Here is a 144,179-nt window from a genome sequence, read left to right on the forward strand (position 1 = left end):
CTCGACTCCCTTTATTGAGGAATCCAACTGATGGGTCAGGGAACCTCAAATTCCTGGCAGCTACTGAAAATTTAGGTTTGTGTTTGCATTGCTGGCTCTGAGCTGTGGGTCTTCTGAGAGCTGCTATGCTCACCCTGCTGGGGATGCAAGCAGGCCATTCCCAAAAGGTGAACAGAACTTCCTCTCACCTTGAAAAGGGCTGGGGAGCTGTGGCCATATACAGCTTTACAGGCCTGAGCATCACCTGCTGATGTTATTTAATTAGAAGGGAAAAGAATGTGACTGGGTTGTTTGTTTCTTTTTTTAGTTGCAGCACTGTAGAAACTCAAGGCAACTGTTAGGGACTCCGTCAGAGGGCAAATGACAGTGGGGGGAAAAAAGCTAGAAGAAGGAGGTAGGTTTTTTCTCACTAGACTCCCTATGAATTATATTCTTGACAGGAATGTGCATTACGCATACATGCAGCATAGGTTTGCATCCAGAAATTCACACCAGGGACTTAAGATTTCAAAGACTTTGGACATTTATCTGTTGTAAATGTAATTGTATCTAGAAGTAAATAAGACTCTGCAATTTATAGGCACTTTAATCTTGCACTATTTATGGACACAGGATTGCTTAGAATAATGCTGCCTTATTTTATACTGATGGTGTTGTATTTTCACCACTGTAGTAAGGGTTATTTCAGCTGTGAAGCTTTATCAGAGTCTGAGTTTCTAGAGGGTTATAAACTGGCTCATGTTGTCTCTGAAGAAACATGAACTCTCAAGCTTGGAAGAACATAGTTAAAAATTTAAGATCCATCAGTGTACCAAATATTTATGCTTATGGATAAATATAGAGGATTCTTTCCAAACATGGGTGGGTGTGCTTGTATGAATGTTCTGAAGAGAGAGTTAAAATTAACAGCGGTTTATCTGATTCTGCTGTTTGTTATGTAAGGAGAGAGAGGGTGCACTCAGAACTAAACAGAAATACTTCTAAATTCAGAGAAAGTTGCCGTAAATAGACCCAAACCCCTTCCTTCTTCTGGGAACTGATCCATACACAGTGCTATTCTGTCTCACCAGGGCAAGGTGGATGTGTTATTGCCCAGCTGGACTAATTTCTGTCAGGCTGTTAGACTGCAGGAGAGCACCCACAGGTATAATACTTTAGTAAGAAAGAGGGTTTAAATTTCTAGCACCGAAATGGGCTGGTAGCAGCAATGTTAACACAAGACAGAGTGTACCTCCTTTCTAATTCTAATATGCTGGCTTTTAATCAGCAGTGCTTTGACGTCTGCTGCTGAATAACAGTGAAAAAAGAGAGTTGCAGAATCAGGGCCCAAGTTTCTTAGCTATTGTATCCTGAGACAAAAGAGACACGTCAGGTCACTTCAGAGTAAACAGTGGGGTTGGAAAGTGAGGTGAAATGGAGAAAATGTTTTGGATCTTCATCAACCCACACTAAAATCTCAGCTGTTGAGTCAGCAGTAGAGATGTTTGTACCTAACTTTAGCCCTTTTATCCTTCCTGCCGTGCTGGCTCAGCTGCATTTGGATGTACCACAGAGGCTTTTCTCAAATGTGTGGTTTGTGCAAGTCTTTCAGATTTTTCTACGTATTTTCTGCTATTGCTGCCTCTTATTCCCTTAAACAATAACCTTCCCTACCCCTCAATGCACATATATACGTGTGTATGTATGTATCTACATGAGCTCCCTATGTGCAAAGACAGTGTTCACACTCTGGTGTGCTGGTGTCTAGACAGGTCAATTTATAATTGTCTCCAAGTGCTTACTCTTGCAAACGGGAACATTGTTTATCTGCTGCTTGGTGACAGTCAGATTCTTCTGAAGCATCATAGAAAATCAAATAAATTACTTCAAATTTTATCCTTACTGGAAGAATGTACATTGATCAGTGTAAGTGAGGAGCCAACACATCCCTGTCAGCAAGTAATAGCCTCTGGGAAGTAATTTTTTGAGCTAAAGAGGTGAGCAAACCCTGTAAATGGTGATCAGTAAACAACAAATTCCCCTGTACTTCAATATCAACAAGGATACCATCAATTCTCCTGCTGCTCATTTTTACCATCTCTATTATTCTGTGTTGTGCTGTCCTTGCCTGAGATGGTGGTAGTTCATTGTGTCAGATATTCTTGCTTTTCAGTAAAAGTAAATAGATTTTTGATTTAGAATAATTTATGTTTAGCAATAGAAGGGAGTGTTTTATTTTCTCCTTCTCATTAGTTACAGTTTGTTAAGGCATTTGCATTTGAAGAACTTTGTCCTCTCTCTTCACATCCTCCTGCCTGTTCAGATACTTGAGTGCCTTCTCATTTGAAATAGCTTCCTTTTCTTTATTTTTTTAAAAGGTCTTAAAGGCTAATAATCCCCCAAATTACAATTATCAGTATTTATCAAAGTAAAACATGGTGTCATGCTGCATTTGATACAAAAACATCCAGCTGAATATTCTATTAGACAGGTCCTGTGAAGTTAAAAAGAGGACCGGGTTGAGTCATCTCACCATGGGAGGAAAAAGGCATGCACAATCAGATATTTAACACTCCTTTACAATTATGGGAATTTTTATTCTCTCCCTGGTAGGGAACATAGCATTTTACTGCAGTGTTTCAAGTTTGCCTCCAATGGTATCTGATAGAAGTGCTTTTATCCCCTGAAGATACAGTACAAAATACAAATCATCATTGGTTTTATCTCAGCTGGAGCTGCCTATTTTCTAAATGAGTTTACTCTGTGCTACTGCCCATCAGGCACATTTTTCATCCTTCATGCCCACTCTTTTACTATAGCTGGGTTTAAGTCCTTTCTTCTGTCCTTTGTTCCTTCAGCTCAGCGAAGTAAACAGCAGGATTGATCTTACACTGCATTTTGGTATTGTTCCAACTGCTCATCAATAGACATGGGCTGGGAATGCACTGACTGGAAAAGAAGGGCAAGATTGAAATTCACTTTTTGTTCTTTGTGCCTTTTAGTGTGCAGCGGAATGTCCCTAATCTGAAAGCTGCTACACTGACTGCCTATCAACATGCAAATTAATCATCAAGTGACGAGTCCCATATTCGCTCAAAGTAAAAGTCTTTAAAGGTATCTATGAAAAAAAAAAGTGTGTGTGTGTGTGGGGAAGTAAGAAAAGCCTTTTTTGTTGTTTATTTGTTTTTCTGATGCAGTTGCTGGTGACTGGTGTGGGGAGCAAACATTATGGGTTTTGAATCGACTCCGTTGTTTAGTCATAAGCCTAATGCTTTGGAAGCATCTGGGTAGGGAGGGGAATCTTTTGGTATCCTCATAAGCAGGACAACTTAAACTAAAGATTACCTGCAGATAACAGCAAAGCAAAGGAGGGATTCCAAACAAAAGCAATATCATGACTGCAAATTATTTGTACCTGCTTTCCTGAGGAAAGGCAGTAGAAATAAACTTACAAATGCTGAATGCCATAGTTTCTCATTTTTTTTTAGCACACAGTGTTTCCACTTGTAACTTTTCCCTGGGGTCTTGAAGGATTATAATTGAATTCGGGGCTGTAGCAAGAATATACAGTACTACTGTGCTTTAATATCCATTGACTTTTATATGGCAGTTTGATAAAATGTTTGAATGCAGGAAAAATGTAGGTATTCTTTATGGAAGACTAAACAGCTGGCAGAGAATAACTAGGGCTGGAAAAGAGCTGGCTTACATGTTTGAGAGCTGTTCTAGTGTGCTTATCCGGCTGTTGAAGAGCAGTATTTCAGACAAGGTCTCACTCTCCATCATTGTTGGACTGATATGACTATAAATACATTGCACAAGAAAGGCACCAACCTGTGTCCCTAACTGAAGTAGTTTAATTAATTATCACAGCACTGAATGTATTTCATCTTCCTGTTCTTACTAGTTCTTCAGGACTTATTCTTCATCCTTGCCTGTGTGATTAGAGTCCCAACCACAGAGCTGTATGTATTCTGCAATCTTGAAAACTTTATTTATTTATCTGTCTTGCCCACTATATGATCTGAATATCTATCTGTATCTTAGAAACAGGAAAAGAGGAAGAAATAAGAAAGGATTGCATGCCGGTCTCACACCAGAGACCTACCCACATCCAAAGTTGCTCATAATTTTTGTGTTAGCTTACATTTCTTTCAGCCTTCTTGTTCTGCACCCAGGGGTAAAGTATCCTTTGCTATGTAGATAGGGTTGTAATTTTCATTCTTTCTTGGAGGCAAAAATGCTTCCTCCTTGTCCATCTCTGGAGGAATCTTTCAGAAAAGGGAAAAGGAAAAAAGAGAGAGAGAATAACAGAATATTTTATGCTGAGCTGGGTCTGAGCTGTGAAGCACATGTAACAGTCCCAAACCTCCCACAGTCTGCGGGGTGAACACTCTGCTTTTTGCCAGGGTGCCTGGTTCTTATGGGGGCAGTGTGGTGTGAGATGGAAGTATGAGCAGGGAGGTCAAACCCAGGAGAGGAATTAAAGTCCCAGCCAGGACATGGGTGCAAAGGAAGGTGTGTGTGTGTCCCCACAACAACCTATTAATGGCTGGAGCTCTGCCTGCTAGCTCTGCGCTCACCTTTGGCTTCCCAGTGTTGTCTGGGCTTGCTGTATCCCCCTGCTGCATGGAAGCAGTTGGGTGCAGAAGTGGATTTACACCTGGGCAGCAGGAAGAGTGTTGCCATAACTAACCTGCCTCAGCACCATTTGGGAGTGACTTCCAAGCCAGCTGAGCCTGGCTGCAGGGACTGGGGCTCTGCCTCAGCACTCACTGTGGGGGCAGACTGGGCTGGGGGAGAGAAAGTCTGAACACACTGAGCAGAGTCTCCCTGTGGCTTTAGGTCCAAAAGAATTAGTGTCTTTTAAAAATAGAAAACAGATTTCTTCTTACTCAGGAAAAGAATAAAGATTTCCATGGGAACAAATTCTAGTATTTTTAATTTGTAAAGCAGTAGCATGTTATGCCTTTGTTCAGTTTTAAGCATTTTTGGCGTTGTTTTTTTTGTTTGTTGTTTTTATTAGGTGAAGGGGAGTGGCCAGCTTTCTCTGACCTTCTGCCAGCTCAAACCAGCCAACTTTGCACAAAGTTTGCGAAGCGTCTCTTTTTAGCTGGAAGTGGCTATCTTCATCCTCCCTATCCCACTGCTGTCCTTTGGCTGGGCTGTAGCTGAGCCAGGATCCCAGCCTCCTTCCCAGTTCTCAGCAGGTGCTGTCCATATGCAGGTCCATATGCAACGAGGAGAGCTCCTGCCTTTATCTGGATGTGTGGGCACGCTGTCGCAATGGAGCTGCATCCCAGCTCCACCTGGTCCAGTGCCCCACTGCCAGAGGCACCTGGCTGCTGCCCAGGGGAGCTGGAGCTCTTCTCAGCTGGAAGTTACTTTCCATGCCAGCCACCAGGCTCTTGACTCTCAATATGAAAGGGAACAGACTCTGTTTGCAAGCAGCCAAGTCAGGTAATGTCTGTACAGAGACAAACACAGGCATGTGCTGATTTTCTTCTTGCGGGGGTTGCAGGCAAAGCTTTGGTTGCAGCAGCATGTCTGTAAACTGCTGACATGCAGTAACGTAACCAAGACCTGCATCTAGGCTTGTTGGAGTCCAACAGTGCTTGTAGCCAGACTTGAGGTTTGAAATGGACCTTGGTCAAGGCTCTGACTAGTCCTTCCCAGCAAGGATGTGCTCTCTGCTGAGAGAAAGCTTATTCAACAAGGCTGGCAGGACAACAGAGTGCTGACATGTCCATTAAAATTAGTGAGATGTCCTTCCCTCTGCTGCTGGTCTGATCCTTGTGAGCTGTCTTTGTCAGAAGCACCATAGGGATAGGCAAATCAGTGCTGCATATTAAGAAGGATGTCACATAAAGCAAGAAATCTTATGAGGTTATTGTCTATGCACTCCTTTGCTTTTCTTTAAGCATACAGGTCGTGGTCTAGGAATGGTACTCCCCAGTTTAGTGCTCCAGCTGAGAATCTCCAAATCATGAGCCTCTTGCTCCCTGCTACTTAACTTCCCTCTACAGTGGGATGGAAAGGAGAATTGGAGGCACAAAAGGTAAAGCTCACATATTGAGATAAGAACAATTTATTGGAAACAGCAATGAGATAAGAAAATAAACATGACTATAGCAACAATAATAATTGTGACAGAGGGTACAAGAAAGAGGTGAACAATTCCCAAGGAAGCCCTCTGACAACAGACAACACCCAACTGCTCCCTCTCCATGCTATGCCAACTGGAAGAGACCCCTTCTTCGTGGAAGAGACTCCCTTTCCCCCAGCCCTGGCAGTGACATGAGGTGGTATAGAATAACCTCTGGGTCCTGGCCATACCTGCCCTACCCTCTCCAGGTTACTGCAAAAATTAACCCTGTCCTGGCTGGAACAGGACAATATGTTGGACTAGGAGAGAGGCAGGTGTTCCCATAACTAACCCATACCCAGATAGGAGTGGTGGGAGTAACGAGCAGTAATTTTATTGTCTGCCATTCTTAGACATTTAAGTGAGATGATGACGTTACATGGTTTGTGGTACCCAGCCTCAGTGCTCTGTTGGGATATATGCTTTCCTAAACAACTGCAGGCATTTTTCACTTAGTTGTGCAGGGTCCCTGTTTCTGTAACCTCTGAATTTTGTGCATGCCAATGGCGTGGAGCTTCCTGGCTTCTCTCCAAGATGCATTAACCCAGGAGTGCTCTCAGTCGTTACAGCTCAGCATGTGGGTATTGATCACTGCCGCCTGTCCCGGAGCCAGCGTGGATGAAAGCAGGTTGAAGAGGGCAGTGCTGGCTTGTGAACCAGTGTGGGTGACATTCTGTTTCTGTGACATCCAGCTTGTCCTGTAAGAAGTGGTCTTCTGCTCTTTTACATTATTTTGTAGCATGTTGCTGTGCTAGTTTTATGCAGGAAACGCTGACTACAGGTACCCCTAGTCACATTCCCTTCTCCCTGTGAGTGGCTGTGTGCTGAAGTACTGTCACAGAAATGTGTGCATGTACCCATATAGGGTACATAGCTGGATTCCCGCATGCTTCTGTGCTGGTCCTGTGGTTTTCCTTTTGCAATATTACTGGTGGGTGGGATCTTTATCTCCTCTTATCTGCATATGCTGCCCATCCCTTTTCCTGGGGAACTGGGCAGTGATGGTGGGGGTTCCACATCTTTGGATATAAGATCAGAAAGGGAATCCTCCTCAGTTGCTGACTTTCTGAAGCTGGTCACATGCTGTGCCAGTAAGTTTTGCTCTTCACCTTGGCTGACTTCAGAGGTCAGTAACTTGGGGCCAGACGATTGCCTGGAATGTTACATGCTGTTCCTGTAGCTTGTGGAAAACTTAATTTTACTGTTGAAGCATTTCACTGATAGTAGCACAACTTTTTTCAGTCAAACAGGATACCTTTACAAGAGCAGGGCTTTTAAAAGCAATGTAGTGCTTTTTCTTTGACTTTTAGGAAGTGCCCACTGTGCAGGCTCAGTGTTTGTAGAGTAGGTTGGCATGTACATGGATGCAGGAGGTCAGGTGCTAATGGAATCAGCTGGAGATGCATGCGAGTCCCTGTGTCACTTGGCCCAGCTGGTCTTTAAGAGGTGTTTTGGAGACCTTGCAGCAAGGGAGAATGATAACTGTGCTTAGACAGCACAGGCAGGTAAGCCCAGTGTCTACAGTTTAGGTGTACGTGGGAGTTTTCCAACAGAACAATGCATTGGGCCAGACAGTCTGCTGACATCAAAATGTTTCTGCAAAAATGGGGCTTTTTTATTACAATCTTCCAGAGCTATGAGCTGTGAGGCCTTCTTGGTTTTTCTTCTTGCCTGATCTTGTATTAGTGCCAGGCTGCATTGATAGAGTTCAGAGTGGGAGCTGAGCTGGCCTGGGAGCTTGGATATTAGGCCTACAGCCTCTTTTTTTAACTGATGTTTTTAAAAATGTGAGGGTTTTCTTTTTGCATGTATATGTGGGTTTCTTTGCTTTTTTGGGGGAGGGGAGGGTTTGTTTCATTTCTAAATAATTCTTTTTTTTAAATCATTAGAGAAGGAGAATCTTACAGCTCAACACAACTTAAAACTGAAGGAATCTAGACAGATCCTCTGACTTCTTCTATATTAGTATGAAAGGTTTGGCTGTATTTGACTTCTCATTGAAGTTATCCCTGGAGATAGCACAAATAGCCTTAAATGTTACCAGATCATCCATATAAAGGTCACTGTCTTCTACAGCTTGGCAGCTTTTCTGGGCCTCTCAGGCTCCCATTTGTGCTGGAACTTTCCAGGGCATCTGGAATGAGATGGTCTCCAGCCCAACCTACAGCCTCACTGGTGAGGGCCAAGGATTGGGCTGTGGTGGTCTGCAGCAGTGAATTTAAAAACCAGACAAAATCTTTTGGCAAAACTAATTTTCTTCTGAAAGTGTTCTCCATTACACTTACCCCCCTCATTTTTATAATGGAATGCACACAACAGTACGCATATTGACTTATGTTTTCAGTCAATATCAAGATTTATTGTCCCCTGAGTTAAATGAATCACAATATTGACCTCATTGTAAGCCAATACCGGCTTAATGTATTTTTTTAGAGTATTTTGTATTCATTTTTAGTAATAGGGCCCATACAGTAGTCTATAATATTCATTTGTATTCTCCCTCTTGCTCTTTCCCCCCTTTTTTTTTATTTCCTCGTCTGTGTCTGTTGATGGCTATCACAGCAGTAGACACTGGATTCATTTAATGAATGAGAAATAAAGATGTCCAATAGCTGGTGTATCTCCATTATAGAGATGGAATGAGTCATTTCCACAGTCAGCTTGCCTTTAGCTTGGGCCAGGAAAAACAAGGTACAGTGCCTCTAGCAGCACTGATATAGAAACAATAGCCAAGTGTTACTTGTGTCTTACCACTTCTTTCTTTCCTTCTTTTTCTTTTTCTTTCTCTTTTTTTTCCCACCTTGTTTCTGCATTTAAATTTTCCACAGGAGGGGAAAAACCCAGTATTTCTTTAATATTGAATTCCATTTATCTCCATAAATTGGTTATGGTATACAATCTAAAGGACTCAGCTGTTTTTAAAATAGGTTTATTCCTTTTCCTTTAAGATTATTTCAGATTATTTCCACACAGTATAGGCGAGTTATAAGAAGACTCATTTTGCAGACTTCAGTGAGAGCTGCACATTTGCAGTGCATCGTTTCAGATGTGGAATGTTGAACAAAGAAATTAAATTTATATGTATCACCTAAATTATTTCAGATTCATGGTTCAGCAAAGAGTTCAGATCCTAATCAAATATGTAGTTTGCATGGGCACTACACCTTTTCTCAATAATAATATGGCAGTTCTATTTACAATGCTTGACTAGATTTTGTAATAATGCTTTTACTGAAATTTACCTTTTGTTTTTCTGCTGCAGTCTTGGCTGCCCATAAGACATGTGCACTCTTAGAGCAAAGATAATGATTGCAAGTAACTTTTCTTGAGAGAAGGGGTGAGAGAGAGTGAAATCAGGGCTCCTGTCAAATATTCCTACCTCTCAGACTTTTCCAGTGACTACCAAATGCTACAGTGACTTCCAGTGACTACTAGATGTTGATATATGGGCAAGTAGATCTGTATTCTGTGTTAAAAGGAACAGTTTGAATATCAAGGTCATGAGAAATTATCTGAAAAGCTGCTTTGCTAGAATTGCCTCAACTATCACCACAACACTGCTTCTACTGCAGCATGAAGGAGAAAAACGCCAATAGAAGATGTAGAGGAGGAGAAAGGGGTGTAAGAAGAGGAATAATACATTATTGGAGCTGAGCCCAGGTGAAGGAGCATCCTTCTTTTGTGTGCTGGTCCTGGCCAAGAAAGGAGGAAGCCTTGAAATGCCTTATTTTTTTCCTCTGGCCTGTGCAACAGTCCATCAATGGACTTCAGGGTGTTCCACAATGCAATGCCCTGTAAATTAAGAATGTAGAGGCAAGTAATAAGCCACTCTTTCCCCATTTTGGTTTTTGCAGTGGACTGCAGTTGCTCCACTTGTCCCTGAGCAGAGCCTGACTGCGAGAATTTGAATGACTGTCCTAGTTTCAGGTGAATGTCCAGTGGAATATCAGCAGCCCCACTGAATTAGTACTGAGCTAGAGCTGGGCCACAAAAGGCTGCACTTCAGTCTTGCCTGAGCTTAACTGGCACACAGTGTGTGTTCTAGGTTTGAGATTTTTAGACAGCAAGGGAAAAGCATCAGTTTCCTTATTGTTGAGGTATTGCTACTGATGCATGCAGGCATAGGATTTTTCCTGTGTCACAATATAAAACACCTGCATGCAAACACTCCAACCTGTGTGAGCAAATCAGTCACATGTGCTCCCCTGAACAACATTTCTCTGATGGGCAATGTGGATTTGCTGATGTGCCCCCTGAAGCAAGCCCAGCTGGAGTCCCTCCAGGGTCTTTGAAGGAGACCCAGATCTTTGCTTAGCCCACATTCACAGCTTCTCTGTTAGCATCATCACAGCTCACTGTCTGCTCAAGTATTTGAGTTTCTTACTCACTCTGGTTTTTTCTTTCCTTCCCAGAAACCCTTCACTGCTCATGCAGCTTCAGGAATGTCAGGACTCAGAAGGAAATTTTTAAAATCCAACTATAAACTTATATTTTCATCTTGCAGTTTTCAAGGCTGCCAGGGTGGTGCCTGAAGCATCCTTAGGGTAGGGATTATTGGTGGGGTGGTGAGAGTGTGAGCATGCTTGTGTGTGTATGTGTGCTCTTGGGAGAGGAGATCTGGGGCGTTGGAGAAACATCAGGCAACATGAGAATTACTTGGGGTTTTGTTGTTCTGCACTGAGGGTTGCTATCTTGTGCTGAATGGTTCTGTGCTGGACTCAGAGGTCAAATCCTGTAACTGATACTTTGTTGGGATTTTTTGGTTATTTTTTTAATGACAAAGGAAAAATTCCTGCTTTGAAAACGGCATTGTGCCTTATCTTGGTCCATTACTCAGAGGAGATTTAACTTGTCCTGTTCAGTGATTTCCACTGGTGTTACACACCTCCAAACCTGCTTCATGCCCTGATGGTGGTGGTTGTAGATTTTTTTTTAAAGATCTGTGATTTTGTTTGTTATTTGGAACATGCTTTCTGCATGCATCTGAAGACCTGAAAAAAAGGGACAAAATAGTTTCCTAGTATAGGAGTTTCTCGCTTCTCCAGTCCTTCTTAGGAAGAAGTGGGAAACCCAGAGGGGAAAACAGTCACCCCCAGAGCAGTTCTTACATTCCTCTCAGACTTTTATCACTTTAACTTTCTCTTTAACTATACACCATCCATGTATTGGGGGAGAAACCCCTGATTTTTGATATTAAGAAGGGATTTGTAGAGAGGAAACTAATAGGAGGCAAAACAATCAGTTCTTCTAGGAGTGGGATTCCTCAGAATAAAAACAAATCTGTGGTTTTGGGGATTGCAGAACTGAAGTGAGTTCAAAAAGGCAAATACCAGTCTCCCACGGGCTGAGTTAAGCTTTGGGGGGTTAATGTGCAGCTGATGGCAAGCTGAGAGGGGAGGGGGCCTAGGATGCCGGGCAGTGGTGTGAGGGCATGCACAGCTCTTTGCAATGCTGAGATCCTGGAACAGTGCTGGCTCATCCTTGCTGTGCTGGCATTGGAGCTTTGCTGGAAACAAATGCTCAGGAAGCACTGGGGAGCGTCCTGTGCAGTGGAGGTGGGAGTGCAAGGCAGCAGAAGTAATAGGAAGGAGTTAAGTGGAAAGCTTTTCAGTGGAGATGCCGGGCTGAACGGAGCTGTGACTCAAGATGTGAGTCTGTTAGAGGATATAATGCCACGGGAGCTGGGTCATACTGTAAAGCATCATTCTCTCTTTTTGCCCTGACCACGTTGAGTCCTGGCTCCCCTCGGTGTCTCTGCTGTGATGTTTAGCAGCCCCAGGATGGGCTTTCGCCTCCTGCAGAATATGACTGACCCTTTCAGCAAGCACTGTGGAAGGAGTTAAGGATGCGAGTTCAGCCTGAAGCTCGGTTTCCTGCCTTATGTTGGTTGTTGCCAAAATCTTAATGTTGTTTTAATGCATTTTTGTGTTCATGAATCCATTTTCCAGAGCTGCCGATTGCACACACTAACCCTTTTTATGTGACTAAAAGCCAGCTGTAGTATCCTTGAAGAATCAAATGCTCTCATAGCTCTGGAAATTGCTCTGGGTGTGCATGCATGTTTATTTGTGCGTCAGCTCTTTTAATCTTTCTACTGAAAACCTAATATACTGTAGCTGGGACATTTTCAAAAAAGAGAACACTTCAAAACAATTCTAAATATAAATTAAATCCATTTCCAAATGGCTTGTTAAAAAATGCAGATGGTTTATATTTATTATATCATTTTTTTGTTTTATCACCTTGCAAAATTTTACAGCATAGAATCTTATTTAACACGAAGGCATTTTAAGCAGCAATATTAGACAGCTGTATGTGCGTCATACTAAGAGATTTTTACAGGATATTAAAGTTGGTTCTGATGTAACCTGGTGTTTTGAGCAGCATAGATTAGACATTTTCCAATTTTGTAATTTTTTAAAAGTAAGTAGGTGCTTTTATTTTATTTTATTTTTTTTTTTGCCCCTCCCAAAATAGCCTTTTAGTCCTTGATTCCAATTGTTCTCAAGGTGTAAGGAAATTCAGGCCAGACTGATTGAGAAATTGCTCTCTGAGCTTATATGAATAACAAAGAGTGCCCCAGATATTATCTCAGCTGAAATTAGGGGTAATTATACTCTATAGCAAATTATATACATAGTTAAAATAAATAACAAAGCACAGTGTTCATATTCTGGTGATTAATTCTTTTCCCCCCAAGTTCTGTTTGCCTTTACAATTTTTCCATTGCAATCAACATGAGAATATTGCCGGGTAGCAGCAGCACCTGAATAAGTGCCAGCCTGATTTGTTGTTTTTTTTTCCTTCTCAGCCTCCAACAGGCACAAGCAGGTTTAATGTTAACTCGACTCAACTCCAGCTCCTCTGCGGGTTCTCACACCCTCCAGGTCAGAGCTAAATCCCCTATTAATTAAACAGAAATTATATCCGAAATAAATCACTTGGCGCAAGAAATCCACGGTGGAATTTTTTGAAAGATGTTTGCAATAATTAAACATTCTGTGACTGGTGACATTTTAAATAACTCTTAAAATACCAACCTGTGTTGATATTTAAAATAGGCTCTTCAGTGGAAAGGCAGTGATCCCATTGAGCAAATAAGATAAACCACGTCATCGTATAAGAAGGGAAAAAAAGACAATCATTCAATAGCAGCAAAAACCAACCAAATGTTTTCATATGGCAAGGGTCTTAAAAGTCCTTGGAAGACACAGATTGGGGGTGATTCTGTCGATGCTTGTGAAGGAAGAGCTGGTAAACCTTCAGTGTCTGTGCACTCCATCTCTGGTTGTTGAAGGGTGTGGGTTGGGTTTCCTGGGTCATGGGCACCGGTATAGGTAGAGAAGGGTCAGGGATTTTGGCTGGTCTTTTAGGGTTTGCTATCTGTTTTTCACCTCCTGCACTGCACCTTTCCTCCTGACCTGGCAATTTCAGGGGCATTTTGTGCAATCAAGCAGAAGCCCAAGTATTTCGTCAGTGTCCCCAGGCAATGTGCCACTTGGGCTGATGGGAGCTCACAGCAGTGCTGCTGCACACTTGCACGGGCTTGCCTCACCCTGTGCCCACTGGCTCTGGAAAACATACAAACAAAATAATGCCTCACCACCACCACCAAAAAAATCCCACAATGGTTCCCTTCTCCCAGAGCATGTGGGGAAAATAAACAGTGAGTCTTGCCTGAACGCAGGAAGAGAGGAGGTGGGGGAATGGTGGTGTAGGAGGAGAAGACATTGTGTACGTCAGTGGTGGTTGACAGGTCTTTGTAGCCAGTTGGAACACCTCTATGCAATGTTTCTTGCAGGCTGGAGAGAGGGAGAGGTTTGGGTGCCTTGCTGAGGTGGGGATCAGCGTAGGTGAATTGGATTTTGCTTTTCCCTCTTGTGCTCATGGCCTGGGTGACTGTGGCCACCAGCTGGGAAGAGGCAGGGGAGAGCGGCCGTGGCCTCTGCCCTGAGAAGGCAGGGAGTTTGTTCAGAGCTGGGCAGACCTAGGGACCCCTCCAGACCTGTTCTTCCTCTGCCCTGGTCTCTGTGAGGTCTTGCAGTCTTAGAGCAGGCAGGGGTGTCTTGAGGTTAAGTGCAAAACCAGGACAGGGATAAGAATGGTCTTCCTGTGGGAAATGCAGGCATCTCACACTGCTCTACTGCTGTACTTTCATTAAAGGTGCAATGGGTTGTGTTCAAGTAGATTGTGTATCTATACAGTGACTGAAGACTGTCACACAGTATAGCTGTACTCTAATTTCCTCAAGATGTCTCATGTTTGGTCTCTTTTCCAATCAAACTGTCACTGCTGCTTGTTCTCTTAGCTGCCTGTTGCTCTCCATCCAGGTGGACCATGCCCTTCATCTGTAATCTCTGCCTAGAAAAGGACCCTGTGTGTAGCCTAACCTACTTTCTCAAGGAAAAGTCAGGAAATCCTGTTTGTCTTGGTTTAGTTTTTGTTTTTTTTAAACTGCATTTTACATTCCACCTGGATTTTATAGCAGGCAACTCCAGTGAGAGGCACAAGAACCAAGAGACTTGGCATGTCTTTACTTGAGGAAAAATTGTCTTTCCTACTGCTGCAGCAGTCTGGCTCCATGTCTGGAGCTTCCTTCTGTTTGCTGGAGCTTCTCCCCTGGCTGCTTTCAGGGAGTGCAGCTGAAGAAGGTGCATGGCTAAGGAACCTGGGCAGCATGGTGCTCATTTGGAGCAGCTGGGCGGCAGCTTGCACCTATGGCTTGTACCTGCAGGTTGGATTTATGAGCATTTGGGAAAACACAGCTATTCTACTACCAAAACCATGGCATTGCCAGTCTAATCCTGTTTTCTCCTTGAAGGATTAGTTCCTAAGACTGGGATAAATCTTTCTGGGGGAAGAAGAGGAGGAAGCAAACACAACTGTCATTTGGAACAAGAATTAAGAGGATGAAATGTGAAGAAATGCTGACTTAGACTGATCTAATCGCCAAACTGTAGTTCAGGGGTGTGAGCTACGAAGCTGAGGCTTGGACTACAGAAAACCTTGGACAGGTAAAATACAATAGTTCCTCTCTGTGCTGGTCAGTGCATGTCCTCCTCCTGGTGTAAGGCCTGAAGGTCTGACAGTCGGCATCTTGAGGCTACAATAGCGCTCGACAGCTGTGGCACCACTGCTCCAAGCCTCTGATGGTCTGGGAGGGTTTTCAGGGTCCAGTCCTGCCAGTTGTGATGCTCCTCCTGCCAGGGAAGGTGGGATAGGGACAGTCGGTGGCCTGCACGTACCAAAGTGATTTCTTAGTGTTTAACAATTGGTACGGGCAGATATAAATTATCTCTCATCCCAATTGCTTGATGCTTTTAGGTGGGGGTTGAGAGCTGTACGCTGAGTGACGGCGCGGTGGTTTATTAGTGGTCGTTGTTAATTATTCGGGAAGCGCTGGTCAGGCTTGCCCCCTCAGCCCCACCGCAGCTCCGGCTGCGTGACGGCGAGCCTGGCGGAGCCGGGGCTCGAACCCGCGTCCCCCGGAGCGGGCCGCTGCGGCGGGTGGCCGGCAGAGGGCGCCGGGCCCCCAGGCACGGGGGGAGCGCAGCGGGGCTGCCCCGCGGCCGGGGAGCCCCGGACACCGCCTCCTGCTCTCCCTGCGCCCCATTCCCGGGACACCGCCTCCTTCTCTCCATGCGCCCCCTCCGCACGGGCACGGCGCAGAAAAAGGGAGGGGAGGGGTGGTGTGCGGAGAATAAAATAAAGCTTAAAAAAATCTAGAAAAAAGAAAAAAATTCCCAGTTTTAGCCAGACCAAACTTCTTCCCCGGTGGAAGGGTCGCCCCCGGCGAGGAGCGGAGCGGGAGTGCTCCAGCAGGACGCCGTGGGGCTGCGGGGCTGCCTGCGGGTGCTCAGAGCCATCCTCGTTGCCGCTCGCTGCGAGCCCGCGCAGGGAGCGCTCCCCATCCCGTATCGTATATTCGTTGGACCGGGTTTTTGGCACGCTGGGCACTTTAAACTTGAGCGGATTCATGTACAAATCAATTCGGAATTGGGAAACCATCACTTCCCTTATGTATACATCTCTCCTGCCTTACCAGTTTTCCAGCTGGGAAGGCTGGCAGGCAGACGGCTTCGGAGGTGGCTGCCAATGCTGATTCACGACCCAACCCACAAAGGATATTAATATGGTACCATAGGAACATTTTTGCCTCAAAGACAATGAATGTGTAGTTTCTGTGATGCAAGTGGAGGTCAGTCTGATGCTCCTCTCTTGCCAGTAAGTTATACAATAAGTTTTTAAGTGTAGTTGTTGGACAGAGCCAAAACCTCAGAACTGCTTTCAGAGCCAGTTTTTTACCCCATTTGGTTTACTGTGAGCCCCTGGTTCTTGGCCAGCTATAGTCATACTATAAATTAATTTTATTCTGCCATTTTAGAAGGCACTGTAAGGTTTAAGAATATTTTTTTCCAGTTGTCACGTTTCTAAATATGCTGTCTTTTATATTTGCTATATTCAATGCCAAAAAGCACAGCTTAGGAATGTAGTAGGAACATAGGAATTGCCACAACAGTCCATCTTGTCAGTCTCCTGTCTCTGTCGACTGCTGGTGCCAGATGCAAATTCTTGAAGGAACTACGTAAAAGAAGTTCTCCTAAAATAAAAAAATACTGAGGTATGGCAGGAGGGTAGGAAAATAAAAGTTGCAGGAGAGACTGGGCAGAGAGCCTTTTTATTTATTTTATTTATTCATTCCATCTACTTACAGATTTGTTTTACAGGACTTGAAGCTGATTTTCATTTTTCCTTCTTTTCCTTACTAGCCCTCAACTGTGCCACATATGAGAGGTAGCAAAAACAGAGCAGGGAGCATCTTACTTTCTGTTTCAGGAGAAGGGAGCTCAGTTTCTCTGTTGGGAGGGGATGTAAAAGGCTTCAAAAGATGCCAATGATTTGTCAAAGACCATCGGAAGATGCAGCAAATCATTTAGCAGAGGCGACAGCGAGGATGCCTTGTGCAGCACGGTGCCGGGAAGCAGGATATGCTGAATATATTTACAGCAAGTTCATCTAGCCTGTCTAATGGCTAGTTGTTGTTTGAAGTGCTTGCATGAAAGCACAGCACCGTGTGAGTGCTAGAAAATTCAATGGTACAAGGGAGTTATTTGGCTTATGCCCTTGAGATTAATCACAGGCTCGGTAACTTAACTCCAGAGCAATCTCTCCTGCTCTAATGTGACTTACTCAGATAGCAGCTGAGCAGCCAAGGGCTGGGCACTTTGCAAAAATCATAATGTCAGATATTTTTGATGTGGAGTGGAATCCCCAGTTTGGGAAGTGCAGCTTTGAGCCAGCGGAGCAGCAGGATTTGCTCCCCACCTCAGTTAAAGCGCTGGAGAATGGTGTTCCTTGTCACCCTTGGGAGCCTGCCGGGCTTCAGCGGTGACGAGGCACAGCAGGGAGAGAGCTGGAGCAGGCACAAATCTCAGGGACACTACTCTGAGGTGTGAACGTTCCCGCTGATGTCTGTGGAATCATTTTCCATGCTGCAAATTAGAGTGAAATATCCTCCAGGTGTTCGGTGTCGAGGATTGTGATCTGATCTTTTAGCGGGTTCATTAGCTGCATGAAGGGGACTCTTACGGCTTTTCCTGATGCTGTCGTGTGCTGGGAGCTTACTGGAGACTTCAGACCAGCATTCAGTGTGAAAGAATACAGAAAATGCAGTGGATTAGAAGAGGTTTGTGTATAAAAGTTACTAACACTGCGATGAATCTTATTCATAAAGGATTTTAGGGATCAACATATTCCTCGCTCAAGAATCTTTCCATCCTCACTGATAAGTGTACTGGATGAAGGACATCATTAATTTAAATGAATGTCTTGTGCTTATGTCTGAAGCTTATCCTCGTTCACTGGCAAGGAAAAGAAATGGTTTTTTTTGTCTCTTTATTGCAACTCTGTGTGGCGTGGTCCACCAACATCCAAGGAGAGATTTTTTCGAGACACATGTACCCCCAAAATGTCGCCCTAAATGATCAAGAGGAGAAAAAATAAAAAGGACATTCCACACACATAAAATATGTAATTAAAATGATGAATTATTGTAAGATAGAATATTAGCCTTTTGACATTTTAATCTGAGCAGGAGAGAGTGAGAGAGTGCATTTGGAGCCGCTCAATTAAATTTAGAATTTTTTCCCCTCCATTGTTATGAATAAATAGAAAGATTCTGTAGCAGTCTGCGGAATTATTAATTGCAAGTACTGTAGAAGGTGCATGCACCGTATCATGAAATGGAGTATCATTGTTAGTGACTATATTTCTTGGTAATTAAGGCCCAGACTAATGATGCAAGTTTTCTTCAGCATGATTTTCATCTGATTATGAGGCTGCTTCATTAAGAGCACTCAGACTAACGAGCTGTAGCTGTAATAAAGTAATTTTCTGTCTTGTGCTCTGATTGATAAAGAGTTTCTATAGCTAAAAGGAATTGAAAATATAATTATAATTAGAAATGGTTGAATAAAGTTATTACAGGATTGCTGAAGGGTAGTGCAATTGACACCATAATGTTTTTTGGAAGTGTGCATCTTAAAATTAGACTTTATAAAAGGAAGGGGGAAAAAAAACCAACCTACAACCCCAAACCCTCTGTGCTAATAAATGGGCAGAATGTTGCTGCTTCCATAAAATGAACTGTTAGATTAAAGTAAAATGAGGTTTTCCCACATTGTTCAGAACAAGAAAAACATATGCAGGAAGAATGCTGTTGCCTTTCTTCCCAGCATTCCTCTTAAGTGAAGTAAAGCTTATGAAAGTGCTTTTTACTCCATTTATAAAAATTTTCATGCTGCCATATGTTGCAAAAAAGATCTTTTTGATTAAGCTGATGTGTTTTGAAGCATACGGTATAATTTTGGTGTTTCCCTTTAAAAACGTGCAAAGAGTTATGTGAGTATTTTCTGTGTATTAGCATACAGTAACTAGTGGGTTTTTAATATATGTTTTTGAACAGAGAGGTTTTCCTTTCTTTCTGTCTTTTTTAAAATCTGCTTGCATTGGCCAATATCAAAATATAACTGGGTCAAATACAAGGTCTTTCTTTTTTTTTCTCTAGGGGAAGCAAATCAACTTTTTATCTCAGAAACCTTATTCTTTTTTATGATGTTCATATTATAAACAGCACAAACTCTGTTAGAGCAATCCTTTGTGCGTATGTCATAGGATATATATGCTGTATTGATAGAAAAAACTGTAATAAGGGTTTTATTTAGAATTAGCTGGTGCACTTTAGTACTCAGAAGTTGTTTGACTTATTTAATTTGGAGGCTTTCTGTATTGCTGTATCTCCCTCTTTGGAAGCCATGCATATATTTTAAGGCTACAGTTATGCACATTTGGTTATGTAAATCTGTCCCATGCAGACTCCAAGGAACTTTATTGTATTGGATTGAAACAAACAGTAGATCATCTAGAGGTATATTTATGCTAATTAACTTAAAGCCAGCATTTTGCATTGATTGCTCAGTCATAATGCTTTTTGGAAGATTTTTAGAATTTTTGAAAATCATTCTTAACACATTATATGGTGATAAAAGTGTGTTATTGGAATACCATTAGCAGGAATAAAAAAAGAGCAGAATTTTATTGGTTGTTCATTGAAAATGTTAGCTGTGATTAGTTACATAATCCTACATTAACCTGTAAATTAAAATTCCTTGGTGCAATTTGATGGCTGATTTAATTTTGTCTTTCTTTGTTTGCCGCAGGCTAATTCCATTATGAATTCTTTATACAGCCTTTTCCCTCAATGATTAGCAGCTTCTACTCAAGTTCTGATTACTATTGTACACTTAGCACTACATAAAGCTGGGGATTAATATTCCCCTGAAGAATTGTTGCTATGGATCTGCTCTATTCCTTCTAAGAGATGTTTCTGCAGCTTCAATTGTCCATAAATTATGATCTCTAGTGAATTATCAGTGGGAGTGAACTAAGCTTAACAAGCTGAAGAGAGCACTCTAGTTCTGAAAGAAAAAGGGAGAGAGAGATAAAAAGATTCTCAATTATTAATTGCAAGGTTTCCATAATACAGAAGTGGTGATACTTTCCCTATCTTCATTCCTGTGAGCATGTAAGAAATCAGGGTGAGTCAGAAATACTGAAGTCCTAACCCCCTCCAGCACTTAGAGATAAAACCTACAGGAGGTTCTTAATTATGTGGAGACAGAGGTGGAAAAACCAGCCCCGTCATCCTGGGGTTTAAGTTTGTATTTTGGCTCTTCTCATTTCTGTTTCACCATCTCTGTCCTCCTGGTATAGTTTCCAGCCTGTCGATAGCACTGTTAGTAGCCTGGTTCAACTGCCTTTAAAATACAGTCGGGATTAATAGGGGATTTAATTGCAGATGTCTGAGGAGCTTTCATATTTGGAGAGGTTTTATTAAGAGACAGCTATTCCAGTTCAAGTTTGTGAGCACTTTGCTATGCTCCCATCTGTTCCCCTTTGTTAGGGCTTTAAAGTCATATTTCTCCTACTGATTCATGGCTGTTTTCCTTCTCCTCCCTTGAAAAATCTGTCTTGAAGGCTGCACTGCAGCGTTATTCTTTCTCGCCGGGTATGTTGGATTTTCCTAACTGAGATGATCATGTCCTTCTGCCTTCCAGCCCCAGCCAAGCCCCCCTTGCTCAAACTTTAGGCTGTTGGGGTTAAAGACTGCAGCAGTGTGCCTCATTTTCAGGGGAGTCCTCGTGGGGCACAAAGCTGGCTCGGAGCCACCATGAGCTCCTCCTCCCAAGGTCAGGGAGGCAGTGACCTGGCATCACTGCCCAGCAGAACCACAGCTGCCTTGTCTTTACTAGGGCACAGATCAGAGCATCTTTGGCTATTCCATGCCAAAGGAAACACAAATCTCCAGTTCAGTTAGACTGACAGAGTGTTTTAGGTTGTCTTGAGACCTTTAGGCATATTTTAAAAAATTTCTTTATGCTAAAAGCACTGTTGGATTGCATCTGCTAAGCTACCTCGTGCATTGTGGTATACTGTCTGTAGTGATAAATTATATTTAGTTGCACACAATGTTAGAGGGCCTCTGTAACTCCAGGAATTACTGTGCTTTCTTGAGGCCTGTCTGATAACCTCCCCTAGCCCAACAGAGTAGATTAGGTGCTGGAGCTGACAGTATTTCAGACCTATTCTAAGAGAAAAAAAAACCCCAAAACTTTTAACATGTGACTAATAGAAGGTGTTTTTTCATCTCCCTTTTCAAAGCTCCACTTGATAATATTCAGCAAAATCTGTATGTGTTTTAAATTAAAACCAGCAGCTGAGTCCAACTGGTGTTTTGTGCTTGGAGCTGGTGATGGAAAGAACAAAGGTGACTTAGTTGGGTGACTGGATCTGAATTCTCTGATCTGCTTAGTCCACTTTGTGCTGCCTACTGAAACTGCTGGAGATGCCCATCAAAAAATTCACTGTGGAACCTCTTAGCATGTAGCACAACCACGGGGATATGGTGTATACAGAGGAGTTTTGACTATCCCCAGATGCTAGAGTTGGGACTAGGAACATTGAGGAGTAGTTAGGATGGTCCCTGCAGAAGGGCAAAATTCTTGATTTTTTAAATTTTTGTTTCCTTCTCACCTGTGTGTTCTCTGCAGTACCCAAAAACTCATGGTAATGGACAATTTGAACTTATAGTTTCTGTTCTGTCATGTTGAAACTAACATACTATTCTTGAAGAAGCTGTTCTTTTTCTTCCCAAACCACTCTCTTGTCTTCATAGCCTCCTTTTTCAGTGCCAACCTCAATTTAGGAGAGAGCTGTTGAAATTTTACCCCCTTTGCTAGGATTTTGACCTGCCCAGTGTTATTTGGGTGTTTTGGAGCTCTGTTGTGAAAAATAATGTCTCACATACTTGCCTCCTGTGTTCCCTTCATGATTTTAAATTTGCTATATCTCCTTTAGATATGTATTTTCCACCCTGAAGGTTACTGCCTTCCTACTCTGAGTGTCTCCTCCTCTGGTCAGGAGCTGGTTTTCCTTCTTTGCTCCTTCCCCATTCTGTTGGACTCTTTTCCAGGTGTGGCAATCAGAACTATCTGCAGTCCTCCAGACATGGATATGTTGGGAGTTTGTCATAATCACATTTTCTTGAGTTTATTGGCATTTTATTGTCCAGTCACCTAGTGCTGAATGAGTCCTCGTGGGCTTTGGGTGGGGTAGTCCTAATATTTGCCCTCATGTGCAGACAATGATACTTTTGTTAATCCTTCTATGTTGACAGTGAAGGCAAAAGAGTGACTTTATGTGAGTGTTTGTCACTCCTGTTAATTGATGGTAAGGTTGTCTTAGTAAGGGTCTTAGCTTAAGCCTCAGGCACAATCATGTCAGTGAGTTACTTACTATCAGTGCCATACTAGGCTGTGGTGGCCATTACTTCTTTTCTTTTCCTTTAATTTGGCAATGGCAATCATAATTCTCCTGATTTCTCTGTTTTCCAGCTGAGATCCTAGTTCTATGTTCATCTCTAGCATTCACCTTGCACATCAAGGAAATCAAATATCAAAGAAATGGAGCAGTAATTGCTCTTGCTCATTTTTGGGGTTGGGTCTAGCTGTGGCTGAAGCTGGCTTTACTTCAGGATGAATTCAGTAAGATTTTTACTATAATCAAGATCCGTAGAATAGATGAAATCTTGGTCTGAGCTTGTTTTCAGTTCAAGTTTATTTCTCCAGCAGGGATAAACCTCTTAAGTTCTTTGCTCGATCCTCTCCAGCCATCTCCATTTGAGTGCCTGATGTCTCTCCAATGTTATTACTGCCTCTCTCCTCTCCCTGAAGTGCTGGCTTCTCTCTCTCTCTCTCTGCTCTGCCGTATTCAAGTGGACTAAAAGTGGTGAGAGAGGGCAGCAGAGATCCTTTTTAATAGTGTATCTGCCTCAGCTATGAAAAGGAGAGTTCCTAGAGCACAGAGGCGTTTGTAGCAGCCTGGTGAAGGGCTGAGGATGATGCCAGTGGAATTCCAGGGGAGGAAGCACAAGGCAGAGATGCTTGTGTACCTGTGAAGCCAAGCTAGCACAAAGCTCAATCAGTCCTGAAAAAAGGAAAGGCCTCAGAACTGTACTGCTGATAGAGCAAATGGGATGCAGCCCCAGAATGCTAAATTCAGGTCTGAATGTGTGTACGTATTCTACAGGTATGCCAAGCCAAACTGAGCACTGATAATGTCCTTTAGTGATCTTTTCCAACCCAAAAGGTGCTCTGAATGTGAAGGCAAGGATGACCTAAAAGAGGGGGAAATATGAGTAATGCTGGAGAGAAAGCAGTGAATCCCCTTGACTCATTTCCAGGGGGTTCTCCTCCAATTCCATGGAATACAGAATGCATTAAAAATTGGTCTGGAAGGTGTTCCTCATGTGTGTGTGGAGTTACAGCTATCTGGGTAGAATGGTTGGATGCTTTCCTGTGGCATGTTTGCCCAACCTCTTCTGAGGGGCAATCAGTGCTGGAGGTTATGTTGCTGCTCTTTCTCTTGTGGCAGTTCTTTATGGTGCCTTGTGGTGTTTGCTGTAGTCCTTATCTTTAATACATGTGTCTTGAACCTCCCAGAAACTTCATCCCATTGCTGCTCAGCTCCATCCACTCTTGAAGAGAGTGCAGTGTTCCTGTGAAGCCCTAGTGATACTGCAGAGAGCAGGGGAGTTGTTCTGAGTGTTTTGCAGGCTGCAGACCCTGTTTATCTCTTCTAGCATTATGTTTTCTCTTTTCTCGCCAGCAGAGCCATGTTGACTCTGATCCAGTAACCCATAAACATGTTTCTGGAGAGCTGCTGTTTAGCCACATGCTTCCTGTGTTTGAGCAGTTAAAACTCCAACATCTCTTTTTACTGGTCCTGGTTTAATTTTGCTCTATTTTTTTCTGTCTGATCCTGTGATTTGTCCAAAGCATTTGAACCCTCTTCATTCCGCTCTCTGCTACTGTGAATTGTGCTAAACTTTGTAAAAATGAATTTTTGCTCTTCATTGATTTTTAACTGGGCTGTTAAATCATAATTTTTCTTGTACCATGTACAGCTGACATACATTGTTCTGTAGGTCCCATTGTCTATGTAACCGTAAAGGAAATTTTTTGCTCCTTTGTTGGTGGCTTTACCTCTTCCTGTGGGAAATAAACCTGGAATTTCAAGGCCAGAGGGCAATTTTTCACATTTAAGCTGTCTTGCCTAATTTGCTGTTTTATTTGTTTCTAAGTCAGATCATAACGACACCATGGCATTTTTCATTAAGGGTGTATCTTCCTGTCAGAAAATTCATAGGACAGTGAAAAGTGACCCCCTAGAAAACTTCATCCACATCCTTGACTGTCTTTCTCAGACGTTTTTGAGTTTAGAGATTTACTTCACCTCCTGTCCTCCTTTTTAACAATGCCAATACTTTCTGAGAGATCTGCATGGCAGAGGTACTCCTTGCAAGTTTCTGGTTGAGCACTGAAAAGTATTTAAGTGATATGACACAAGAGCCAGTGCATTTTGGAGGAATCATTGCACGTCTCACTTAGAAGTTGAGGCCAGCAGGCCCCAAACATCTCAGTTCTCAAGAAGGGCACAGACTTGCTGTGCTGAAGAACACTAATAGAGACAAGAAAACGGGAGGATACAGGCAGCCTAGACAAGATTTACAGAGTGTTGTAGAAATAAATACACTGCCAACAGCTTGTCACATGCTCCATTCATGCATTTACTGAACTCTGCAGAAATAGATGTGTTTAATCAAAGAACTGGAACTTTTTAAGATCTGTTGGCAAGTGCACCTCTGCCAGATTTGTTTTCTGGACATAAAGCTGTGTCTGTAGCAGGGTGGAAAATATTCCTTGATTCAAAGATTTACAGCAAGGATGAATTTACCAGTCAGGTAGATATTACACCACATCTTCACATGAATAATCCAAAGATTATCTGTCTGAAAATGAAACTTCTAAACTCTGTTTCTGAAATTTTGCAGACTTTACAAATCACCTGCCTGGCATAGAGATGTTTAGTCCTACTTTATCTCTTTCTCCATAGATGGTTTAACCCAAAGGTGAGGAATTATTTTTGTAGAATAGTGCTTTTAAATGAGAGTGGATGATTTGGAGTGCATGAAAATATGATAATTCTCATTATTGCCTTTCCTTTATTTTTATATTCAGTATCTCCCACAGCTCTCTGCAGCAGCTCTGATGACCAAAGACCTAAATTCGGATTGCTGTGGACTTGGTGCTAACTTTCCATAATGAAAATAGGCTCAGGTCCAAAAGTCCTGTGTGAATATTTGCAATTCCTGTTAACCTCAGCAGTGTGTAGCACACATTAAAATTGCTTCTGGGTCCTTCACCATATTTCCTATTAAATTGCTTAACTATAATCTGGTCACCAGAGGTGTCCCCAGGGCTCCTGCTGGGCCCAGTCCTGTTCAATATCTTGTATCAATGGTCTGGATGAGGGGATTGAGAGCAGCCTCAGTAAATGTGTGGATGCCACCCAGTTTGGTGGCAGTGTGGATTGCTGGAGGGCAGGAAGGCTCTGCAGAGGGCCCTGGGCAGGCTGGATCCATGGGCTGAGGCCAGCTGGTGAGGTTCTGCAGGGCCAGGTGCCAGGTCCTGCACTTTGGCCTCCAGAGCCCCTGCAGCAGCACAGGCTGGGCAGAGGGGCTGGGAAGGGGCTCAGGAAAGAGGAGCTGGGGATGGATGGCAGCACTGAACAGAGCCAGGTGTGCCCAGGGGGCCAGCAAGGCCAGTGGCACCTGGCCTGGATCTGGAACAGTGTGGGCAGCAGGAGCAGGGCAGGGATTGTCCCCTGCACTGGGCACTGGTGAGGGCACACCTCCAGTGCTGTGTCCAGTTCTCGGTCCCCCTCCCTTCAGGAAGGAAGTGCTGGATTGATTCCAGAGAAGGGCAACAAGGCTGGTGAAGGCATGGCTGAGGGAGCTGGGGGTATTTGATCTGGAGAAAAGGTACCCAGTGGTGACTTTATCACTCTCTACAGCTCCTTGAAAGGAGGTTGTAGCTGGGCAGAGGTCAGGCTTTCTCCCAGAGAGGACGAGAGGACATAGTCTCAAGCTGCTTCAAGGTGGGATTCAAGCTGGACATCAGGAGAAATTTCTTCACAACAAAGGGTTTTTAAACATTGGAATGGGCTGCCTAGGGAATTCATGGCATCACTGTCCCTCGAGGTGTTCAATAAATGACTGAATGTGACAGTGCCATGGTTTAGTTGACAAGGTGGTCATCAGAGGTTGGGCTTGATGATCTCAGAGGTCTTTTCCAACCTAAATGACTCTGTGGTTCTGTGTAATGGCTCCTTATTAAATGTTAATATCCTCTGATCCTTTTTACTGGGTATTGTTCACCATCTATTATCTTTCTCCAGCTTTAAGCTTTTTGTCCCTGTATTTTATATTTTTGTATATTTAAAGATAAACTAAGTAATGATAAGAATCTCCATGGCATACCAACAAAATAAAAACTACTGTACTTTTTCAGACTAAAGGTTCAGCAAATCCAGCATCCTGTTTCTGTTGATAGCTGTAAATGGATACTTGGAGAAGTGTGAAAGTGTTAAGATCACTGTGTCCTTACCAATACTCTCCTAATCCTCTAGTACTTTCCAATCTAAGGATTTCCTAATCAATGTGTGGTATGTACACAAGGAGTTTTCATCTTGAACCACTGAAAATGTCACATTGTCCCACATCCTTTGCTAAGGAGTTCTCCAGGTGGCTCTTCATACAAGAGAGGTGTTAGACCTCCTTTGGTGGGCTTTGAATTTCGCTTCCACAAGCTTTATTTGATGATCCTTTGCTCTGATACTGGAAGATTCTGCCCTCTTTAGGCTATGTGCAGCTGTTTAGCTTCTTACCACACCCAAAATAATTTATCGTGCCAGATCGAAGTGTCACAGCCTGTTTTCTTCTGCATAGAAATATTGTTCAGTGTGCAAGTGTGTGTGGATGAAACCTAACTTCCTCCCTGTGGTGGAGGGCAGATGACTGAGCCATGTACAAAGGCTGTCGCAAAGGAGGTGGCTGAACCCAAGTTTTATTCATTCTCATGCATGTCCACTCCAAGCAACTAATTTCTGGAATTAGTGAAGTGTTTCTTGTTCTTTCCCTCAACATCATCATAGGGTTTGTTGTTGACCAGTTCTCCTGCAGAGGAGCTGAATATTTTGTTTCTGTTGTGTTCCTGCTCTGAGCTGGCATAGAGGAATGAATTGTGGACAGTCACCTCTTGGGCTGATATAAATCAGCACAGCCCTGTTGATTTCAGAAAAGCAGTACAGCTGAATTAGCCAAGTCTTTTGATATGTATGGGAACTGCTTAGTTTCCTACCACAAAAGTGGTTAAGTATGTGCCTGACTTCAAGCATCTTCCAAAGAATGGTGCTGAAAAGGAGTTGATGCAATAAACCTTCTCCATGATACTATATTCCTCCTCTGATGTTTCAGTATATGCAGTAGTCAAAATGTTTGCACATGGGTTATTATTATTATAACCCCCAGTGAACTTGTCTCCCCAGCAGGAGCTCAGATATACAAGATAAAGTTAATTGGGCTCCCTTTCAAATGGAGAATTTAGACCTCCTTCCGGCTTTTCAGGTAAAGGAACGTGTTTTGGACTGTTGTTATCTCTCCCTTCTCCCTTGAGCTATGCTAATTCAAATACTGTAAGCTGATAAACATTATTCTAACATTGGTAACACTTGTATAAACTCCAGTGCCGTTCCCTTCTTAACACCTCCCACTTCCTTGCATCCGTGTAAATTCTTTGCCTCAGCATGGTGCACAAAGGTCCGATACGGATCGTGTAACATACCCGATACAATGAACGCTTTCTTTCCATCTTTGCTGGACTCTGGAACTCTTTTGCTTTCCTTCTGTTCGGCGCTGAAACCCAGGCCAGCTTGCCAGTGATTTATTGGGTATTCAGGGTTTCCAGTGATTTACATTTTCCATCTTCCCTTGAAGGCATTCGTGCTGCTTCAGGAAGATGTGGTGTTTGGCTTTAATGTAAAATATTCTTTGCAATGATTTTGCTTCTGAATTCAATAGTCTTACCTTCTTTGTAGGAGTTTAAAAAACACTACTACTAGCTGGATTTGGGCTTGAGAAAGAATAAAAGTTTCTATTTGTAAGCATATAAAAATGTAATGCCTTTGGTTTGTTTTTTCTTTGCTCTGGAAAGAGAGGGAGAAGTCTTGGTTTGACAGACCCCAATTAATTCATCTGGAGTATAAATTTAAGTCAGTCTTTTCACAGGTATTCATCTATTTGGAAGATACTCTTTATTGTCTGCTCAAGTTCTAGGCAATGAGTAGAATTCTTCTTTTCCATACATAATCACTAGTGAAGGCTCAGCCTTTCTATTTGGGAGCATTTCTGGGAATATTTATAAAGAGTTTGCATCCTTTGGTTAAAAAGTAAGATCAGACCATTCCTTTCTCTCCCCCTGCCCCCTGTTAATTTCCAGGTTAGTTGAATTGCCATTTAGCCTTTGGTTCAGGGAACCTGAAGTTACTTGTTTTAAGGGCTTCACTTGCAACTTCTGAGTTTTGTCTTTCATCTTCTCTGATGCTTCAGGCAGTGAACTGCCACAAGTACACTCCCCACCCTAAGAAGTGCTGCCTTCCTAGGAACATAAATTAGAGCTTCCTGCTGCAGCAGTTAAAATTATTTCAGTTTTCCAGGTAGTTGTGTTTCAACAGGACACACCTCCCCTTTGTCTGGAAGGTCCAGCTGACCCCAGCATTTTTATCTGCTGGGGAAGTAAGGTGGGCTGCAGGATACATGAGAGGCTGTGCTTCCCTTTCCCTTCTGCTGAGGTGTGTCTTCCTATTGTGTGCACAGTTGGAGAATGATTTATTCATCCCCTGAGAGCATAGGAGTCCAAAATGGCAGCTACAGCATAAGGTTTCGACCCTCCCAAGATGCTGGCAACCTCATGGAACTGGCTGTGCTCCCAAGATTTCTCCCTTTGTGCCTGAAATCTCCCAAGCACAAATGGGCTGGGCTCTGCTCCAGATATGAGTTACAAGGTCACATCTTTCAGGTGTGACAGCTACTGCCATGGCTAAGACTGTAAGGCCAAGTTAGCTGCTGGTGAACCTCACCTTGCAGTCCAGAGTGGCTCAGTCTCTTTTTTTCTGTTGTACTGCTGATAGAGCAGTGCACATGGAGTAGAGGGTGTAGCAGGAGAAGGAATAATGGAAGAAGGTGGAAGTTAGTACCATGGAGCAGTGCAGTTCCACAGCAGCACCTGCTTTTATTGTGAATCCCAACAGCTCTGAAATGAAGCCACAGGAGCACATGATTCTTCCTCTGTGATGGTTCACCTGCTGCAGTTCCACTGGTTTTCTCCAGCCTCATGGATAAGGCAAATGAAAAGATCTCTTGGAGTGTAATGTCAGTTTGTTTTATTTAGCTCTAATATCCTTGGGCCCAAAGTGAATATCTAAAATCCATCAGACAGGATCACTTGTAATATCTTTGAATAAAGCTGTTGAACTTAAGCTCCTGTAAAACCTATAAAGCAGTTTGTCTTTCTTTTAATATCATTGTTGCAAGCTATAATTTTAATTGCAATGTTCTTTCTTGTGAGGCTTTTAAGGATTACTTCTTGAAAGGTGTTGGAAAGGTGAGAATGAAAATTAAATCTTATCTCAAGTGTGATTTAATGGTTATATTGTACTATTCCCCAGAAGTATGGGTTTGAAATTGTTGTGGGCTCTGAGCAAATCTCTGGGGCATAACTGAGAAGAAAGTGCCAAAACTTGAGTCTTTAGCCCAATTATTTTTATGTCTGCATTGGAATGAATTTTCAGCTTCTGGAACTTCTTTGATCATTTCACTAGTGTCATTAAGTAATTATAGTAAAAGAAATAGTCCTGTCCTTAAATATGCTATGTTTGTCACAAATTGTTGGAAACTAGAGAGCTGAAAGGATTCTGTCTGAATTCCTAGAACCAAAACTGTGTGTGTGTTCAAATGCAGATTTGCAGAGGCATTTGAAATGTCCCTTGCAGTGACTTCAGTCTTGAGCATGACTTATTCTTTCTTGGTGTTGCAGTTAGAATTATTTTATTTTTCAGGCAAGATTATTCTCTGCTATCCCAAAAGAGAAATGGAAATTCAGTTTTGTGGTTATTTAAATTATTTTCAAGTCTGGATGAAATTCAAATGTTAGTTTGGGCTGAGTAAATGGACAAAATCTCAGGAAAGTGTATAGAAAATGTTTTAATATTGATCGAAAGGAAATTTTCCTTTCTTTTAATAACACTTCTCATTCTTAAAGAATTTATATTTTTTTAAAATAGTTTTGGTGCAATATGACACTTTCATTCTGCCCCGAGAAAAATTTTCTTATTTATTAATTTTTGCTGAGAAAAATTTGGTTTCTGATAAAAAACCTATGCATTTTAAAACTTTCTTTCATATTCATGTAGCTGTAGTCAAATCTGCAAGGTTAGATCATGGGGATAATTGAATGAAAGGGAGAGTCGGAGGACACTGCCGCTGCAGAAGCTTCTCACAGCATGGAGCTTCCTTCAGATAAAGCAGTTTGTTAGTTCATGCCTGCAAGCAGCTGGACCTTGAGCCAAATCTACCTTGGAGCCCATCCACCCCGTGGTCCTGACAGTGTCACTCCTTTGTGGGTGACCTCTTCAAACTGGAGTCAGCACTCATGACCAAGCTCGAGCTTTTTTTTCTGTGTGCAGTCTGCAGGGGCAGCTTTAAAGCTGAGGTTAAAAGGATGACTGAGCCCAGTAAATGCATCTGCAGCTCTTGAGCAGAATGAGACTTTTGTAGAGGGATTGCCGACAGGAGATTGCTCTTGCTGTGAAGGAACTGTCCAGGAACTAGCAAAGATGGATGGTAAATCTCAGATCGCGATCCTAAAAATGATCAGACCTTACTGGTTTCAGAGCTTACTGGTTTGTCAGAACTTACTGGTTTCAGACTCAGCCCTGGGTGTTGTTCCTCTGAGAGCAGGAGGAAACTTTGCATTTTAGAATGATTCTGGTTGCACACTTTGGAAGGGTGTAGTGAATGTACCTGCCTGTGAGCTCAGCCTGAACAGGTCCCAGGTAAAAGCACATTTGGAGAGGCAAAACCCCAGGAATTATTCCTACACTGCTAAGTATGATAGGCACAGAGAACAGGAAACAAACTGAATGTTTCTTCTAATAATATTTAAGCCTGCATAATATTATGTTTTCATCAAAAGCTCATGTGGAATGTAATTTATTCTAACTTTTTTCCTTTTCTTGTTTGTATTTCAGACAGTTCCAATAGTAAACTTGGAAACTGTCAAAGTGCTTTACAAATCTAGGGGGGTTTAAATTATTTTTTTCTAAAGGGATTTTTGAAATTTTGTGGGGCTTACTCATATTTTTTAAAATTTCCTAATGAAATCTAGGTCTAGACAGAGGTTGATTTTGTAGAAGTCAGGCCACATTTCTTTTTCTCCCTTTGCAATCTCACAATTGAATGACTTCCTGACACTAACGGGAGTTACACATTAATAAGGAGAAAAGAGCACATTCCCACCCTCCCGCTTTAAAATGTATCCAGGAGATAATATGAAAGGCTTTACAGTCCTAATGATTTTTTTTCCCTAATGTTTATTTTAAAAAGTGTTCCTCTGCAGGGGGTTGATCCAAAGCCCATTGAAGTCAGTGGGAATTTTTCCATAGAATTCAATGAAGTTTGGATCTGGTCCTTAGATAGCTCCGGGAGGTAGGCTGCTCATTTTTTGCAGCTGTCCTTGGGGGTGTTGGAAGAGAGCTGCTGCTCTGGCAAGTCCATTCAGTGTGGAGCATGCTATTGATTATAAAGCATAACTCCTGCAAAATTTCAGCTGGAAGGGAGTGGGAGGTTCCACATAATAATCAATAGCACAATATGAGACTGTATCAAGGAATTGGCTTTTTAACAAACACTTTTAAAACAACAAAGGACATGAGATGGTTTTCATTTAAAGGGCAAACTCTCCTTTATTCTTGGGATTCCAGGCAGATTAGCCCTGGTATGTCCAAAAATTCTGTACTGAACATATTCATGATGCTTTCTGCTTTCTTTGCAGAAGCAGCACATGGAATACTTGCCTTTCTAAATGTACTGGTAAAGTTGCACCTTCTTGTTTGCTTTGTAAAGCTGCTCAGTATCTTGTGAGAGACTCTGGCAAAAACCAGAAACAAGATGGTTCAGAGGGAAGCAAACTGAAGAAGGTGATGAACCTGTACAGTATCTGCTTCTTCCAGTTCTATATTTTCCTATTTTCTAGTGGCATGAGAGTCCTCTGAAGCTCTATTTTCACATCTACACCACTGCTTATCTGTTCAGTGGTTGCTTAAGTGTGCTAATGAAGGGAGATTCATAAGGGTAGGTAATGCGTGTGTACTGTTAGAGCATATTAAGGTAAAAATCCTAATTCAGACCCAATGTTTATCTTGAAAGAGAAAGTCAGGCTCATTCTGTTCATACACGCTCCAGTCAAAGCAAACCTGTGTCAGAGTTTGCATGGAGCAGCTCGTTCTGTTTGTGGCAGCTCCCATACACGCTCCAGTCAAAGCAAACCTGTGTCAGAGTTTGCATGGAGCAGCTGGATGCAGAGGTTTACCAGCTGGGCATGGCCAGATCTCTGTGCCTGCAAGGAGCACCATGGATTTTTGCCTGGTAGGTGCTGCTCAGATTCAGCACCAGGTATGTAGTGAGGGTAGAGGATGTAGAGGTGGGGACCTCTTTGTAGAAGTTTATGCTTGTCTCTTATCCCAGGTGTTAAATGAACAGTTTGGTTGTGGTGCCATTGATATTAAACCCTAATTAGTCAAACGCTGTGGTGATTCCATCCAACACAGGGTGGAAAAACACCTTGTTTTTCTTTGCACCACTCGTTTTCTATTGAGACATAATCACACAGGGTCATGGATCTTTTCTCTTTTCCACTACTCATGAAAATATGTAACTATGGCCCCCAAACATCTGGATCCTGAGGTTAAGGTGATATAGGAATCTAAGGCTAAACAGGAGTTAGAAGGCTTAATGGTGATATTCTTCTCAAAATCAATTATATAAAACATAATAGTCAGACACGGCCATAGTTCAGTTCCACCTGGTGTGGCTGCTTGCCTTGGGCAGCAGAGATAATCTGTGAGCAGGCAGATTCCTGGACAGGTTCTCCTAGCCTACACCATATTGTTGTGATGGGGTTTTCTGAAATGCTAGCTGTTATTTAAAACTCGCCAGTGGGGGGCTTTTGTCTCTTTGTGTCCTCCCCCATAACTTTTCCATTCCTTTGGCTGTTAGAGTTGTTGGTGTCCTGGGGCAGGACCACCGAGGTGAGAGTCTCCCTTTCATCTTATACCACTTCCTTTGAAGTTTATTTGGTATCCCTCAGTTCAGGGTTGGAAAAGATGGACCATCCTGGTCATCATCTTCATGACAAAATTTTATCTCTTTTTCCATATATGCAAGTGTCAGGAGAGTGGGAATTGGAGGGACCAAGATTAATAGTTATATGTGGGCTTGTTCTGAAACAAAGACATTATTTTGAAATTTTAGTGATTTTATTTGCAGAAATCTGTAGTAACTATGTATTATTAACTTGGACTTTTGTACTAAAGAAGTTTCCTGTAACTTAAAACACATTGGTTTTTGAAATTTAGCTCTTGGGAACTTATTTAGTTTTGACTGAGAAACTGTTAAATTCCTTATTACTGTCATTTTGTTCCCATCCGACAGAAAAATTGTTCCATTTTATTAATGTTCTTATTTGCCACAGTGACATTATATACAATAGATTTGTTTGTGTATGTTTTGTACTTCTGCTTCTTAAGTCACCCAGCCTTCCACAACAAACGTTCAAAACATTTCTTCTCCTTCTCTCCTTCTTTATCTGTCTTGGGTTGAAACTGAATAGAGCTGATTAATGGTTGTGCGGGTGAGGGGGGACAGAAGAAGGGACCATGTGAAACCTCTCGTTACTTTAGTCCCTTTACACATAAAATTTGAAAAAAAAAGGCCAATTCCCAAATGCAAAATGAAGAAAGCCTGGCTCAGAAGCAGAAAAGCTGCCTGTGGGTCTCTGGGTGAATGGATGCAGGAGCCTGGCGTGGCCTGGTGCTCCACCAGTCTTGTGGTGGGGTGGGCCTGGGTGGCAAAACACTTGAGTGTGTGCTTTTGGGGAATTGGTGGTGTTCCTGCTGGTCACTTACTGATTTATTAGAGCTGGGTTAGGTCCTTGGGGCTGGGCAGTACAGGAAGATGAGCACAGGCTCTGGACTGCATTCCGTGTTCAAGGTTACCAGGTTCTGGACTGCAGCAAGGGTTGGAGCAATGCCTCCTGTGGCTGTGTGTGTGCTCCAAGTCCCAGTGAAGATACATGTGTGCAGATGTTGGTCAGTGGGGTAAGGCATTCCCCAGTGAAGAGAGGGTGGGTGCTGCAGTACTTCCAAGGCCTTGTGCACCTTCTACATTTCTGCCCTGCATTGTGCTTTTTCCTTGATATTGCAAGGTTTTAGCATCTACATTGTCAGTCTGACCTTTGTGTGCATGACATACAGTATTTATTGCATGCCTGCATGTGTATATAATATATAGTATCTGTATATAATAGGCATGCAGTATATTTTGGATTTAGCCTTTCTCTTAATTTGTTTCTTTATCACATATAGCTCTCTGTTCTTGTTTGTGCTTGGCCCAGTTGACTATGTTTTTATTTCCAGGAGATGAGTCTTTTCCACCATCGCTGTGAGGTGTGAAGGATCAGTGCTCTTAGCTGTGTTTAAATGGATTTAGGGAGCCAGTTGGCATTGACTGCTCTAGAAGTGTGATAAATATTTACTTATATCTATAGACACATTTAAATCTCACTCCTAAGACCCTTTCCCCTGCTCTGTTGAAGACATAAACTCTTTCTCTTTTTTCATCAATAGTTCTACAAAAGAAGGAAATTTATATTTAATGAGGGCCTGTCTCCTGGTGTTTACAAATTCCTCTGTGACGAGACTACAGCACTAGCACATGGAGACATTTATACTCTAATAGGATTTACCTTTACAAATATCTGAAAACCTTTTAAAGCAGAGATTAAATTGTTTAGCTCAATATTTAATCTGTTACTTCCTCTTTAAAGATGCCCAGTGGAATTTGTCATACACTGAGCTGATAACACGTAATATTGATCAGTCATAAACATAAAACAGAGAAATCTCAGGAAGTCTTCTGCAATCCTTTTCTTTTTAATTAAATTTTGATCTGAACTGCTTTTGATTAATTTTCTTATTTGTAAGTATGTGAATTCTGGGGGCCAGCGAGTTTCTTAAGTTGCCTGGCATTGGTCTCTGGTGAGTGGCTTAGCTCAGGAACAGTATGATTGCATTTTTATGGTTTTCAGATATTTAATAGCTTCTTCCTGTCATTTTCTGAATGAGTGAATAAGGTTTAGCCCTCTGGGAGCCAGCGCAGCATCAGAGAGTGCAGAAAATGAGTCGAATCTGTGTACTTGACTGATTGCCTTAGTCTTAATTGTTCTCTTAATTAGCTGCAGTAGCAACTGCATCTGGGGAGAGATCACGGTATTGGTAAACAGCTCCACCTTGGAGCCCTGTGTAATGCCTTTTGGAAACATGACAATGAGCTCTGCATCTCCGCTGAGACACAAACCTGCCAAATCTTCTGCCCCTGAAGTCTTTGGTTTCCTCGTGTGATCTGTCACTTTCGTCTGTGAGATGCAGGCCCCCAACTGTTTGTTCTTAAACAAATTAAGCTTTAATATGCCAAAAGCCAGCTTTATTGAGCAGAATAAGGGAAGGGGAAAACAAAAGAGTGTCGGTAGAGGGTTGTTCAGACAACTTGAGGGTGTTATCCAGATTAGGAGTGGGAGACAGATGTGCTTTAGGGAGGCAAGGCAGGCTTGAAATGTTTTATGGTGGGAAACGCAGGCAAACTGAGGTCAGAGAAGATGTCTCGTGTCAAAGCAACCTTCTTCCTGTGGGGGTTGGCTCAAGCCTTCAGCGTGAGCTGCTGGCACAAGCCAGCCACAGCCTCCAAAGGGAGCTATTTGGCATGTCTGTGGAATGAAAAAGATTGGGTGGTGGTGGAATTGCCCACCAGTCCAACTTTGTTTCCCATATACTCAGTGATTCTCTGAACATAACTCTGGGACTTGCAGTGAGAGGCGTGAGGTTTAAGGTTGCATTAAGATTTGTGTCATTTAATCCCTACTTCAGCTTTGTAATGCAGTCTTGCTAGAGCAGAGAACCTGCAATAATAGGCATAGTGGATACCTAAATCTGCTGGGTTTTAAGAATATCTGCTAATTCTTAGGTGCTTTCGTTGCTGAATAGCTGGCCCAAGATGTAGACTGAGATTAGACCAGGTTTTATTCATCACTGCACCCACACAGTGAGTGCCCATTACAGTGCCTATGGCGTTCCATGCAACAGGGAACTGGCAGTAGGAAGTGTGAATTAATGGGATTTTTAAGTCTGACTGAGGCAGGTTTGGAGACCAAAAATATTTTCTGGTTTTAATTAATTTTTTGTTTCTTTAATCCTGCAAGCAAAAAAAACTTACCATAATATTGCAATATTCCCTTTTCAGTAAACAGCATATTCCTTTTGATGCACCTATCCAAATGAAGAGAATACTGCTGGATTGGTTTTGGTGCTGCCAAAAGGAAATGCATGGAAGGGCATGAAAGGGTTTGTTGCTGTGTCTTACCTGGCTTTCAAAAGGCTTATTTTCAGACTAGTGAGTATCTCTGTCTTAAGGGCCATCAGTGCTAGAAGTTGGATGTTTCCTACCTCTTACAGAGGTTTAGTTCATAGCATCATTTGTTGTGTTACTAAAACTCAAACCTATTTTTTAGCAAGATTACACTTAATCTGCAGAGTTCACCTGATCCCTAATTAGGAACAATTTGTGATTATTTTGCATTGTAGAAGTGTGAGATTTGGAAGACTTCTCCTGCAGTAATATGTTAGATATCCTTCATCTGGAAGCTTTTCTGTGCTTGGAAAGTCTTTGTAACTCTAAGTCTTCTGTTGAACCCCTTACTGAACTTTAAGCTGTGCAAAGAAGGCAGGTTCAGGTGAATGATGAGCAGATAATGTGCATGGGATAAAAAAGGCCGTTTAGTCAGGTTTGTAGTAGTTAATTCTGAAATTAGTAGTGAAGGTTAAACTACATTTTATTATATTAGGGGCAATAAAATTCTGTAGGGAGCTATGGATGCTGGAATCCAGGATCAGCAGTGGTTAAAGTTTTATGGCAAATTAACTCATCCTATGAAACAAGCAGAAATTGAATCTACGTAGCAAATTCATGCTATTTATTCCATGCATGGCTTTACCATTTTTAAATTCCTGTGGAATACTGAAAGTGCAAAACAGATATTTTAAAAAATATTGTTGAAGTGGAAAAATGAATGCATTTACTGTAACTGTAGCAAGTATCCTTCTTGCTGTTCTGAGAGCAACATAAGCATGAAAACCATTTGCAGCTGCAACAGGGAGATGTGAGGTGAGAGAACATTCAACAGGGCATTAGAATTTGGACGAATGTGACTCTAAATGGGTCATCCTTTCTTTGTTACTGCTCAGCCCTTCTGATCAAACACAAAACAGATGTGAAGGTGAGTGGTAGGCACTGAGAGAATAAATGCAGTGGATTCTATATGTCAGGGCTCTGAGATGAAGTTTTTTTGTATAGGATGTGTAAAATAGAGGTCAATAAAATATAAATTTCTGTTTTTTACAAAAAAAAAATAAAAATTAAAGTGGTCCTCCTGATACAGCACCCAGTTATTTCTGTGTGTATTCACTCTTGGAAGACACTTTATGTCAGCTCATTCTCTGGTGGTGACTAATGATAATATTAATGCCCTACTGTTTAAACCAAACCTAAACCCTCAGAGCCAGTGAGTAGATTATTACCACAACTGTACTTGTATAAATCCAGTTACCCCTGCTGACTTCAGTAAAATTACAAATTCTTGGAGAAACTTGTAACAAGATCCTAATGTGATCTAATCTTAATACCACTTTTAAAAGCCTTAGTTAAAAGCCATGGGTTACAGAGTATTATGTTCTAAGGGCCACCGATAATAAGCAACAATATATCTAAAACTCTGTTTTCTAATTTTTGCTATCAAACTGAGATTGCAGTTTGCTTTGCACTTGTTCTACACTGTTTTTAAGCTAACTTGGGCACATTCCATTTCAATGGGCAATTTCCTATTCCCAGGTGGGTAAAGATAGATTTTGTTGGAAATAGACACTTATGCTCATTAGAAGTTTTTTAATAAAGTGAGATTAAGAAATAATTTGCTGGAGATTTCTTGTTGTTTCATTAGCTATGTGCCTTTCTCACATCTCTACCTCAAGATGCCCCTTTGTGTTAAAGAGGATGATTTAGAAAAGTTTTGTCTGCTCTGTGAAACAAAAGCTGTCTGTGCCTGTGTAGTTTTCTGTTTTCCCCAAGCCCCTTCTGGATGTGCTTGTCTGTACTGCTCATGGAGAGTCATGCTATGAAATCCCACAGTGTTTGGAAGCCTTAAGGGCCACAATAATAATAATAAAAAAAATTGTCAGTCAATCCTTGATTATTGGGAATGCCACATATGTTATGAGCACAGCCATAGATTCTTTCCCTGCCTGTGGTCTAGGAGCTGCATAGCCACATTTTGTGGGTTGCTGTGCTGCCTGGTGTGGCTTTGGGATGTTTTCAGGGATCCCCATGTTCCACAGTAAGCATCACAGATGTTCTTCCTTTGTAGAGTGCTCATTGTATGTCCCAAATAATGGATCATGCAGTTATCACTGTTCTTTTTCTGGATTATTTTCTACTACGGTGTTACCCAACATACTGAGAGTTCATAATCACTTAGAGTGGTTATTTCTAAACCAGTGTAGTAATCATAAATGTTAGCTGCAAAGGCAGAAGGTGTAGGGTAATCAAGAAGGGAAGTTAAAAGCTGTTGTTTGTTGTAAACATGATGCTCATTCCTAGAAGTCACAGTCCCTTACTTTGGCTTTCAACTTGCTATTTGCTGTTCATCTTAAGCCCTGATCAGCCCAGTGTGTTTAATCTCCAGCCCAGAGAAGTTATCTTCTTTACTCCAGCCCTTTACTCTGAGAGACTTTACTCCAGTAGTCTTGGGCTACTGAGGCAAAATGAGAACAAATGAGCTCAAAGTTGCCAAGTTCACCCAGAAGGGCAGGGGATGACTTGGAGGGCATGCTGAGCAAATCCATGCAAAACATCTCTCTCCTATTCCAGCTTTTAAAGAGAATGAAAAGCTGATCTTATTCTCAAATCTGTTTTGCATTTGTTTCTACAATCATGGGTTATAAATATATGCCAGTTACAGTCAGATTTTCTCAGGAAGTCCATTAATTGCAGGTGTCTGAAATTCCTCTCATATATCACTGTGCTTCTAAAACACCCAAAATTTCACTTTATGGTGAAATCAATTATTAGATTATTAGACTATGGTTTGAATGACCTCAATATCTTTCTGCCACATGCTTGACTACTTCCAATAAAACTACAGGTAGTGGGTACATTTTAATATGCATCATGACAATAGAATTAGGCAGATTTTTGGTTAATCTTCATAGTGATTAACTAAAAAAGAAAGATTCAGATCTGAGTGAATGCTTGAATCACAATTAATAATTTATTCAATAAATTGTTTGTGCAGATTGCAGAATTCTGTGATTTATTTGCTGTAGGAAGTTGCTCACAAAGTTCTTCAATTAATAATTCATTGTTTGAGGATTGTTCATAAATACTTAGGTTTGTGCACTTGTGATTTGCAATTGATATTTTATAATTTTTAGTCTTTTTTAGCCTGCTGTCTGGTTGGACAATCAGCTTTCCTGATTAATAAATGTAACTTGTGCATATTGCAATTCTGTATTGAGGTAGAAGTGGAGATAATTTTTTATATTTTTGTTTGTTTGTTTTTTTACTTAAAATATGGTACTTTCAATATTTGGTCACTTGTGCTATTGATGTCCAAGAATCAAAGTTTGGATTTGAATGCCCACTCATTTTCCATGTGTATATTACACTGATGAAGTGTGATACAAAATACACTCAGTTTCCATGTGTATATTACATTGAGGAAGGGTGATACAAAAGGTCAGTCAAATCAAAACCCAAAATGACAGCAAAGGCAGCCAAAAAAATTAGTAAATCTTCTTTGCTGAATCGAAATGCATGGTCATGGGCAGGTTCCCCCCATCTGCCACTGTCCATTCAGCTCTACAAGAATTATATTCAGGTCAGTATAAAAGTATTTATTTGTCCTTAATTCACAGGTTGATTAAAAAAGCAACCGAGGTTTTGCTCAATGCTTAGAAATGAAAATGTACCTGGTAACCCTTTGGTTTTTCCTTGACTTTTCTGTGTCTGGAGATGAAAATCTAGCATCACTGAAGATAACAGCATCTGTCATGATTTTTGGCTTCCTTCTGGGTTTAAGAGAAAGGACTGATTATCAAGGTAGTGTAAAAGTAACCTGATCAGCCTGGGTTCTGAGAATCCAAAGTTTTTTAGTCAAATACTGATTAATGCAATTTTTAAAAAATATATGCTTAATGCTGGTACCTGGTAAAACTTTGCCAGTGGGAGCTTATGGAGTAGGATTTCCTTTGTCTGTGACAGACCAAATCTCCTGGGTCTTCGAATGTGCCCCCAAAAGATCTCAGTTCTGGTGCTGTTGATCAGAAGCCAGGGTGTTTTCCTGAGATTTGGTAGGAAGAAGAATTATTAAAATTTGTCCTAGGTGTTTTGGAAAAAACCTCCATGAATTTGGGCATAAAAGACTTCTCAAAACAGTTATGATTAGCTTTCTACTAAACCAGAAGAAAAGATGCAGCATCTTTTTTTACACCCAAATTTTAATCCCTGGTTGAATACTAATAATTTTAAATAAGAATGAATTAACCTACTAATGTCAATCTTCTTTATTTGGTCAAGACCTGCTTTAATCCTCACAATAATTATACAAACAACTGTCTACACTGGGCCAAATTCCATCCTGACTGAAGGTGCATTTGGGATACAATGGCCCAGAGCTGTTCAGTGTAAATATTCCAGTGATTCTGAATATTACCTTTTTTTTTTGCCTCCTGACTCTCCATTATATTATCTTTGGAAGGGAATAATGTCAAAAGGCTTTAAAATGTGTATATATTATTTTAGTGATTATGTTATCAAAACCCCTCTGGGATATCCTTGCCTCTCTCTCCTTAACACACTACTTCCCCGGGTCCCCCTCCCCCTGCTCTCTCTGGTGTTGTCTCTGAGACAGCAAAGTAAAAATTAAATAATAGTTGACATCATTTGGTTGGACTTGTGCTCAGATTATCTCTATTATTCATGTGATCTTTCTTATTATTTTTCTTTTTCATTCACCGTTATATTTTATTTACTTTAATGAGCTAGATGCTGGGCTTCAGCCTGGGACTGGAGAGAGACCTGGCGTGCTTTCAAACTATTGTTTCACTGTGGTTGAGATTAACGTCATCAGGATTTTCCTCTCTGTTATTTATTAAATCTTTTTCTTTCTCTCTCCCTCCCTCTCTCATGTGTGAGGAGTACCTTGGTGATGGTCATGAAATAGAAGCTACATAAAAATAGTGAATACAGGTTTGGAGTCTTTCATTCACACCTTTGTTTATGGAGGCAATGTTAAGTGTAGCAGATCTCCAATTTTATTTGTTTCTCTTTTCAAATCTGAGTTGGGCTCTAGCAGAGGAAACATTTAAATTGCACTTGTGTAGATTCCCTCAGTCTCAGAGGTAGCCCTCACTAATAACCAGTATATATGTATGGTGTTAGTAAAACAATGGCAGAGGACAAGTAAAGGCCTCTGTATCTCAGCTGCAAAGGGCAGAATGGGATTGAATTTCCTTTGCAGATCCCCTCTGCAGAACAAGTGTGTCTTTTGGTCAATTTGTTGAGCTAAACATACACTTAGAACTGTAGTCAGCTCTAGATCTTTAGATCTAGATGGCTTAGATTCTCCCACCTGCCTTTTGCTGGCTCTAAGCTGTCAGAGTTGCCTACCCAGGAGGAAATGTTAAAATGTCAGTTTTAGACAGAATACAGTCTGTTGTGGTTTTTTATTTTCCCATAAAGGTATAATTTTGGAGAAGGAAATATTTAAGCCTAGAATTTTGATATTCAAAGGATATTTTTTGTCTGAAAGCAATGTTTTCAGTTTGTCTGCAGCATCTCATTTTTGGTTGATGACCATGAAAATTAAGAGGATTTTTATCTGAGAGTTCATAAAATACTTCAGTTTTGCTTGGTCTTGAGATAGAATAGATATTAAGAGAAAAAGGAGGCACATGGGTTAAGCGCAATAGCTGGAACAAGGGCTCTTTCCTCAGAGTCTCTGCCTGTGTATGCATCTTTTGAAAGGTACCTGTCTGTGTTGGCTTTTTTTTATCTACTAGACAGGATTTACTGTATCAGCAGTCTTCAACACTGGAATAAAAGGACAAGCTGAGAATGTAATGAGGTCCGTGGCACAGTTTCTCTTAAAATGAAGAAATGTTCTTAAGTTTTTTTGGTTTGGTTTGTTTAGGCTGTTTATCACATAAGATTTTCAGGTGAGTTCCAGTATTCCCAAGTTGTTTAAATCAAGACTCCTTTGTCCATTTTCAAAGAACTTGGTTCCTAGGGAATCTACTTGAGCCCATTCAGGTGTGTTGAAATACATCCCCTTTTTCTGTTGAACTACATTTGTATCTGAAATTTCAGTCATTGTGGAGGAGTATCTTTGATTTTTTTTTTTTTTTGGTATTTCTTCAGAGTTAGTCTTTATTCTTAACCTTGCTTGACCTGGAAAGGCATTTGTATTGATCCCAACATGTGGGTCTCAGAATATGAAACTTAGGAGCTCAGAGCTGACCTCTGGATGTCTGGTGACTCCATCCTCATTTGTTTTAGCAGAAACAGGGACCTGGATATCTGTTCTCATTTATCCTTTGGAATCATCCATTTTTCTCCAACCACTGCATCTGGCATAGATAAGCTTTAAACTCTTCTCTTCCCTGAAAAACTTTCTAGGTTTACCATCCTGCGGAATAACATGAATTGAAGATCTTCTAGTTAAATGTGGACTGAGTTGGGGCTGTGTGGAGAAGGAACAAACACCAAAATAACTTTTAGGCTTTAAGAAAATTCAGTCTAATCTTAAAACCTCTGGAAAACATCTCAGAAAGACTCTTTTCAAGGGTTGTTTTTGAAAGGGATGACTCTGGAAGATCTTTCAGTTGAGGCTTTCCTTTGTGAAAACTCCTTTGCAATGTGATTCCACAAATGATGCTTCTGCTTGCAGTGTTAGTGTAGAATAACACTCTTTCATTCTTGTGTGTGAAATTACAGATAAGCTGATCCATAATAATTGATCTATACTGCAGCTGGACCAAATTTGCTACTCAGGAAGTAACTCAAGATGCAGCCTGAGAGTTTCTACCTTCAAAGGATATAGCTAAAGATAAAAGTGTGGTAATGATGTTCATGTTTTGCTAATTGTTACATTTCCTTGGGGCTGGCACAATGGAGTGTTCAGGTCTTAATGGCTTTGCTGTGTGTTTTGGGCATGTTCAGTAACACCTTGAGAAAACCAAGCCATGCACCAGAGTGGTCAATTTTTGGGCATTAATTAATTTAAGTGGTGCAGGGGAGTGACTGCAGCAGTTGGAGTACTAGTTCATCAAAAAATACCATTCGTGCATTAACTCTGTTTGTGGGTAACAACCTGCCATCCATATGTTTCTGGCTTATCCTTGCAACTCATTTTCTAAATAAAGTTGGAACCTAACTAATATGGTATTGAGTCCCTTGCTGTTTCAGTTTGTCAGATTTTCCAATAAAAAGCCTGTGTATGATGGCTTCATGCTTTTGGTATGTATCAGAAATAGTTCTATGCATATACATTACAAAATTAGGATTTAATTTTTGTTGTGTAGCCATAAAAAATTAGATTATATAATTATTATGTTTTCCTTTCTTATCTTTTATATTTTTAATATAATTTTTGAGGATGCCACAGGGCACTCCTGCTGTGAATTAGCTGCAATAAACTCTCTTAAACAGATAAACATCAAAGAGCAGTAATGTTTTAAAATGAAGCAACCTGCATTCAAAATCCAATTGCTTTACGTTGTAGATCTTGAATGCTTCAGCTGCTAAAAGTGGATGGGGTTTCTCAAGGGCATGGGGAGTTGCATTAGTGGGATTTTAATGCAACAGGGATCATTTGAGTGAAGTTGCTAGAAAAAACCATTTGTTTTCACAGGAACAGTCCTCCTTCTATTTTTCTTCTTCCTTCTTATGGAAAATATCAAGATATGAATAAATTCTCTGCTACCAGGAATCCTGCACTTGTATTTAGACTGTTCTTATTGAACGGGTTCATAAAATCTTGAGGACTTCATGGTGAATTCTTGTGGATAATTGATTAACTGCAAACTTTGGTAGGAATATCAACTAAATAATTAATTTTGAAATAGTTTAGAGGATTTTCTGTAGTCTGGTATTCATGCTGAACCTAGAGCTGCTACTAGAACTGAAGTACCAAGCCTAGATTCTATTGAAATGCTGTCAATGTGACAAAAGGCCCCACATTTGCATTTTGGGACATCTACTTCATATAACTAAGGCACTCTACCTGCTAAGGCTAGGGCTGCTTGGAAAAGCCACTTCCTCACAGTAATGTGAGTACAGGATCAGAAAAGCAGGCACCCACATTGCCCAAAAAATACTCTGTGAAAGTTAATAAGACCTCACACATGGACTGCAGGATGTTTAGGGTCTTACCATCAAGGGTTATGTTTGCCTTGAGCTCATCAAGACTCTCCAATTTTCAACCTGACCTTGGTAACAGTTGTGCTTTGCCAGTGCAAAGGTAAAAATATTTATATTTGGGCACACAGCTGCATTAGGTTGCTCCATGCCTTTAATGCTTCTTTAGCTGTGTTGCCCCTTTCATATAGCTTCTTGTTTCCTGATGATCTGGGGTCCTGAAACCATGGTCAATATATTGGTATTTTGTTTAGTTGTAGCTTGAAATAGATATCAGACTGGGGCAAGACCAGAGCTGAATAAAGCTTCCTATTTCTTTTTTTCTTCTTAAAGCAGAACCTGTGTTGAAAGATGCAACCTCCCTGATACAGTAATTACAGGGTGCTATCCTTAGTGATGTTAAATAGCTCCCTTTAGTGTATCTGTTTGATCTTGAGCTGTGAATTCCCATTCTTTCGTGGGTGTAACTGTAAACAAGAGGATTAACATTGCTTCAGTGATGTTTTGCTTAAGTGAATCAAAGTTGAAAGGGTGTCTTGAATATCTGTAGAAAGCTTTGTGTGTTGCAGGGTTCCTGTTCTATATATATGCACAGTGCACCTTTCATGGTAAACTCCAGTAATGCTTTCAAGTTTGAGTTTATTTTAAGCTTTTTACATTTTGGTCGTTTTTGTGGACCATTGTGAGTGGGATCCTCTGGTTCTCTGGTAGTGACCACAAAGAGGCTGTGAAGTTCCAATCTATTATAGCCATCCTTTCAGCTGCATAATTTTTTCCAAGACCTATCACAGAGAACAGTTTCTCGCCTTAAGAGGTTTGCCAAATTTTAGGCTTTCCTAAAGTGCAGTGATGGCAAGCAGTTACTACACCAGGGATGTGGATCCTTAGGAGAGTGGAAGTGCTAAACCATTGTTTTCTGTTGGTGCTTGGAATGCAAGCAGAGGAAGGACTGTTTCTTGAGGGGAAGGTCTGATGGCATTCCATGGCTTGGTCCCCGTGTGGGTTGTCCATCATATCCATAAGGCTCCTCATAGGTTGTTGCTAGCCCAGTGCAGGACACTGAAAAAGAAGAAAGAAAATGGGGAGGTAAGAGTGTGAATATTTTCAGTTCAGTCCCTACCTAACATAGAGAGGCTCCTGTGTCATGTCATCAGCTGTGAGAAAGGAGAAGAAGGAGCAGCATCCCTAGAAACTTGTCCCTCTCCAGGGCTCCCTCCGTTGCTCATCCATGCTTCAGCAGCCAAAATCTACCATTACAGCCCCCTCTGCACATGCATTTTTTAAATCAGAACTTTAATTAGAAAAATACAGTCCTCCTCCCTTCCCCTTGTTATCCAAGTAAAAGCCTAATATTATGAGTCTTTTTTTTTTTTAACCTTAAGTCAGCCAGATTCTTACTGTGCCTGACACCTCTCTGTGACATGATTGATGTATTGAGGGTTTCCCTGTTATCTCCTACCTTCACCTGATATGGCACTCAGAGCTTGTCAGTGTCAGAAGCTGCATCTGCCTCTTTAGTTGTGGCAGGAGCCCAAACCCTGTCTCTTGGAGGGGACTCACTCCTCCATGATTCCTTTCCAGGTTGTCAGTTGAGTCTGTTGTTTTCATTTCAGCATGCTTGCTTGCTCTGCTTGGAAGGAGGCACTCTGCTCTGCTTGGAAGTAGTACTTTCAGGAGGACAACAGGAGTTATGTGGGCCCTGTTTTCCTGCCCGAATCCTGTGGAGGAGGAAGCACTCACGTTCACATGCTATTCGTTGTTTCAAGATTATTTAAGAAGCCACCGCTGTTGAACTGGCAGGGGAGCTTTCCTTCAGTGACCTTTGCCAGAGCAGCTGACTGGTGTGCCCCAGCTGCATGCCATCATTTTCTTGGGAAAGTTTTAAGACTGTCAGAAAAACGAGCATCTTCTTTCCTAGCCCTTACTGATGTGTATGGGCTTTGCTGGCCTTTCAACTCCAGTGTGCAAGGGGTTGTTTGTCTTCCTTTTAAATGTTATCCTGCCATCCTCCTTTTTTAACAATGCTGTATATACATGAAGACTTTCTGTATATTCAGTGTGGCACATGGATGGAGTGGATGCTTTGAACTGCTTTTGCAACAATGGATTCTGCTTGACTGATAATGAAACCATGGGATAGACCTCAGGGAGGTGAGTCATATGTTAATTTGCTCTTGACGTTTTCTTGGTATGTTAAAAACTGTGATCTTTCAGAAAAATCTCTTATTTTATTATATTTTTTTTAAAGCTACTTCCTGGGGCCATGGCAGATGCTGTTTTGGAATGGCACCCAATGAGTTGTTTAATGTAGTTCAGTGCTTGGTTGGCATTCCGCTATTGTGTGAATATTTTTGGTACTTCTTTTACCACAAAGATATTTTATTAAGAGTGGCACATTGTTATACACATGTGGTGCTATGGAGCTCCAGAATATGCATGGGACATAATGTTGAGCTGCAGAAACACAATAGCAATGAGTCACTGAAATCCCTTGTTGGTCACAAGAGTTTGAACAACTGCAGTGATAATCTTTTGAGACAATGTACAACTCCAGTGGTATTTGCTATCTGCTCTGTGGTCTCCCTCAGTTAGCTGCTTGATTGGCTTGGCTTTGTGGGTATCCTAATCATGTTGGCACAGTCACTTTGATTAACAGAGACATGCAACTTGGAAATCTCTAGGCTTCCACCGACCTCAATAAAGTTGTGTGCTTTTTCTCTTTCCAAATTTCAGCAGCTTCCTGAGGGCACAAGAAATGTTTCGCACAGCTTTCCATGATGGTTGGTGAATATTGAAATGTGGGGTTCAGAGGAGTCCATCTGCTTCTATGTAAACTGTAGGCTCAGAAAAAGAAAGAGCAAATACATTAAAAAAAAAAAGAAGAAAAAAGAAAGAAGAAAGGGTGAATGCAGGATTCTTAAATCTGTGCTATTTTTTCATTTTCTATGGCCTTTCCCATAGGTCCCTGGTCACTTTAAGCATTAGCTTTAGCCCTTTCTTTGGTAATAGAAGAGTAGTCTCATCAACATTACTTCATTTGTGCCTAGTCTGGCCAATCTACTTTAGCCCTTTCTTTGGTAATACAAGAGAGTAGTCTCATCAACATTACTTCATTTGTGCCTAGTCTGGCCAATCTTTTCCTGTTACGTCTACAGTATATTTCTAGGTGTCCTGCTGAATCCTCTCTTGATCTTATTTAATTTCTGTACAGCTCTGTCTTTTGAGAGAGTAGGCTTGTTTTTACAGCCAGGTAAACAGCCTTGCAGGTCCTTTGGCAAAATGAGGGAAAGCTTAATTCCTATTATGCCTCAGACCAGAAGAAATAGATGTTTAATATCTCATATTGCACTTAAGGCAGCTGAGAAATCCATGTGGTGGTTTTCCTAGTGGTTATTCCTCTGCAAGTTGGTCCTTGACCATATTCCCCAGTCTTCTACTTGTGTTTTTTAAGGAAATAAAATATTTTCAATGGCCATCATCTACTGCTATGTGGTACTTGAATTACCATTTCCATCACTGAAGGTAAGGATGTCTTCTAAAAGACAGCTCAGTCAAACCAGAAGGGTATTTAACTTAGATACTGTGAAACGCTAAGTGTTCAGTGCTGAAATTTGAAATAAAATGTGATTTTGGAGTGAGACATTCCCATCTATCCACAGACATATGTTTTTTAAGTATGCTTTAGATGGGGTAGTTCTCCCAGCTGTTTAAAATGTTATTCATAGAGAGAGTTTGTAGATCTTTGCAGTTTTGATTAAGGTAGTTTCCAGGACCTGTTTGAGTGGTCTGTTTCCAAAATCCTTAAGCTTGTTTCTTGGAGCCCTGTCTCCTCCTTAGCTCAGCTCTGCCTTGTCTCACAGGGGTTACCAGGTCACATGCGCATTTCAGGGGAGTCATCATTCAAACTTAAAACCTTCCCAGCCCCTCTCTGTGATGTTGTTGTTAGGGGTCAAACTTCATGCTTTCATTTCTCATTGAAGAGATTGTTACTTAAAATATACCACAACACCTGCTTCCTTGATCCACTTTGCCTTAAGCCCTTTTTTATAAGATTTTTTTTTTTCATAGTGGTAAAGAGATGAGGGATCCTGAGGTCACTATGCCATGTGGGACATCCACTGAATGTGCCAAAGATTGTGAACACAAGTCTTCTCACAAGTGAGTTGTTTCCTGGTGTTGAAATTTTTGCCATTTACAGTTATCCTTCCATTCGTCAAACATTTTTTAGGTCTTTAATAAAAAAAAAAAATCACTCTTTAGTCAGAATTTATCGTAAGCTGTTCTTGTCCAAAATAATTGTGTTTATTAGTGACTACTTTGAATCATTCTATGAACAGGATCTGCATTTTCAGTCTTTCAGGAGAGGGAAGGGAATGACATGTTTTAGCTTGTTTTGCCTCATTATGAAAAAGTCCATTTCATTCTGTCTTTTTCTGTCTCCTCCTCCTTTTGTCTCTTCATTCACAGGAACATTCAGACTTACAGACATAAGTAATTTTAAAATCATTTTAGTTTTTATTGTTATAGAAGCTGCTGTCTTGTCACGCATATTAATTTGACACTGTTGATCCTATACAAACACATTTCTGGTACTGACTTTGTAGGAATGCAAGTACTTTGAGTATATCAGTGTAAACAGAGTTTGTTAGACTGATAGTGTCATGCACATGTCACTTGACTGTCCTAAATCACCACTTATTGCATATGACACCTGCTTTTGTCTTCTAAGTTATTTGAGCTGGGGAAAGTTAAGCACACAGTAGCTAGGAAAATAATCTTGTTTTCAGCTACAAGCTGGTTTTTGCCTCTTTTTGAATACTCTGACTGTAGAATGAGACATTTATTCACTTTGAAGGGAACTGGTGTAACACTACAGAAGAATTTAAGACAGTTGGATAACATGCTAAGAGAAGATACATAAGCATCTGTATGAAAAGATGATTGTTTCTTTAAGAAAAGATAAAAAAAGGGGGAGAGGTGGAGTGCTCCTTTGTTTCATTTCTGCATGTTATCAAAATGAACATCCAGTGAGGATGCTGCCTTCTGCTCTGGGCAGGAGCTTGTCTGTTAGAAGGAACAGAAAAAAACTGGGGGAATCTGCACAAATTCAGAGGATTTTGTACCTTGCATTTGTGAACTGAAGCTGGAATTGCCCCTTATTTTAACAAAGGATATTTTCCTGTTACTTTGGCTGGGAATTGAGCGTGCAATTTTATCTCAGTGTCACGCTACTGCAGATGCTGGATGGGAAAAGAGGCCTTCAAATGGAGTTGAAAATGCAACCAAAACACTGGACAGCTTGGGCTGCTGAAAACCTTTTGCATGAAGCCCTGGCTCCTTTAAAGTAGCTGGCAGTGCTCCCATTGAGTTCAGTACAGCCAGGATTTTGCCTTATATATTTATTCTGATTTATGAAAAGCTCAGTCATCGTGGTATCTAAGCACTGAGATACGGTATTTAGTTACAAACAATCATTTTAAGAGTGATGCCAAAATCTACACATGCATTAGACTTGGAGATTAAAGAACATGGAGCTTTGGTTCCATGTGCTTCTCCAGTTGTAATTATTCTTCATTCTAAACACTGCAGACCTCCGTGCTGTTGGGCACAGAAGGGCTCCAGACTGAGACAAATCAGAAAGATTATGTGATATAGTAAATAGCTATAAATTAATGGATCTTGCTGAGGTGCCAGTAACTACCTTGGTTTCCCTGTCAGCCCCAGAGGAATTAATAGTTTTTCAGATTTTAGCCAGCCATTGCAGGAAAGGATTTTAATCTTCTGGATTTTTTAATGGAAACTGTTTACCTTGCAGTAACTTGTACAGCTCTCCACTCTGATGCTGCATTACAATAACTTGCAGCAGAAGAAAGCTGATGGAGTTCAAGTGAAATCTATCCCAAGGAAAGAGTATCCAGAGCAGCTGGTTTCATTTATATATTTTATTTCTGAAGCTCATGAGCATTCCAGTGAGAGATGGTATAATTGATTTAAATCAAATTATGAAACACTATACTTTTTATTCTAAAATCCACTTTTCTGGCATTCAATTCTGTAATCTATCACTCACAGGTAATGCTGGTTGAAGTTGAAGAGGCTGAAAATTCTCCTGTGCTTCATGCAGTCCATTGTTACATGCTCTTGCCTCAGAGCTGAAGTCAAAGTTTCTGTTTGTAACAGGATCATCATATCATTAAGGAATTGAGGCTCCATTGCTTTAGGTGAGATGCAAAACTGTATTGCTTGAATTTCTTAGTAATAGAAATGTTCATGTTTTTTGGAGGAACATCTTGTTTCAGCTGATATAAGTGTAAAAAGAACAAATACATGGCAAGCGGAACAGAGCTGTTTTTAGAAAGGGGTAACATTGGACATTCATTGCAGCACAGGTTGACCTGCATTTTAAGAGGTTCAAAATATTCAGTGTTCAATTGTTCACTCAACTTTTTAAGTGTTTGCTAAGGCTGAAGACCTCGTTAGTATGTTAAAAGCTTGCCAGAGTGTTTGTTTTCCCTAATAACTTCTGAACTGGCTTATTTAAACCAGATTTTATGGAGGTTATGAAATTCCTATAAATTTTCTGAAAAATTTTTGGCTGAGCAGAAAGAAGAAGGAACAACTGGTGCTACCAGTAATGGAAAGGCTGCAGCTGGAGCTCAACTGCTCTCTGCTTAGGTTTGGCCACCCAGCTTGGCTGGCTGGGAGAAACACTGAGGTGTGGTGCACGTGTGCAGCTCTGATCTAGGGCCAGCAGATACCTGCCCGTGCAGGAGGGATCAGCTGTGAGCAGGTAGATGTGTCTGCAGAGGAAATGTGTCCTCCAGAAGGAGCACAACAAAGGAACAAAGGTGCTGGAGAGCATCCAAAGGAGGGCAACTAAGCTGTGAGAAGGTCTGGAGCACAGTTCTGATGAGGAGCAGGTGAGGGAGCTGGGGGTGTTTAGCCTAGAAGAAAGGAGGCTTAGGGGAGACTTTATCACTCTCTACAACTTTCTGAAAGGAGGTCGTAGCTTGGTGTCAGTCTTTTCTCCAAGATAATTAGTGGTAGGATGAGAGGAAATGGCCTCAAGTTGTACCAGGGGAAGTTGAGATTGACCATTAGGAACAAAAATTCTCATGGAAAGAGTTATAAGGCACTGCACCAGGCTTCCCAGGGAAGTGGTGGCCATTCCTGGAAATATTAAAAAAATGACTGGATGGCACATGATGACATGGTTTGATGGTGAACATGGTGGTGGTGCTGGGTTAATGATTGGACTTGATGATTTAAGAGGTCTTTTCCCACTTTAAAGATTCTGTGATTCTACGTCAACCTTGCACAAATGACAATGTGATGATACCCTTTAGAGATCTCTGTAACTTCACTATTTCCAGTGCCTGGTTTGGAGCAGCTGCTGGAGGATGACTGGGGACATGTGCCCTGCCCTCACTGGCACCATACTGCTGCACACAAGCTCACTGGAGCTGCCTGTGACTCACGGCCTGGGTTAAGGTACAGCACAGTAGGTTGGGAGGTGACATGGCAGCCTGAGAAACAATTGCACCTAGGGCCAAATTGCTTCACTAGGAGGTGAGTGTTACTAGCTTTAAGGAGCCAGTATTACAAAACACCATGACAACAGATTTGTATTTATTTACTGGCACCCACTCAAATTGAGTGTGTATCTCTGAGCAGTGTCAAGTTTCAGAAGTCCTGGCGCTTTTCCACAGAATCCAAGTGCTGGCTGGTGTATGTGGACATGGTCATGGTTCTGTGTTTTACACTTCTGTCCCTTGCTCTTTGCTGGGCCTGTGGGTTTGGGGCATTCGTTTGCTGAGATAGGCCAGTGTGGAAGGAGATTCTGGCTTTGAAAAGCACTTTTCTAGAAGCTGTTAAAGTAAATGCTTTGTGCACTGCACTTACCAAAAGCTTGACGTGGAATGAAGGCCTTTTCAAGGTTTCTCCTCTTTTTTTATTTTCCCCTCGAGTAGGAACTTTTCTGCCAGGCTATGTCCACTGTGAGCCAAACTTCTATTACATTTCTCAGATGCTCAGTTTAAGTGTGTTTGGGAAGCACACAGGTAATTTTTGCTCAGTTCTCTAAGAGGAGTCCCTATCAGTGATAATGTATCTGTATTTCCTTCACAGCCCCTGTTGATGATGGAAGAGAAAGCATTTGTCCTGGACAAGATGGTTTTCAGCTCCTGTAACTCAAATCTGTTCTTATTCTGGGGGACCTTTCAAATAAACTTCTCAGTGGTCAATAATTGTATTAGCTATTCCTCTTGGCTTAGGAATAGACTGAGACCTGCTTTAAAAACGTGTATAGACATAAATGATCCATTCTTATCAGTGTTTATACCATCACTAGCTGGATTTGAACCTACTCCCAGTTCAACGTCTGATTGCCAATACTCCGAGCAGTCTTTCAAGGTCAGTGAAGTGGCATCATAAATGAAGTATAAAATGTATCATACCAGTGGTTTACAACAAGCCCACAGGACAGCTCAGTTGGTTGATGGGCCATCTCTGTTTATGTTAGCTGTTAAAAACTCATGCACACAGCCATACTAAGTACTGATGCCATCAAATGTGGTCAACACAGACAGTTCAGCCTGCAAAAGTGAGCCAGAAAAGGCATTAAAATGCTTAGTCTATTACATACTTCCTTATTTTTGTCATTTTGACATTTATGTGTTGTATCATTGAGGCTTTTGAGAAAGAAGACACAATTCTTGAAGCAAATTGAACGGAGATGTTCAGTTTATAATGCCACAGCCGTCTGGTTTGCATTTAATTCCAACTGACCACCTGCATGCTGTTAACCTCTGGAAGGTTACTGTGATCACAGTTGTTGTTGTTTATTTAAAAGTTTTGTAGCTCAAGGAAAATATTAGTAATCAGTTACTTAACCTACACTGTTTACTGATCTCATTGAACTTGCAGATGCAGCTTTGCTGGCCAGTGAAAACTGGGAGTTGTCTGGTGCCAGTAATAGCTTGCACTTATTTTTCAGGCAGGAGTATGTTGAGCAATTAAAAGAATTTTATTTTTTTAAAATAAATATGCTCTTTGTCTGTTGGCTATTTGTCTTATATGTCAAAATCCAAAATATAACTTAGAGCATGTGGAAGGTAGCTCTAAATGAGCCAAACTTTCACAGAGGTGTGCTTGAGTTGTGAATGCTGCTGGCTACACAGGCAAACCCCCAGAGCTGCATGTGAAAACATACAGGAATTGCAGAGGTAATTCAAGTGTATAAGACAGATACATTCATATTAATGTTCTCTGACCAGGAGCACTTAAATTGCTGTAATGAAGCATTTTACTAAATGACAGAATTCAAAAATTAGGAATTACTTCTTCAAAAGTACCAGCATTTTTCTTTTTAAAACATGCCCATTGCCAACACCCACCTAAGCCTATGAACAGAGACCCTGTTGCCCCTTCAAACCCTCCCTTTCCTCTAACAAGAGCAAAATGCCATGACTTGGTGACTTTTAAACTGAGACTTCAGCTGCATCTTTATTCCTCCAAGAGCTTAGCACAAGATCACAGAGTGATGGTCTCCAAATAGACAAGGAGTGTTTGGATTTATTGCAAGCACCACCTAATTTTCAGTTTGAGGATGCTCTGTTAGTATGGACTACTGGAAAAGCTTTTTCAGGTAGGACTGATTGGGTGTGTAGGGGGTAAGGGGAGAGAGTTATTGCTGCATTCAAAATCTTGAATATTAATAACAAATCAAAGGCCAAATGTGGTTGGGTCTAATATAGTAAATATGTATTCTGGCTCTAAATCCATTTCTCTGATGAACCTTGGTTTATCAGTCACCCTGGTTGTCCCTGACCACAGTGTGCTGGGATAACTACTTGGACTTCAGACTATGGGGATGTGTGATGGTCAACCAAATAATACTGCAACAGCAGCTCTAATTTCTAAAAGAAAGTGAACTTGGTTTCCAGCTGAAATTTAGGAAGACTCAGTGTCAACACCTTTTTCAAAAAGACTATGTAGTTGAAAACCAAATTTTCTACCAAAAAACCATGAAGTAAAACTTTCTGCCAGTCAACCTCTCTTAACCTCTCTATTGCTTTATTGGGTTTTTGTTTGCTTGTGTGAGTGTCTGTGGGGACACTCGGGCATGTGGATTCAAATGAGCTGTTCAAATAGATTAAAGAACTTTAAACCCCTCTGTGGTCTTTGGAAGTGAATTAGATTAAAGTGAATTAGAGCTATTTTAATTCTGAATGAGTGAGTCCACATGGGCTTAATATAGTTGTATATAGAAACCCACATTAAAATCACATCCTTAGTTAACTCAGATTGTTTCCCGTGTAGACAAACCCATCCTGTGTCTGTTCAGTGGGGCATACAGAGCTTGCTTCATCTGTAACTTGCACTATTGACAAGCAGGGGAGCTAAATCAAAAATGATTTTGTGCTGGTATAAATGGTTCCACAAACAATAGGTCGGTAATGCATCTGGCCTGGGATGTGTCCAGAGAAAGAAGCTGGGCCTGAATAGCTTTTAGCTCTCATCATTGAAATCAACAATGCTTGCCAGAAGAAAGCCTTCAGCATTAATTCCATAAGCTATAAATTATTACAGGGCTCTGATTCCTTGGAATGAAATGCAATAGATAGATGGCAGAGAAGTATTATTAATGGATGGTTTACTACGTTCCTAACTGCACTGACTTCATGAGAATACATTATATTACTATCTGGAATAGCAATACTAGGGATTTATTAAAATGACTGAGTACACATTGTTAGCTAGGATACCATGCTATATTGGAAACATAAAGTATTCTGCATCAAAGCATATAATCTACATCTTTCCTTTTCATCCTTAATTTGATTATGAACTATTACCATGCTTTGCCATAAAATAGAAAAGTTGTACGTTTTGATGGTTTCTCAAATGCTGATTTTACTTTCTGCACAAATACTTTGTATCTTTTCAGCATAATTATTTAGCAGCCATTTCGGGTTAATTATTGTCATTAACAATATGAGTCCTATGAGGGAATATCAATTAAAATATGCACAGCTGAACTTTCAAATGAGTAAATAATTTAGTTTTTGAAAATGACTGGAAACAGCAGGGTAACAGTCAAAAGGGGAACAATTATTTTAATGCTTATTTGACAAATGAGTAATTTTTACAGCAAATTAGTTTCTTATTGTAGCACCCCTACTGGTAACAAGAGAGAAACTGTTAACATGAGTTTTAAAAATAAAACCTGCTAAGATATGCATGCAAAGTTAAGGAAATCATTTGTATGAAGAAAAGGTGATTATGATACACATTGTTAGCTGAAGAATGTTGCCATGGGAATCTAATTAGGGATATAAATCACACAAAATTATGTTTATATATAGGGCTGGATACATTAAAATCATATGCACAGTTATACATCAATTTCATTCTTTGTCAAAGTATTGAAGATAGACCCTCATTGCTCTTCATTCTTGACCACTAAATGGAATAATTGAAAGTTAGCAAAGGAAGCATGGAATTCCAGGTGCGAATATATGATGTTCATTCATTTGCATAGCAAAAAAGAACGTAGAAAAACTTTGCAAGGTGATTGAGTTTTATCCCTGTTTTGGGGAAAGTTTTAACCTACACATTGACTTTTTAGCAACGCCATCCTGGTTGTTTATGTAGCTATTTGGGAGGGGCAGGGTGAAAATAAGAGAAAGTGTACAGAAACCAGAGCTATTGAAAATGTTTGTGTTTTTTTTTCTCCAAAGCACTGAGAAGGTGTTGTTTCAAGGCCTTCTATGTTAAAATGGAAAGGGAATTTGAGCAAAGATGTGTTTTGTCTTTTTCTTATTTGCATGCTCTGTTTCATTTCTGATTTTCATGTTCAGCCTGATTGCTGCCTGTAGTCAGTCTCAGTGCTGCTGATGGTTTCCCACAGCTATGATTTGGCATAAGTGGGTAGTTTATAGTGAAACACTGATTACTAAAGACAATTCAGAATTTCTCTTAGGTTTCAGTGACTTTTTTTTTAGTTCCTCTATCAAGTGTGTCGAACTGCACTACTGAGTTGCATTGAGTGCTACTGAGACTTGTGCCCAGAGGAGTTTCAGTGAAGGTGACCAAACCTTTTAATGACATTGGGGCTTCCTGGACCAGGGATTGCAAATTGGGTGGCCCTGGCATGGTAAGGAATTGAAAAGAAATTTAGGACAAAATGCGATGACAATGAAAAACTGAATTTGCCATTTCTTGGCAGGAGTGGGCAGTTGTTTCGACTCTCACCAACTGGTCAAATTCAGTTTTAAACTTTGTTACCACCAAACATTTTGCACTCTGTCTGTTCGAGTCCAGAGGCATATTTTGTGACTTAATTCTGACTTGCTAGGAAGTAATCTTCCTTTTCCACGTGACCTCTGTGCAATAAAGGGAATTGCAGTACCCCCAGTGTGGTCACACACTTTCTGTTGACATCCACAACTAAGCATGTAATTAAGGGTGTAGATTTAGTGCTGTCTCATTTGAGAAGCTGCTAGAATTGCAATGTCTCTTTGACAGAGATATTCCCTTACTGGGGTATGTCTTCCACTTACTTTTTTTTCAGTGATGTAATGAGACAAGGGGAAGAACCATTTAAGATGTTGAGAAACTTCATATTGTATACTAGAGTTGCTAGGGCTGTTGAAGGCTGGAATCAAGGAATGACTATGAGCCAAGGAACAGCCAGTTTGATCTGTTTTTAAGGAACCTTTCCAGTTTTTGTGTAAACATTTATTTCACAGTAGAGCCTCTTTAAGACAGTTTCACCTTTTTTATTTGTCCACTTCACCACAGCATTCTCTCACCCCACCTCAAGCCACCACACAGCTTCTCCCTGAAATCTCACAGCAGAGAAATTCCATAGGAAAACACAATGATGTCATTTCAGTCAGACCATAATTTTCCAGCTGTTGGAAGAAGGCACATTGTGGTGTTTATTTCACTACTTATAAAGATTTGTGGCAAGGAGGGAAATACTTTACTTCCCAGATCATTGTTCAAGCAATTGAAACTGTTCATCTGGTGCTTTGTGCCAAAGTGGGGGGAGGCAGAAGGGATGATGCGGGAGAGCGACCGCATGCATGGCCTGTAGGTAACTGCGTGGATGAAGCCTTGGGGGAATTAAGGGATATTTTTCATTTTTGTTCTTATGGCAAGAAGGAAAGAGGCATGGAGTAGGCAGCTTTTCAGCCAGTGTGAACTTCTGCAATTCCCATTACTGGCTTTGATTTGACAAGGCTTTGTGTGGATCAAGCAAGGTCTCACCTGGGCTGGTGTCAGGGTGTCTCTTGCATCCGTCATGGACAAGCCTTTGTCTCCTGAGCTTCTAGCTCTGCTGTAAGCCAGAGCTCGAAGAATGGTGGAAATGGCTTATTGTAACATTGGTCAATGTAGATTTGAAAGCCTCATGGCAAAGATTTCCAGAGGCAGCTGGGACTTTCAGCAGCTTAGAGTCTACTGAAAATGACAATACTTGGTTGTTGCTTAAAAAACCCAAAGCACCAAGCAATCAGTCCTGAGCCCTGGACTATCTCATCTGTTCAGAGTGGCAAAGCTCCATCATGTTTTATTAGTGGCCCAAGCACTCCTCGTGCTTTAAAAAAGCCCTTTCTGTGTGACAGTCTAGAGACATGCCCTCTCATCTTTGGAGATGACCAGCTGTCCTCAGGCAAATGAAGGGGGAGGAAGCAGGCAGATGTCTGAGAGATGTGACATATTTTGATATGCTAATTTCTCATTAGTTAAGTAGCATAGTGGATGGTGGAGTGGCTCTGACATGTGAAACTTTTAGGACAGTCCCTCTCAGTACTTCAGTCAGGAAATGTTAGCCAAGCTCGCCCTCCAGTTCATCTGAGAACTCCGGAAAGGCTGGATGCAATAACGAACAAAAGCCTTTTGGATGCTGCTGTTGCTCATTTTTTCGCTGTGTGGGTCCATTAAAGCATTGCTGCCTTTTGGGAACTCAGCTGGAAGAAGAAAACAGGCCTGGAAAAAATAACTGCATTATGTGAGACCACTGGCTACTGCTGGAATTGTGTCAGTTTATAACATGTTAGGCAGGTTCCCTGTGCATCCGCTGTGAAGCTTCTGCTGACAGGACTTACTTGAGCTCTAGCAATGAGAGCAGCCAACAACAGCAAAAAAAAGCTGTCGGCTCTTGGATCATGTGTGATCCCAGAGGCTGTGGGCAGCATAATTCAGTAGGAGAGAAAATTAAACTGTTAAAATGTTCCCCTGATGTGCCCTGCAGTTTGTAAGGACAATCACCTGTTCAAAGGGGTGATTTCTTCATTGGAAGGAAGGTCTGTAAGTGAGTGATAGACGAAATAGCTGCAAGTTTGATTTAGTCCCCAGATTTTTCATAATGGTCAACTCTACTTAATTTAACTTCACTTTTTCCTACTCTACATGCCTTTTCTCTCGTGCTTGGCACGACACTTTCCACTCAAAATGCCAGTTTAAGAGAATAGAAGTAGTCCAGCACAGAAGTGTTTGCTAGCTGGACACACAGTAGCCAGCTCTCACTGGTGATTGAAGCATGGACAGAAGAGAGATGAAATTTGTCATTGATTTGGTCTAGAAATTGAAACAACCCCTTGAACCTGGCACATAAATATAGTCACTTCAGCTTTTAACCCTGCTCCCCATTACCTCATCATATTTTACCATGAAGGAAACATATACTATAATGTATTCTTTGTCAGATACAGTCTGCACCCTTGTGTAAACTGCATTTTCAGTCCTCTTCCCGTGCAGACACATTCCCCAACAGGCATTCCTCAGACATGCCAGTCAACGCTTTACTGCTTAGCAAATCTATTGGATTAACACAATTACAGTAAAAGCGTGGGACAAAATAAATATTCCCCAAAGAACCTTTAGGAGGATTTTGCCATTTCTTGGTTAGTAAGAGATGATCCCTCAACAGACACCAGGCTGACCCTGCATTCGTTTCTCTTATTTCATCTGTCCCAATGGAGCAAGAAAAATATATCACTGTATGGGCAGCAGGAGACTGAGCAGCCTGGTATTATCTGTGCTTTTTGATTCAGTCTGCAGAGAAAGCTGAGAATCAGGGGAAGAATCAGGGAACTCTGTGTTCAGCCAAATTCCAAAGCCTTTGGTGTCTGGCCAGATTTACAAAACTTAATTTTATGTTTGTATTGTGTGTTGCAATATCTCAGAGGTTTGCAAAGTGGTTCTTGTGAATCCCTTTTGGGTGCTTGGCTCCTCCAGACATTCCCACTAAACACGTGCACAGCTTCCCTGCTCATGGTAGTGTCCCCACACTCACTGGTGTGGTGGTCCTTTACCTCTCCAGTCATCTGAGGGGACCACAGAGGGAGGCTGAGCTGCTCAGTTGGTCAGCCTGGAGCTGTTCTAAGGCATGTTTTTCCCCGGGGTGTTGGCATCAACTCCTGCTTCCCCAGCAGGGATGTAGCAGAAGTGGGTGGCAGCTCATCATACCTGCCTCAGTGTTCTCTTCCAAAGTGCCCTGAGGCAACTTCAACCATTTTAGTTGTTCACTGTTAGTTTTTGCCTTTGAGTCATATTGCAGTGGATGACAATGCTGCTTTTTCCTTACAGAGGCACCATTGATAGGTTTTTTTCTCCACCACTGTTAACTTCTTGGTCCATTTGAGTCATTCAAGCTTGGAAATATCCAGTGAGTTTGGGTCTGGATGTGACTGGATTGATCCATGCCAGTGCCAGTACTTCTTTAGTGGATAGGAGGAGAGAAAAAAGGAAAAAATGAAGGCAAACATTGAATTTATAGCACTCCAGATGTCAGAGAAATGAACATAAAAGTGCAGATGCCTTATAGGCAGGCAGACTGCTCAAATGTATGCAAATGGGTGACAAGTTTATGTGAATATAGTTGAAAAAATGAAAAAGCAAGGGGGAAATGCTTAAATAATCACGTTCTAATTGCAGTAAGTCTTGGAGATTGAGTTTGGTGGGAATCACAATTGTGATGACCCAAAGAAAGACAAAGCTTTGGTAAATGTGGCCAGCTGGATAGACTTTGATTGGTCCTAATGTTCTTGGACATACCATTAAAGTAACATAAATTCATACCTTCTAAGTTATGGGGCCTATTGATCAAGCTTTTCCTTGCAGAGCAGTATTTAGATTATTCTGCAAATCATCTTCATGGCTAGCTGTGAGAGATGGCTACAGTGTCTTAGGGTGGTGTAAATGTATGGATTTAAGTGAGAGCAGATGTATTTGCACGTACATTTCACATATGAGCTTCTCGATTATTTGGGGGTAACAAAACAATTCTTTCTGTCAAATGTGCTTCCAACTTGTGAATTAATTATATCTGCCTTCCTGCAAACTGTTTAAGAGCAGCTGGTCTTCCTGGCATTTTTATTAGCTTGCAAAAAAGTTTCTCCAAAGCATGAAATGCCAAAAGGAAAAACCTCTGGCTAAGTTCTACCATGGATACACAGAATTCATTGCTGTCTGTCTGCAGCCAGGTAAAAGAAAGAGCCAGTGGTCATCAGTCTAAGGCATCCCTCTGTGCAGGACCTTGAATAACTTTCTATGCCTTTTTGCTGTTGGATAAGAGCAACTTAAAATTATAGTAGTAGGCAGCCATAACGTTGAGGAAAACTGATACAGTCTGGATAATCTGCTGCTGAACAGCTTGTGTGGGTCTGTGTCCAAACCCCATGTCTTTAAATAACATTTCAAGCCAACTGGATTCCTTTGCTTAAAAATCAGACAGAATTTTTGGATGGCAACTGCTATTAATGTTACTAAGCATTGCTCGGGTGTGTTATTGCTCATTTGTGCAGGAAAAGACCTACCGTATCCACAGTCCCATGATGCAATACTAGAACCTTTTAAAAAGTTATTAAACAGGTTGTAAAATCCCCTTTAAAAATATGCTTCGATTTGTACAATTTTTAGAAATGGCAAAGGACAAAACTACATCCTTACCCCCATTAAACTCCTAAACACCCCCACCATGCCACCACCCCAAGCCTTAATTTAAAATATCTTGATTTTGCTATATAGAAAAGGTGAGAAAAACAATACAAGTGCTACATCACACTTACAAATACCAGCTTATATGAGCTAACACTGGCACTTAACATCTTAGACTTTTCTCAGCAATAAGCTACATCTGCAGAACTTATGAGTTGGGTTTTATAAAGTTCACAATTCAAAAATGTCTCTGTGCTAAAGGGCTTTGGCTTTCTAGCCCAGGGCAAATTTTATATGCTACAGTCTGTAACCATCTTTGTTTCTAGAGAAGTATATGCATGGATCATGGATTAAAACGTTTTACTATGTGCCATGTGGGTTTTATTATCTGAATAGATCATATCCTAAACAGGTCAACTGCCTCTGATTTAAACACACAGAGAAAGGGAAACAGCATTTATTCATGGGAAACAGCAGAGGGTAAATCATGTAGTACTGCAGGTATTCTTCAGTCCCAGCCACTACCCAAAAAGGAGAGCAGTATGCTGGGCATCCAAAAATCAACATCAAATCTAATCCCACTTCATTTCAATAAATCCAAGTGTTGGTATGAAGAAATAAGTCTCAGCAGTCATTGTGATGAGGCGTTGTATATGAGGCATTATATACGGCATTGTAACTGAGTTTGATGGAGTGTTCTCTCTTATTCTTCCTGTTTGCAAATCAACTCCTTCACAAAAGCTTTCCTGTGCACCAAGAGCCACAGCAGAGACCAATGACAGTGTGGTATAACTGCACCCAAAAAATAGAAGATCAAGTGTGCCTGTATGCTCCAGGCACCTCTGCAGATTCTGAAGTTCATTGTGATTGCATACAGTGGAAAACACAAAAAGTGTGTGTATTCAAAAATCAGAGGGGAAACAGAAGAATAAATAGGTATAATATCTGTGAATGGAAACAGTTGTCTCTATGGGACAAAGCCAGGAGGGGTAGTATTACTACTACATATTTATTGTTACAATTAGCTGCTATTAAATACGTTTCAGTATTGTATTATTGTTTTCAGTGAGACCAAACTGACTATTATATAGCTGTGCAACAATTTCCCAAGGGGAGTATGGGGAAGCTATTTACTGATTTGCTTAAATCTCTGTTGAACAAAGCAGTGGAAAATACTTTGTAGGAAATAATCACCCATTGGCAGGAAGCTGGAATAGGTTACATAATAGGGATCGTATTTCTGTGACAATGAACAATTCTGTTTATACAATATTCATTGCTGGTCATGCATTACTCTACACTTTGTTTATTTTTTGTCTCATCCCAAAATGATAAGAAGATAAATTCAACTTATATTTTTTCCAAACGGTTGTAAGAAAACTGTTCAGTGTTTTTTGCCTAAATTTGCACATGGCAATTTTAGGCACGTGCACTCTCACCATGCACACAAAGTTTTGCTTCTCCTGGAGACCTACATGTTTTTCTGCACTGAATTCTTAACAGACTGTAGTATCTATCTATAAAAAAGGGAGAAGGGAGAGGGTCTTGGGAGTTATGCACTGATCAGTGTAACCTTGATATCTTGAAAGGTATTAGATACTAGAACAAATTATTAAGCAGTCCATGTGTAAGCACCATGCAGATAAAAAGGTGATAAAATAGAGTCAACACGTATTTGTCAAGAACAAATCATGTTAAACCAATCTAATTTCTTTCCTTCCCGGGGAAACTGGCTTAGTGGATAAGGTAAAAGTGGTAAATGTGATACATCTTGACTTAAACCAGGATTTTTGACACTATGGGAGATTATATGCTCTCATGTAAAGTGGAGAAAAATCCAGAAATTTTTCTGGGGATGGCCTCATTCTTTAAAAGCCCCACGCTGAGAAGGCAGTTAGTTGTGATACCCTGCTAAAAGGAGAATTCACTTTTGCTCTTGGAGAGGCTTAATTTTGGGCCTGGTTCCCATCAATATTTTCATTAGTAGCTTGAATGATGAGATAGAAAGTGAACATGAAACAGAAAATTTAGACTGAGGGTACAGAAGTGCTTTAGCACACAGGATTAGAAGAACAAACGGACAGGATACATTGGGAAAAATATGAAGGCACTCAGATTATAGAACTGCAAAAGAGAATGTGTCAGAGAATCTGTGACCACACAGGGACTTGGCAGCAGGAGGGAAGATGGAGCTTTAGTGCCTGGAAAGTGGAACAGGAATAAAAGATGCAGTATTAAGAGAGCACCTCTTAGTGTGCAAGACACCTCTGTCCAGTGGCAAGAAGTCAGCAGATGGATTTTTGGATCTGTGTTTTTTCACTTATTTTAAAAGTGATACAGAAAAGTGGGATGTAATCTAGAAGAATGACCCATATTATTTGAGACTTACGATCTGTGCTGAAAGATTGAAAGATTTGTGTGTTTTTGTCTAGAAAAGATATGTCTGAGGAAAGGTATAAGTCTTGTAGGCAACTGCTCTTAGAAAGGGATGCAGATCTATCAGTCACCATGGCTGTGGAGTGTAGGACTGCAAGCACTATGTTTTCACACATGTTTAATAGAAGGCTCTCTGTAAAAACTAAACTGAACTCAGATTTATCAGATCAGTGCTTTTCTTGCTCAGGCATGTGAAATGTATCACACACTTAGTTCTCAACAGTGCTACTGACCCTGATCTGTGCTTGTTGTTCTCTCTGCCCAGATTGCCATTGTGTCTCTGTATTTAATTTCATATCTGTAGGGGCAGTGTGTCTATAGCCTTGCATTCAGCTGTCAGTGCTTTCAAAGGGGTGGAGTTTCCTAAAGTGTAGATTAACCTAAAGTGTAGATTAAAGATGTGAGAAAAATCCAGAGACTGGCTTTATCAGTAGCAAAACAAGGCTTTTGGTTGTTTAAAAAATATCTATATGAATAGGATTGTTAATTACTGGAATAGGTTACCGAGGGATGCTGCAGACTCCCTTCTAAAGGTTTTGAGAAATTTGATGGACATATGTCATGGCCACAATTAAACTTGCTACTGCTTCTCGGTAACAAGAACGACTGGAAGCCGTCTTAAAATCACTTTTAGTCTGATGTCTGTTCAATATCTGTGATATAATGTTTTGCAACAATGTAATATATTTTATATCCCTGCAAAAAAAAGCACAGAACTGACATAATCCAGGCAGTTTTGCTTTATGTTGAGAGAAGAAAATGTACATATGCATTCATAAAAGTCTCAGGAAAATAAATGCCTGATTTGACTTTAAATAGAAATGAAAATGGCAAGAATGATATGTTGAATAATGACCCTGCAAAAAAAACCCAAAAAAACTAGCTCAGTTCCTCAGTACTAACTATCACAGGGCATTGATTATCTATCATGTCTAGTTTGTGTGATAACATAAGAATTTAAATTGTAACCTCACCCAGAACAAACACAGATGCGTTTTCTCTAGGTGTTAATCTCCCAAAGGCCCTCAGTCTTGTAATGTAAACAGACCTTGGAGCCCCAGCCTGGTTCACTCTGTATCAAATAAGCTGTATTAATATCCTGGGTCAAAACTTCCTTCAGGCAGCCTGAGGGCAGAAGCCATCCAAACCCATGTGCACTGACACCTTCCCAGCGACAAGGCTCTCTCTGCTGGACCCTTGATTTATGGCTTGTGTGTTTTCTATTTGTGAGAAATGTAGTGTTTATTTGACACATGAGGCTTCTGATAACTCTGCTATTGTTAAATTTCATCCTGCTTCTGCAGGGATTGCTTGCCCTGCCCCGCCCCCTCCCCCCCCCCAAAAAAAAAAACAACAAAAAAACCCCCAACCTAAGGAAGGCATGAAGGGGAAGGTTGCAAGGAAATCTAATTGAACTCCTTAAAATACTGCCTCAAGAAAGGGCTTTGGAGTCAAGCCTTCTCATTCCAGCCCCCACTCTTTGCATTTTCTCTGTACGAGAGAAGCTCAACCTGACAGTGGTGAAATTAGTAAAACGTTTGTGTGAAACTGTTCATTTTTTTCCCTCCTGATTCACTACCATACAGCCCCTGGCTCTTAAATTAGAGTATGTCCTTACTAAATCACTGACTGGGGTCATCTGCTCCAGGTGCCCTCCAGCTCTTCCAGGAAGGCCCCTTCTGCTGCTGCCATGCTGGCTGTAGGTATTATCTTGGGTGCTGCTGGAGCCTGTTTTGGGAAGGTAGCTGTATTCTGGTGCCTTGCCTTGTTTTTGCTGCGAGTGGCCTCTGAAGGCAGGAAGGCAGAGGGCAGTCTTTGTCTTCTGTGCACAAGGCCTGAGAGGCTGTTAATACATGGCTCATGTCCACGGAAAACAATAGCTACATGAGAGATGGCTGCGTCCCATGGGTGGCCTTTCAGGAGCAGGGAGATTTTGAAAGAAATATGCTGCTGTGCCCAACTTCCCTTGTGTACATGCTGCTACCAGAAGCTCCCCCTATGAATCCCTTTTCTTCAGAGCTGAAGCCAAATCCTGCTGCAGCCCATAACCAGAGGAGCATCCTGCTGACTTCTACAGGAGACTTGCCTGAGGGTGGCATGAAATGGCTCCCAAGCAGCAAATCCTTCCAGCTCCCTTCTGGTGAATGCTGTGGCTTAGCTCCACTGCTAGTCTGGAATATGACCCCGCCCTCACCCATCGCTGCTTAACCCTTGGAGATCTGCTAGCCCTGGTGGTGCCTCCTCTGTCCATGGCCGTGGTGGCAAGATGGGGATTGCTGCAGAGTTCAGTACCAAATGTGAAGTGTTGAGCACTTCTTCTATGCATCACATCAATTCTGTGTTGTTTTATCAATTCTGTGTCTTTGCTCATAATACAGAGTGCTTACAAGCCCTGAAAAATCTGCAAGTCCTACCTAAGGATCATTGATATGAATTTTAAGGAAAATCCTTGAAAGATTTGGCCCAAAGGAAAGCTTGCACTCATTTTTATGGTTATTTTTGGCACTGCTTGTCTGACTTCGAGGCCTATGAAATGTCAGCTTTGGTCTCTCATTGCTTCAGTGAGGGAACGTGGACATTTGGGAAGAAAGTAACTGTCTGGTAGGTTTCAGCTGGAATAATGTATTAAATTTTCAGACTAGGCTTTCTTCAAGCACAGTGTTGACAGCATGCTCAACTTGTAGCACTTGGAGTTAGATGGATATTTACCAAAGTAACACATCTTAAACAATTTAACAAAAATGGAAACAAGCAAAAACCTCAAAACAAAACACTTTTCTGACAGATTGGTAGTTACTGTCCTAGTGTGAGTGACTTTGCCCCTTCCTCAGTTGTCAGTGTTTTTTCCCCAGAACCTTTGCTATTACACCCCCAAAATTTCCAACCTTCTAATTACACGAAGGCATAAACAAATAGAAATAAGGAAAAATTAAAGACAAGAGCCTAATGTGTTTTCAGTTGTACATTGCTTCTAATGAAAGTCATGTGTGCAAAAACCTCAGTGATTTTGTCCTGACTTACTGAAATTAAACAAAGAATGATACCTATTTATAATCCTGAGAGTCCTGCCAGTAATATATTTTATCACTATGGTTGCAAAAAAACAAATAGCTCCTGAGGAAGTATTTTTCACAAAAATGAATGAGCATAGAGGGTTCCATGGAAAGAGTTGCTGCTTGTGGTGGAGTAGTGGGGAAATGTGAAGCAAGTGAGGAGAGGCAGTTAAAAGCGAAAAGGGACTTTACTTTTATTATGGTGCTGATGTTTACTGTTCCCTTTCATTTCATCAGCTTGGTTTGCAATAACCTTCTGTCACTTACATAGGCTGGTTTTTCTACTGTAGTTTCAGCAGGGAAGAAAAGCGGGATATTTAAAATAATTTTGTTTGTTTGTAATTAGAAAGCAAGTAACTTAATTTCTTTTTCTTAAATTGAATTGATTGCATTTAATAAATACAACAGAGGGCTTACCAAAGTGTTCTCAAAGTAATGTAAACCACATGTACCATCCCACAAAAAAAAGGACATCAAAATTGAATTTCTGAATGGTTTTATGTAGATTAATTTATTGTGGCTAAATGCAACCAGCCTCCTTTTCTGCTGCCCCATTGTGTTCAGGGCTCACCAGCTGGCATTAACTGCATAATATGGCTCCTAGAAGGGAGTGGCTGGAGCACCATAATTGTGATAGTGTGAGGCTATAGGTGAGACCACAGCAGGAATCCATCCGTAAACTCTACCTAATCCAAAAAAATGCCTGTTGCAGGCAGTATGCTATGTGTGACAGGTCTGAAAAATGTAATAGCAAGATTCAGACCTGGTGATCATCCGTTTCAAGGAGCACGCACAGAGTTCCTTGGTGGTGGCAGCTATTTTGGGAAGACTTCTGCAAGCTGTTTGAAAAGTGACACTCCAATCTTTACCAGGTCATTCAGGGTATGAGCAGTACTCATCACCAGTGCTAATGAGCCTGAAGGTGTGGTGTTCAAATCCTGTTTGTCAAACCTTCAAGGACTCCTCTAGATGAAATTTTCTTTACACTTGTCATCTTCTAAGAAAAGAAAAAAAGTGGTTTATTCCTAGGGAGGGAAACTTTTAAAAGACATTTGCAGCATTAAACCTTTGGGTTTTTTTAGGTGTTGCACCTCTTTGTCTCTTGTGGATGTGAAGAGCTGGTTTAGGTCTGGCATCTTCCATAACCCCACATTAGTACTTGTCTGTCATATCAGGTATGTAAAACTAGTCTGCCTATTATACAGTGAGCTGTGATTGAATCCTTTATTTATGACTTCTGCCCCACATTGCATTAATTAGAATGTAAATTAAGTGTTTCCTGGAAAGCTGCTGTTTACTTCTGGCATACTTTACATGTTTCATTAGTCTTAGGACCCTGACAGTCAAGTTATGTCAATTTAACAAGTTATCAGTCAGCAGAGCTGCTGTAATTGTACACACACGTGCACGTAGGCATTTGAGGGCTGCAACGGGATGCAGACTTGGGTTTGCCTCCAGCGAAAGGTGTTTAAGATATGTTATCTTGTCTTGTCTTAGCTCCTGGGCTCAGCTAATTAGAGATAAATTTTTTCCAAAATAATTTCCAGTGCTTCTGAAGTCGACTTTGTAAGATGTTTTTAACTGAGAAGCTCAGTTTTCGCTAGAGTAGATTATTTGGCCACTGCACTTGGTAGTAACTGAGCAGTCTGTATCCCTGAGTAGCAGCACCATAGGATGGTTTGGGTTGTTAGGGACATTAAAGGTTATCTGGTTCTAATCTTCCTGCCATGGACAAGAATGCCATCCACTAGACTGCATTGTTCAAAGCCCCATTCAACCTGGCCTTGAACACTTCCAGGGATAGGGTATCCACCCACCTCTCTGGGCAGCCTGTTCCTCTGCTTCACCACCCTATGAATAACGGATTTCTTCCTAACATCTAACTTAAACCTGCTCACTTCCAGTTTAAAACCACTTCCTCTCGTCCTGTCACTATTTTCCCCTATAAAAAGTCCTTTTCTCTTCTTTTCATAAGCCCCCCTATAGGTGCTAGAAGGCTGCATTCAGGTCTCCTTGGAGCCTTCTCTAGGCTGAACAACCCCAACTCTCTCAGCCTGTCTCCAGAAGAGATGTGTCCTATCCCTCTGATTGTCTTCAGTGATCTCCCCTGAACTCGGTCCAGCCAGGTCCACATCTTTCTTGTGCTGAGAACCCTGTTAAGGACCACATTGAGGTGGATTGCAACTGATCCACAGTTGCCACAAATTACAGAGCTATTTTTTTTTTCTATTTTAACCACACAGTTTAGCACAGTCTGCATTTTCATGTGTGTCCCTGTTTACCAGCCTTTAGGAGCTGACACTTACTTGAGTAAAGCAGCTGTGTTACAGGCCACAAATTACAGAGGTTTTTTTTTTTTTTTTCTGTTTTAACCACGCAGTTTAGCACAGTCTGCTTTTTCATGTGTGTCCCTGTTTACCAGCCTTTAGGAGCTGACACTTACTTGAGTAAAGCAGCTGTGTTCGGTGCCTCTCTAGGCATGAGGGCATCTGCTGAGGTTTGGCAGTGTGGCTGAGCCTATTGTGTGAGGTTCCCTCACCTTCCTAGCACAGAACCACAGAACTTTGGTGGAACTGATGTCCTGTCTGAATATTCTCTTGTCTCTTCTTTCTTGTTAGGTGTTGGGTCTGCAGGGGAAGCCACATGAGGAGCAGCACTTGGTCTGTTCAGCCTGAAGAAGAGGAGACTGAGGTGGGACCTCACAGCAGCTTGCAACTTCTTCATGAGGGAAAGAGGAGGGGCAGGCACTGATCTCTTCTCTCTGGTGACCGGTGACAGGACCTGGAGGAAATGGCCTGAAGCTGAGTCAGGGGAGGTTTAAGTTGGATATTAGCGAAAGGTTCTTCATCCAGAAGGTGGCTGGGCACTGGAACAGGCTCCCCAGAGAAGTGGTTGCAGCCCAAACCTGACAGAGTTCAAGAATCATGGACCATGCTCTTGTGCACATGGTGTGGCTCCTGGGGTGACCTGGGCAGGGCCAGGAACTGGAATGCAGGGATCCTGATGGGTCCCTTCCAACTCTATGTCTTTAGAGTTGCAGACTCTAAAGTCTATGCAAAGTGCAGAGTTGAAAGATTACATTTTCTGTAAAATGTTGGGAATTATTTCATTTTGGAGGTAAATCTATTTTGAGGGCATGGTTAAAGAGTGAAAATGGTGGTGTTGGACCATGCTCTTATGCACATGGTGTGGCTCCTGGGGTGACCGGGGCAGGGCCAGGAACTGGAATGCAAGTATACTGATGGGTCCCTTCCAACTCTATGTCTCTATAGCTGTGCAAAGTGCAGAGTTGAAAGATTACATATTCTGTTTTGTAAAATGTTGGGAATTATTTCATTTTGGAGGTAAATCTATTTTGAGGGCATGGTTAAAGAGTGAAAATGGTGGTGTTGCTGCGTTGATGGTCGGACTTGAGGATCTTAAAGATCTTTTCCAACCTTAATGATTCTGTGATTCAAAAATAAGCGCTACTATCTTAACCTTTCAGGATGCTCTGATGAAAGACGAATATCTGGATATGTTTGAACCCCAGAGGAAGAATTTTCACGCAAGAAGGAGCTTACACCAAAGTAATGAAGAGTTTGGCCCCTGTCACTGTTATTTTCCTTGGCTCCCACAGAGACAGAAGGGGGTGGAGGGAAGTAACCTATCCCATTTCTGTTTGAAAATATTTAGCTTGAGTGATGTGAAGATTTCAGTAGATCTGTGACAAGATCAAAGACTATAAATTATTTAACAGTGGTTCTACTTTTGTGGAATTATTTAAAGTATCATAATTGCAGCTCAGCTTCCCAGCCTTCATTTTCAAGTCTGGAATTCTGTTGGGAACTATCATAATCACTGAAGAGTATAATATTACAGGCTGGGTATAAAAATATCTTTTTAATGACTAGCAAATTAGTGAAATGTCTTGACCTAAATCTAGACCAAACAGAAGACAGTGTTTTTATGGAGGGGTAAGAAAGACTAAATTGTCACCACATTGTTATTCTTGTTAAATTCTCCACTACTTAAAATGTCAGTTGATTAGATAAAATTTGTAACACTGTGCATCAAGGCAAGTGATGAAGGGCTGTGTGTTACATAGTATCTTGGCATTTCTGCACTTTTGTTTTCCTTTTAATGGTAGCATGCACATTCTGTGGCTGAATCTTGGAAAAATAAAGGCTATTCATTACTTTAGTACCCTGTGAACAATAGAGATCATGAAAGGCATCGCAGGGAACTCCTCTGTGTGTTGGCTCTTCAAGAAGCGAGATGAGCCCTTGGAGGGTTTTCTCATAGGCTTCAAGTAATTGTTGTGTGCATGATCTGCCTGGCTAAACTCTTTGTGTCTGACTTAAATAAGATCTAGAAGAGACAGGAATGTCTCACTCCATACTGTGTGATTCATAGTGCCAACCATGTCTCTGTTAACATAGAAAGAGGAATTTATTCTCCAAATTCTGGTTTGCAAATGACTTAAAGGAAACTGACCCCTTGTGTTCTTGTATGCAATCAGTTTTCAGTGGCAAAATACTCCATCTGATGAATTTTGACCATAGAGTGAAGATACCATGCAGATCTCTGCAGATTAGGACTCTATTTGCAACTACCTTGACAATTTTCACTGCGATTTGGGGCAAGTCACTGGCCTTTCTGTCCTTCATTGCCTCAAAATCTAATCAGAAGGGACAACACTGACTGGTTTACATGTTAAGCATTATGGTGCTGCAGCTGCATTTGCAGGGCAGAGTCTGTAAGGAGAGAGGGAAATAAGAGTGGTGGTGCAGACAGGCTGTCTGCATTTTGCCTTCATGCCAGGGTACAATAGATATTTCTGAGGCAGAGACCACTTTGTGTCCTGTCACAGAACTCCTTACACAATGAGGCTGCAGCCTGTAACTCCGAGCACCAAAGGGAGCAACAGGAGCCCAGAGATAACACAAGGCAGGAACAGAGGTGGTCTCCATTCTTGCCTTCTCCCCATGTGGCCAGGGCCCATGGTGCTCTGCCTTGCAAAGACAAATGACAAATTTGTTCAGCACCTGGCTGCTATGAATGTGATTAGTCTTTAATTAATACTAATTAAGGCATGAAGCATGCATGAGCATGAAGAAGATTCATAAATTAAATGGAAAAGACTGTTATCTTGAGAATTTGTATCCTGGTAGGACCTGTGTAGCAGGTTGGAAGCCATCTACAGCAAGGTTACACTCAGTACCTGCATGGATTGTGGATGCATGTCAGACGTGGAATGTTCTCCCAGAAGACAAACACAATGTGAACAATCCTTTTTACTGGCAAATGTCATCTGTTAGATATCAGCCTAATTTTCTCCAGTGACACAAAGCAGACTTCACCCTCGCTGTGTTGAGCATTTAGTTTGGCTGTGTGCAACCTAGGGCTCTGGCTCAGCTGCTCCTTCAGGCTGCGTGTTGACACACACTGGGGAGCTGGAGTCTCCAAAGCGTTTAAGCAAGATTGTATCATGGTGCAGCCATTTCTTTCACTTCTCCCTACTGAATAGCATCCTCCTACCTCCCTAAAATTACAGTAGAAATGTGTTGCTTGTAGAGTTTTCTCGTTTTATTACCATTCCTTGCTGTCTGGTTTTGCTGAAGTTGTGGCTGACAGACCAGGAAGAGCTTAGAAAAGGACATTAGGAGAATGATCAGAGACCTGGAAACCCTACACACATAATCTCAGTCTAGTTATTTTATCCAATACCATGACCGAATGATTCCTAGATGTACTTTGAATGAAGATCTTTTTGATTAGTGGATAGTTTTTTTCCTGTCCCAGGAAAAGGCTGGACAAAATAGGAAATGAGGATTTTGTTTGGATATTTTTGTTTTGTTTTGTTTGCTTTTTTCCCCCTTAAATTGTAAGAGTGATTAACTACTGCTTTCCTGGGTATGTGGTGAGGTCTTCATAATTTTCAGTCTTTTGAACTTAAGCATTTCTTTCATGAGTCATGAGAGTGTTTTATGACCTGTGGTTGTAGGAGCTCATGGTCAAGCAGACTTGTTTCTTCCAGTTGTATGTGATGGGCTGCAATGACTTTTCTGGCCCCTTCCAGCATAGTATTCCTAGGCCTGTCTCTTCCAAAAGAAACCCCATCCTTTGATTTTCAAGAAGAATGAAAGGTTGAGTGAAGCAACCATTGGCCTTAGATTTTCCAGTATAAGAGCTCAGATGTCCACAGTCCTTCCACATGGCTATAAGTCTGCAGCTGTACAAACTCAGCTTGATAAGTGGTAGAAACTCTCTTTCACTGAAGAAGCTCCAAACCCCTCTCTTTACCAACAAGATTTTACCAGGAAGTCTCTCTTGGTGAGACTGTGCTCTATGTAAGCAGGCTTTGGAAATCTTCCAGATACATTCCACACTGTACACAAACTAGACAGGGCTGAAATCTCATCTAGTGTGTGTGTCCTGGAATTACTACTCATCCCTCTTTATAATAAATGAGTGCTGTTTGGCTATAATCTTTCTAAGCTGTAATGCAGTGGCATCCTGGAGTGCAAGAGTCCTATCTTAGATGACTACATTCAAAGCACACCCTGGGGACTGTTAGAGAAATTTATAATTGTCCTTTTAGAATCCCAGGATTAAATTCTAAGTGGCAAGCAAATAAATAAACAATGTTTCTCCCTAATGCCTATTTATTTACTGTAGATCAATGGAACATTCAAGGATGAAATTGGTTTTCTCAGAGGATTAAAGATATATTTAAAATAGGCTTTATTATGAGAATTAATAGTGTGGGTTCTGGAAGGGTGAAGAGTTAGTGTGAGCCAGGTTATCAGAAACTGTTCCATTCTGGAAGTGCTATTAAGGGATAGCAGAAGAGAAATTCAGTTAAAGGATGACTAATTTTGGTTCATCAATTTGACATCCTGCAAAAAGAGGTCTTTGGAATTGCCTACTGTTGCTGGGAACTAGGCAAACCATGTGGAAATGCATTGACACGTGACATGTGGGCCAACAGATGGGATTGCAATACCTGTTCAGGGCAGGACCTGCTGTTTGCCCCCTTTTTGTGCCCAGTCCAGAAGAGCAGATGACATCTGTATGCATGAGAGGTGACCTCAGCAGCTGCAGAGCCCAGCAGCTGGAGTGCACCCCACTCCTACCTCCTCTGACCAAAATACACCTGGACACAAGGCAGGTTCCTCCTGCTCTTGGACTAGCTGTGATAATTAATGCTGTTTTCCTTTTCTAGTTTTTACTGGGCTCATCTGTCTGAGTTTGGAAGGATTCTTCTGATTCTGTATTGCCAAAAGGAAAAAGGACAGCAGCAGCAGAGTGTCCAGGGCTGTTTAACAAAAGTGCACACTTGAAGCACTGTGGATTGGGAAACTGTTTGTTGCCACCTCATAAAAAAGCCCTAGAACATTCTTTTTTCATCTTTGGGGGAAAAAAAACCAAACCAAAAATGCTGAATAAACAATGTTAGCAACCATGGAATGAAAGAACAGCCCATGCAGTCTGCAAGAGCAGAGTTGTTGGACTACAACCTCAGTAAGTGCCCAGGTGAATAAAATACCTGTGAAAGGAAAATATAATATTGAAAATATCTTGTGTTTGTATAGAACATTTTCTTCCCTCTCTTTCTGGTTGTTGTTCTCTGTGGATTCTGAGTGAGCTGCAGTGCTCTCAAAGACTGACAATATTGCAGCTCTTTTGACCAAGATGTGGATTTCAATGCAGCCTCTAATGAGGAGAAATGAAGAGTATTCTGCATTGTACATGTGGAATCTGGAAGGGTGTGTGTAGATTCTCAATGTGCTGCATGTATCTTCTCTACCCTTACATTTTTTTCGTATTGTTTTTCCTGCACATATAATTTTTTAAAATTGAGTTCCATTTCTACTGTAAGGTTTACTCAAGCTGTTTCCCTGATGTGATGGTGGTGACACCTGAATGTTTAATTTGCAGGGCAGTAACATCCTTCTGTTGAAGCTGTGTCTATAGTATTTCTTTCTAGTGCACAGGCAGTGAAATTTGCACCTGGAATTCTTGTGCTACCAAGATAGGGGAGAGCCTGTTACAACACATGAGAGTCTGTAACAACGCATGAATATGGCAGGACACGAGAGAAAGTTCCTTTTGATTAATTTTACTACTGAGGAGAAATGAAGAGTATTCTGCATTGTACACGTGGAATCTGCAAGGGTGTGTGTAGATTCTCAAAGAATTCACTATGTGCTGCATGTATCTTCTCTACCCTTACATTTTTTTAGTATTGTTTTTCCGTATTGTTTTTCCTGCACATATAATTTTTTAAAATTGAGTTCCATTTCTACTGTAAGGTTTACTCAAGCTGTTTCCCTGATGTGATGGTGGTGACACCTGAATGTTTAATTTGCAGGGCAGTAACATCCTTCTGTTGAAGCTGTGTCTATAGTATTTCTTTCTAGTGCACAGGCAGTGAAATTTGCACCTGGAATTCTTGTGCTACCAAGATAGGGGAGAGCCTGTTACAACACATGAGAGTCTGTAACAACGCATGAATATGGCAGGACACGAGAGAAAGTTCCTTTTGATTAATTTTTTAGCACAATCCTTTTTTTCTGAGTTAAAACTTGTGTTCCACAGGAGGCAGTGATTCCTGCCAGGCTGCTGTGTGCTACTCCAGCCAGGAAAAGCAAAAGAGTTAAATGTTATTGGGTATCTGTGATTCACAGGCTTCATGTGGAAGAGGGGGATGGCAGTGATCGAAGCAAATATGAGAAAGAATAACTGGGGCATTTGATTAATGATGGCTGAAATCTGAAGAGGAAGGAGGGTGACAAATTTGAGTACTAGATAGTGAACAGGAGCCTGAAGGAATGTTGAAGATATGTACAGTGGCAAAAAGAGACTATAAATGGTCTATAAATGATGCAGGAAATTGTGAAGGCTAAGATACAGTTGGGGGACTGATTATATATAAAATGGATGGACTTAAAAATTCGTACAGGTGTCTGGAGAGGTTATGTGAAAAGGAAAATTTGCATGATGGGACTAAAAGGCATTGCTAAGTGATAACGATAAGCTCTGCTTTTGAAAGGCCATGGGAATTTTAAGTGTTTGGAGGGATGATTGTGGGCTTTGCAAATGAACTCTTTGTGTCAGGGGGAGGAGAAATATTCCTCTGCACTTTATTGGAGGACTCGAGTTTTGGGGTTGTTGTCAGAGAAATGCTTATGGCTGTAAATTGCATTTTTAAAAACTCTCTTTAATTTAAAAACGCTTTGTCCCATTTGCTGTATTAGTCTTACAGTTCTTGCTTTAGGCTTATATTAAAAGTTGGCAGTCTCAGCTGGAGGAAAACTAGGGGATAGGTCAGATGCTAATTAATTTCATGCTAATTGTGCCATAATTTGAAATCCAGTGGATTAGTTTTCTGTGGGAGAGCTGAAATATATGGAAAGACAAAAATGAATAAGGATAATTAATCCCTGTAAAATTGCTTGGGATGCTTTAAGAAGAGAGGGTTTGTTGTTGCTTTTATTTTTTGCTTGAAGTGTTTTAAAGGTGCCTGTGCTGTGGATTATACTGAAGATTCATTTCTGCTGAAAAACAATTTTTTGTTCCTGAAACACCTAAAATAAATACTTCAGTGGCTAGCTAAGCTCTTGCTGAGGGTTCCCTGCTCACAGGATGAGTGTTTGGATTTGGACAGAGCTCCTGTTTCACCACCATGGGAAGGTAGTCCAGACCTCTGAGCTGAGCGCCTGGGAGGGACAAAACAGTACTTGTCCTAGGATCATAGAGGGCTAGGTTGGAAGGGGACTTTGAGGATCACCTGGCCCAAAATTTCTTGGCAAAAACACAGTCTAGACTAGGTGGCCCAGCACCCTGTCCAGCTGAATCTTGTAAGTTGTTTATTTATTTCTTTTCTAGAAGTCGACAAGGCTGGAATGGACAAGGGATGGATGCCAACCACTTCTCGCTCTCTGCATTTCCCTCCTGCCGAGTCTCCAGTGGCTGGTTGGAGAGCTTGACTTGGAGCCAGACTGGGGGGAGTAATTTACTGCCGGCCTCTAATGGCTATAAATTACTATGTGCCCTGGGGAATTGCAGCTATAAAGGTAGAGCTGTGACTCAGAGCTGGGTCCCATGCTCACCACCTCTAAGGTTGTTCTCTTACACATGGGGAACCAAGCTTGGACAACAACAAAGAAAACTTTCTTGTGTTTCCAGGCTGGTCCCATACAAAAGGTCTCTGATTATTGGAGTTTTCTCCATATGTATTGCCAGTCTACTAAAGTTCAGCAATGTAATTCTGAAACTCTGGGGAGCAGAGACTTCCTGAGAAATTGTCTCTTGTTCTGAAATCCAAGGAGCTCCAACGCAGTGAGGAGGTAGAGGGGAATGGCACAGGTTTCACCACTGAACTTTTGTTTTGCTTTCTGCTTATGAACACCATGCAGAAGTTCAAATAGCATTACAAAGCAAAAAGCTTTATGATTAATTATGCCTGGTACAGGTATAATTTAAACATATTGATTTGTCTGAAGTAAGTGCCAGACGGTGCAATAGGGGAGACAGGAAGTGGCTGGTCAAGATTGCTGAACCAAGCTGGAATAAGAAGTCAGGGAGAGGAAGCGCATCATCATTTAACTTTGCTTGGCAGCTCAGCAGAAAACTGATGCAATTGCTGATGGACGCTGATATCAAAGGGAGAAAAATCATGACAAATTCTTTGTGCTTTTAAAATTAATGTAAAGCTAATCAATAGCTTGACTTGGTGCAATATAAAAATGTAGTACTGGGACCTCCATTAAAATGATTTTTCTTTAAACCTATATTCTGGGATTGCTATTAGAGAGGCTTTAGAGATAATAACAGCAGTTAAAAGAGAGCTCTCCAATTCCCACCAGGTTGTTGCATTTCACAGCAACTAGTCTGTAGCTGTGCTGGGAACTAGGTAATGTCAGCCCTTGAAAGATTATGTTTTCTTTAGAGTTTTTTCTTTACAGGCCAGTGGGTCCCTAGGAATATTTAAGATAGCACTTAAATGGGGTCAGGGATGGAGAGAAAAAGAAACCATTTGACTGTACTAGACTCACTGTGCTAAAAGAGACCTTGGCTGTTTTTTTTTTTCCTCCCTCTCTCTCTCTCCAGAAAACTGTGACCATATGTGAATCTGTGAGCCACAGTTCAGAATCCAATCAGCTGCCTTAGGTTTCTGATAACATCATATTATGGTGAAGGCTTTCTAACCTTTGATAACCCTTGTGTCTAAAACCAGAATATGTGTATTTTTCTCAATTTAGTGGGAGTGTTTTATCACCCTGAGCTCACATTCTTCACTCTCTCACTCAAGCTGGTCATAGCTGTTTAATGGTTATGACTGTGCCATCTGTAAAAGTGTTACATGGTTCGCCGCAGTCCTGCTTGGAGACATCTATTACTCCTAAATTTTGTCTCTGTGGGTGCTGGTCACAGACACTCGGAAACTCAGCACTCCTGGAGCTGACTGGTGATTCATGCCTCCAGCGTTCCATGATGTTGGCTGTGCTGAAGCCAGAGGTAAGCCTTGTGCCCAATGCATTTCTCCCTCCTCCTTTCCTGAAATGCGCTGGACGCCGTGAAATCACAGCTATGCAAAATGTTTGCACAAAGAGTGAATGTTGTGCAGCTAGGTGAAATTTGTTTGCATAGCGGGGTTTTGGAAATGGCTTTTTTTTGTCTATGCAGGGCACTATTCCAGGTGTTCTGGTTTTACTTTTCTTGTGTGAGTAGCCTCTGCTCTGAGACAGCTGCAGTGTTTGCTGGACTTACCTTTAGGGTTCATCAGGCTTGCCTCTTCTATCACCTCAAACATGATCTGAGCTTCCCTGTAATCTCAGCTTCCCTGTGCTGCTCTTTGGAGTCCTAGTGCTCCTGTAGAATTTGCCAAGGCTGAATCATGGTTCTGTGGCAGCTTCTCCACTTCATTTTTCTGAGATTCCAGAGGAGATAATTTTGTGATTTGGAGTTCCCTATTGCAGCTGTTGCTAGTATCTGTGTGGATGAGATGAAGTCGCAAAATGATTTGGTGTTGCATGCTGGCCTTACTCCTGAGTTAGTCCTGGGAGCTTTGTGATGGTAAGTTAAATTTCATCAGGAATGCTTACAGTATAACTTCACTGCAGGTCCCTTTTGACAGCAGTGGTCACAAATACGATGTCTCCATAAATCTGCTTTTCACCTTAGTATGAGTTGTTGCACGTACTAAGGCCATGACATTGCTAATAACCCATTATATGAGGCCAAAGCAAGTCCAAAGAATTGCCTTGATGTGACTCTTAAACATGGCAGAGGATTTGTGATTCAGCTCTTAGGATTTCATTTACATAGGTGGGGTCATGGGAATGAAGGGAATGTCCAAAGCTTAACATGAGCATCTGGATGGGATGGTAATGAAGTTTCACTGTGGGAGAGATTTTGAAGGCATGGAGATGGCATTGTGAGTTGCTCTGAAAGCCGCCAATTGTTGTCAGTATGTTGACAATTATTTTCAATTTGTTTTGTTTTGGTTTTTAATTGTGAAAATGTTCCCAGAAGCTTAGTAAATGAGGACATGTTCTTATAAATAGTGAGCTAAAATGTAAAAACTCACATGGCCCAGCTTTGGTTATGAAACCTACTTCTTGCAGTTGGTGTCGTTCTGCCCCTTGAAGGCCTGTGTTCAGAAGTGATGCCTCTAGTTGTGGGATGAGGGCATTTATCTCAGCCTGCAATGAAATAATGCTTAGAATATGCCTCTTTTAAACTGCACATGCAGCCTTACAAATGGATTTAATCCCACTCCAAAAAATAGCTTTGTTTGTGGGCATAGGAGCCAGAAAACAACAATATATTCTGTATTATATTTATAAGCTGTATGCAAAACTGCTGAACCAAAAACCAAGTCTTCAAAAATTAACATAAGGATTGTGCTTTCAGGCATGTTTTGTAGTTTTCTTTCATCCCTTAGATATTTTCTTTTTCAAAGACGATGGACGTTGTTGAAACTTCTGGTGATCTATTGCATTCAAAAATGCTTTGTGAAATACCACCTCAAGTGCGTCTAAGAGATTTCCTCCTCCTTTTGTGCATGACTAAGATCAAAATTAAGTGACCTCCTCACAGTTGTTTAATTAGCTCTTCCCAATAGTGTAGTGGGGACACAGCAGATCTGGGTAACCATCCCAAAGCCAGTTTTTGAAAGCCAAATGTGCGCTGACTAGAGATGAAACAAATGGAAGGTTTTTTATCTTCTTGCTCGCATATTTACGTGAGTATTATGGAAAATGTGGAACTTGTACCCTTATGTTATTTACCTGCTAATAACATCTCTGTTCTTGCCTAGACAGTGAAAGACAAAATAATGAGCAATGAGTGGACTAGAGGCTTGAATTCCACTTGATTTCTTGATGGCTCCAAGGAGCCCTTCAAATGAGTACTCCAAATGAGTAGTGCTTAGAGAGTAAGTTATCCCTCATTGTGAACACAAGTGGCAGAATTTAGCTCTTTTGTTTCTGCAAACCAATGTTTCTAATTCTATGCATTTCAATTCTGCAAACTGTTTATCATGGCTAAAGAAATTAAACTTGCAAGGATGGTAAGTTTTGTTTTGCTGCTGATAAACCTGCAACTACAAATACTTTTTTATTGTAAAAATAACCCCTGCTGACTTGTGCAAAACAACACCTTGATTTATACCTGTCCAAGACTCAAAGCATTCAAACTTGTCTGTGGGAAGGAAATACATTAAGAGAGGTTATTAGGAATTCCTCTCCTTATGGGTTTTTCCATGTCTTCTGTGGTCCATCTGTGAAATGGACCATAAGAGAGAAGCATAGGGAGTGGGAGATCAGCATAGTGGGAAGACAAAAACAATGAAACCTCAATGAATTGATGATGAAAGGAAGGGAGACAAAAAGACTCCAAAGTGAGCTGTGGGTGAGCTGGGGGAAAAGAAAGGAGAACATAGTGTCTGAATGCCCAGAGGAAAAGAAGGGGCCACAGAACTGTTGGCCAGTTAAGCAAAAATGAAGAAATGAATGAGGAGAACAGCAATAAGCTGATGCAGTTTGCAGCATGCAGAATTAGAAACAGAGTTTGCAGACAGGAAAGGAATACATTTTGCTTGTTGTTTTTATTGAGTAGGCTCTTGTCCTGTTTTCAGCTGGGATACAGGTAGTTTTCCTCTCAGCAGCTGGTACACAGCTGTGTTTTGGGTTTGGGATGAGAACATTGTTAATGCACTGATGTTTTGGTTGTTGCTGAGCACTGCTTGCCCTAAGTCAAGGACTTCTCAGTGTCTCCTGCTCAGCCAGCGAGGAGCAGCACACGTGAGGGAGCACGGCCAGGACAGCTGACCAGAACTGGCCAGAGGGATATTCCATCCTACAGAGCACCATGCCCTGTAGAAAAACTGGGGGAAGTTGGCTGGGAGAGGGTGACCACTGCTGGGTTTTAGTCAGTGGGTGGTGAAAAATTGTGCTGTGCATTACTTGTCTATCTTGGTTTTTTTAATCTCTCTCTCCTTTTTTTAATCACAATAATATCATTATTATTGTTAATGGTAGCACTAGGTTTGGGTTTTTTTAAAAGTTTGTTTTAATATTAAACTGTTCTTATCTGAATACATGAGTTTCCTTTTTTTTTTTTTTTTTTTTTCAGTTTGTCATAATATTAAACTGTTCTTATCTGAATTCATGAGTTTCCTTTTTATTTTTCTTTTTTTTTTTTTTTCTTTCCCTAATTCTCCCCTTCCCACTGGTGGAGGGAGTGAGCAAGCAGCTGCTTTGGGACTTAGTTGCTGGCTGGGGTTAAACCATGACAGATCTTAATCTCTGAATGGTTTACCTGTCTTAGTGGACCAACTGGAGAAATTGGGTGTGATGCAGACTGAATGAGAGGGACAGCATCTGGCTCTAAATTTGCTGTACTTCTGCTTCATGTCAATGCCACAGAATAAAGTTTTGTATTAGGGAAATTGGGACTTCCATTAAAAATGTATATCACGTTAGGTGATATATTACTCTTCCAAACCCTTGTGAACATCCAAAAATAGCTTGCCATGGACATGTGAGGCAGGTCATAGACTCTGGTGAACAATATTTAGTGTTCCATGGGGATGGGGAGAAATGCTCTAATGAAATCACCAGCCTTGAACTAAGCTGCTTTTCTTAGGTGGCTCCCCCAGACCTCAGTAAAAACGTGTCTGTGCAGGTTCAGCCAAGCTGCCTGTTGAATAGTTTGGCCAAATGCAGGAAGCAAGATCTTTGACCTTCTGCAGTGTCCTCATTGTAGACGCATGCATATAATTTCCAGTAATTTAACAGGAGCTTTAGTTTGAAAAAGATTTGGGTTTTATTACTTTCATTCATCATCATTAACTCATGCCATGTGGCGGAGAGGAGGGAATGACATATTTCCGCAATTAGATTCAGTATTTTGCATGAAAAAATGAGCTGTTACAGCAAATGCTTCTTTTGAAATAGGGACTAAAACCAATGGAAACAAAAGTTGTGATGTGTGCTTGGAAGACAAGAGTTAAAAAAGGATATTTTTACTATGAAGTCTTCTTTAAGTTGTGGTTAGAAATAATTTAACCTTCTAACCTGTTCCTACTGTGTACTTGGCTTATGTTCAAAAAATGTTTTCATCCAGTACCTTGATGCGCTTCTAATTTGTCTGTTACAAATGTGTTCTATTTCTGCTTACTCTTAAAAGTGCACTGACTTCATCTGCTGAAAGTACCTTTGTGTAGGGCTGCTGCAGTGTGCAGGAGGAGTGTGAAATTTCTTTTGATTTTAAGTTTGTGGGGGTTTGCTTTGCTTGAATTTTGATTTAGCTGAGCCCAACAACTTAACACAAAACATAGGTAGGAAAATCATATTTCCTATGGTATGGAATGCAAAAGGGATTAGTTCTTTGGAGTGGCTTGTTCTTGGGCTGAGGTGCACTTCAAGCATTTTGCTACACTTTATTTTTTAACCCTTTGCTGGGCAAGGGCCTGATCCTGTTCTCCATGAAGTCAACGGGAAATTTCCCATCATGGGAGCAACATGGGGCCTGATGTAGGTAATGAAACCCAAAACCAGGCAAGTTTTATGTCGTTGAATGTTCCTGCCAGCATTCCTCACGACTGTGTTTGTGACACATGCTCCCTTGATAATCTAATGAAGAATATGTGTAGAGCCAAACATGTATTTTATTTCACAGAGCAGGCTGCATTTTCAGTAATTTGCCTTTTCTCCTTGTATGCATCTTATTCTTGTGGATATTCACATGAGCCAGTACTCCTGATAGCTTTTCTGCCTTCCTTCTTGGAATGTTGGTTTTCTTTTCTGCATGTTCAATTACATGTGCACATTCATCTATCATTAGTTCCTCTCCACTGGAGGATATTTTACAGCGCTCTTTATGCAGCATTCATAATATTCTCATCCATGATTTGGATTTCTTACTGACAGCAATAGTTCAATCCTTTTTGCTGCTGTTTTATTCATTTTATAGCTTTATCTAGATAAACTATTTGCAAGTTCTATAGTGGAATTTTAGTAATTTGGTTGAATTTTCCCCTTCTAATTCAATTGTGCATTGAATTCTGTTCAAATTTATATTTATTTGTACTGGTTTTAAGACATTTAAAAATGTAAGGTCCTCATTTATCAGGATTTCTCTACTGATTGCATCCTTACATTGTTGTCATAATTCTCACTGTATTTTTTTGCTGTTGCTCTCGCTCCTCTTTGGAAAAATGATTCTCATTGTTTGATTATGCTTGCCAGCTCATTTCTGTTTGAGGAGAAAAAAAAATCCTTTGTGTTACTACACTCTATTACCTGTGTTAGTAGTGAGAGCACACGTGTCTAGCTGTAGGTGATGGGGCGATGTACAGAAGCATACCACTGTAGGAGTGTGTCCTTGCACCAGCTGCCCTCAAGACTATTTTTGCTACAATATGCACCATGAGAAAGACATTTATTGAAAATATCACCTAAACTCAGTGATATAACATATCTATAACCTATATTCTATAACCCAGTTTATAACATATTTTCTTGTGACCTCACCACAGGCATGAGAGGAAGAATTCAGGCCTAGTTTGATTTCTCTCCTGCATCTTTTGGAAGAGCACAATGCCTGCCTGGCACTCTTAGGAAGGTTAAAACTTGTCCTCTCCACAGCAGGTATATCTGGGGCCTCAGTTCTTACTCTTCATTTCAAACACACACACAGAGCTTAGCACAAGACTACCAGAGTAAAAACTTTCTGGTTCAGATATATTTTCATGACAATATACTAAAATGCAGACTCTAACATTTGGCTTAAGTGTCAGAGAAGAAAATACACCAGTAATTTATTTCTTTTACTAATACTTCATCTGGCTATTGATCAAGGTTGAGTTTGGCTCCAGCTCTGCCCTTCAGCAACTTTTTTGTAAACAGGTTCTTATCTTCATGACATTCCCACTCTGTGCAATAAATTACACCTGTGTCTTCAGTACCATGCTAATGCCTGGATTTAGTGACAAAAGGAATTTGAGCTCAACTTTTTATCTTGGAAGGCTTTGCCTTTTCCATTACTCAGGCTCCACATGGAAACTTTCTCTCTACCCCCTTTAGTACCTTACAGAGAGAACAGAGTGAAACAAATTCATTTCCCATCTTTGGAAATCTATGTTTTAGTTTACCTTCTTATGTTTTTGGGGTTAAATTTCAATTAATTTTAAAGGTAAAATGTGGAAGGGTCACATGATTACTCATATAAGAAATGTATCCATAGAAACAAATAGGCTTTCTACACTCAGGGAGATTACTAATATGAGGTGAATTTACTGAAGAAATTCTAGGATCAGGCCCATGATATGGAATTTGATTTAATTCACTCATACATAATGATTACCCACAGCTCTGAGCAGATGTAGTAATGACTACAATTACTTGCACATCATTTTTTACTATGATTAAATCTGTACATTATATTATTCTTGAGGCAGCAGTTTTTAATATTCAGCTTTCTCCCCTCCCTCATCAACATTGACTGTATACAAGCTTAGAGGCAAATACCCAGTTCAGCAATGAATAGCTTTTTGCCAGAAGCAAGTGTTGGTTTGTGTTGGAGTCCTTTGGTGTGTTCATCTAATGCTCCAGGTTCAGCTTTGGAGCACAAAAATTGCATGTGTGTGTGTGTGTGTGTGTGTGTGTTTTCAAATGTATTTCCATTGTGAAGCCTCCCTCCAGCTTCAAGAGAGTACTTTCAGAATAATGTTGAGTGTGCAAATAGAACTGTCACCTGTGCTGTGTCTCAGTGATCAAGGATGAAAAAATGGAGTGACCAGCAACCTGACCTAGAAGTTTGATCATCCCTTGGGATCTTTCAGCTGACTCAGGTTGGTTTTGCTGGGGCCAGCAGATTTCTGTGTTCCACTCTTGGATCTGCTTGAGTCTCTTTGCGTAAGCCTCGAGAAGTCTACAGGCTGCCTTTTAATTTGTTGTTTTGTTCTCACAAAGCAGTGTAGGAGTTAATTTGAGAGCAGAAAGACTTGAATTGTGTAAGGAAATGCTGAGAATATGCAGAAGCTGGTGGTGGGCATCTGAGACAACAGGACTATTTGAACAGGGCATTTGCCAAATGTTTGTCATTCACATGTGATATTTGTCTCATCTTTTAGGTTAAGCACAGCAAATATCACAAATAGACCAAATGGAGATAAATATAACTGAACTTTAAAAGTCACTTTATAAGCTTGATTGTTCTATTTTTGGTAAAATATCTTTTTGATAATTGGAGACCAGGTTAGAGGAAATCAGAAGAATATCATTGTCTGTGGACTAGCTGAAGATTTTCCAATTAAGAGAACAAGTTTCATCAGCCACCTCCTCCCTCAGTATTTCTATTTCAGCAAAATGAGACTTGTCAAAAAATACTCACCACTCTTGACTGTGGTTCTTTATCCACCTAGGGAGGATCACTGCATCAAACAAAGGCATCTGTCACAGTTCTTGTCATCTGTGTTTGTTTCTGGATTTGTTTTTCTGATGAAAGCCATGACAAAACCTCTGATTAAGATGAGGCAATATTTAAAAGCAATGAATTGGCTGGGAGGTGAAAAGTCATTTGCTTGTAGAATTTCTACTCAGCTGGATGACCAGGAAAGAGCCTAAGAACCTGTTAAGGAACATTTTATTTCATGTTGCTTCATGGCTAATACTTTTGATTTCTAGTTTGCAGTAAATTTTAGGAATGCTTTTGATTGCAGGAGATGGTCTAAAACAAAATTCTGGAAAATAGCTACCATAAACACTTCCTGTTGCAAACCCCATGATTTTAAACCATTGCCTTAGGGCAATGTGATAAAGGAGCACAAAGAAAAAGAAAAGAGAAAAAAAAACCTGATTCACACTAAAATGCCACACTATATGTGTAGAAATCAATTCTTTGCATAAAGCAGATGAAAGGAGTGTCAGTACTCTTAACAATTATATTTATCTTAATGATTAGCTGCAGTAACACTCAGGAGCAGTGGACTCTGCATTGATTACAAGAAAATTATGCATGTTGCTCGATGCAGATGAATGATGTTCGGAGTGACAAGTTGATGTCTTCAGATTGAACAAAGCCCCCTGTGTTTTATAAGCTGGCCTCTGGTCAGAAAGGGTTACTGTGATCTGCAGTGTCTTGAGGTCTGCTAATAGCAAAGTGGGTAAGAGCTGACATGATACTCAGGGTTTGGTTTTATAAAAAGTCATTGACCACTTTAAGGGACACTCTTAGCACTCTAGGCATAACTGCAAACCTGGAGGCCATTTGTCATAAAGATTATTACTAGGTGGTTAAGCACTTGAAAGGCTACCACTTGATGCAAGACCTTCCCTATAAAAGCTTGGCTATAGGTCGGTAATTTGCCAATATTCCTGGGTCAGGAGAAAGCAGCTTAAGATCAGAAATAATAATAGAACATTTTAAAGCTGACAGTACAATGCCAGAAATGGGGGAAGTATTAATAATTTTCATGATGAAAAGACCCTATCAGGTTTAGGGGGAGGAAAAGAGTCACAAAGGAATCTAGCTGAAGATTTGAAGAGATACTTCAAAGGGCTTCATTAATATAAAAGCAAAGATTAGCCCAAGAACAAAAGAATAGGAGAGGAGTTTGCAGGTATAAACCCAGCAGAAGAATTACTATAATGTCATACATGGAGTTTTTGAGTGAAAAGCTAAAGAGAAATTAAAACAAAGCTATCTTTAAACTTTTCAATCCAATAATGTCATTAAGGATATCGTCCAAAAGTTAAGATGAGGGTTTTTATGGAATGCTGCTGTGAAACTTAATTTTGAACACAAATGCAGAGCTGGCACAAGGAAGGATAAGAAAAGCAGCAGAAGCCTTACAGCCACTTTCATACACAACCTAGGGCCAAGTTCTTCAGTTCTTTGGGAATTTCACTGCTTTTGTGAGACAACAGCAACTGTAATTTCTTCTTCTAGGGCTTAGAGTGTAGTCCAAGAGCTTAATAAAACAACGTGAAAGAAAGCTCATTTGCTTGACTTTGTATGCAAGTTCACATTTGAAACTGAAGAGCAAACAGTGCCATGAGATACCCATTGTGGCTCATGAATGGAAAATGAATTATGTTGTTCAAGTATCATGTTCACTTGCATATTTCCACGTTGCAAAACAATGGCTTACAAAATACTGCACGCAGCATGCCTATAATTTTGGGTTGGAGTTGAAGGGCAATTTAGTAATATTTTGCCCAAAGGCTCCAAGCAGCATTGACACAGTTTTGGCCCCTTGTGATGATCCCTTTTTGAAGACACAATAATGACCTGGTTTACATCCCAGGGAAGTTATAATCTAATTGAAGATCCAAGAATGCTGATGATAAACAGGGAGGAAAAAATAGATGAAGGGAAAAGGGTAATATCCATTTACCTACTGGTAGAAACAGTATCTGTCCTCTCTGCTGCTGTGCTTCCATTCAAGCACTGTTCAGTGCCTGTGACATCCTTACAGCAACAACGCGTATTAATTCAGAAGCTCAGCAACTTGGGTTGACTGAGCTCTTCAGTTAACCTGGATGGCGTAGAATTTCTTTTGGATTGAGGGAAAAATGTGTATCTAGTTTTCTGCTGCTCCTCGTGCTTGTACCTTAGTTTTTGATGCTTTATTCAGTGTCATAGGAGAAGGGTGTAGGTAAGCTGTAGCCCAAAGTGTGGAGGCCCTGCTGCTGTCAGATCCTGGGCCACTGCCACTGTGGCTGGTGGGAAGGAGCTGCTTGAGATGATGTCTGCCCTTGGATGGAGGGGGAAGTGTCTTCCCAACCTGCTGGAAGTCCAATGCAAAAGCTTGTTCATTTCTCCCAGGAGAAGGGAAAGGCTATCCTGTCTGCAGAATTTCAGTCAAGAAAATAGCCTTCTGGAAAAAATGAGCAGTTCTGTTGAGTAGACCCTGTTAATTGACTTCTTTCCCCAGTGTGACCACATTTTTAGAGAGAGACACTTTTATACCCACATGCATCTCACTGGCAGCTCTTGTAAATAAGTTTGAATTATTTTTCTCCATCAACATCCTGATTTCTGTGCAGGCTCTTTTCATGTCTTGATTATTTTAGCCCAATGTTCATTGTTTGCAGAGGTACTGTATACACACTATTTTTAATTGACTATCCAAATGAATTACTGTTGCTGATTTGGTTACACTAAACCCTGTTCTGTTATCAAACAAATTTGCTGTCAAATGAAAGATCAATGTTATTATACTATGCCCCACTTCATGGATTAAAAAGGGTATTTATTCTAATTAAACTATCAAGAATAGCACACAGAATGTTCTAAAATGGGCAGCACTTATAGTCACAGCTGTTAACAAATGTGGTACATCTGATTTGAGATTAAGATACAAAGGAAGAGCAATTAGAATTCAATACATTAAATAGGTTCTTAGGACCAAGGTTACAGTAAAAGACAATAGTTTTGAACATGCCTGTATGAGAAGGTAATTTACTATGTATGACTTAAAAGCATACAATCATTCAATGACTCAGTTCTGGATCAACTACATAAAGTGATGATGATGATGATTGCCATTATAAATCGTTCTGTTCTGAGGATGGACATATCTTATGTACTTTATTTTTCTCTTGTGAGTAAATGCAAGGGTAAGAATTCTTCCAAGACTAGAATACGTGGTTATCAATCATTTATACCAAGCACAGACAGTCCTGCTCACCTGTCATGGCAGAAAGTGCATTTATTCCTTTTCTGAGCAAGCTGCAATAAGATCTTTCTTCCGTTGTGGAATGCAGGCTTACTGTGTTACTACCGAACTTTTTTTTCCATTTGAATTCTAAGGAAACAGAAAATAGTTGGTTTGACTTGGTCTCACAGTACACCAGACAGAGCTGTACATTATCTTTAGGTTTTCTTAGCTTTACATACACTCAGATAAGTTTTGGCTCCTTCTGTCTAATGCTGTTTCCTCTAATGGTTGAAGAAATGGAACATTATACTACCTAACGTGTGGGGGTCACATTAATCACAGAAAATTCTTTTAATGTCTCAGAAGTAACTGTCAAACTGGACATACTGAATCTATTTAAACTAAAGCATGCCATTTTTTATCTACAGTGATCTTTAATTCACATAAAAGGGTCAAGAAAATGTGATTAAGTGACAGTTTTAAAATGTACTATAATATTAAATAGCTTGATTAAGTGACAACTATAAAATGTAATACAATATTAAGTATCTGGCTGTGTCCCAAAAGAACTTTAAAGTATTTTGAATGGTTTGGGAATTCTCTAGCCCATCATGAGTTACAAAAGAGCATTTTTATTAAACATAAACAGGTGAACTCAGGAGAAAACCCAACAGATAATGTCTTGTCATGGTGCAAATAGTGTCAGTCCTGGCTTCAAATTAAAATGTCTGCCTTTTCAAACAAGATCCAAAGGAAACAAATAGGGCTGCTTCTAATTGTGCTGCCCGCACGAGAACACAGGAACAAAGAACCCTTTGACTAAGGGTGTAAACAGAATAGACCAGTAGGTCAAGTAAACACTTTTGCCTTGTGTGACTAAATAAAAAAAGTTCATATGTTGCTTTCCTAGCTTTCCAAGTCTGAAGTATCTGTACATTGGTGTGCTTATCACTCTGGGGAGTAAAACCCTCAGATATCTGCAAATTCCTGTTTGTCTGGTATGGCCTGTCCTTTGTTAGGAGCCTGTATGTGCCATTGGGCTTGAAAAGGAAAATTAAAGTGAGGAAAGTATAACTTATCAGAATATGACCTTGGCCACTGTAAAACATCTAGTCTTTGGAAAGAAAAGAAGGGTTGTTAGTGGGGAGAATGTGTTTTTTCAGCAGGTTTATGGGGAGCTGCATTAGTGGTTACCATGCTGGAGAGGCAAGAGAAGATGTGCTGCTCAGCAGTTCACTCTCCAAAGTGCGTAGTACTGAAAGCAGACCTGGTGTGCAAAGCACTGAGACATTTTGGGGTCGCCTTTGTGAGGAAATGTCATCACCAGTGCTGTCTGTATGAGCATGAACAGGCTTGCATAAACTGGGGAATTCTGTTGTCTCACCTCTTTGTACCAAATTTAGCTTTTAGTTGCTTCTTTTCAAACAGAAATTGATGGTTTCATGTGTGCTTGCTAGTGGATTTAGCACTGTTTGTTGTTTTAAATTCCCTTGGAATTTTAGTTTCACAGCTTTCCCCTAGCTGAAGGTGGGAAATTTGCTGAATTTTGGCATGGAAATTTTGAAATTCTAATCTGTAACACATCTAGTCATTCAGTTTCATCTGTTCTTGGTGTTTCATCTGTTTCCTGGGTTTCCCTGGATGCATTCAAAGGGATGTGAAGCTCAGCAGTTCTCATGCTAACATACTTGAAGCAGAGCCTGAGGGGTATGGGGTGGATTGATTGGAAATGTCCACAAACAGGATCATGGAGTTTTCTTATTAAATGGCATCCGATTCTGGGTTACTAGGAACTCCAGCCCCTCTGGTGAGCTTCTTTACATGTGTCTAATGCATGGTTCAGGGTACACAACCACTCACTCTTCTAATGGATTCATATACAGAGCACATATGAATTGAGAAAACCACTCCCATGTTGTGCTGGTTCTGACCAGTTCTGTAGTCTTCAACTCAGATGCTAAACCAGTTTTAGCTTATATTTTCCAATTTCTTCATGCTGAGCAGTGCCTTTTGCATTTTTTTTCAGGGGCTATGTGGAGAATGGGTATGGTTTCCCTTTAAATATTGGGAGCCACTCTGGAGTTGCAGCAGTATCTGTCACAGATGAAAATACTATAACTATGTTTCTCTGTAATCCATTCATTGGTTTATGGACCCCAGATCCTCAGGAGAGGGACACAAATCCACATAATGTTCTTACATGCTGGCTTTTGCATTTGGATCTCTGATGTAGCTGACAGATGTGCAAAATCCCATCTAGCCAGATATCTCCCTTCTGACTACACAATCCGTGGAGATCGAGAACACACATTATTCCAGTTAAAGCCTTGAATCCAGGCTAATAACTTTCCCTCCTGATCTGCTGGTTTCAGATGCCATCCTATGAATTAGGCTTCTTGGATTTTATCATTACTACGTCCAGGACAACACATAACCTTTACTATTTCCTAAATTCAATAATTAAATGACTTGTCAGTTCAGTAAGTGATAGAGCACAAATGAGGCTTAATGCCACTCTGCTGCAAAACCTTAACTAAAAAACCATTCTGCTGAAAAACCTTAAATATAAGGTTTTATGTTATTGATCTGAGAAGCAAAGAATTGTCACAGAAGATGAGGTGTGAGATCTATCAAGACCTCCATGGCCTCTTTAGAAATGTCCAAAAGCAGAGGATCCAGAAAAGGATCTAGGAGGTCAAAATTTTTGTCTCTGCCAGTAAGCACTGGGTTTCAGCTTTAAAATTTAACTGTTGTCCTTGTAAGAGGAAGCCCCAAGCTTTGTCCTGCGGTCTCAGAAGCACCAGCAGAGATGTTCCAATCTGATGATTCTGCAGCAAGCACAGTTACCTCTGGAGGCTGAGCTCCTGGGTAGGGTAACTCCTCAAATGTTTGCAATTAAACATGTCACAATTTATATGTCAGAGACAAGGTAGTTGGCTTGTGGGGGTAGGAGTCACCCTGAATATGCAGCACCGGCACTGTAATGTCAGCGAGGATAAATATTGGAGTGGAATTTTTTTCTGACCTTAAAATAATAATTTCCACAGAGGAAAAACCAAACAGACCAAAAAGAGCACAAGGGGATTTCAGCAACTGTGCTGTTCCTAAGTCAAAGAAAAAAAGAAAGCCAGCTGTCTCCAGTTCTCCTTAAATCATGACCCCATACTTCAGCTGAGATGAGTGGTTTATAAATGCTTGAACCAAATATACTAACAGTATATATATATATATATATTTTTAAATTTTTTTAGTTCCTATTCATGGCTATTAGAAAATGCTGCAGTCACATTGCTGGTGTTCTGTGGGGTCTCTTTCAGCACCAGCTGATTTTCTCTGAGGTGCTTTACCCACAGAGGGAGAAATTTGATTTCTGACATGCTGGCTCATTTTCACACTCTCCACCTCCATTGTCCTTGTGGAGATATAGGTGGTCCTGTAGAAGAACAACTGCTTGCTCCCAGACCCACTGGAGCTAATCTCAGTATTTCAAAATGTAAAAGATCCATCTAGGTGTCTCATTCTGAATTTTATGGCCAGCTAAGCGATTGTAGCATGTGAAGAAGTAGCATCAAGGTGAAGAAAGAAGCCAGCAGAGCACAGCTCTGTTCAGGACTGGGTTTCCTGAGGATTGCAAGGGAGGGTGAGGACAGGACCCAGTTGGGACTGGCTCCCATTAGGTGAGATTCCACTAGGAATTACTGAGCTTTTCTGATTATGAAGCATTGTGCACACTTCCTTATGGGAAAGCAACCCAGCCTGTTCCTTTTGCAGCTGATGACACGTTGGTTGGTAGCATATGCACAGTCTGGATGTTTGCTTTCATGATGAATCCAGGCAGTGAGTAAACACCTACCAAGTAACAGCCACCCCCACCTTCTTCCAATCAAATAGCTGTCACTTGGGTCTTGCATTTTTTTATAGGCTAACTAGGATGATGTTGAAAATATGAGTTCCTATCCTTGAGTAATTTTGAAGCAAATTGAAATCCATGCTGGGAACCTGATGTGCTTGCTTTAGCTGACTTGCTAGCAGCATGTAAATTATTTTAATTACAACTTGTGTTTGATGCTCTACAAGACTTGATCATGCAATGCTATACAGACCAAATGCTTGAGATTTGCTTGCAGGGTGATGCTTCCAGGTTTGTGTGAGCCTTTGAAACTGAATTGAGCTGGAGGAGCCTGATCCCAAATCTTTTGAACTGAAGGGAAAAAGCAATCTATCGTCTTGAGTTTAGATTGAGGGATTTGTTTTGACTAGGTCCATCTTCTCCTTCAGTACTTTTCTGGTTTCTGTTTTATGTATTCCGGGCTCGAATGGATCTGACAAAATTTTTTCACAAATGTTCTTCCTCTGTGAATTGACTGTTTCAAACATGAGGGATATTTTTTCTGACTGGCTACATAAGTCACCTGCTGGTGTTTCTATTCTGTCATTGGTTGTGTAGAAATATTCTTCCAAAGTAAATAATGGCATTTGCTTTAACATTTGTTTTCTGCAAACACTTGTGCCAGGAAACCAGATTGTATGGCTGAAGTGAATGAATATTTTTATCTGCATTAGTCACCCGAATCTAATTTTATATCTCTAAGGAAGAAGGAGAGAGAGGTGGGAGTTCGCCTGATTTGTGCTAATCTTAGTTGAAGATGTATGTTACTGCTCCAAAGTCAGATCCTTTTAGTACTCTGCTTAATAATCAATAAATGAGCTAAAACATAGTTTGAAGAGATTTTTACATTGGCAGTAAAAATTATTTTTAGTATATTTTGACTGTATTTTATTTCTTTTTACTTCTCCTATGTGCTATTGGCCAAGGTTGCTGAAATGACAGTGGTAGCTTTATTAAAATAATAGAGGCTGGGGTTTTCAAAGAGACACAAGAAAGAAGCACCTCCCATTGAAATTCTATGGAGTAACCTGTATTGTCAGGATCTTGCATTATAGTCTGTTTTGTGAATGCATTTTTGAGGCTGTGTTGTACTGCAGACATAAATATTTATAGCTAGGGCTGTGATCCTGCCTTTGCTTATGCATGTGTCTAACTTAAACACATGTGAGTATTCCCCTTGGCTCCAATAGGGCTATTTGCATTCATAAAACTGAGGAGCATCTGGTATTTTTTCATGGAATTGTTAATAATTCTACTGTGTGAAACTGCAGATGCATTTTTGTGAGAGAAAAACTGCACCTCTACTTGGGAAGATACAGCTCTGTATCAATTGATGCTTCTATGACCTTCACTTTTATACTCCCAGGACAGAAAACCTGAGCTGCCACACCTCCTTGGACACACTGACCATCTATTCATTCCTTCCTATGAATTTTTTATAAGTGCTTGTCTTTGTAAGATACGAAGCAAAGAGACAGATGCAAAGTTGGCCATCAGTTTTCTAATGGAGCGAGAGCATAATTAATCAGAAATAACACCTAGGAATAACTGGTGCAGAAGAGTATTTCCCAGGGAGGTAACGTGGCCTCCTTGGGATGTAAGTCAACTTGTATTCATCACATTGTAAGATTGGTGACAGTTTGCCTTTGCAACCTTTTGGAAATGCTAGCCAGCAACTTTCTAGCTAATTATTCAGATTTGTGCTGGTTTTGATTTTTGGAAAGGGTGAACGGAATATTAGGCCAGAGATCAAGAGTCATTGAGTCAAACAGAAATGCTGGAAAACAATTCTGATGGTGATGAAAGACAAATTATTTGAATGGAGACAGGGACAGAGCATCACCAGAACAGCAAGTGTTGTGTCCCCGTGACAGCTCTGACAGGATTATTAATGTACTGCAAGCAGGCATCAGGGCTGAGCTGGGGTTTGAAAATTGTGTCATGTTTACTGCCATTAGTGAATGACACTAAATGGGGTCATAACTTTCACTCCAGACTCTTGCAAAAGATCTGTTTTGGAAGTTGTATGGCTGAGAATGGTCTCAAACCTGGAGCTGATCTAATTATTTTTTTACTGGCTCTGGTGATGTCATAAATGAACCCAAGTATGTGTTAGTGTGCTGATTATATATTTTTTGTGACTCGGATATTGTATCTAATGTCTGTGACTGTCTTAGTCTGGGAGAAGTCTTGTGTTGTTCATTGTTTGTCCCACAGTATTCCTAGCAGAGAGATAAGACAATATGATGGACAATCACATCACATTTTGCTTTTTTTTATAACACCTTTTTCTCAGAAGATTTTAGTTATGGTTTTCACTGTTATTCACAGCTGTTAGCAAGTGCTTACAAGTAAATGTGTGTTTTGAGCTGTTTTCTGAAAATAAAAAAAAAAGAAAGTCTTAAGCACATGCCTGAGTGCTTTTCTGAACCCAGGCCTAAGACAGGTTTGATTAGAAAAAGATGATGCTTTGCCCACATATATAGTAGTGCTTTTGTTTCCTCCTGAACAGTAAGCTGGACATTTGGACTTGGTTCACTTGGCGCTAATGATACATGACCCTGCAGGCTGTGGTCTCAGCTGGCTTCCATTTTGGGTTTGCAATTTCCTCAGCAAATTTTATAATGGCTTTTTGAATTGGTGATGAAATCTTATTTTACTCTGTACCTGTCTGAATGTGAGTGCTGGCCATGGAGAGATCAGCAGGTAAGGAGAGGTCATGCCTTTTTCTGCAGGATGTAGAGCTACAAAGGACAACCTGGGCATAGGTATGTTTTTGAACTCTTCTGATCTACTTCTCCTTAGGAGAACTTTCTCTTTTGCAGTTTATTTCCTTGGAAAATCCTATGTGGAGATCTCCCTTGCTGTGTGCTTCTGGTTGTCCAGAACTCCCTCTAGTTCCTTATCATCCAGCAGAGTATTCCATTTCCTTTGTGGTAGTGTTTGTGCTGTGTATCTTGTTTCACAGAAGTCCTGCCACTGACTTTCCCAGCTGTTTGGATACTCTGGTGTGGTGCAATTAATGCTGTCATTCACTCCTGCTTGGACACAAATGGACACTTCCCAGTCTTTTAAGAAGAGCTTTTTTACTACCACCCACAGCATGATGAGGAATGTAGTACTTATGAATTTGGATTAAATTCCATGGCCCAGTGTGCAGGACATGTTTCCACAAGCCAAGCTTTTGGCAATACAGGTAGGAACATTTCCTGTGTGCTAAGTTTTCAGGAAAAAGTCTCTTCTTTATACTGAATTGGTTGTGCAGAAGAAAAACTATTTAATTGATGTGTGTTTTTTCCCCTACTTTAATGTGATCTGGGGATCTTGCTGGTTCTCCAGTTGGTGGTGGGAGATTTACTTGAGCCAGACCTGAATTTCTACTCTAGAATTCAAATTGTCATGCGTTTTTAAAGACCCATAAGACACTGAAGTTGCACAAATTCTGTTTTTCTTTGGACAAGTCTCTGTTCCTTCCTTATATAGGGAGGGTGTTCACTTTTTGAACTACTGTTGTAACCACCAAAGAAAGTTTTGGGTTCCTGTACATGTAGGTCAGAACTAACAAGAGCCGTGAACCTTGTTTGGGCTACACTGATTTTCTCCAGTTGGAGTCTGGATAGACCTGTCTAATTTTGAGAATCTCTTAGCTTTTCTTCTTTGACTCAGACCATCTGATTCTCTATATCTGAACAAATTCTGATTCGTGTTCATGTTCTTCCCATGTCTCCTTTGCACCTGGTACTTGCTGGAATAAACAGTTGATGAACTGTGGTACAATAAGTGTACAGATGTTCTCTCAGCATGGCAGCTGCACTTATGATTCTCCTCTCCATAACTGTATATCTTGCACCTTTACTATACTTGAGATTACTTGTAGCTGTTGAGCCTGGTTTTATAGGGAGAGCTCCTGTTGTGTAGCAGAGGCTGATGTCAGCTCCCTAGGTTTTTCTCCTTAGGTTAGCAGTGCTTCAGAGATTTCTCTCCAAACACAGAATTCCTACAAGAGCATGAAATATTTTGCAGAACAGTGGGCATCAGGAAAGTGGAAGAGTTGATGCTTTGATTTAATTCTTTATTTACTCTCCACTTGTGTACGAAAACAGATGCCTTCCATGGCATATACTTACAGAAATATTCACCCTGTTAATACCCTGGTATTCATTTTCACAGCAAAATATTCTAGGCTTCTTGTACACAAAACCCCTAAGAACTAATTTTCTCCTTAGAATTATTTGACAAGCTCATCAGTTGTGCAATGATTTTCTTTAATGTTCTTGTTTATTTTTTTAAATGTAATTTCTCTCTGGGTTTTTATACCACAAGAGGTAGCCAAAGATCAGGTATTAATTTCCACCCAAGAATGTTTGTTTATATCTTCCAGATAAATTAAAATATGATTCAGTGCATCATCAGGCTGTAAATTACAATACTAGGGAATGCTAATGGTTTTATAGGAGCCAGGACCAAAATTTATATGAAGACTGTTGATCTGTTTGGGAGTGTTATGGTAGGCTCATCAATTTTTCTTGGGCTGACCTAATAATTACCTTCATCAAGGCAAGGCTTGTATGCCTTAAATTCCTACTTGCTTTGTTAGTTTATACGCTAACCTGTTTTTGCCAGCACTTCAAATACATCTGTGTTTGGAGGGGAGTAAAAATAAGACAGTTTTGTCTCTTAGATGAGACTTTTAAGGCTCAGGGGTGCTCAGGCTTTTTTGATGGAGGGGCATGTGTGGTGGAATCCTAAAAAAACCCTCACAGGAGCAATTTCATTTTAATGCTATTACAATAAGACAGACTAATTCTTCTGAGCTATGTTTAATTTTGCTGTTGTGCTGTTAAAGCACTGGAGATGTTGTAGCCCAGACTTCTGGACGTAGTTCGGACTCCACATGGCACACTGAATTTCAGGCCAGTGTGTCCTAACCTTCCTGTTTTTGAACTTTGATGTCATGGTCCCTTTTTCTTCCCTTGTTCTGGAGTCAGAGTTCCCACCTTTCCATTGGAAGGAGACATCTTGTTTGGTCACAGGCAAGGCATGCATGGCAAGGGAAGCTGAGGTACTTCACCATCCCTAGATGCTGATGAGAGGCAGATCTTCATAGGACAGCTGAGAGGTTTTATCCAGAGAGGTTTTATTCTCAATCTAAATAAGCAAACATTTGTACTTTGTGTTTGTTCACAGTCATGATTGTTAATAACTATTTTTTTTTAAAATTTCAATTAAAAAAGTTGAAGACCATGTACAACAGGTTGTTTTTAAATATCGCCAAGGATGGAGATGGTGCAACTTGCTACTGTTTAACCACAATTACAGTAATAATGTTTTTACTAAGTTTAAATGGAGCTTTCTGTAATTCAAAATGTGCCAGTTGCCTCTTGAGCACCTCTGAGAAGAGCCTGTCTCCATCTTCTTTACTGCCATCCAAAATCTCCATCAGATATTTATGCACATGGATGGATAAGGTCCTGAGTCTTCTCCAGCCCTTGCAACCCAAGCTGTCTTGGCCTCTTTCCATGATGCATGCTCCAGTCCCTTACTCACTTTTGTTGCTCTTCACTGGATTTCCTTCTGTGTGTCTATGCCTGTCTTGTACTGGGGAAGACAAATCCATTTCCTACAATATCTACGTCAATGTATGTAAATTAAATCCACACACTGGAAGGACCGCCAGTTCTCTCCTTTCCAAGTCAGGTGCCCTGTGTTTTCCTGGGAGTGTTCCAGTGCAGAGACCATGAGCGCTGCTGCCTTCACTTGGGTGCTGGTTGCCGTGAAGCACAGAAGTGTCTCCTCCTCCCTGTGCAGAAATGTTGGCTGCAGATTAAGTGATGTTTTTGAGTGTAACCTGAGTATGTTAGATATAAAAACCCTGGGCAGAGTGCAATGAAAGTGGAAAAAGCTGCTAACATAAAACCTGCTGTATTGAAGCACAGATAGAGGTTAATGCAGGAACACTGACCTGTTATACATAGTCTATGGGCATAAGACTAGAAAATTTTGGGGGCAATGGCTTGAATTAAAAGGTACGAAATCATAGAGTCAATTTACATTCTAAGCATCCCTATATCCTACTGAAGGCAATAGGTTTTTGCCTAAAAAAAGCTTTAGAACTTTTACCAAATTGAGTCAGTCTCATCTCACTGATATGAGTTTCCAGCATCCTGCTTTGGGATATCCTTAAATATGTGAGGTTTTTTGTGATGGTTGGGCCACCAACACCAACATGGTGTTCTGTAAATGCTAAGCTGACTCTTGTTCACTGTGATTTAATTTATATATGTATTTGTTTATTTTTCTGATGAGCAGTCAACACCTAATGGCACATAAATCTGTATTTGTCAAGATTTGGCATGAGACGTGGCTGGCAGGTTAAAATTTCCCTTCTTTCAGGGGAAGAGCAAGCTTTATGGAAATCACTTTTCTTTAGGGGCCAGCTGAAACTGTTTGAATTCAATAACTTGCTTTGAATGGAGCAGGTGATATCCTAAGTAGATAGGTTTGACACAAACCAGTGTGGCTGCCTCGTGCCACCGAGCTCTGCTGTGTAAATACTGCGAGTTTCTCCAAATACTGTTCAAAAGCATAGAGGAGCATTCTGGTGCAAAAATCTCTAAAGAGAAGAGCAAAAGACTAATTATTCAGGAGAAAGAAGGATTACTAATTGGCAAGGAAACCCAAGCTGCTGGAAGAACGCAGTATTCACAGGAGGGTCGGTACCATCACTGGCAGCAGCAAACTTTTCCTTATTATCTCTCATCCTGGTCTTTCATTGTGTTTGAGCTGGAAAGCTGCTGAGATAGATGAGGACTCTGCAAAGCACATGTGGTGTAAAGTCTTCACAAACTAAATGTGTCCTGTTAATCCTCAAGCGAAAGGGGCATACTGGAGCAGGAGAATCCCTTGGGTGTAAGATCCCTTTTACCTCTGGTCAAAACAAAGAGGAGAGCATCCCCTCTCTGTTTTTTTTGCAGCTCTGCAAAGGGGAAACCTGGTGGCTGGAAACTTCTGCTTGACAAAAATGAACAGGGGCTGCCTTTTTGGGTTGACACATACCAAACTCTATGAAGCAGAAAAAAATATAGTAGAGCCTCAGCAGCCACACTTGCAGAAGGAAAGTGTGTTTGTATGTTCTTTTTCACTCATTTACTGATATGAGTTCCTATTAGCTAAATTGGTTTGGATATCTCTCCCCTTTCTCAGACCATAGAATTGGTGGTCTCTGTGTCAGTTATTAAGGACAGGACTTAAAAGGAAAAATAACATTTTTCATTTGGAAATTTTCTTTAATTCCATTTCCCGTAAAGTGTGGTGAAGAGGGGAGAGAGCCTTGAGCCTGCACTGTTGACTGGTTAGTGACCTTCAGCAATTTGCATAAGTTATTTCCTCACCTATGGAATGAGGATAATGATACTCTAAAATCTACTTTAAAAAAATTGCATCAGGGTGAGATATTGTTGAACTACTGCTTTAGTACAAAGAACAAATCTTTAGCAGAAAAATTTCTGGAGACAAAGTCAGCGGAGGAAAGTGAATCTTCAAAAATGTGTTATTTATAAAAATCTTTAAATTGAGACAACAGGGAAAAATTAAAATGCTCTTAACTTTTTTTTCTTTCTCTTTTATTCCCCCCACCCCCTGGTGTTTACTTTTCAACATGGTGTTGAAGTGGGTTTTGCTTTTGTCTATAATCAGTTCAACCTCCAAGTTCTCAGCACTGCAGAAGGCTCTATTTATTCTTTGCTCTGGAATTTTTGTTTTAAAGTCATAGGAATGTGGTGGCTCTTGCAGCATGCTGGGAAAGCTTATTTGGCAAAAATCTATAATTTCAACCAAACTTGAGATGACAGCACCAGAAACCAGACAATTCAAAGCTGAAGTAGATATCCTCTTCTTATTCAGAGTGGCACATAAAAGACTTCATAGCAAAGCAGTGTTGCCCAAACTTCAATTTGAGGGATCTGCTGATGCCTCAACAGGTAGTGTTTGTACCAGATTTGAGAAGGGTCAAGTATCATTATCCTGTCATTAGCCTGGCAGTAGTTGTGTATTCTTGAAATTCAGTCATCTGAAGTCAAGATGCTATCTTATCTGTGAAAATCTTATCTTTCATTAAATCCTGAGGTCCCAGGACTTTGGAGATGACTCTAAATGTGAACCCCAAAGACTCAAAAAACCCAACCAAAAAAAGTAGGAAAAAACATTGCTTTTTTCCCCTTGTTTAAATTATGTGTTTAATAAGGAACTCTTTGAACTATTAAGAATTCCAATGGATTATTTTTAACACTCTAGGCAGTCTGTTTGGGAATTTGTGTGTGTGTGTATGTGTCATCCCATTGAAATAAGTTATTTACTCTCTTCCCTCCCAACTTTTCTCTGTGTCTTACCCTGCTAAGGGTGGTGGGTATGTGTTTTCTCACTGAGATGTGCGTCTCCACATGTCAGTAGCAGGAATGATCTCTCTCAGCGTCTCCATTCCAACTCAGTCTCATGGGGATCTTCTGTTTCTTCTGGAAAAACTGTAACTCATCCCTATGAGTGCTGACTAGCACTTGGCTCTTGTGAGAGCTGCTCTTCTGCTGCTTTCTTACTTCAAAGTAGCCCTTGAGGTGGCATAGTGCAAGATCTCTATCACTATTGTGGAACATCATCCCAGAGTGGCAATATCAGGTGCTGTGGGGAACCATATAAAAGCCAGTGAACTATTCCTTCAAGTACTTGGACTTCTTCAAGCAGCAGATAGTCAGCTCCCCTAGAGACAGCACTGTTGAGTTGCTCTCTCAGACAATACTCCTGGCAAAAGCTTGAGGAGCAGTGTAGTTCTCTGTAAGGGAGATTCTTATTGTTTTAGGGAGATGATATGAGCTCCCTTGCCCGGGGATGTCAGGATAAAATCCTACATACTGTCAGAATAAAATCCTACATACTGTTAAAATATCTTTAGGGGGTGTCTCCCTTCAGCTCTTTTCCTTCCTCCTGTTGCTTGTAGCATCCCTCCTTGCCAAACTGCTGTGTCCAGCAGATGCCCTCACAGCAGCTTTTCCAGAACCAAAGCATGCCCAAGATTATGATGATAGCTGGTGATGCTTCATCATCCTCCTGGAAGGGACTGCAGACACTTCTTCAGTGTCTGGGACATGAAAATGTGCATGCCTGAGAAACATAGTAAAAGATCACATCCTGAAATGCCTAAGACCATCTGGGAAGAAACATTGTTGTTAGAATTGATCCATAGGATGGCTGCATTTCATAAGGTGCATCTGTAGAGTTTATTCAACAAGCAGCTTGTGATGACATGGTTGGTTTTGGTGGGGCTTGGATAGCCCTTCCAGCAGCAGCTGTCTCATCCCCTTCCCACCTCAATCTTGCTGTTGAGACCAATCACCTCATTGCCAAATTTATTTTGTCTGCATCCTTGAAATGTCTCTAGTTATTCCATAGTCTGAGACTGGCCTAGTGTTTTGGCAGCAGGAAGTAATGTGCCTCAGGAACTCTTCCTTATGGACACTGTATTTATAAAGCTAATCTCATTTCCTTCCACACCTTGTGCGGGCAATAAGATACCTTTGTGGTTTTTGTTGTGCAGAAGAATAGAAACACCATTCAGGTGTTTACCTTGCCGTTTCCTTTCTTCAGGCGGAGATGCTGGTTACATATTACAGACCAGCTCAAAGATAAGCTGTTGCTACTCTGGAGCTCACTGAATGGCAGAGTTCTTGTGCTGCCCACTAAGTGTGTACACTCAGTGTTCCGTGTCTGACTGAACTGCAGGTGTTTAGAGTCAGAAGGACCCATTTTCAGCCCTAGGTTTTGGGTCATCCCAGCTAATAGGGCTTTTCAGGAGAGTTGTGCCTGTGGTAGGGATGGATGAGTCTGGACTGAGTCCTCAGACTTCCAGACAGCTGTGAAGAAGATATTGAGTAATACCAGTGGATGCTGTCCCTGAAGAAAGGAAAATTTAGGGATAAGCATGTTTATTCACCTCTGTTATGGGTAGGTGGTTTTTTTGTTTTGTTTTGTTTTGTTTTTTTTTTTTGTTTTTGTTTTGGTGGGGTTTTTTTGCTTGTTTTTGCTTTTGTGTGGTTTTTTTTTTTGTTGTTGTTGTTTGTTTGTTTTATTTTGTTTTGTTTTTTTGTTTTGTTTGAGTTGTGTTTCTATTTAGCACAAGTCATTTATTTCCCTTGCCTGGACTTGTAAAGTGACATTTATGTTGCTTTTAAATCTGAAGAAGCTGTTCCTGCATAGTTCACTTTCAGGATAGGTTTTCAATAGGTTTTACAACAAGAGCAAGATTTCCAAAGCACTGTTGGGTGGCTTTCAACAGGACACAGCCAACCAGGATGCTTAGCTTGGTGACTGTCTGGGTGCTGATTTGTGTTGAAAAAGCATGTCCCAGATATTGGTAATTCCCTCAGAAAAGTTTGGAAATAACTTGATAGGTTCACTTGTGTTCCCTGTGCTGACTACATCTGCAGATTACAAAGTACTGAGTGAAGGACCAGCTGTGAGCCAGGGATTATGGAATATACAGGTAGAGCTCTTCATCCTTCGTGGTTTTGAGTGAGGTCACGTTGGACATGCTGGAAAAAGAAATTCCTTTTTGGTTGCCAGTTCTCCAGTATACATGAGGTTACTTCTTTTGCATGTTTTGCTTTTGGGTGTTGAGCAGTGATGTGTCACTCCTTCATAAATGAATGTATATTACATCTTGCTGGTCATGGACAAATGCCACAAAATTATAGCATTGGGCAAAAAGGGAAGAGAGGATATTTCAAGATGTCAGGATTCCTACTTTTGAAGATTTGTTGGGGTGTTTGCTGTGTTTAGCAAAGACCATGCTTTCTCCTGGAAACAAAATTCCCAGGACAACCTCTGTCACCATACAGCTGATGTACTGAGGCAGATTCCCTCCAACCTGTCTGTAGCACCCAAAGTGAAATTCCCCCCGTAGCACAGAAGTGACCATCCTTTCACAGAGAAGTGCCTCAAGGGCAGCACACATGTGGCACATGCACATATTGTCCTTTTTTCATCCCATTGGGGGAGAGTGGGCAGGGGCATGCATCAAATTCTCTTATTGCATTTTGGATGTGCTGACGGGGTGAGTTGCTGGAGATGAGATGAATCACTAGGAGTGGTTGCAGCTAGTCAGCATTACATCCTCTCCTGCTGGGTTTTTTATTTGAGTAGTTTGTTGATCACAAGGCACCGCCTTTTGCCTATCTAAGAAAGCTGTGCAATAGTATCTTATTTTATCATGCGTTAAATGTACAGATTGTTTCATGAATCACTACTCACTTCTCATTCAGTTTCTCAACAAATAAGCTGCAATACAACCTGTGAAACACTTCATTTTTTAGCAAAAAGATATAATATTTGTTAATGTGGTCTGGACTCCTTTTATTAGATACTGTCTTAAACTAATTTCCTTTGATATCCCTAGATTTTCATAATCTGTAAGGATTAAAAAAAAATTTAAAACCCCATGATGTAAGAAAATAACTTGTGCTTTCTTTACAAATTAATAAGGTCTAAGAAACATTGTATATTTCTTACTAAAAGTGTATAATAAAGACCAGAGGAATGTGCTGCTGCACTGATGACCACAGTGGAAGAAAGGCTCTTTTTCTCTGTTTTGTTGTGCTAAAACTCTTGGGGCTGGTGTGTTCTTAGGCTGATACAGTAGTGTTGTTTTGGGTTCCCACTCACTGCCCAGAGCAGTCCCACATGGCCTGTGGAGTTGGAACATGAATATGAAGCATGCTAATGCTAGCATCAATTAGACAGTGACCCAGAAATTCTTGGAAGAATGATTTTTCAGCTGTAGCCTGTCTCCAGGGCTAACAAACCTAACAGTAGCTGCTCTCTGACTTCTATGTAGAAAGCTGGAACAACTCGGGAGTGAGCCAGGGGAAGATGAGGGGCGACAGAGCTGAGATGCTTCTCCTGAGACAAACAAATCATTCAGGCAAAGGCATAACCAAACCTCTTCAATGGATAATGAAATAACCATTTCATTTATATGTGCCCAGGATTGTATCAGGCCCAAGTGTCATCTAGACAGATGTACTCACAGTTTGCTTTCCATAATAAGTGTTGGATTTTTGAAAAAAATTTTAATGACATCTGAGCATTTTAATAGGCCTCAGATTCTTGATAACTTTCCAGGTCATGCAGCCACCTTTGCATTATCTGGCCTCCCAACCTCTTCCATTCTTTCAAGGTCTTATGAAGAACATTAAACTTGCAGATACAATTATTGTATAATAAAGTATTGATTTCCTAAGGAACCCTTTAACATCTGCTTTCATAATTAGCATTTACAAGGCATCAGAAATTAACCATGTACAGCCTCACCAATTAATTACAAGGCCGTTTTATTTCTGAAATAAATATCAGTGCTCACATGCTGAGTAGAGCTAAGCATTTTGTCTCACTTCACTGAGCGCCAACATATGATGTATCTAGATAACACTAGTGTAAAAGCAGAGTATCAAAAGACAATTTTTATGTTTTCATATGCCATTTGCTAATTGCCTTTATTTACCCATTTCTGTCAGCTACTTGGCATTTCTTCCCAAGTGTGCCGTAATATTTTTTCCCTGGTAATTTCTATTTTCTGCAGCAGTGGCTGTTCTTGAGAGGAGCTCTGGTCAGCTCCAGACATGACAGCAAATAAGGCATTTGTTGCTCAATTAGATGTTTTCTCTTTCAATGGTATAAATCTCAGAAGGATGCTGTGGCTCAGTTTTATTCCCTCACAGGAGTAAACTCCCTGGCTGTCTAATCAAAAACCTTCACTTTCTGATTTCTGTTGCAGATGAAATCTGCAGGAAAAGAGTTTGGTGCCCCAATTTGGTGCTGAAGACCTATGCAGGGGCTTTTCTTCTCTGGGTAGATTGGTGGCTCTGCAACAGCAGCTGCTGTTTTAATACATATGGTCTTTAGTTCTCATTAGTTTGGGCTCTGTGTTCCTCAGCAACCTGGAGATCTCTCTGTGTCCACTACTGCCCCACGCCGAGCAGTTTGTCCCCTGCTTCCCTCATAATTGTTGGTGAGACATAGGAAAACATGCTGATTCTTTTTTTCATGCTGTCTTTGGAGCTCTTAAAAAAACTCTGTTGCGGGCTTTTTGGTCTAAAACTGAACCAGAGACAGGCAGTAGTGCCCTCTTCGCTTAGCAAAGGAGAAATCCTCTTTCAAAGACCTGCTCAGATTTCACTTGTGTTCAGCAGGACTGAGCTCCATAGCCCAAAGCAATACAAGAAAAGACCCAATGAAAGGATGTTAGAGTAGGGGATTGACAAAATTTGAAGGAGTCTTCTTTGTGCTTCTTGGGCTAATAAAATCCTGAGAATGGAAAAAGACAACATTTTTCATTTATTAGTAATGGGCTGAGTTTGACTCAGCAAAGGGGGGATGGTGAAGACTCTTAGGAGACAGAAATCAAGAGATTAAATGCATTAACTCACTATATCTGACTAGAAGGGGTTGGAAGGAATCCGCCCCAAAAACAATACAGGAAAGAGGAACTCTGAAAACCCAAAAAATTACAAAATTTAAATTGCAGCTAAATTGGCTTCCAGGGAGTATCAGGCTGATAGTTGCCATAAAAACAAAGCTCTGTTGACATTTTAGTCAATAACCATCTCATCCCACCATCCCAGGGTATCCAGATTTGGATTATGCTCAGATACTTTTTAGTGCAGCTTTATGCAAATTTTTTTCTTCCAGAATCAATTTTCAAAAAGAGATTTGAGCAGGGGAAGTGGAGCAATATGCATCATTTGGAGGGGACTCTTCTATTTTTAGGAGCACAATTATGGTATCATTTTGGTTGAAGAAAATCTTTGTAGCATCCTTTATATCTACTGACCAAACCACTGCCTTTTACATAGATTATAAAACTCTGTGTTTAGCTGCAATAGCTGTAAAAGTAGAAACATCAGTGTCTGCATGCCTGGTCAGAAGTTTGTTTTCAGAACTAGCCAATACTCTGCCATTCAAGCTGTGGGTCAATTCAGGTTTCAGAAAGGCAAATTTTCTGTGGCAGGCAGGTGTTATCTGCTGGTATTCCAAAAAGGCAAAGTTCTCTACCACAGCCTCAGCCTTTTTCTGTTGGTTTGGCTGCATGTGTCTCTTGTTGGATAGACACAGCAAGAAAGCCTCTGCACCAGGTTTTGATAAGTAACGGTGACAGAAAATATGCAAGAGTGCCAATCTACCTGTTCACTTACTGACACTTACACGTACAGCCTGTTTTTCCTGACAATTTTCCCAGCAGGGTTTGAGTCTCTGTTGGGTTCACAATCCATTTGGCTCCTCAGAGCAGGTATTTTTCTGCCTGTTGTTATCCAGTGGCTCTTCCCAGCTGCAGTGAACTCAAGAAGTGTATCTCTGAAGACACTGGAGTCTGCTGAAGCCAGATGCACTTGGAAGAGCCCCAGCTTTCCAAGTATTCCACATGAAGATGTGTAGCTGAGACCTGCACTGCTGTTGGCTCTGGTACCTGTGCTTGGAAATGCACAGTTTCTTGACTGGTTCCCATTTTAGATGAGTGTTGAAAAGCAAATGTCCCAAGGGATGTGTGCTGACCCTTGTACAAGGGCTCAACACACAGGCGTGCTGTGAACCAGTTACCAATCTATCCCACATTCTTGTTCTACTGCAGCACAGATTCCTGGCTCTAGTTTAAGTGTCACCACTTAGCTGTGCTTGGTTTGTGACAGGGGAATAGGCAGGCACTTCTTCTGAACGAGAGCTGGCCATTCCTGGGTGAAAGACAGGAAGGCTGACCTGCACATCTCAGTGCAGCAGTGACAATACCCTTGTTTGTGCTGCTGCTTCAAGCTGTTAGCAGGTATGGCTGTCAGGATTAACCCTGCATTCCAGAAAATTCCTTTGAATAAATCACTTGGAAAGTGGCTGTGGGCAGGGTACTCCTCCCTCTGCGTGCAGGTAAAACTCTCAGGGTGGTACAGTCAAGTTACTGCATTGAGAGTAGACTCTTGGATGGACACATGCACACACACATATTTGTCTTATTTGGGGCGTGGAAAGAGGGATTACTTAGGTTATCTGTTCAGGATTTTTTTCTTTTGAAAGGCCCTTTGTCTGGAAGTACCAGAAAGGATGAGACAAACTGGTTGCCTTCACGGCCCAATGAGCAAAAAGAAAGCAGTACTCCTGTTACCTGGAGACATTCAAGAAGGCAAGTGCAATTAGTCAGTAGATAATTAAGCTGTACATAATCAGAGTAGTGGAGACAAACCACCTTATTCCACAGATGTAGCAGAGCAGGAGAAGCCCTGTTTTAGAAACTGCATGTCAGGGAAGGGAGGGAAGGCAGAAACTGCTTGATCAACATTATTTGTGCCATGTCCTCAGCAAACAGAAGCTCCACTGGGGCCTTTTCTTGCAGCCTTCCTCCTGGAAATGCTGTCAAGGAAGGGAATGTTTCAAAGCTTGTTGTCTTCACTCTGGTCTTGCTGAGGCAAAAGTTTCACTGTTGGAAGCAACTTGGAGTGGCTTGCTATTTTAGTTCAGTAAGACTAGGGGTGAGAGTATTTAGGGAATGAGCAATACCCAGGAGGATTGGTGATTGCTCTTGGTCTCCCCCCGGTTCAAGGCTGCCCCAGTGCTTGGTGCAGGTCTCAGAGAGACCCTCTGTTGTCCCTGGCATGCCTACGGGGTGGGGTGCCCAGCTACAGAGGGCCAGTGGAGCTCAGCACTTCCCTCTGCCCAAGGAACTCATAGCTGTTTGCATCAGGAAGCCTGATGGGTCCGTCAGCCTGCTGGCTCTGTTCAAGGCACACTTCACTTAACCTTCAGGAACATTTATAATTAATGCTTAATTGATTTCCATAATGCAAGATCAACACATTGGCCTCTTCCTGTACATCTCTTCTCACATGGACAGTCCTTACTAACCTTATTTTGTCTTTTCTGTAAGGTTTAACCTCAGGCAAGATTCCTGATGAACTTGCTCCTCATAAAAATATCCAAATGTTCCTAGCACAGATCAAATGCTGGCCTCAGGCCCCTTGGTGTTTCTTTTCCAGGAAGGGTGGCTTCTTTTTATCATAATGTTAGGAGTCTGTGTCTTTTCCAAGTCTCAATTTTCGTTCTTGTATCTGCCCCTCTGGGGAAAGGTCATGTTCACTTCGCTCTAGTTGCCAAATTTTGAAAACTCAGTCTTAGAAAAGTGATTCTGTGTAGGATCACCTCTGACATTCTGTTCATATCAATGTTGAGGTTTTTTCTCTTCTGTACAGGAGATTTGCCCACTCTGGAACTGAGATTGGAATATTGTCCCAATAAGCATAGCCTGTGCTGATTACTTTTAGCAAAAATAACCCAAACCAAGCTCTCCAAACCTCATATGAGAGGTTCTTGTTGAGATTCCTCAAGAAATAGATAATCCAAGGAGTCCAATGGATGCAGTGTCAGCCACCCTCCTTGACCCTCAGTCTGGGGAAGAGGGGAGGACTTCCAATCTGAAATGATGTTGTGGCTTTGCTTCATATCTGTGAGAGTGAGGACAAATGCAGGAGGAGAAGGAATTTGGAGAAGGACACTAATAAAGATGATAGAAAATAAACAGTCTTGCAGGAAACAAAACAGTTCATGGTGTCAGGGCAATGGCCACTTGAAGTCTGTTTCTGCTATTTGTCATTGCACTTTTCAGGTGGCTTTATTCAGGCCACATCTGTGTGTTTCTTCACAGAACTGGTGCAAGACTGTATCATTAACACAGAAAGGAAGTGTTGCCATTATCTCTGTCCTTTCAAAGCCCGAGGTCTGAGGTCAGAAAACAAAGTCAGCAATGCCCTGCAGTGCTGCTTCACATTGTCTTGGTCCAACCATTTATTTTCTGGTTGTTGTTGGAACTTCTGTAGTTGTGCCTAAACATTACTTTCTACACAACTCTGACAGTTTGGCACCATAATTATGTGTTGTCTCTGTGCCTGATTTCTTTTACTTCTGAGGTGAAGAAATTGGTAAAAGGGTGAGTTTAAGTTGACCGTGTGTTTTTACATTTTGTGAGTTGCACTTTTATTTTCTCATCCTCTTTCTACAAAACACAATCAGGTTGACCTTCTACCTAATGCCTTTGCAGACAGGACAGATTTTGATTGTTCAAGGTGAGAGCTGGTCTTCTAGAAATCATGGACAAAAGAGGAATATACCATAGTGAAAACCCAGCGTTTTCTAGAGCAGGTGAAGGGAGAGAACTTTCAAACACACGTGTGCTGGAGAGAGGAGAAAGCAAACTCCTGAAAAGCTCAGCAGGAACCTTGCCCTCAGGAGAGGAGGCACTTTCCAAGTCACAGTTACAGTTCTTCTCTACTATCTGCTCTTATCAAATACTTCCATGCTAATGACAAATAGTGATGGATGCTGCTTCCTTGAGGTGGGAGAAGAAAAGCATTGCTGGTGGATTATCCTGTTTTGTTAATTTCACACATCAGATATATCTTAGTTTCAGTACAAGAGTGTAATTTACAGACTGCTTTTTTTATATATCAAGTGTAATTTGATAACTAAAATGAACAATTTTCCTATTGATGCTTAAAGAGAACTATGAATTCTATACCAAATGCTTTTATTCTGTTTGAGTGAACATGTAGGAGCACATGGGAGCCTCAAATTGGCATCAGGAATACATACTGTGAGGTACCGAGGTATAGAAAGTGAAAACAAAATCTTTCCCAAAAGAAGCTTGTGGTCCAAACACATCAGTTTTGAAAACTGGCACATGTATAAAGAAATTCCAAATAAATCTACATAGTAATGAGAAAAAGAAAAAAGGGGGCTACTGCAGAAAATTAACTACAGGATCTGTGTGTTTAATCTTTTATCTGAAATTAGTAATGTGTGTATTGAGTGGATCAAGATGAGCACGCTACTCTTATAGAAAACTTGTACATGTGAAACCTGTCATCTCTTATTAAAAGACAAATGACATTTTGAGGCATTACATAAATAATGGAATCACATGGCCACCTGATCTTGGTTATTTCTTAGTGAAGGGTAAGACATTTCAAACATCCCTTTATTCTGAATTGTAGAGCTGTAATTCTCCTGAACTGTCAGCACAAGTTGAATAGCTCTAAAGGCTTGGAATGAATTCCTAGTCTGTTTGAAGTCAGTGGGAGTGGTGTGCCTGCCTAAAATGAAGCAAAGGTTTTCAGCTTCAGTGCCTGGGAAGGGGTGCCTCTGGCTCTTGTTTGCTAAAGGAGATGCCCAGTCACTATCTGGAGAATAGAAATTGTATCTCTGTTTTCACCTATTCATTAGTAAATTCTGCTAAAAACAAACAAAAAATTTAGCCTGGTGTTCTTAGTTTGGATGACCTGCCCAAGCTGGGCTTGCCCTTTAGGAGGGGATTCTTTGTGCCATGAGTGGCAGAATGAATAAAACTGGATTTTCTCTTTATCCACATCTGCTGTGCTGTAATGCTGCAATGACACCAGCCTGTGTGGCTGTACCTCTGGTGGCTGTTGGGTGTGTGGTCTACCTGGAGCTCTGTACTCACAAACCAGCAGGGGAGGGGACTCTGCTGCTTGGGTGATTGCTCCCAAGCAGCATGTGTAACAGCTGAGCCTGCTGTTCTCTCAGGAGGCAGGCACTAATTCAGACCTTTCTCTCAATCCAACTGTTTTTCATGAAATTTGTAAGAACTTCCCAGTCCCTGAAGTTTGTAGCCCTCTAGCAAATCTAGTTGAAGCTGGACAACAGATTTAGAAGGTATTGGTGGGGTTAGGCAGACAGAAGGAAGGCATCAGCTCCAGTTTGAAATTGAATGAGGGGATAACAAACTAGAAAAGGCACAAATTGTTTCCTCTTCCTTTATTAAAAACACCAGAGAATTTGGGAAGGATCAATCAATTTCACACAGGTGTTGATTCAAAACTTCAGTTAAATGAGGCAGCCATTCTAAATAAGTTGCTTAATGAAGAAGAAGAATATTTCATAGAAATCTAGCATAGGTATTGTTAAGATATGAAAAACAATCAGTTTCCTGTTATCTGCAATGGGCAGCAAAAAACTTGCTTGAATTCACTCTGTTTGAATGAATTCCATAGTACCTGTTTGAAATCCAGGTGGAAGTCTACACCATTTTGTTAGAATTGACCACAGCTGGTGACTGAAGTAAATTGATTTGTACCTGGTGATGTTTGTGGTCCTCTGTCTTTCAGTAATGGTTAAGGTCCAGACTTTGGAAGAGATCCAAGAATTCATAGGACCTACCAAGTTTATAAAAGAACATGTCTGCAGCTACTTAGCATGTGCTCCTGCCAGAGCTGGGTGGGTCTGCGTCTTCATTTCTCACCTTTCCTCCTTTGTCCAGAGGGATAGGTGAAGGTGTGTCTTCCCAGAGCTGATGAAGGTTGTTTTCGGAATGATTTGCATAAAAAAGTCAATCAATCTAAGCTGAATTTTAATGTGAGGAAAATGCTGTGATATCTAGGGCTGGAATTAAACCAGGATTTATAATGAACAGAGAGTTTGGATATGATCAAAATAAATGAAACAGTTTACGTATCAGGTTTTATAGTCAGTAAAGTTTTAAATGACAGCTTAAGTCTGATTATACAGATGTATAATCAGATGTATAGTGGCTGAAAATTGCCTGTGTGGAGAAATTTCCTTACAATCTTAAACATACTGTGTTATATGCTGGTTATAGCTTATGGAGTTACATTTGAAGCAAGACTGATTTATTTAGTGTAGATTTACATGCAAACAACAGAGATAAGATTGTATCTTATGTTCAGTATTGGCCTAAACTCTATCTCCTCACACCAATTACTGTCTTGGCACAGAAGCATCTTCTCTCTTATTTTGCCATTTGAAGCAGTTTTCATGTATTTGTCTGTGTCCTTTACCTCTTTCTCCAATAGAAATGCCATTTGGAAACAGAGTTTCTTTCCTCGTGGCTCCTAATACTATTTTTCTGAATCTCTCATCAGTTACTTACTTTTAGCTGTAGTATTTGAGGTAGAATTTCAGAATTAACATATAGGATATTCTGAAAGGGATTCAAGGACCAGTTGTACCCATCTACACAGGAAAATATAAATTCAGCTGAATAAGGGTGATGAGGAAGTCTGGTGGCTAAATCTGGGGAAGGAAATATGCAACTACTCATTTTGATGGTCTTAACTTGTCCCTCTAAAAAGGTCTTTGAGGGTCTGGATAAAGAAATCAGAAGTCTAGAACATCATGACAAGCTTCAACAACAACATAGTAGTGGGGGGGAATCTGAGGAAATAGGAAGAAATGGTGTGAAACATTTCAGAGCAGTGTTAAAACTAAGACCATTCCTGCTGGCTTTTAGTCTTTCACATTGCTTTCTCCAGCTAGGATAGGTAGCTGGATAGGTAATCCACTGGATTTGTTTTATTCCCAAACTTACAGGATTCTGCAATGAAGCTTCCCATGTACCACATGCCGAAGGCAGATCAATTCTCATGTTCTCCATTAACCAAATGGTATTGAAAATATATAGGTATGTCAGGTTGATTTTTCTGAGCATTTTCTTTAGAATAATGAGTTTCTTCTGCGTTTGCATACCACTGTGTCTCTGTTTATGTACGGTTTCTAAACATAACACTATAAGCTTTTTTACCTCTTCACAAATCAATGCTATTGATGGTTTCTCTTTTCATTGTTTTCCCTCCTGTTTTAGAGAGCTGTCAGCTGACCAAAAAAAAACAAAACCAAACCACCACCAACAACAAAGAAACCAACAAAAAAGAAAGACCTTGTGCATGGCATCGTGCTTCTCTCTTCATGTCTTGATTTGTTTGTCATTATTGCACAGTAAAGAATTTTTACTCACTGGCTTAATCTCTACCTATTTATTAGTAGTACTTCCTATGGGCTAATTAATTCCACGTTTAAAAAACCAATGGCTCCTGATGATAAGAAAACCATTAGAGAAAGTATTTATGTATTTGCTGAATTCTAAAAGAGGAATGTCTCTGTTGGAAAAGGGAAATTAATTTCTTTTTTGCACCCTTGCTTTCCCAGGTTTTCAAAATTTACAGAATTATTTATTGAGAGAACCTTATGGAGCCTGAACCGGGAAGAAGTTGAGAGTCTCTGAACCAAGCTGTTTGCAGTTTCTCCATCACTGGGTAGTTTGTTTCTTTTTTGCTATGCTAGGGCTGGTTTCCAACATTTTATCCCTAATTTAGCACCAAAAGTGCACAGTGGGGCTGGCTTTCCCCAGGCTTTTGTGTGTGTTTTTGCAATGTTGGCATTGGTTTTCTCCCTTGTCTTATAGAGCACTCAAGAAACAAATGCAGCTTGTCCAAAATACACGGATGATAACTACCCCAAACATACACATTTTGCTTTTATTCCCACATATGTTTTGGCAGGGTAAAGAGCTCATTTGGCTTCCTATATATTTGAGCAAGGAGGGAAAGTCTTGTCATTTCTCCCTTCTATTCTGTGTTTTTATTTATTCATCATATTGTTCTTTCAACCCACATAAAGAAACCCCAAGCACTATCACGACTGGCAAAAATTAAAATCAGTGACTTGCTACAATAAACTTTACCAACCTAGCACAAGACATAAATAATACAAAAGGCCCTCTCATATTTTGACGAACTGATATAAAAATTATAATAATTGTTCCACAGTTAATGGTACAAGAACTCAGTAACACTTAAGGACCTCCATACTGGATTTGATTTGCAGCCAGCTGGAGCCTTTCCATTAAATCAATGTGGTTTAGACTATGCCCCAAAAAGAGGTGGGTAAAATTTTCGTATTCGGTTTGGACTTTTCCTCCCTTTTGAACTCATTCTTAGCAGCTGAGCGAGAAACACTCGAAGGGTAAATAACCACTTGAGTGGCTATGAGATAACATGGTTGCATTAACTCTGTGTTTGGAAAATCTGTCTGTGCTCAGGTCTGTGCCTGGAGCACTGGGCACAATGATCTGATCTTATAGGGGAGAAAGAGCCAGCCTCTCACCATCAGCCAAATAACCTAATAATTGCAGCTCTCTGAGCACTGAAGCAGATCCGAAGACTCAAATTAACCAAAAGGAGGTGCTAGGGGGACAGGTGAAAGTAGCCATTGACTTTTCCTCAGGACTGCAATTAGTTGAAAGGATAATTTTCTCCTATGTGGAATGTGTGAACGGATGATATGAAACAGCTGATTAAACCTTGGCACTTGAATCTAAGCACTGCTTTCAGACTGGCTTGTGACCCAATACAAAATCTGATTTAGAGATGGGAAATTAATGAACTTCATATAACCCAGGCAGGTGAGTTTAGCTACTTGTTTTGTTTGTTTGTTTTTTAATACTAAGTTTTCTCTACAAGAGTAGAATTCAGGAAAATGGTTCACACTCTGAAATAGAAGTGTCACAACAGTCAGGTTTGTTGACTGTCTCTACCAGGTGTGAGGTTGGGTGCACATTGCTGCTGCTGTTCAATTCAGCAGAGAATACAAATAAAGGATGAGGTTCTTCAAAGACTTTTTATCAGCAGTAGATCTAATAGTTACACTTGAATAAAAATTAGGACTCAAGCTGGTGCAATTTGGATCTGACACCAGTGAGATTCAGCAAATGGCCATGTTCCCAGGCTGCTTGGGGCACGATGTCTAGTGGTGTATGGAGATGAAGGACTGGAAACACTAAAATAGCCAAAAGAAACCCATCAGGCAGTGGGAAAATAGTGCGTGGTCCTTATGCCCTTGAGGGACTGTGGGTTCACTCTCCCCAGTGAAAAGCTGGAGAGGAGCTGTCTCAAGGACAAGAGATTAACTTCTTAAGGCTTTTTTTTTTCTTTTCTTACAGTCAACACTTATAATCTCATAATTTTGGTTCAGAGAAAGGTAGCTTTTAACCCTGTGGCTTAAAGGAAAATCTTCTTAAACACCAAGTGGAAAGGAATATATACAAAGTCAGGATTATATGTAATTGGTATATGTATTATAAATACACAAATTCATGTAGCTTTGCATTAATTTCAATAATTCATTTTCTCCTACCAATGTCAGAATTAGAGGAGACATTATAACCAATTCCTCTGTTTGTGTGAAGTCTGGAAAAGAGAAATCTGGCAGCTGGTAGAATCTTGCCTCTATTAAATTAGGGGTAAAACTCACTGACTTCAGCCTGAGAAGTAATGTTTCTATTAAAAAAAAAATTAAAATATCTTTTGAAGCTTTTCCTGTGAAAAAAGGGGACAACCAGGAGGTTAGATATATATCACAGTAGGAGGTGACCTTTCTCTTATTTATCTAGGTAAAATAATCTGATAAATAATCTGAAATAAATATGAAGATCTGCCCATCTTCTGATATGAGACGCAGTATCTAGTGAGACTTTCATTCCATGAATGAAGGCAGAGCACCTATTGAGATAACAACTGCAAAGATATTAATGCACTTTCCTCTTCAGATTCCACACACATTAAATCTTTATACTACTTAGGAAAAGTTAACTGGTTCTTGGCTTTAAACTTTATTTTGCTGGTTTTATAACTGCAAGGATCTCCTTAAAGCTATGAAGAGTCCCTTAGCTGTCTCTTGCTTCAGAGGAAAACATTTCCTAGGGAAAGAATTTTAGGCCAGGAGTGTGTTTTATACAAAAAAGAATTTCAGTGAAGTTGCAGAAATTGTTTTATTTGTGTAGTTTATGGGTAAAAGGCTACTGATTCCAAAAAGTCATGACTTTGGAGTCGGGCTCTAGAAATCATGCTACTGGTGAGCTTCAGAAGAGGAGTTTCTTGTTGTGCATGTTACCTTTAAATCTTATTTTCCTAATTTTTCTGATGGTCATTTTTGCTAGAAACTGCCTTGCAGATTAAATAATCTCATAATCTGCATGAATCCAGGATTTTGTGCTTTAAGAAAGATAGCAGCTCTCTTGAGACCTCAAACAAACAAAAATCCTTTGAAAATCCTCCTGCAGAATTGTTGATTAAAGGAATACTCACTTTGAAGTTCATCATGTGTGTAGCCTATGTGAGAATAAGGATAAAATGGGATTTTAACATTCAATAACAAATTGTTATTTGAGAAAAGAGTCACTTGACAAAACTATTTCATATTCATCATTAGGAATTAAATTCCCTGAACAAAGGACATTTGTTTCACGGTGTAATAAATAGCTACAGCAAAATATGAGGATTTGACTTAATGGGAATTGCACAGTTAAAATTGCCTTCAAGGAAAGTCATGCACATGGACATGCACTCAGAGTCTTCCACGACTCCTTTTCTCTCTTCAATTTGACCTGTTGCAGAGTGATACTGGATAGTTTTCACCAATTTTCCCCCCATTATAGAACTCTATATGCTCATGAAAAAAACAAACATGACTTGAAAGAGAGATTTCCCTATTCTGCCCAGCTGAGCTCTCAGAAAGCTTGCATGGGAGTGCGAAACACTTCTCGTGGATATATTAAGTGCTACCATCTGTTTGAATTGTTTTGAAATGTCTTTTTGGGCCAAAGCCTGCCCTTATGAGGATACAGTTTAACATGAAAGGCTCAGCAGTTCCCTGAATGTGAATAAGGCAGCAAAACTGAATCCTTTCATGCCTCCCAATCATGCCCTTTCATTTAGCTACAATAACTGAATCAGAATAGCAGCTCCAAAAATTGAGCCTGTGCTTGTCTTGTTGGCTCCTTACAAGTAGTTGCACTGATTTCAAGGGTATTTTCTCCACTGACTTTGATATTGCATTGGGCAACAGCAATGAGTCAAACACAGTTTGTGGGCAAACACAAAAAAGTGCCTTTTTTTTCTTTTAACTTTGTAGTACTGTTTTCTTTCCTTTTATTTTCTTTCTTTTTTTTTTTCTTTCCAGAATCCTAAAAAGAAAAAAAATTGGAAAAATATGGAAGAAAAACTTGTATTTAAATTGGTTTTTGTTCTCTGGTAACAGTCAAAAGCCCCTTAGAATACTATATAAGGTGATATTATTACTGCCATACTTCAGCATTTCTGTTTGAGCTAACAAATACATTTTGAATTAAATTATTTTGTCAAAATTTACAGCATTTGGCAATTATGATTCCTATCTGTTATAAGCCAAACTTTATTTTTAGTCTTTAATATTGTGTTAGTGAAGTTATAATTAGCATATATACAGGAATAGCAAGTTAATTTTTCTCCTGAAACACTAATTTCTTTTGTATTTCAAATAGTCATGACTTCTTCATAAGCTAAATTTTATACTGTAGATTTCATTTTGATTTACATGTCAAAATCAGTGATGTTTTTTCAATATTTTCTTTTTGTTTCCCCCCTTTATTATATCCCAAGGGAAAAAACCCAAACCAATCCTAAAAGTTAATGTGTAGCACATATTTGTAACTTTTTCCAGATACTGTTATTCTGAAATCAAGAATGTGCTCTAATCACTTTCCTCTATACACCAAATATTACTTTCTTTGTGATATATCTAGAACTGCTATATACTTAACTACCTGTTTGTCTTCTCCTTGTTTTTCTGGATTTGTTTGCCTCAGAAAAAGAGGAAAAATAGACAAAGAGAGGCAATTTCAAATTTTTAGCATTCCTGGAAGTGCTATTCATCCCTTGCAGGGCTCATGCAGTTGAAGCCACATGTGCTGGTTTCAGCTGGGATAGAGTTAATTTTATCCCCAGTGGCTGTTACAGGGCAGGTTTTGGTAGTGAACACTTTCACCAGTGTTTGGGGTAAAGTAGCATTTCATCACAGTGATGTGTGTAGGATCTTGGATAAGTTTTTAGGCTGCCCTTACACAGCTGTGTCTGAGCCCTCACTGTTCCCCTTTTCCCTTTTTCTGAATTGCATTGCACCATTTCATTTTCATGCTTATTACTGAGGGTGCAGTTTAACATATCCAAATATGATAGAGATTAACCAACAGTGATGAAAGGAAGGCAGGAATGACTTGGAGAGGGGAGTGTGTTCTGGCATTGAATTAATTCTTTGACATTGAATCTATTCTCGGATATTTTTTCTTGAAGAGTAAAAATAAAGATCTGCATCTTTGTTTACACTAGAATACAGTGTCCTGACTTGCTACTCTGACTGGGGACCCTTTGAAGTCTGAAATCATGGAAAGTTCATCACCAAAGTTTGAAACCTAAGATGCAGCAAACTGAACTGACCAGGCTGAGAGGTGACATCAGTGCTGGGATCAGACCTGGAGCAGCAAGGCAGGATAGCTTCTACGTTGGTGAAGGGTGAAGGGTGAAAAGAGCCAAGGAGCAAAGTCAACCAAGAGTTATCTGGGCTGGAAGAGCAAATTCAAGCAATTCTTCAGCTTTATAACTAAATACTTCCTAGAGTCCTCTTCTTTATACTGAAGTGCAAATGTTGTTGCATCCGTGACAAAAGTTTGTAGGTAGCAATAATGTCTTTATCAGCTTTTCAGCTGATGCACAGACTTATCTCTGAGCCACCAGCACCCAGAGGTGTTTTCTGTAAGCTGCAGAGGAATGTGTGTACCTGGCAGGGTGCTTGTCCAAGTGTATGTGTTGGTCTGCTGAAACACACTGGTTTTGTCTTAGAACTTTGTTTTTGCAGCTCACTCTTCTCTGCTTGTCACTGTTATACCAGACATCATCATGCTGGCCATCTCTGCATCTGGCTCTGTACTTCCTCACAAGGGCTGAGCATGCAGACGGTATTTTTGAGTTACCTGGAGAAAACCCACCTTGGGAGGCCTGTGCAGACTGAAGTGCTGAGGTTGTGCCTGTCCAGTACAGTGTTTCCTTCACTGCACATGTTTCACTGGGCTAAAGTTACTGTCCTGTAAAGCAAAAAGAAACAAGAATAGACTGGGATCACCTAGCAGAGCTCTGGGGTAGCAAACGTTTTTGCCCAGGCAAGCCTGAGCAATGTCCTTTACGAGTACCAGACAAAGTCCTGGCACCCTGTGTCTGCACTTTCAGCTGAGAGATGGTGGTGTCAATGGGACCACTGGAGCCAGAGACAGAGAATAGGAAGGTGGGTTTTGTTTGCTCATTTTTGGTCAGCCTTCTTTGTCCAAACAATATAAATACACATGTGATTGATCTTGGCAAAAATAAATACAGGGCTTTGCCTTACAATCCACTTGGGAAGCGGATCTGGTCCAGGATGTGGCAGATTGTTATTAGATGTGGTCTTCCTTGAGTGCTTGCAGCCAAAGCTCCTGTATTGGCTGATCTCTGAAATATTTTTTTTAAATTCTGCCAGTCATAATCTTAGCCATACATGGAACAGGACTTGCCTCCTGCTTTGAAAGATGCTGCCTCATTTGTCCTTTGAGACTTTGCAAGCAAGAGTTGCTGCTCCAGCTTTCATTCACTCTCTGGTCCTGAAATAGGTTCTGGATCTGAGCCATCTCTTTTCAAGGTGATGATAGGGATGGGAGCTAGGACAGAACTTGTGCATGACGGGGATGGGAATTTGAGCCTGGGATGTCTGTTTTAGTTGGCAAATTGTTGTCTTGGACCTGCCTGCTGGTCTGCTCAGGCCAAGACCATTGCTGTCCAAACTGCAGTGTGAGATGTACCCATCCTGACCAGCAGTGGGGCTGAGCTCCTTGGCTCCCTCATGAAGAGATTCTCAGTTTTATTCAGCCTAGGATGTTGGTGACTAAAATGTTCAACTGCTTCCAAATTACCACTTTTTTTTTATAGGTATGAAATAAAAAATTTCTGCTGAAATGAAAGCTCCTGGTGAGGTCACTACATCGTGCCTTGCTTGAAAAAAGAGGTTTTTTTTCTTTGGCGTGTGTGTACTGCAAGGGAATAGGAGGGGACATCCCAGGGAGAAGTAAAACTTCAGCAACAGAAATTTTCCTTTCCTGGGTCTGATCCTTAAGGGTAAATCTGTCACACCCTGCATCTGAAATCAGCAGGGTTTGTACAGATCAATTGCCTTGTATCTGGAATTAAAATATTGTTGCAGATAGTCCCAGGAAAGATTTTGCCTGACTCTTTTGGCCAAATACAGTATATTCTTTAGGGCTTCTCTCCTTACTGAGATTTGTTAAAGTCTGTAAAGGAAGCAGAAGGAAGGACTTGCTTTTAAAAATGTGTTTACTTCCTTCAAACCACCTGGGCTTATAGACCTTCAGAGGGTTGAGAATTTGTTTTATACAACCTGCTTCCCCTCCCAAGTGGGCTTTAATAAACTCCTTCAGCTTTAGAGTCCAGCCCCACAGCTGAATTTCATTCAAGCTCCATGCTTCTCTCTAGGTTATATACAATATAAGGACCAGTCGTGCACTCACCATCTCCTGGAGGGTGTTAAGCACTTCAAGTTGACTGGCAACCATCCCCAGTCCCTGGCCAATGTCATCCTGCTTGTAAGAAAAATACATCATGAGAGAAAGGTTCTGTCATGAAAACTGTTATTAGAGAAAACATTACTTGTTCTTAAATCTTAACCAGATTATGTAGGGTTTTGAATTTTCAGTAACAATAATTTTCTGGTGTTCCCCATCAGGAGGCCAGGACTGCTGTCAGCTCCACTGGCATTAATCCAGCTTTCCTCAGACGTGAGATTCTAGATTGAGAAGGAGAACTGAATTTGTATCCTACTGCTTTTGTTCCTCTACAGTTAAAACTAAAAAACAGGACAATTTTTGTGAACTACAGGGTTTGGGTTTTTTGTATGAAGCAGAGAATTAGTTTTCTTCCAATTCTAACATAACATGTGATTCTTAAATAATTTGTTAAAATTGTTGGTACTCTGTTTAGTTGTTGAGCTCTTGCACACTTTTTTGAGGCTTGAGTTATCTGAAGTGCCTAATTTAAAAAACAAAGCAAACCTTTAATTTCATTTTCATAGAAATTTCATTTTAGTGTACAGGTATATGGATATTTAAGCAATTAAGAATTTCATATTCTTAACTCTGTGGGCATTTCACTGGTACTGGAAAAACTGATTATTTACTGGTTGCAGGGAGATTTACTCTTAGGGTTAAACCCCGTTATAAAGCCTGACCTCATTACATAAATTACTAATTCACAACGAGCTGAGCATGTTATCTGTTTGCTTGGTGGGAGCATTTGCTGAAAACCTTCTTTAGCTCCTTTTGGTGAGAGCGTGGAGCAGTACTTGACACCTTGGCGTGGTTTGGAGCCCAGATGCAATGGATCCTTGGTCAGTGCATACCACCAACAGGAGCTGCATCCGCTTGGACTCGCTGCCAAATCTAGTTCCCACTCAGCTACCAAGGGTCACCATGGAGACATTTTGTACTAGAACAGCTCATTTTAAATATTAGATTTCAGCCTTTGAGTGCATGCTGGAAGTTTACAGTTGCAGTTGCTTTAGAACATCTGCTTTTTCATAGGAGGGGAAAAAACACTTCAGGGAAGTTAAAAAGCCTAGATTCTGCATTACATGTTTCTTACAGTAGTAACCAGTTGCTTAGCAAAGAATGGTCCATCTATAAATACTTTAATATTATTTATTAAATTATGGTGGATTTAAAAACATACCTAATAATAACAGCACTAAATATTTCAGTGTTTAACAGGTATACACATTGTTTTTACAATATCTACAAGTTATATGCTTTGCAACAGCTTGTTATGGCTTCATCTGTTAGGCATTTGGTATGCATTCAATTTATTTAATTCTTCAGGAAAAAAGGAATTCTCTCTAGTAAGATGCAAAGGAATGTAGCTGCATCTAATGACCAGTTAACAAATAGGATGAAGCATTTATTAAATAAGTCAAAATTTAAAGCTGTATTCACATATAGGCATAACTCACTAGGGCTTGTCTTTTGCCACCTTGCTCCAAGCTCTCCTAGCAACATGACCTCCCTCAGTCATCATTGCCTGCTGCATGAGGGTGGTGCTGCCAGCTGGGCTGGGCTAGGTTCCTGCTCTCACTGGGGTAATAGCACAGCTTTAATGAAGAAATGGAGAAATAGCCTTGATCTGTGGTACCAGGAGTGGTTGGGACTGGCCAGTAATACATTAAAATGAAGAATTTTGTGTCAGGACACAGGCTATTTTGGTAAGTAATAGCTTTTCCAAAGTGGACCCCTATCTTCCCCCCCTGCTACAGGTACTGTGCTCACCACACTATGAAGGGAACCCTTCAGTTCCTGTTTGGGAAGCAGCATCTGCTGGAACGATTGCAAGGATGTGTTTTCTGGTAGCCTCCATCTCATGAGTGTCAGGCACTGGCTGACTTCAGCATCTGTTTTTTTCAAAGGAATTTGAGAACAGAGTTCATTATTCTGTCATCAGCAGATTACCTGCCTTTATTGATATATTGATACATTTATTATAAATATATAAATCTGATACTTATGAACAGTTCTGTGCCTCTAGAGAAAGCTCTGCCTGGGGGATTTGTTTCTTGTTTTTTCTCACAATGCAGAGGTTCACAGTTGACATACATTGTTAAACCCAGGTGAAATCACTAATGCTTTAAGAAAAGGGAAAAGTTAGGGAAGTGATTGTCCTTCTTTAGGGAAGTGATTGTCCCCCTGTACTCACCAGTGGTGAAGCTGTACCATCTCATATCTGGTGTCGAATTCGGGGCCTTTTACCTCTAGAAAGACATTGAGGTGCTGGAGCATGTCCAGAGAATGGTAAAAGAGAGAGTCTGGGGGACAGTCTGGGACACAAGTCTGATGGGGAGCAGCTGAGGGCACTGGGGGGGCTCAGCCTGGAGAAAAAGACACTCAGGTGGGATCTTTTCAGTCTCTACAACTCCCTGACGGGATGGCAGAGCCAAGGGGAGATTGACCTCTTCTCCTAGGTAACCAGCCACAGGACTAGAGGAAATGGGGTCAAGGAACTGCACTAAGGAAGTTTCAGGTTGAATATCAGGAAGTGTTTTTTTCATTGAAAGTCTTGTCAAGCATTGGATCAGACTGCCCAGGGAGGTGGTGGAGTCACCATCCCTGGAAGTGTTGACTTGAGCTAGTCCCATGGTCTTGTTGACACAGTGATCAGTCGAAGATTGGACTTGATGACCTTGGAGGTCTTTTCCAACCTTATTGATGCTATGATTCTTTGAAGAGACAAAAGTTATTTCTGAACATTTAGGACAAGAGTTTAATTGCAAATTGTTTTTGCTGAAATCTTTCCTTTGGGAACATGAAACTACAGAATGTTACATACTGATGATTAAATAGGAGAGACCAGCCAATGATTCCCAGATCATGGCAGATAGCCATTTCTCTTGCTTTTAATCCCACCGTGACTGGTGGGAGTCCCGGTGAAATGCTGAAGGAGGAGTGCACCTGTGTGGAGCTATGGCTAACCAAACCTTACAACACCTGAAACATCTGATTCCTGCTGTAGCAATCACTGTCTATGCCATCAAGATGGGAATATGTGTCTGACACCTCTTAACCCAGGTATGTGCTACACACAGGCAGGTTTCTGCCCCACCACAGCTGCTAAATAGGGAATTGGCTCCTTCCATGGCTGAGTGTTAAGTTAGGAGTGAACCTTTGGCCAGTAGGAAGACATAGAGAGACTAATCGAGGTTTTGTCCAATTTTTTCCTCCCCACATATTTCCACAAGTTGAACACTATTGACTAGACATCAAGACACCAAACAGTTAAGGCAGAGATTTTTGGAGCATGGGTAACTGATACTGGCCTTGCAAGGCTGTTGCATACAAGACTCCGTGTTTAAGTGCCTGAATATGGATGTTGGTTCCTTGCTTCAGGCGTTTGGTTTGCAAATGCTGGTGTTGGGTATTTGCCAGGAATAGAATTGGAATCTTTTGACTTTGTGGTTTAACTCCTAGGCAGCATTTCTTCTTAGTACGCTGTATCCTGTGCTTATTCACATGGAGAACAAGCATGATACTTCCAGAGGGAAAATGATTTTTAATGATGAATGAGAATATATGGAATTTGAGATTCTTGCATTGGACTTTTTTTTGATTGCTGTTGAAGAAGGAGTGTTTTGTTTTCTCAATTCATCCCTTTCTTGGTTAATGCCCTTTGGAAGAGAGCTCCCTAGCATAGCTCCTTTTGCTGAGTTAATGGATGACTTTAGGGTTTCCGAGCCAGAGAATGTAACTGCCCAGCCTGGTTTAGGACCTCCCTATGCTGAAAAGAAGAGCAGTTTCTGCTCTCCAGGAGAAGGCCACCATCTTGCCATCCCAAAACACAGCACGTCAGCTAGTCTTCTCTGTCTCTGAAGTGGCAAGGAACAGATAGGAAAAGCTATATGGCAGGAAAGGGAAGGACTCCTCATGTCTCTGCCTCTCTTCTGATCTCCTTGGTTTTAGCATGATTTGGTGAGAAGAAGAAAGGAAATAAATTGGACTTCTGAAAAATGACTCTTGTGCCTGGGATAGGCAGCATCTTGCTTGGCAGAGATGCTCCTAGAAAGTTATCTGTGAGAGCTCTGTGAATCTGGAGCATATTCGGAGCAGACTTGAGAGAATTTTGCTGGAATAAGTGCCTGGAAAATATGCCTGAGCTGAGGGTCTTCTACAGAATTAGAAGTCCACCAAAAGGAAAAATCGGCCAAATGGGAAAGGGAGGGCAGCAACAGGCTTGATATAGGCAATCCATCCCCAATGCTATAAGTTCTTGCTTCAGAGCATATGGTTATGAGAACCTCTCTATTAAATGGTTATTGCTTTTTTTTTTCTATACAGACAAATTGTTTTTCCCCCCCTCACTTCATTCTGGGAGACAGCCAAACTGTTTTAACTGAAACTTTCCCAAATAATTCAGCCCAAGACAGAGACATTGGCTAGGAAAATATAGTACCAAGCACAGAGAGTTTGGCAATGTCTTTAGTAAATGAAAGCCGAATTTCTTAATGGAAAGTGTCAGGCACCCTTAACCATAAGAAGTATTAAAATACAGCCTATAATTATGCAAATGAAGAGGGGTCATCTTTGCCAACAGGACCCATTTCCCAAACATTGCATTCACTTTTAAGAATCTGGAGTAGTTGCATGATATATAACAAGGTGGTTATAAAATGACATTTTGAATGCGACATGAGCTGCCACTTGCAACAGTGAATAAATAAAGTCTTTGTTGGAAGACCGTAGGTCAAATTCAGCCACAGCAAGTCCTGGAGATCTGGGACTGTATGGGGCTTCAGAAAGTTTGGCAAGAATTTTTCTACTTTCAATGAACTTCTGACTGTCATAGTTTTTGTAAGCAAGGTAGGAGTTACAACTGATGTGCCATGAAAGGCAAGTTTGATAAATGGAGATGAAAAGGAGTAATCACTGCTGCTGAGATTGGGATTTTTCACTGTGTGCAATGAGCAGGCTAAGAAATACCTTTTTTTGTCTCTCATAAATATAATTTGATCTCTGGGATGTTTCCTTCTCTTCTAAAGGAGTGGACACAAGTAGTTCTAATGCAGATAGTAAGCTGAGAATGGTCATTCATGTGTCTCACATATAAGTTCATCATTAAGGAGCTAAGAAAAGCAGCAACTGTGTTCTTACATCCTCCATACCTTCTTGGGCTTACATCCTCTTTCTTCTTGGGCAATGGAATGACAACTGTCAAGGTTCATCTAGTCATTTTATCTTAACTTGGTTTTGGTGATTCCCTTGTTCTGTTCTGCTCTGCTCTCTTCCTTTGGCACACTTGGATGCATTAGATGTGGAAAAACTAATGCTATTTAGATTTGTTCTATGCTCTTGGGATCATCTTGCTTAGGGTTTACAGAGCTGCTCAGAATAGATGCTCTGTAAACCCTCTGGGCCGTGTGTCACATGGCAGTCGGCCATACACCGTGACACAGATGGTTCCTGCCAGTCTTTTTTTTCTACAGAAGAAAGATGCCAGCATTAACTAATCCATAAAGCTCCCTCATGCTGGGCATCCACCCAGTTAGAGTGGTTTAAACCTCCATGGTGTCTTAAACACTCTTGTTGATGTTGTTGCCTTGGTGCTCCATTTCCTCCCGGCGCTAACTCCAAGCCTTTATTGGAGCGCGGGCAGACGGCGCAGCACCAGGCGATCGGCAGAGATCACAGGGGCAGTTTTATGTTTGACTACAGTTTTTCCTCTGGGAAACAACCTGCCTCGGTGGAAGGGCTTCTCTCAGATCTGCTGCTCTGGTTGTTTTTTTAGGATGTGATCCTTGCTAGTGAAACAAAGAGTATCTTTCTTAGTCGTTTTCCGTCTGGGATACGGTGGTGCAGGCTATGCAGTGGTTGTTTCAGAGTAGGTAAAGCTAGGATATGGTCTTATGGTTTCTGTCTGGAAGAAAAGCCAGCAAAAATCCTTTAGGAATAAGTGTCTAATGCCCTGGACACAAGGCATTAGTACTATGAGCTTGCTGACGGTGGGGAACAACCAGAGCACTAAGCAAGTCAATCACTTGGATTTCTAGAGGGGCAAGATAGAAATTACTGAGCAATTATAAGAGGTGGCAGATGACAAATAGAAATGCCTTTCTCTTAATTTTTCAGCAGATGATCTCATTTTACACCAGATCCTCAGCTGCTGTAAATCAGGCTACTCCCTTGAAGCCTGTGCTGATTTGCACCTGCTACAGAGCTGGCAGTGGCATGCTTGATTTAAAAAAGAAAATAATTGCGGTTGTAGTGTAAAATCAGCTTAGTTTTGGATTAGAGAAGCTTTCAGCATTTCAGTCACTCTGGAGGTTGCATGCACCACATGTTTGTGAAGTTGCAGGCTGACACACACCAACTTCTTTCCTCTCTTTCAGTTGAATCTGTATGTTCATCTGCGTCAGTGGCTGTTTTGGAAAATTCTCAGACTTCTCCCTGAGTGTTTTTCTGCATTATTTATTTTGAAAGCAGGGGTTTTAAAAAGAATTCCTACCAGACCCATTTAGCCCCATACCCTGTCCTTGAGTTTAAGTCATTCAAGTCTAATTCTGTGAAATCAGGTAGAAATATTGTGAGGCATTGGATACTGTTGTCTAATTAAGTTGCAGTTTGAAATCTGCCAAAAGATAACATTTTTCCCCAGATTAGCTCCTCAAAAATAGGTTTATTATCTGGTGCAGGGAATGTAATATGGGCCCCTGTATTCTGTGATCCCAAGGTAATATTTTGTCTTCTCTCTCCTCTCTCTTTGCCTGTTATAATCCACCTTTTTTTTTTCTCTATATGCAGTTGAGGAGTCAGAGATGCTGCTGTTAAGACCACATCAGTTGTTCCTGGGGTGCAGGCATGTGCATAGACAGAATACATTCAGCACATCATGCTGAGGGTTACTTAAAACATCCCTTGTAATGCAGCTGATTTACATTGGCCCTGGGGAAGAGGTGAACTGGAATCATGAGGAAGCTCTTAAACTTAACCATGTCTTGTTCAAGGCAGAGAAAAATATCCATCCCATCAGATAGGAGAGTGGTGGTTCAACTCCTCCAGCTTTTTAAGAAGGTAAAAAACAATGCACTGAATATTTACATGGAATCCCCTTAAGGACATCTGTCATGCTGGAGATTAAACTAAAACTCTCTCCCCAGTTTAATGTTATGCCTTCAGGCAGTCTAAACCCAATAGATTTAGTTACTCTGCTCCAGATCCTAGATTACTAACACAGGCAGTTTTTATTCTTGCCCTTATTTTCCAGAAGCATAGAACCTTGGCTTGTAAATGACTGGCTTTGTGTGGGTTTTCTAGGCCACTTCCACTTACATTTTGGAGCCTGGCCCTATCCTGGATTTGTGGTTAGTGTTTTTTACATTAACCTCTAGCAGCCACACTTTTCTTGCTTCTATCTCCATGTGGTGAATTAGGCAAGTTATTGAACTAATTTCCTCCCCTTCATTGTGGCACACATCATAGCAGCTATGTTTCTATCCATCACCTTTGATTCAGAAGTTTGCATTGCCTTTAGAACTTGAACTCCAACTATTGGCAAAAAAAAACCCCAACCAAAAAAACCCAAAACCCCCAAATCATACCCCACAAGAAAGAAAAAAAACACAAACAAAAAAATTCAAACTAAAACCCCCAAAAAGCTGACCAAAGAGCAGAGAGGAAAAAAAAACCCACCCAAAACTATTTGAATGTTATTATTTTGACTTCTAGAACCAAGCTGGCTTTCCTTACTCACTCTTGCTGTTCTGCCACCACTGAGTCAACTTGCTGTCTGCAGCAGAGACTCATTTTGCTCAGCCTGCTTGCTTGTTTGTTCACTGTGTAGCCTGAATGTGGGAAGCTTGGCCACAGTATTTGAAAATACATATTAATTTGTGGAAGAAGAGAGGATTCCTTTGAAGGAGGAAACTGCAGAAGTTCAGAGGTTTCCCCAGCAGGGACATCACTTGGCTGGTTGACTTTACAGCCATAGATGTGTCTCCATTAATGTAATTGAAGCAATACAAACAACAGATATTTAGGACACCTTTTGCAGGAGGAAATTTCCAGTTCTCAGTTTTCACCAGTTGGTTACAAATAAGCCAGAATTGAACAGTAAGTCTGTCACCAATGTCAAAATTCCCCCCACTAGAAGGAGAGGGTTTTCATTGGGAGTCTGTTGGCAGGTGTTTCACAGAGAGCAAAGGATTATCTCCTTAAAGTGACCATTTATAAATCCAGCTTTACTCATTAGATGTAAACTTCAGTATTCTGCCAGCAACTTTCACATTTGTGAGCTGAATGTCCCATCTTGTGGCAACTCCTGCATTCTACAGTGTTCAACTTGCCCATGTATCCTTAAGGCAATCCCAATAAGTGAGACAAATGTGAACCCCCTTTGTCTCACTGTTTATCCTTGATTCTTTTGAGATACCATATATTTGCAAATCCAATGCATTATTTTGCAGTTCCCATGCATGTTGCTAAGTCCACAAGTCTTAGATTAGACACAACAATCTCAGATCAGGCTTACCCAGTTAATTACTTGACTTCAGTCATTAATAATGACAGATGAACATTGCTCATAACCTGTCTTCCAAGGTGCTTCCAAATGAGCAGCCCCTGGTCAGTGTTACGGCTCCGCCACATATACTGTCATTCTTTCCCCTTGCTGTCTGGTTAAACTATGAAACTTGAACCTCATCAGGCAAGCACAGAATTTGCTGGGGGACTTGAAACACCTCGTTAGCTATATAAGGGCTTTCAAGGCTCTTAACAGATTTCTCCATTAAACTCATAAATTTCTCCATAAATTCCATTTTATATTTGAATCCTAGTCAGTACCACCAACTGTGGCATCATCAAGGAATAAATTAAGACTGCTAGGAGGCTCTCCTTGCCAGTGCTTCCTATTAAAGCTCAGATGAACTGGTTTGCTGTAGGATAGGTGCTCATATGCACATCTCCATGCAGCATGTCCAGAAACTCTCTCTTGCATTCTGGCCATATTTCAAGGGGGGTTGTTGCATCCTGTTGGTCCAGCTGTCCCCACACATCTGAAGAACCCTGTCTTCCCATTATTTTCCTGTACAATGCTATAGTATGGCTGATTATACTGCTGTCCACAGCATGTATGCATTAACCTCAAAATGGTTAAACTGCATTAGGTTCCAGTTAAAATACAAACAGCAGCAGCAAAGTTGTGTGTGATGACTCTTCCTGAATGAGCACCCAGTAACCACTCAAACCAGAGCATGAGAGCAGCCAGTGGGAGTCTGTCCAGTGCAGAGACAAGAGGAAAGGCTTCAGGGGTGAAAATGCTGTCCATGTGATTTGTGCCAGAGGATCCTGGGCTACTGCCTCCGTGAAGGTTGTGATCACAGAACATTGAGGATGCATAATCCTGCATAAAGGATGAACAGAGCAGGAGTGCCCTGGTTCTGCAGGCCATTTACCTGGACGGTGGGTCCTTCTCTCTGTGAGCTGTGTGTTGGATAGAAGGACAAACTCAACCTCCCTTTCACCTCTCAGTTGTTTATAAATTGCACAGAATCAAAGTTTAGTATGTTTAGCAAGAAGGAAACAGAAGTATAAGAATAATGAGAGTGATGTCCCCCTCACGGGCACCAGCCCACAGAGCTTGTGGGCTGCTTAGGGGAAGAATAAGGTATCTTTTAAGATATATATCAGGACAGCTGCACTCAGCCCCCTCATCCTTTCCAGTCTGTTTTTTTTCTTTGGTTCCACACTAACTTTTTAATCTTCAAATTCTCCTGTGGCAAGGCATTCCCCAGTTCAGCTAAGTCCTGTCACAGCACTGCAGCTCCAGACACACCAAGGATCTCTGGCTTTTTGGGAGGGCTGTGCTTCTGGGGCACCTACAATTTCCCAGGTGTTACCAAGGGAAATGGTCCAAGTTATGAGGACCTAGCCTTGAAACCAATGACAAGGTCTTTAATTTGTAACTGGAATTGCTGAAGATGCCCAACTAAGGGTCTCAAAACTAAAAAGCTGTGACAAGAAGTCTTGCTAACTAAAGAGGGATAATTCAGTGGTCCTGAATTGAGAGTAATGCAAACATGGTGCTACATCAGAAATGAGCTAGTAAGTTCCTGGTGGGAATGGGGGTGGCCCTCACTAAATCTGCTTGTATGATCCGTAGGATTTATTCTGTGTGACACAAAAAGACATGGGCAGTATTTTAAGGAGGGAAAGAAAAATTTCAAGGGTTGGAGCCTGCATTTAAACTCAGCCTGCAGGAACAGTTTACACAACCAAAGCTGTGACTGTGCTATTAAGGTGGCCCTTCATGAGTTCATCCCGTTCTAATTATAAAGCCACATTATTACGTTCTGTGGAAATATCAGATACAGAATAGAAACTCAAGAGCAGTCCTAGAGGTTTCAGTCTTCGCAGTTAGGTATTTCCTTGCTCTGGAATTCTTAAGAGAATGAGTCAGATAAACAGAAAGGACCTGGCTCTGAATTAAACTCTAGCTCTCAAATTTTTGGTGCTTTCATTTCTCTCTTCCTTTCCAATTACTCTGAGACTTTTTTGCTTTGAGAAAGATTTAAATACACCAAAGAAGCACCATGCTCAAATTCCAATAGGTGATTTCAAAACCTCATTAGCAGCAGCCGGGATGTGGAGAGCACATGCTTCATGCGAGGGGTCCGGATCACTGCTCAGTGCAAATCTGCAGAGCTTCTGTGAGTTTGGGAGTGCTGCAGATTTGCACCAGCTGGACGTGCAGACTTGCCTTTCCACCAGCACATATGCTAACCCTGGCAGAGAATTGAAGCCCAGATTGTGAACTGCTTCCTCACAAGGATGAACAGCTACTCGTAAGCAGTTAAATTGACTTCACTGGGCCTCTTAGGTGAAGAGCTCCTTACTGGGGAGAGTGCAGGGTTCACAATGCAGCCCTTAATTTTTATCCTGTAAATAGCTGCTGGGTTTGCTCAGTGCTGTGAATGATCATCGTTTTGCAATGGATGAGAGTGGATGATGAGATCTGAGACTAAAGGAATCGATATCTGCTAACACAAAAAAGAGAGAAAAAAATTCCTTTTACCTCAATTCCATTACCTCCCTCTAAAGAGATGTTCCTTCAGCTACACAGCAGCAAAAGCAGATATGTGGTTCTGTTTCACCAAGCCATCAAACATTATAAAAGTCAGTTATATAAACATTTGAAGCTGGTGACATTTGATTCCACGGCTGTGTGGGCAGCCTCCTTTACAGCAGAGTTTTCTAAACAAGCAATCCAGTTTTCCAGGTAATTAAAAATGTTTGCACAGGCTAGTAGATTTATCTTTTGAAACCATTTTAACACTAGTGCTCTCCAGAGTGGTATCAGTTGACACAGTGCATAATCTAGAAGAGACTAATTGCTGCATGATTTCTAATTTTTCTGCAGTCATGTAAATGAGCTGGAGCCTGCACAGGTGGAGCCTATTAGAGTGAATGATTTTGCTCTCATGTTGTTATCTTCATTTGCTGTTGTCTTATCAACTCAGAGTAGGGAATCTGCTGTCATGAAAAGCAGGCGAGGGAACAATGTCTGACTGAAAAGTCTTGTTTCATTATTTTTTAATTCATACAGTACTACCTGCCTAATGCAGTTTTCTGATTACCATGAGAGGCAGCCAGTAATGCAGTTTTATTCAAATAAGGGAAGCAGTGCTTTAATTTAAGTTAAGAAATCATCCACATTTCTTACCAGGCAACAAGGATTGTGATTCAATAATACATGAATTTAATAATGCATAATGGTAGACTTTGCAGGTACTAAATAGCAAGATCAGAATGAATTAGTATGCTATGTTGTTCTGTGAGAGTCCATCTCCTTTGCGCATGTGCTCTTCCTCTGTCCCTGTTTTGCTTTTCCTTGAGCTGTTTCCCTAAGAGATAGGATAAACAAATTGAGTTTTAGTTCCTGAAACCCTCGTTACAGATCTCCTAAAACCCTTTTAGGCTGTGTAGGAAACACTAAAAAGATACTGTGTGCAGCTGTCCCCTGTTATGCAGAAACCCAGATCTACAGCAAGAAAGTCAAGTAATGCAGTTTTCCATGAAGGCAGTCCTCAGGAGACCTGAGCTGTGGGGCACTGCTGTGGCTCCTCTCAGGTGATAATCCCAACATTTAAGTGCTCTTCTAGTGGCAAGTTTGGTGCTTGTTCCAAGCCTAAATAAACTCATAGCTTTGTGCCATTGTTATCTGTTAATATGAGAAGGTGTTCTTTTTCCTTCGGCTTCCACCCCCGTGGGTTTCAGATAGCAATCACACTTTTATTGCGTGATGACACTATGTAGCTCTACTCAAGCTAATTTAAATTGATCTGCCTTGGGTATTAATAATATTACATGCAGGTTTCATGAGCCTTTTAAAGTCTCTAGATAATGGGGAGATGCAAGATGAGAGGAGAATCTATATTTACTCTTCTAACTCGGGTGGCTCAGTTAGGGACACCAATTCCTCAGGGCTTCCTCCTCCATTCCTTAGCACCTGAAGCTGGCAGGACTTTCTCCCTCTCATAATTAGGACAGTCCTTGGCCTCCATCTCCATTCATCAGGTATGATCTCCAACAACCTGTCTGTTCACGCAGACCTCCTGAGCACCTACTCTTTTCTGCTCCTTGCAAAAGGAGGCACAAGATCCTAGCAAGGATATTCTCTGTTTTGTGGCCCTTGACTTCACATGTCTTCCCCTTGGAGCCATTGCCCCCAGTTCCTCACCATCTCAATGCCTCTGTCTCACCCAGGTCTCCTCTTGCAAGGGTTTGGGATTGCATTTTTGCGTTTTGCGGGTTTTTTTTACAGCCTTCAGCAAGTCCTGCATTCCAGCTGGCTGGCTTTGCTGGTAGCTGTCTTTGTTATAGGCCAGAGGGATGTTGTCACCACAGAGTCGGAATTGTCACCACATGAGCACCCAGACCTGGGCTCATCTGGAGGGCTGACAGCTCAAGAAAAGAGTTTTCTGTAAGAGCACATCAGCAATTGTGGAGCGAGGAGGGAAAAAAAAAGAATCGTGGTCCCCATTCTGCTCTCATCAAAAGGGTATGTTGATCTCAGCTAGTTTCCATTCTGCAGGCCTCAAAAATGTTTCCTCAGTGCAATCCCATTGGTTTAAATAGACTTATTCCTGATTCACACTGTCCTCACATGTTTATAATAAAAATTCTTACCAGTGTCATTAATACCCTGCAGATTATTCAAACTTAAATAATTTTTCAGAACAAATTCAACTTTCATAATTTATGCTTTTTGTACAGTCCTTGCATTTCACTCATCACAAGCAATAAAAACTTACTGATCAATTTCACTTTTATTTACAGCCCAGTTAATTCCCTGGCATAATGACATCCTGTTTAGGTTCATGACATTGGAATGAATTGGTCTGAATTTTTTGTTTAAAAGCAACCTAGTTCCATTACTATTTTTGCCTTTTTGTTTTTGTTCTACTTTTTTTAAAGTTGGTTGTCTCCTTTTATTGGCAGTTTAGGAAGTAAAACATTTGTATTCCTTAATAGCATTCCTCCTAATTCTAAAATGCCTCTGGGAAAGCTCTGATTAACTGTACTACATTCAAATGTAGAATTATCTAATTACTGTTCCCATACCAAGAACTTCCAGAGGACAGGATTATGTTGTTTTCAGCTTCTTTGTGTTTGAAGAGTGCTTCTGTGCAACATCTGTGTGTACACGCTACATAAAGATGTGTGTAGGGCAGGGTGCACACATACAACAGATACATGGGTGAAGAACTACAAAAGGTGACATTTTGTTGCTTTTTTATCTAGGCTCTTTTGCTTAGTATTAGTTTTCCTTTCAGCAACAAATTTTGTTCATCCTCTGTGGACAGAAGCCTGCTTGAAGTTGTAAAATAGATTTCCTCTCACATTGTCCCGTTCAATAAACCTCTTGTTCCATTGTGGAATCTGTGGAAGCCTTCTCTGGGGACAAAGCTAGAATGTGGAATTCATTACGTATTGCCCAGTGCTCCATGTGAAGCACTCCTCCAGATTCCTTCGACACAAAAACGTGCTTTATACCATTGCAGGGGCTTTTGAAAATTTTGAAGTAAATCCAGCTCAGAGCTGGTATATCAATGGCAAATCCTCTTAGCTCTGGTTACAGGAGATCAGGATGTTATTTCAGCATTCATATTTGGGAGCTGTTCCATTAACACCTACAACAGTGGATGCGGATATATATTTGGCTGCTGTTTAGGAGGATCTGTTTGATGACTTATCCTGATGACAGGGTTTCAAATTCTGTTCTTACTTGCAGCTATGTATCTCCACAGAGGTAGCTAGTTTAATATTTCCAGCATACCACCATCTCTCTGCCAAGGCAGGGACACTTAGCTCAAAGGAGACACTCACTGTCTTAAATCATTGGCGCCATATCCTGTTAACATCCTCGTATCCCTAAAATGTCCTTATTCAGAGGTGCAGTCTTTAGATGTGGACTTATTGCAGGGACTAGTCCTGCTCATTAGCACCAACCCATGCAGTGCCATGTGGCCCTTTTCATTTCCCAGGTAGATCATGGTCAGGCCAAGCAGTCCTTTCCCTAGGGCACTGTTCACAGGGAAAGATTGAGTAGAGTTTCAGAGCCACCATTTCTTCCAGTTCTGTACAAGAGGGTTTGTAGGGTGTCCCTCTAAGTGAAGAGCTGCCCAGCTCCTGTTGGGCTCAGGAATGTGGGTAGTGGAGGGGTGACTTGGGAACCACCAAGGAAATGAGCGGTACAAATGACACCAACAGAGACACAGCTCATGAGAGAAGGGACCCAGAGCAATGGTTTTCTCTGGGAAACCCTGTTTTAGAGCATTGTTGAAGCTGAATTATGTCAGTGCTGAAAATGGCATTTCATATTTCCTCCCCATGTATTTGGAATGTGGCACAACTTTCCAGGCATTTTAGTTATAGCTCAGCAGTGGGTTTAAACAGATTAATATTTATCAACTTGTCATTCTGTCCCACTGCCACTGTCCTCTGTCAGCTCATCTAAGAGGCTTGAAGGGCATGGAAATTTCAGATGATTTCAAGGCTGGCTCAGTGGTGGAGTGCAAGTTCTGCCAGACCTTTGGTTCTGCACTGAGCTTTTCAAAGGTCTGGGTTCTGGATAGCAGCAGAGATGAGAAACACTTCTATGTGTTCAAGCCTCTTGTGGTATGCAGGGATGGAAAGAGTTTTTACTAGGATGATATTTGGCCAAGTAACAATATTACAGAGCAGAAGAGGTGGTAGGGAATAATGTAGCTTGTGTGATTAGACATTTACATACTTTAACCACTTCTTAAATCTGGGCAGATCTCTTTAAACACCCAAAATAATATGCAGTTTAATTGAAGCTGCTATTTTCCTGGTTTTCTTGGGGAAAAATTCCTGTGTTTTATATCAGAGCTTCCCTAATGAACTGACCTTCTGTCCTTATTGTCAGCTCATCCTTCTTCTCTAACCATGACTCTTCTGATACTTGAAGTTTTGCATTTGCTTTCATTTTTCCCTTGATCTTGAAATTCCTGAAGGCATGCATTCAAAGGTAATCCTCAGTTTTCCCTTAAAGAGCTAGGCCTTCTGTCTATGGAAAAGACCGTGAAGATGTGGCCATTAGAGAGCATCACATCCATGAAGGCGTAAAAAATTAGTTTTGAAGTAGAATATTTTCAGTATATCATTCATTCTCAGCTTATCCTATGACTTCTGGGTGACTGTCCTATGATTCTGGGATGCAAGAGGCTGCAAGTTTGGTTTCTTGCGTGTGTGTCTGTGTTAGGGAATGGACAGTGAAACTTAAAGTACTGATTATTTTGAACAGGGTTAAGCACAAATGGTTTGAAGTTTTCTGGTTTTGTATTCTAAAGGAGCTTAATCAGTGTCATTAAAATGCAAAGGGTTGTTTCACTGAGCTTTGGAAGTGGGAGCTGTCATGGATTGTGTTTATTACTGTAGGGCATTTGAGGTCCACACAAACATCCTTTGCTGCATGAGTGGGGAGGCGTAGTGTCTCTTGTCTTCAGAGGTATTCCAGTGGAAACAGGAAAGGGAGCACAGTCAGGGTGGGTGGAAGATGCCCTCAAGGAACAGTGTGAGGCCCTTTCAATTCCCCACTGTGGGGGAAAGTGCTGGATTTCATGAAAAAGAGGTCAGTTTTTCTACAAGGGAAAAGGTAACAGGGGAGAGGGCAGAAGAAATGAAGGCATAATGTGGAGGTGAAGATAGGCTGCAGTCAAACAGCTTTGGAGGGGTAAGGAGTATTTGGAGGATGTTTCTGTGTGTCCACAAGCCTCTCTTTTGGCAGTGTCTGCAGTTGGTCTCTGAGGTTTCTTCTCTGGAATTAGCCTTCTGGAGGAGAAGGGACCTATCTGGAGCTTGTGGGGCTTGGAAAGCAGCGGCTGTCTCTGGGATTCTTCTGAATCTGTGGGCACAATTAGGCTGTTTGTCTGGCTTTTGGTATTCACTTTCCTAATGTATATTTCCTCTGCTCCTGCTGATTCTTCTCCTTTCCTTCATTAGTGCCTTGGCAGTGAAATGATGTGATCATGAGCTATTGCTGTCTCAGGTGCTCCATGGGTACACCGGGAGTGTTCTGGAACAACTTTAAGGATAAAGCAGTCTGGAAGAAGGATGAAGCAGAGCATTATAAAATCAGTGTTAGCAATCTTTTTAAAAGACAAAGTTGTACAAGGTTTGAGTGACAAGATTCCTTCTTACAGCACAAGTCTCCATTTTCTAATTTGATCTCCAGATGGCTGTAATTATTCTCAATCTGGAAAAAGTATATTAATGAAGATTTTGGGTTTTTAAAGTGCATGTGATATGAGCTCTCTTTTAATTGAAATGATTTTTTTTTTCACTTTGTTCAACAATAAATTCACTAGGGAATTGTAGACCCTTCCTACCAGAGAGGATTGATGTCATAATCTCAGCTTGTTAGCTGCATCATTTGGAAATGCAGGGCAACTTTTTTTCTTTAAATATACAGGTAGAAAAGAGAAAGACTTGCTGAAGTTGGTCAGAGCACACACTCCATGCTGGGAGAATTAGACAGTCTTCCATGAGAAGAAGACTCTTTTGTACTGTGTAGAAATAGCTGCAGGAATGAAAACCATGAATAATGGTGTATTGAGGCACGTGCTGGGCAAGCAGAGACTCTCCTCTCCTGGCACCAAGGGAGAGGAAGCCAGACGAAGAAGGCTGGCCTGTTTTGGTAGGAGGGGACAAAAAAAAGAACAAGGGTGATTACTCAAAATCTAGAATTCCCTTTCCTTTCTAATAAAGTTGACTATATTCTTTCATGTGGCTGGTACTTGCTTGATTTTGGTGCCTCCTGGCTCTGTCTTCTTGGGAGACAAGAAGATGAGAGAATAAGAATTGCCTAGCTCTCTCTTGTTCTTCCTTCCAGTATCTGCTCTAACAAGCCATCCAGAGGGTCCTTAGCAGGTCACAAAGCTTCTCTGTGGCAGGCCCAGTGTCCTGTTCTAACTGCTGCAATTCTGCATTTTCTGTCAAATTTGTCAGGTCTTACATGCACCATGCTCTTCAGCCAGCACCCTCAATGCAAGATTAACTTTTTTTTTAGTTAGGAAATTCTGTATCATAGCACATCACCCTTGTATCTAGGAGAAACAAGACTTTGGGGTTTTTTTGTTACATTTTGTCATTTCAGGTGGAAAGAAAGAGAAAATCATGTTAAGCACATGTTCTTTCCATAAGTGGTAATGATGGTGGATTTTAACATCTCATTTAAAAACTTATCCTCCCTCAAGACAGCTCCTTTCTGATTAGACTGAATGTCAGAACACGACATTTACTGTTTCTTAGGGCAGTACCACCCCCCAGACAGCTTCAGGAGTTGTGCTTAAGGGTCTCAGAGGTAAAGGTGTTTTCTGGCTTTTGTGAAAAGGAATCCAGCCAGTCCTGCAGGTCAGCCAGTCATCGGGAGCAGAATGACTGTGCAGGTCCAGGAGATAAAAAATTAGTTCCACACCACGGAAACACATGGCTGCTCTTGCAATGGCAATGGATCTGCCTGGAAATGTAACAACTCGTAAGACATGTAACTGAAATTGTATTGTTCAAGAGTGGAACAAATTAATTAGGCTAAATGGAGACTTTGGCTGTCATGACTCCAGTGAGAGAATTCACAGGCTTCCTTTTTCCAGCAGCTTTCCTGCTTCTGCCTGTGTGGACTGGGATTTTCTGTGCCTTTTTTGCTCTCTGCCTCTTCATTCATTCAAGCCTCTGTCCCGCAGCCTCAAGAGCTAAGGGGCTCTTGCTTCTTCCCTGGATAAAGGACTAGCACCCAGCAGTGAGGAGGAGCTGAAGTTGAGGGTGGGCCTGTCCAACCTCTGTGATTACTCACAGAGTCACAGTTTCACCTCCCCATTGAACTTAATCCCTCCTCTGAGATCCTTTCAAGCTATTCTTGCCGTGCTACTCCCTATTCCATTCCTGCAGTGAGAGGGATGCCATGAACCACCTGCAAATAGCATGGTTCTGGAAGGGGGAGAGACCCTCTTAGTTGCTTTCAGGAGCAGAGCTGAGTTTCACTGCTGTGCTGACTGTGATTCTGATGATTTCCTCATGTTAAATTGCCAGGTGGTTGGAGGAATTTTGGCTGTGCTGCATTTTCTCTTTTTTTTGTTGTTATTATTTTAAGTTTCTGACTCTTTTGCAAACAGGAATGAATCAAGGGAAGATGAAGGATGTGAAGAAGTAGCACCATTGAGATTAAAGGGACCAAATTTTACCAGCAATCACAGCAAATATCTGACTTGCTTAAGTGAAGCCAATTACTGTATTATTGCCTCCTTTTGCACTATGCACAGTAGGGATGTCACTGGATAATGGTTTGCATGTAGAGTTAATCACTTTGATGCATTTCTGACTGATCCCAGCAAATTATGTTTTGGTTCCACTATATTAAACACAAGAGCAGGGGATTATCATTAATAAATCTAAGGCACAGCATGCATAAATCTTGAATAAATCAAATATCAATTACATAGGCAGTATCTGCTGACATCTGCTTTCATCAAATAATATATTTGAAATAGATTTTATTCCACTTTGTTGGAGTCAAAGGAATGTTAGATGGGTGTGCAAAGACCCTTACTCTAAAGAGTTGGGTTCTGTAGGAGTGCTATTGCTTGCTGAGCAACATAAAACAGTTCTTTTTTTTTATTATTGCCTTTCATTTTTAGACATAAATAGCACATTGGCTTCATAGAGTAGTCCATGCAGTAAAGAAAGGACTTGTACCTTTTGGGAGAAGCTCTTCTGCATGTTCTCTTTTCAAGCATTTTATGAGGGTTGGTTCTGACAAGGCTGCCGTGTCCTTGCAACCTTTTCATGTCACAGCTGGCTGGGTGGGCTGAATCTGGCCTGGGATTTCCCTGTGGGTTGTGGCAGGTGGAAAGAAAGTTAGTTAATGCCAGATTTCAAGGGAATTACAGAAAGGGAGGATTAGATGTGGGCAGAGCTCAGTAGCTGTGGGTGTTGGAAGGCCCGTGGGCAGGGTGAGTATTTCTCTCTGAACACATCATCTCCCTGGCAGGGGCAGGTGGGTGTTTCTCTGGCTTGTGGGAACACGCAAAGCAGGAGTTTAAGGCGATGGTGAGTCCTCTTCAGCTCTCCTTCCTCTTCCTGGTTGCAGAAGTGACTCCCTCTATTGTGAGCCCTCCCTGCCTCCCTCCCCTGACTCTGACCGAGTCTGCACCCGTTCCTGCATTGCCCCAGGGTGAGGAAGGGCTCCTCCTGGCTCCCTCCCATGGCTGAGTCCTCCAACAGGGCATGGAGCAAGTACGCAATATGATGTTAGCATATCAGTGCAGTGTCTTCAAACATTTTGTCTTCCCCTTTACTCTCCGTTTCTTATCAACTACCTCTTCACCTCATTTCCAGATTAATGGAGAATGACGTGGTCACCAGTGACGGGACCTGAGGGAATGGCATAAAGTTGGGTCGGGAGGTTTACGTTGGATGTTAGGAAAGGGTTTTTCACCAGAAGGTGGCTGGGCACTGGAACAGGATCCCCAGAGAAGATGTCACAGCACCAAGCCTGACAGAGCTCAAGATGTGTCTGGACAGTGCTCTCACCCACAGGGTGTCACCCTTGGTGAGTCCTGTGCAGGGCCAGGAGCTGGGCTTGATGATCCTGATGGGTCCCTTCCAACTCAGCATTTTCTGTGACTCTGTGACTATGAGCACTCCATAACATGAGAGCACACTCTCCTCTTGAAGAGACAAACAAAACAAGATGAAAGAAGTGTGCTCTGAGCACTTCCATTACTAGCTCTTCTCAGCCTGTTGAAGTCTCATGTTGGTCTCAGCTCCATGGAGGCACTTCAGATGTGGAAATGCTGCTTGACGAGGCCAGTGGATCTGCAAGTTCATTTCGTGGGCTCTCTAGATAGAAAAAAATTCATCTGAAGACCCTGGGGACATATCAGAATCTTCTCCAGGGTTTTGTGTAATACATTTAAACTTACACACAGATGTTTTCAAATATGTGCATACACCATATTAAGTTTGAGTACATGTAGGTGGATTTAGTTTTCTAATATTGGTTCACCATTTGTACAGTGTGCTTCTTTGTGAACAAAATTATTTCTTTTCTGTCTGGACATCTGTTGAGTGCATTAATTCTCAGAAAATGTGCAGATATCAAAACTCTATTATGTGATCACCAAGCCAAAAGGAAAGTAATAGATTTTCTCAGTTATTTTTTTTTTAAAGATCTGTCAGCCTCTAAATTAGTAATTTCAACAACTATAAAATTCCTTTATCTTATGCATTCACAGAAGTGAAAAAGTTGCAATCCAATGGATTTATGTATTTAAATACAGACTGCTTTCTCTTCTCTTGTGCGTAATCCTGAAAGGCACTGGGAGCCTTGTCCAATTTGCAGTCAGTGCAAACCTTTACCCTGATTCCTGCTATAACACCAGCAGGTCTGTGGACAACACAGCACTCAGAGTGTGGAAAGTTAAGTGTATGTGTGAAGAATTTATAGGAGTACTGTCCCTTGGGAAATGTTTTGAAAATATCTGACACTTGATATAATCTACTGCATTCCAAATGCAAGGAAAAAAAAAAGCTCTTTAGAAGTGTTTTTCTGAGCCCCAGGGATGTCCTCTGGCAGAGATGGTCCAGCTGTATCCAGAGAGGGAGGGACTCCACTGCAACTAGGAAAAATAAATACAATAAAATGAAAAGCAACATACCTGCTGCTTTTGTTTTTGTGGTGAGAATATTTAAGATGTTAGGCAAGCACATTTCAGGCTTGTGTTCAAGTCTGATTCCTTTCTTAGAAGAGAATAAATTATAATTTAAAGCTTTAAATTCTCTTCCTATCTGACTGGTATGATTCCTGTTGTCTTCTGTGGACATTATACCTGTGCAATAGGAAACTGGTTCTTGTTCCCCCTTTCAATTTAACAAGTATTATTACTGCTCTCAGGTACAATGATCTGAATCTGGGGGTGACAATATGGCTTGGCAATGGTGGAACCTTGTCTTATCCATGCCCTATTGTAGAAGGAGATGTAGTCTGCAGTGTTCAGCTTTTGCCCTCTTTTACTTTTTTTTTTTTGTTTTGCTTTGGAGTTTTTTTTGTTTTATTTTGTTTGGATTTGGGGGGTTTGTTTGTTTGTGATTTTTTTACAGCTTTTAAGAAAATTCAGAGTAAGAACTGGTTTGTATGGCAGAGATCTTCTGTCTGAGGAAGGGATCCAGAATGTTGAAAGAGATGTTGCTCTAACTCTAGGAAAACTTGGCCTGGCCCACGCCACTGCATAAGAGGATCTGTAGAGTTAGATGTCTATATTTTTCTTCTCTCAGAGATGTTTAAATCCTCTTGATTTGATATGGATGTTGTTGTGTGGCACTTGGTGTCTGCTGCATGCACCCATGTGTACAAAGCAAAACCTGAGAGCAGGGAGGGATTTCACAGCCAACATTTGCAGCCAACTCACATTTCTAACCGCAAGGAGAATAGCAATTTAAATTTGGGGTTTTTTTTCCTTTTTCTCTATAGGAGGCTTGTGCAGCATGAATTTGATCTCACTGTTTGACAACCACCTTGCCCACAAATCAGGAAGGTGGCTTTCCATTTAAGTTTCATACAGCCTCATTCTTTAATTTGCTGCATTTTTTTTTGTCTTGCTGGAGTTTCATCACCAGCCACAGGCAGCTAGTCTGGAATGCATCAGAGTTTCAAGCTCAGTCACAATTTTGGAAGATGCAAAACAGGGGGAGGTGAAGGGAAAAGTGGAGACAAGTACAAAATGGCAAGTACAAACAAAGATGAGAGATGAGAGCAGCCAGAACTGCCAGCAAGGAGAGCATTGCCCACTGCTGCTGGGCTTCATGTCTCTGGGACAGCCCCACAAGTGGGCCAGAGTACAGAAATGTGGATGAGTAGATAGAATATGAGGAGAAGCTGAATGGAGCACTCCATACAGCCTGTGCTTCA

Source organism: Passer montanus, unplaced genomic scaffold, assembly GCF_014805655.1.
Source record: "Passer montanus isolate IOZ18808 unplaced genomic scaffold, ASM1480565v1 scaffold40, whole genome shotgun sequence".
In the NCBI taxonomy this organism is placed as follows: Eukaryota; Metazoa; Chordata; class Aves; order Passeriformes; family Passeridae; genus Passer; species Passer montanus.